Source organism: Archocentrus centrarchus, chromosome 6 (genome assembly GCF_007364275.1).
Source record: "Archocentrus centrarchus isolate MPI-CPG fArcCen1 chromosome 6, fArcCen1, whole genome shotgun sequence".
NCBI lineage: Eukaryota > Metazoa > Chordata > Actinopteri > Cichliformes > Cichlidae > Archocentrus > Archocentrus centrarchus.
In genome coordinates, this window is record NC_044351.1 from 3,833,273 (window position 1) to 3,977,451 (window position 144,179).

Below are 144,179 nucleotides of genomic sequence, written 5' to 3' on the forward strand. Positions count from 1 at the left end.
CACACACACACCACTATCCCACCCCCCTTCCCCTCTCAGCTACTCACCTGCCTAGCCCTTTCAGGTAACAGTAGAACAGTGGGAAGTTACAGAACATCTGCACAGAATGGCATCTATCTTTAGCCAACGTCACAATCACCCCCCTAGGTCGACAGTTGGACCCTGTACTGTATCCCTTTGCAGGCCCCCACCCAGTGGCAGTCCAACTTAGAGCAACCTTCCTCCATCAGCTGTATACCCACACACGGTCACCAGCCCTAAAGACTCTCCCTCTGTCCCTCATGTGGAACCAGCTCCCAGCTTGGATTCAGGAGACACACACCCTCTCTATTTTTAAGATTAGGCTTTCCTTTATGATAAAGCTTATAGTTAGTGCTGTATCAGGTGACCCTGAACCACCTCTTAGTTTTGCTGCTACAGCACTAGACTGCTGGGGGGTTCCCATGATGCACTGAGTGTTTCTTCTTCATTCACCTCTTTTCACTTTGCATTTAATCATTAGTTATTATTAATTTCTGTCTCTCTTCCACAGCATGGCTTTTGTCCTGTCTCTCTCCCCTCAGCCCCAACCAGTCACAGCAGATGCCCCCCCCTCCCTGAGCCTGGTTCTGCTGTAGGTTTCTTCCTGTTAAAAGGGAGTTTTTCCTTCCCACTTGTTGGGTTTTCTCTGTAATTATTGTAGGGTCTTTACCTTACAACATAAAGCGCCTTGAGGTGACTTGGTACTATATAAATAGAATTGCATAAAGAGTCCATAAAGATTCTTTTTTCCAGCAATTCAAAGTAAGTCACAAGTTCTGTGTTTATGTAAAACTTTATGTCATTATACTTTTAACTAGACTTGAAAAGCACTAAGTAAATGCTAGCATCACATTCCCACTTGCAGTTACTAGTTAGCTTAACTGTGTATAAGGTAAGTAAGACTGGCTCCGCCTCCACAGGCGTGCTCAGTAATAATGCAACAAACAGTATGAAACACTTACTGAGCCTATTTTCTGTTTCAGTTTTGATCATTTTATCTAATCTGATGCTTAGTAATATCTTTAATGTATATTAAATTAAATACAAGGATGACCCCACACAGTGGTGGGAGACTATACAAACTCAATAAAGAAAGGCTCGAGCCAGCCAGGCTAAAGTGCTCACCACTGCACCATCAATTTCTCTAATAGTGATAATTTAATTCAATAAAATTGAAACAAACCAAACAGAATTCATTTTTAGGTTTTAGCTTGTTAGCCTGTCTCTCTCTCTCTCCCACCCCCTTTTCCTTTACACTGACTTCTTTCTTGTGTCTGTTGTCTCCCCCGGGCTCCTTTGACCACCCAGGACACCCGGGACAGGGGACTTGGTGACAAAGACAGTGGGATGCTTCTGGACTGGCAGGGTGACACCATCCCCTGGTAGCTGTCAGGCTAATAGACGTATGATTTCTTAAGTTTAAAATTAGAATTAGAGAAAAACATGCATGAGCAGAAACATAACAAAACCGTTTTTTTGTTTACATGCACTGCTGTAGCTTTCTGAAAGAACGTAAACTGAACTGTAGGTCCAGCAGAGCGGAAATGAAACTGCTCTGAATAATCTGGAATCCAGAAATACGTCTGTGGAGACAATAATTTCCTACAGCAGAGACAGTGGGTTATTCTTTTCATCTGAAATTTCTGACTTTTATTTTGGTTCTTAGAGGCATCGTGACAAACACGACTTTAAATGCATTTTACTTCTGCCCGGTCTTCTGGAATGATTCTCTGACTGAAATCTGCAGTCTTCATACATGTTATATGTCGGCACCTGTAAATCATCATCAAAATATTCTTAGAAACAGGAATGATTTCTTTTAAATCTGGTAACTGGTTAACCTGTTGGTTGTTCCCAACCTGTCAGATCACATGACCACTGGTCTTTCTTGAATGCCATTGACAGCCAAATGACAGTTTTCCTTTAAACTTTGTGGGAATATTTCGTGCATTAAAACTATTTTTCGGACTCGCCTATTCTTAGTGCAGTGTTCACACTGACTGTGTAATTTCACAGGACTAATCTGTGGCATTAATTTGTTTTGGAACAAGCTCAATATTTCAGATTTTTTTGTGTGTGAAGAAACAGATCTGACCAATCAGACGCTTGGCAACAAGCGCGCGTAGCTCAAATCGCGCACCAGTAGTGAATAAACAGTGAAATACAAACAGTACTAGAAAGTTTGACCTCAGACACAGAGACGCTCCTCTGGATCAATCGCCTCTGTGATATGATTTCTCCGCCTCCTCAGATGTGGTCCCAGCTCAGCCAAAACAGCTCAGACTGCCCCGACATCCTGAAATATGTGTGAAAGTCCCACTCACGACACGCTCGGTGTGCAAAGGCCTTTCGAAAAATTTCCACTACAAGTTACCAAAGACGTGTCTGCAAAACTAAAAGTTAGTTCAGGTTGAAACCAAAATAATTGTGGGTTATGGTTTTGATCCGTCGTCTTCTCTCGCTGAAAAACTGATGCAGAGTTTAGTTTCTGTGTATACTGAGATAATCTTTGGTTATTATTTAGGAAATGATGGCAAAACAGATACCTGTCTAACTGCACTGAGTCAGACACCACATGCCATTTTCAACTATTTAATAAAAAATACACAATATCACCAGGCCAGAGAAAAAAGAAATACAGGCTTAATTGCATTTGCTGTCTTTAAACTCTTTCATTCCTTTTTACTTTTACATGCCTATTAAAAATACATACAGTTTTCAAAAATAAAATAAAATAAAAATAAACATCTCAGATGGCAGGGAAATCATCTTTAATTGCATCTGCAGCACTACAGCTGCACAGCTATGGAGGCTTGTTCTGGCAGCAGTGTTGCATGCTGGGGGGACTGAAATCAGCTAAGTGAACCACACACTCCTGTGCTCCTGTGTGGATTTCGGAAAGTGTGCCTTTATCAGGGATGGAAAAGAGTTCAGACATTCTACAACATAGAGCCATACATATCATCTGAAATTTACACATCCATAACAATAATTATATTAGGATCAAGAATCAGAGCCATATTACATATTAATTATACGGTATAGCAATATGACAATTACTGCTGTTATGTCTATAAACTACAGTTATGTTCCCGTCTTTTCTTGTGTGTACGTACTGCACGTTCTACAGTCTTCTTCTTTTTCTGATTTTCTGAATACATAGGTAACTTAAATATTTACACTGATTATTTTACAGCCTTTGGCCCAGCCCACTGAAGATAAAATGTTAATTTCAATTTGTTTAGAATAAAAAGTGCAGAGTGGGAGATGGGATAAAAGAGGAATGGTCCCAGTGAAAGGCAGCACAGGGAGGAAGCAAAGGATGGAAGTAAGATCGGTGTTCCCAGTCCGAGATAGGGTCCCAGACCCCGCGGACAGGATCACGCAGGATTTCCATGCATGTCAGGAGTGTAAGAGATAGAAAGCCTCATCCTGTAGAGGCACATGGGACTCCAACCTCCTGCAGCACTTGTGATCCAGCAAACTCCAGGTTCTCCTACCTAGTGCTGCATGGGGTATAGAAGGTGGTCCACCCAGTGTTACTGGGAAGACTTCCTGCTCCAAGGCTCTGGAACGTTCTGTTAGTGTCACTGTTTGGTTTGTTTTCCCCCTCTCCCTCAGCCCCCTACATCACTAACAGCTGTCCCAGAACCATCTTTAAATGCTGTGTACACCCTGCAAGCTCCCTCACCCTCTCAGTCATCTCTCTGGCTGCTCCGGGGGAAGGATACTGAAGCGCTGCTGTCTTCGTACTGATCACAATGTCTTTGAGTTTTTCACAGAGGGTGTTGCTGCTTTGGGCTACCCGTGCCCTCACTTCTGGAGATTTGGCCTGGCGTGACAGAGTGTCACCAATAAAAACCAGCTTGTGTGCGCTGAGAATGACAAATTTGCTGTGTGCCACGAAGATCTTTGGGGGCTGGTTGGAGTTGACAGCAGTAAAGAAGGCATCGATGGCATTGGTCACCGTGGTGACGTTCTGCTCACATTGCTCTTGATAGAAGAGGAGGAGCTGCCGGTCACCATGGCACAATTTGGAAGCGGGGGGGCCTCCAGAGCCGTTCTGGGCCAGGTAGTTGGCCAGAGGGTTTTGCGGAGATGGGACCCAGCCGGTCATGTCGTTGTTGATTGGCCGGCTGACTTCCTGCTCTAACCGCTCAAACTGTTTGATCTGGAAAATGATGAAGAGGAAGGACACAGTTAATAACCACACTGTGCAATGACAGCAATTTGGGATTTACTTTAAAAAAAATTTAAATTAGCCAATAAAATGTTCTTCACTTCCTGTTCTCAGTCACTCACAATATTAACCTAAAACCCTCGGTACTTTTTTGATAATTTGGCATGAGCAAATAATTAAAAAAACTCAAACAAGCACCAGTTTGTGATCATTAAACCAAAATTATTAATCGATACTGGACACAGCAGAATCTACGTGCGCTTGAGGTTTTATTAAAGTGGAGTTTCTCATGTCAGCTCTGAATGATAACGGGCCAAATAAATATGGAAGAGTGTAATTTCCACCAGTGATGGCAGCACCTGTTCCACTCATGGTTTCTGCCAATCTGATTTTATAGTTTTAGTTCATTTTAATGTAAAAATGTAAAATAAAAGTAGCCCTAGAACTCCCTCTTGGAACACTGGATTTATCATTTTACTGCCACTGAAAAACTCGTGTTGTTTTCTGTCAGAGAGTTAACGCTTCACCAAGCAAAGCTAAATCTGAAAAACCATAAATTAGCAACTAGTGTGTAGCCAGTTCAGTCACAGCTGGGGACTCTGGCCTCTTCCCACGAGTCAGGCATGCTAGGCTAACAGGTGATTCTAAATTGGCTGTAGGCATACATAAGATAACAGTGCACAGAGAAAAGTGCTGAATAAATATGTGTGAAAAAGATCAGTGTGGGTTATAGTTAAAAGAATTTTGCGTAGCTGGTAACGAAGTTTGCACTACAATCTGTGTTGTGTTGGGAGCCTAAACATTCCTATATGGTAAGTTTCTCTGATGATGGCCGTTTCCTGCCTTCCTGCACTGCATTGCCTTCTTTTACCCACATCTGCAGGTGTGCAGACAGGAAGGGAGGAAACAGCAGAAGTACTCACTGTCATTATGGGATTGTGAGCTTCTGATTTGATTGATGTTTGTTTGTAGAGATGCAATAGTACAAATCTGCTGTGGTGGGGGTGGGGGTAGCAGAGCCAGGGACATATAGACCAGAGGGGGGGGAAATCCTCTGCATCCCCCCAGCAAATCGCACCCTGCTAACCTGAACTGTACCTGTGGAACATGAATCCAAATGACTGTAAAAAGACGTTCACCCATAGTTATAATAGCTTTATTATAAACCTCCTTTCTCAGAGTGATGCTGAAAAGCTAATTCATGCATTTATTACTTCTAGGCTGGACTATTGTAATTCATTATTATCAGGCTGTCCTAAAAGCTCCCTGAAAAGCCTTCAGCTGATCCAAAATGCTGCAGCTAGAGTACTGACAGGGACTAGAAAGAGAGCAGATTTCTCCCATATTGGCTTCTCTTCATTGGCTCCCTGTTAAATCTAGAATAGAATTTAAAATCCTTCTCCTCACCTACAAGGTCTTGAATAATCAGGCACCATCTTATCTCAAAGACCTCATAGTACCATATCACCCCAACAGAGCACTTCTCTCTCAGACTGCTGGCTTACTTGTGGTTCCTCGGATACTTAAGAGTAGAATGGGAGGCAGAGCCTTCAGCTTTCAGGCCCCTCTTCTGTGGAACCAGCTTCCAGCTTGGATTCAGGAGACAGACACCCTCTCTATTTTTAAGATTAGGCTTAAAACTTTCCTTTTTGATCAAGCTTATAGTTAGGGCTGGATCAGGTGACCCTGAACCCTCCCTTAGTTATGCTGCTATAGGCCTAGTCTGCTGGGGGGTTCACATATTGCACTGTTTCTTTTCATTCACCTTATTCACTCTGTATTTAATCATTAGTTATTATTAATCTCTGGCTCTCTTCCACAGTGTGTCTTTTGTCCTGTTTCTCTCCCCCTCACAGCAGATGACCCCCCCCCCCCCCCCCCCCCCCCCCCGAGCCTGGTTCTGCTGGAGGTTTCTTCCTGTTAAAACTGAGTTTTTCCTTCCCACTGTCACCAAGTGCTGCTCATAGGGGGTCGTTTTGACTGTTGGGTTTTCTCTGTATTATTGTAGGGTCAAAGCACCTGGAGTCGACTGTTTGTTGTGATTTGGTGCTATACAAATAAAATTGAATTGAATTGAATTGAATTTTATAACCAGTGTACAGTTGTGTGTGTCAGCATGTTTTGCAGGTCATCTGTCAAACTATTTATTTGTTTACTGTCATCTACTTTGATTTTGAAATATAAGAACTAATAAAGGAAAGTGCTGGACAGGCTTAAAGGGTAGGAGGCAGCTCATCCACTTATTAGAAGGTCAGTGTTTTGCTCCTCGGCTCCTCCGGTGTCCACATGTTGAAGTGTCCTTGGGCAAGATAGCGAATCACAACTTGTCTTAAAGTCATGGATCAAAGTGTGATTGTGTGTAAATGGGTGAATGTGGCTCATAGCACAAACAGATCTGAGTTCTCAGAGTAGAAAAATGCTGTAACTGTTCATTTACCATTTGCTAAGGCAGAGGAGACAATAAAGCAAACAGACACACAAAGACACACACATGTACCTGTTGCTGCTCCAATTGTGTCTTGTTTCTGATGATGTTGCCTTTCTCCAGCAGCTGTCGCTGATTTTTCTCAAACTCTTCCTTTCCCTGACAGATCAGCACACACACACACACACACACACACACACACACACACACACACACACACACACACACACACACAGCAGCCAATTTAAAGGCATTTCTTGGTATATGTGTATGCCTTTGTAATGTCTCGCAGTAGTGATGACGACACTGCTGGAAGATTTTTTTGCTACAAAACACTGACTTGCTTGATTAATAACAGCGTAGTACAGTCTTACTACAGTTTTGTATTAGTTTAACTGTTTAATGACACAGTTTGCAAAAACAGTTCCAGATAATAATCTGATTTACCAAGGAAGTGGGGGGCAGTTTACTGGTGTTTACACCAACATTTAACACAGTAAAAGTGTTTCATGTACTTAACGTGGCTTTTTTATCTGGTCAGAATCGATGTGTAACTGCTGTGCAGGGGTGAGACAGTGCTCCCATTTACCATGGAGCATCACAGGAGCATCTGTACTATCAGCCTCCTTGAGCTAAAGTATCAGCAGATATTTTAGCACATTTCTCTGAATGAGTTCATGTTGAATATGATTCACTATGAGGTTATGACGTATCTCGGGCTCTGTGGAGGGTTGGGCTGGGAGCTCTGGTGTCTTAAACGTGCGATAATGTAAACATGCAGTCATGCTGCCGTGCTAAAATGTGATTCATGTCATAATAAACAGCTTAAAACTTTGCTACGTGTGTGTACCTGTAGATGTACGTAATCATAGTCCTCCATCCATCCTTCCTCTGTGGTCTCATATGGTCGCTCCACACCTTCCTCCTCTTCTGCAGCCGTAAACTTTGGTGGAGAAGGAAGGGGCCGTGACTGAATGTTCACTTTCTCCCCTCCCTGATAGCTTCCACTTCCAGATCCTGTCATGTGACCACTAAGCTCCCCTGGGATAGGAGGAAGGGGCATTTGCTGCTGGCGAGTGGTCTTTTTGAAGAGCAGTGAAGCGTTACCATGGAGAAAAGAAGCGAGCTGCTTGGCATCGTCAGGGATACCTCGGGCCGTCATGATTAGTCGATCTAAGTCATCCACCCCTGGTGTTGGCGTTGTGAGGGCTGTGGGTGACCAAGAAACAGCATCTAAGCTCTGACTATGTCGAATCAAATTCTGGAAGATCTCCTCCATCTTCCCAACCTGACGGCCCAGTTTGGTCTGCAGTGAGCGATCTGTGGCCTGAGCAGCATTTGCCACAGCGCCCCGGGCAAATTCTAGGAAATCTCGGACACTGGCACGCAACCGGTCGGCAGCCTGATGAATGGCTGCGAGGTTTCCCTCCAGATGAGCAGGGCTTCTCCAGTTGCCTGTGATGAATGACATCATAAAAGAAACACTGGACTCGACGGCTTGTTGGAGACGAGACAGACGTTCCATGGCCTGATCCATTTCCAAGAGGAGGGGTTTCCCTGGAACGGAGCCAGGGGTAGGAAGCGAGGTGGTGTCGCGGACAGGAACCATATCTAATGAAGAAGCTGAGTGATTGCTCCTTGTGCTTCCTGTGCTCGAGGCGGACAGCCGCTTGAAAGACACGGACAGCTCTTCACTGGCTGACTGGGCATCACGAACAACCTGCAAAACACATTAACACTGAAATAATGTGGAAACTATTTGGATAAAGACAGAATGCACATAAGCAAAATCAGCGGTCCCCTATTTCCTGACTTTGTGCTCAGCTGTGTTGTTTCATCAGTAACAGCATCGGTGATCTTATTTTCCCAAGGAAGCAAGACAGAACATAAATTAAAAAATACATTTTTTAAGTTATTACAGACAGAATAATAATAATAATAATAAACAGAAAAGGACTGAGGAGTAGAAAAATTTAATTCATCCAGGTCCAACTGACAATTATTAAATTGTGAATCAGTCAGACCTGCAAAGCAGTCAAAAAAAGAAAAAACCACAGTACTAGAAAACTCCTTTCTTCATCATCTTCTCTTCTGAGAAGCCACTTAATGCTTTAATATTTTCTGTAATTAGTATTTTGTTTGCGTATTTGATGTGATTTATATTTTATGTTGTATTTGTAGTATATCTGAGATGTTTTGAGTTTGTGGTACTGCTATCTCAGTAGGATTATTATTATTATTATTATTATTACTGGCTAAACCCAGACAATAAAGAAATCTAATTTGTTCTAATGTTAGCTGAACAATAATCATAAAGGCTTTGATTAAACATTATTGATTAATGACCACTGGATGTATTGCAGGGTGGACGTGTATCACTGCAGAATAATGGCTCCTACTCTGATGCTTTATTCTGAAAGCATCTTAAGTATAGGCTTCATGCATGAATTATGACTGCCCTACCTTAGTTATGCTGCAAAAGCAGCAGTGTTTCTTCTTTACTCACCTCTTTTCACTCTGTTTATACACTACTCTGCATTTAATCATTAGTTATTCATTTTTGGCTCTCTCCCACAGTGACCCCCCCTCCCTGAGCCTGGTTCTGCTGGAGGTTTCTTCCTGTTAAAAGGAAGTTTTTCCTTCCCACTGATGCCAAGTGCTGCTCATAGGGGGTCTTCTGATTGTTGGGGTTTTGTCTGTATTATTACTGGGTATTTACCTTACAATAAAAAGTACCTTGTGGCAACTGTTGCTGTGATTTGGTGCTATATAAATAAAACTGAATTGAACTAAAGTGAGATACTGTGGCTCTGTCTATCACTGTTGTGGGCCTGCCTGAACAAGGCTGTCAAGACCACTGACCGAAGAGTGACCTATGTCTGAATGACAGAATCACTTTAACAGCATTAGTCTCTATACTGAATGCATAGAGATGGATCTCGATTTCATGCATTTAAGCAAGTTGCCCCTTTAACCGTCATACCTGCGGTGGGACATCATAGACATATTGTTCAGCCCTCTCTCCGGTCTCCTCTCGTTCCCGGGGGAAGTCATAGACGTCCTGGCTGGGACGCAGTGTAGCCGGGATGTCATAGATCTGCTGAGGGGCCTGGCTAGCTCCACCCCTGTCCCCATGATAATGCTTATCAGTGAGGATTGGGGGCGGGACATCATATACATCCTCTGGAATTGGCGGCTCATCGTCATTGCTGTTGAGGTTGCTGTGCAAGTACTGGCCTGGAGAGACGGGGACTTGGGGCTTTAGTTTGGCAAAGTGTGGCGGCACATCATACGTCTCCTCTCTGATTGGCTGAGCATCAGTGACATCTTTACTCACTGATGGGGGGAAGTCATAGACCTGAAGAGGCAGAGAGAGAAATATCTTGTATTCACAGTGTTAAATTTATTATTTGCTTGTTTATAATGTGGGCAAAACTGCTTTCTAGCACTGCTAGTTACAAGTATCACTTCTCTTTGATCTTTTTATGTACCTGATTAATTTTAATCACACTATGAAACACATTTAATATGATAATTACACAGTCTCTACCACACAGTCTCTACAAGTGTAATGATATGTGGTGCATGATTTCATACGGTATCATTTGATCACAGCTTTTAACCAGGACTGAGTTCAGGTGTGAGCCTCCTCACTTACCTACAGAAGAAACGCAGGCTCCACTAAAAGCAACTGTTTGACTGCAATATTGAATATTCCAGTATATTAACGTTATTTTGTTATGTTGTAAATAAATGAATTCAGGACTGTGTGGTTCTCCCACTGAATGTACGGCATGTCTAACAAAGGTTGTAAAACTAACAAAACTATTTCCCTGTGGGTGCACCAGTAATCAGTTTGTCTTATATTATCAGTCACACACACACACACACACACATTAGCATCAAGCAATTCTAAGATTGTCATACTGCATAATAACTCCTAAATCTAAATCCATACCATCTGCTGTGAGTTCTTCTCACTGCTTGCAGGGGTGTCATATATATCTTGACCACTAGAGGGGCCCTTCATCACCATGGGAGGAGTGTCATACACCTAAACATTAATAAAAGGACAGAAATAACATCTATTTGAAATCCCATCGTTAAGACTTGTAGTTGCTGCAGATGTTGAGTTATGTTATTTAAAAGCAACAAAGACAATTGTCTGCAAGTTGAAGTTGTGATGTAGAGGAAGCCACTAAATATTGCAAAAGCAACCCAGGGGTTTGTCAAGGCAAAGAAACAGGATATTCTTTGATGGTTAAGTCAGTCACCTGATCAGTTACTAAAGACAAAAATGAAGAGAGACTCAGACACAAGCAGCATCTGAGGGAGGCTGCAGCAAAGGACTAGCAGAGCATCGCTTCAGCCCACGAGTTCTGGACTTCAGTCACTGACTGCAAAAAATGTTCATCCAAGTATTAGAAACAATACTCATATTTAAAATTAAGTTAGTCTGTTTAATTACTTTTGAGCCTCTGAAAATGGGAATCATGAATAAAAATAATTAATTCCTGAACCAAAACACCCCCAAAAGGTGTCACTTTATATTATTAAGGGGTAATAACGTTAAAGAAGTTAATTAGCAAAATAATATCAAGTAACATCCATGCAATTACAGCACGTAAGATGGTGCCGCCCTGTGTTTCATTACCTGATGAAGAGCAGGTGTGCTCCAAACATCATACACCAGTAGACACAATAAATAAGAAAACTGGAGTTTGATGTGTGAACCGTTAATCCTTTTTATTAAATTATTGTTTCTGTGTAATAACCAGAATCAGATCTACAACCTTTAAAACATGGATACAACATGGATTTTACCTGATATCAAATTTAAAGCACCTTGAGATGCCTGATGTAATTCAAATTGAATTACTTTGTAATTAAGTGGTAATAACTGGCTGTTTCAGTACTATTACCTTCTTGTGTCCACTTTAATACTCTACTATTATCACATTATCACTAAACAGAAAGTGCCGCTCCTCAAATCTGATCCACTGTCAGCTGGGACAGACCTGTTCTGCTTCATTCTTTTACAATATTACAGTTTTTATTTAATAGTAACTTCTGTTTCATGATTATGATAGTAAATCACATTTAAAAGAAAGTGAAAAAAAAAGATACATTTCTGAGGAAACTGTCAAAGTAAAACCAGGTATGACGTTTATTTGGTGATGACTGATTACTGAGTGATGATTCAAAGTGACTCATAGATTGAACATAACACAATGAGCAGGAAGAACAATACAAATACACACACAGAATGAGCAGTCTGACCTGTGTGCTGTATGGCTGCCGGGCGGGCGGCACGTCGTATATGTCTGGCTGAGTCGGAGGCTGAAGTCTGGGCGGGACGTCATATTCATCCTGGTCTGGTTTCACTGTGTCGTACACATACACCTGTCCAACACGGGTAGGAACTACCACCTGAATATAAAAGCACAGAGAGCACAGAGGTAGGAGGACAGATAGCACAACCAGAGATAATCGATATTCAATTCAGACAATGAAAATCTTTACAGAAATATTGCTGCACAAACAAAGCTCAAACTCCTCATCTTATTACATCTGCAGTGCCTTTCATCAGGCTAAAAAAGGCTTCTCTTCTTTGAATGAGAATTTGTTGCTTTTTACACTGAATGAATGGAGACTAAAGTTTGTTCAGTCTCATTAAAACATGCCGCCGACACACAGTTGCACATGGGACAGTAAAAACAGAGCAGCGGTTCTGACATAGTCGTCTTGGAAACCAGAGTGCCTCATTGTCTGCCTGTTTAAACTGTGTATTATGTGGTTTGACTACAGAGTCAACCAGCCAGCCTGGGAAACCACAACAGCTGTTCAATACTGCACAGTAAAAGTACCATTCTGCTGTCCTTCCATCCTCATTACACCGAAACAAACCGCATCCCACGTATTCCCCCTAAAAGGTGGCCCAATTAATTTAATAGCTGTTAAATTTAAAAAGTTGAATCTAAAAGTCATTTGCTCTATAAATAGTCAAGAGCAGCAGCAGCAGAAACAGGCTGGAGGACACTGACTGTAAACTACAGACACAACTACAAACCTAACTCCAAACACGTTTGGACGCTGTGTAAAATGCAATAAATTTTATTCACACTAAAGCATAGAAAACATTTCAAATGTTTAAACCGATATATATTTTATTATTTCATGAAAAATGAAACAGTGCAGTGGCGCGGTGGTTAGCACCACTGCACCCCCCCCCCTCTCTCTCTGTGTGGAGTTTGCATGCTCTCCCCGTGTCTGTGTGGGTTTCCTCCCACAGTCCAAAGACCTGCACTTACTGGGGTTAGGTTAATTGGCTACTCTAAATTGTGAAAGTGTGAAAGGTTGTCTGTCTCTCTCTCTGTGTTTGCCCTGTAACAGGCTGGCGACCTGTACAGGTGTAACCTGCCTCTCGCCCTATGTCAGCTGGGATAGGCTCCAGCCCCCCCCGTAACCCTGAATAGGATAAGAGGATGGATGGATGGATATTAGATTATTTTGAATTTGATGGCAGCATCACATCTAAAAAAAAAATTGGGAAAGGCTGGAAAAGTAAGCAGGGCTAAAAAGAAACAGCTGGAGGGACATTTTAGAACTAATCAGGTTAACTGACAGGTCAGTAACATGTCTGTATATATTAAGAGCATCTTAGGCCATGTTTACATGAGAACAAGCAGCTGGAAACTATATTGTTTTTCCATTTTCGTTTTTGAAATGTAACACATGTAAATGGTAAATGGACTGGTTCTTATGTAGACTTGGAGCACTCAAAGCACTTTATACAACACACCTCATTCATCCATAGTCACACAAGCACATTTTCCTCAGCTAAATACTTTCTAACCTTCCCATTCACACTCCGACAGTTGCATCTGAGAGCAACTTGGGGTTCAGCATCCTGACCACGGATACTTTGGCATGCAGACTGGAGCAGCCTGGGATTGACCCACCAACCTTCCAGTGACCTGCTACCTCCTGAGCTACAGCCAACACTGTAGACGGCAACATTATAAAAATTATCGCTGCACACGGAACCACAAGAGATGCTGATTAAAACGCTACAGTTTCCATTCCAGGCCACAAGTTGGCAGTGTGTGTTTTTAATGCAACAACATGCGCGTGCGTGCAGACGCTCCCACTTATAGACACGAATGAGAATAGTAGTCACGACCACAGCACACATGTGCCAATACTTCCTGTTTTCCCTGATTGGACGGAGACGGAGGCCGCAGCGTTTTGAAAATGTACCACTCTGGAACCCGTTTTCAAAATGTCTAAAGTTTAAATGAATGTCCGAAACGCATCAGACGATTACGGTTTTCACCTGAACATGTTCTCAGAAAGAGTGGCAGAGGCGCTCCAAACAAACTGCATCTACAAACTGTGCAACAATTTCAGAATAATATTCCTCAACATAAAATTGTAAAGACTTTGAATATCTTATGATCTACAGCCCATAATATAATCAAAAGATTCAGAGAATCTGGAGGAATCTCTGGAGAAAAGGGACAAAGCTGGAACTACTGGATGCCCGTGGTCTTTCCAGAAGTCACTGTCTGTGAACACCGCTCACAGATGCAGGTTAAAGCTCCATCATGCAAAGAAGAAACATGATCCAGAAACGCGGCTGTCTTCTCTGAGCCAAAGCTCACTGAAAATGGACTGAAGCAAACTGTTCTGAGGTCAGGTCAAAGTATGGAAGCCACCTCCTCCGGACCGAAGAGGAGAGGGACGTCTGACTTTTTCTCAGCGTTCAGCTCAAAGGCCTGCATCTCTGATGGTATGGGGGTGCATCAGTCCCTATGAATTGGCAGCTTGCCCATCAAGACACCATCAGTGCTGAATGTGCTGCCATGCAGATGACATCTTTTTTTTTTCATATTCCAGCAAGACAATTAATATCTGCATGCTGCAGTTTTTACAACAGAGTGGCTTCGCAGTAGAAGATTCTGGGAGCTGAAGCGGCCTGCCTGCGGTCCACAACGTTCACTAACTGAAAACATTTGGAGCATCATGAAATGGAAAATAGGACAAAGAAGACCCGGGACTGCTGAGCAGCTAGAATCCTATAAATGGGACAAAATTCCTCTCCCAAAAGTTCAGCAGCGGCTCTCACAGATGTTTATGGATTGTTGTTAAAAGAAGAGGCGATATTATATGATGGTAAACATGGTCCTATCCCAACTTTTTTTTTCTTGAAATATTTACAAATCATTACATTCAGTTTGCACAGCGTCCCAACTTTTTTGGAGTTGGGTTTGTATATTAAGCTACTACATTACAGGCAAGGACAGGAGTTTTTGTCATGGTCCGGTTGTGCCTCTGAATCTGAGTTTTCTATTCTTGGTTACGTTCAGATTCTTTTTGTTTGCATGTTTTTGCTTTCTTTCCATTCTGCATTGTGTTTTAAGGTGAATGTTTGCAGCAGGTTTATATGGAGTCACTGAGCTCTGTTTAAGAGTCTGAGGCGCTAACGAGAGAAGAAAAATGATTTCTGTTTGTCTTCTACGGGTTTGTGCTCTTTATCAAACGGTGCTTCACTCTTTGCATCGTCCACTAGGGGGACCCTCTGTTCATACAGTTTCATAATTTAACTTCCATTTTAAAATGAGTTCATTTATTAACATTATAGAACAAAAGCCCTTTTCTGTACAGTTCAAGCACTTGATTAGATATTTTTCTAACAGTATATCAATATACAATAATGAACTGTGACATAATGTTCAAGTTATTATATGAGCTTATCTGTAACACAGCCACACATTGCTGAGGGAGCCAGATGGTTTAAAACTATTTATATATCTTCTTGTTTTCTAGATGAGGCGAAAAAAAGGAAGAAAACACTCCAGTGAGCCTCTGCTGCATGTTTCTCACTCCGCAGCAGCTGTATCACCCTGTTTGCAGTTTTTATGCTAACATCTCATATTTCTTCCTTCTAATTTACCATACAGACATAAGCAGTAATGGGCCTTCTTCTCTAACACTGAAAGTAAATGAGTGTATTTGCCCAAAGTCAAAATATTTTTCTAATAACTATTTGAGATCATTTAAACTCAGTTTAACATGGTAGTTTAGTTTCACATTGCTATGAACATTATCTTCATCAGGGCATAACCATAAACATGCTACTGAATTAAGTTTTTGTTAGAGAGCATGTCCTGCTCCATGTTGGACATCTTTTAAAGAGTAACATCCTCACTGTGTTGTTCTAAGCATATATCGACGGTCTTGATCCTGATTCTTAGGCTCTGACGCACAGGCCTGCTCTCCCAGTGCACATCAGTTCCTGTGGTGCTTTGCTTCGTATGTCCTATAGCAGAACTCCGGGCCAGTGATGCTTACTCTCAGATGCACTGTCCTAAAGTCAACAAAGAAAACTAAATCAGAGTGCTCATAAAGGCAGAAGGTACTCTGACCTAGCAACAATAAAACGCTTTCACACAAATTCAGCTATGAGGATTCATTGAAGGGGAATTCCTCTGCATGCCTGAACGCACACAAACTCATAGGGGGCCATGCGTGACACAAGCTAGGCTTTGTGCCATGTAGATGATTCATCCCAGAAATCGTCATTCAACTGATGACCTTTGCTCCGAGCAACGTCCCTCCTCCGCACCCTTCACCCTCTCGCTTTCTTTCTTTCCTTCTTCTCTCTTTCCTGTTCTCTGCTTCATGCTGATGAGCAAAATAATGCATAATAAAGCCGGGTTTCACTAAAACGAAAAGCAGAATGAAATCGTGTCAATAGTATCTGCAGCAAAATTAAAAAAAAAAAAAAAAAAGAAGCAAATTTATACAAGCAGATATTGTGCAGAACACTTCATGAAGAGAAAATAAATCTACAACCCAAATGTAGTGGATAAAATAGAGCAAGGTCCAGATGGAGGGCTGTGTGAACACGTTCGACTGCTCCAGACTGTCATCTCTCCTGTGCTCACACTACTCTCCAGTTTGCTGCTGGATGTCTTAGAGGAGACATTCAGAATGCAGTCATCAGCGTCGAGAGATATTTTATATATGAAGCCAAAACACCTAATTTCAAAATAAACAACAACAGCAAAGATCTGTACTATACAGCTATAGTGCTTTGCATACAATAAATCTGATAATTGTATCAGATATTGGTCTTATACTGGTTCAAATTGTTGGGCCATGGATTTGTGACATAAGACCAATTTGTGGGTCCAATATTTTCAATTCCATATCATGCTACATTTAATGTGGCATATGTCAGCATATGCTATGGTACGCTAGCACTGCTGGGTACGCTAGCATACCATGGAGGGAGCAAAGAAGTCGAGTCCCTTTGGAGGTATTTAACAGGTAAGTCAGCTGGTGCAGGACTCTCTCCGCAGTCCTGTGAAAAACTAAGTACACCCTGTGATTCAGATGGTTGTAAAACCATATTTAGCTGCAATAACTTGAATTAATGTGATTTCCACTGGCAACCCTTCCAAACAAACCACACTTATTAGGTCTTTTTTTAAATGTGCTGTCAAAAAGTTTAATATTTAACATGCTAACTGTAGAGTCTGCAGTGTAGCTCTCTTTTTTGCAGTTTCTCTGAGCGCTGCAGGGCCTGACCTTGGGGTGAAATTGTGGGGACATGATGGTCACACTTGCTGGTGATCAGTTAGTCAAGTGCATTTGATTAGCAGTGCCCGACTGCTGCCTAATTTACATGCACACAGTGAAACAGATGATAGGAGAGGCACTAGTAAAGTGCAGTACAGTTTGAGGCGGTAAGAGTTGTATTAGGTGACAGGGTTTAATAAGATGACATGAAAGTTGAGATTACTGAATTAAAAAAATATACGTGCAGATGCTACAAATGTGCTATTTAATTTACCAACAGTCAAAAGAACTGAAAAGCACAGAACACTGGAAAGCCACTATTGTAGCCCATTAAGGAAGTATTTTTGGATAATATTATTATATCATTTGAGAAACACAAGCTTGTAAATAACAGTCCACAAACACGCACCTAGCTTTCCAGCATTTTACAAACACAACTTCATCTAGCACACTCCCCAATAAAAAGGCAATAAAATTCACTTTTATTTATTTCTATTTATTTACCTCAAAGCACCTACAAGGGAAACGCCCAACAACCACACCGTCTTAGGGGAGCATCTATAATGTAAAGAGAAATGGTCCTAGCACTGAACCCTGTGGAACTCCATAATTAACCTTATTATGTGAAGAAGACTGCCCGTTGACATCGAGTCTTTTAGATAGAAATGATTCAAACCTACACTGAGTACATAAAAACATTTCACTTGGCCTTTTCTTTCTCTCCTTTCAGAAATGTCCTTGTTTCTAAATCAACTCATAAAACATCATCTCATTGAATCTACATTTACTTGATGTATTTTATTGGACCTTTGGATGAACTTTTGTCCTTCTGACAAAGAGAAAATCAGAGTGAACTGAAGTGTGAACACTTTGCCGCAACCAAAATCCACTGTGCAATATTTCTCACACAACTAAAACCTAATGTGCAACATTTTATTTCTTGAAACAGCATTTATCAGTGCAATATCTGTTTGATCTACATGTGCAATATACACTTCATTATCTGTGCAATATCCACTGTGTGCAAGTGTGCAATAACTGCTGTTCACAATCTCTATTAACCTGGTACTCTGTAATATATATTTATTAGGAGCACCAGATAAGAAATCATCCTTTTCATACTTAAGTAACTTTAAAAAGAGCTCTGCACAAAAATTCCTGTGAACTCAAACCTACAAATGGCAAATAAAGTCTCTTGAATCTTGAATCTTGCCCTGCACAATATTCTAAATGTTTTGAATAGATTCACTGACACCAGATTTTTATATTTGAGGAAGGACATTTGGGAAACAGGTATGATTTCCAATAACTTCTGAACTGCCTCCTCTGTCAGGTGAAGATATTTTGTATATTACAATTTACAAATATGTAGCTCAATTTGAATAACAGACACAGCTCTGATAACAGCTAGATGCCTAGATTTTGTACACAAAAGCCATGCAGCCATGTTACCACCACTAGAGGCTGTTTCAGCAGCACATTACTGTCCATAGTTTTGGAATGACATATTTAACTAGCTGAAATTTTTAATATAATCCACACAATTGGTTATACAGTATAAACAAAATTGTAGCTAAAATAAACTGACTGTAAAGTCCAAAAAACATTAAAAAACTTTATAAAATGTCAATAGACGAAGACAAAAGTGTGTATAAAGACAGTGATCTCATCCTTTATACACACATTATAACTATGACTAATATGTGTGGAAGCAGGAAGTGGAAATCTAAGTGTATCCTGGATCAAGGCTATCAGTCTTTTCCTGTTCTCTCTGAATTCCTTTGTACAAACAGATCCAGGATATGGTTTGACAGTGTTAGTCCCTTCAGACACAATAGGCTGACGCTACGAGAGTCAGATCAATATTTTGCTGCTACAAACAAGGCCACAAGTCTTGTATTATTAGTAAGGTATTAGTACATAGATAATTCATAGTTTATTAAGCATTACTCCTGCATGTCCTTTATAAACATGAATGGTTTATTCTTGATTAATACACTCACACATAAATATAAAATTTATGTGTCCTCCAAGCTCGGGTCCTCTACCAGAGGCCCGGGAGCTTAAGGGTCCTGCGCAGTATCTTAGCTGCACTCTTCTGGACAGAGATCTTGGATGTCGCTCCAGGAATCTGCTGGAACCACTCTTCCAGTTTGAGGGTCACTGCTCCGAGTGTTCCGATTTCCACAGGGACCACTGTTACCTTCATCTTCCACATCCTCTCTAGCTCTTCTCTGAGCCCTTGGTATTTATTGAGATTCTCGTGTTCCTTCTTCTTGATCTTGCCATCACTCGGTATTGCTACGTCTATCACTACAGCCTTCTTACTCTGCTTGTTCACCACCACTACTCTGTCCAGTTGGTTAGCCATCACTAGTTTGTCTGTCTGCATCAGGAAGCTCGGTCATTCTCAACCACCCATGGAGGCATATCCTGCTTTGACTTTGGGACTTCCAGGTCATACTCGGCACAGATCTTCCTGTATACTATGCCGGCCACTTGGTTATGGCGGTCCATGCATGCCCCGCCTGCTAGCATCTTGCACCCTGCTGTTATATTCTGGATTGTCTCAGGGGCATCTCTGCACAGCCTGCAGCTGGGGTCATGCCACATTCACTGAGTGTGTCCAAACTTTTGACTGGTATTGTATTTTAAGCTTAGCCATGTTCTTATATTCCAGGTCAGCTACACTGGCATTCAATGTACCAGTTGTTCTTGGAGCTTGGTACCCAGTACCAGAGTGCAGAGATGATGATATCCCCCCAACCTGACGTCCTGGCTCCCCCTTGCCGTAGCATTTGTGTTGTACCTCATCAATCTCTAGTTGCGATAGCAGTTTCTTCTTGCAGATGTTGAAACACTGAGCTGCTGGTTGTTTCTATGTCAGTCTGGATGTTGGGTGTCGAGTAATATACAGGTCTCACATCCCCTTCATGTAATCCCATCTCTGGGGTTACTCTGGTAATAGTCTTCCAACATTTCCTGATTCTCATCTCGTGCTATATCTCTCTCACTCATATTCCACGATAGGCTTGGGTTGCATGAGCGGGTCATCTGGGGGCCCTTACAGCATGCAGAATTCGAACCCCCAACCTATTGTTCCAAAGACAGGAATATTGGTAATGATCCTACTTACATTTCAGCATTCTGTAAACCTGAAGTGGGGCATTTATCACATTCTTAAGGATTTTACAAAAGTGTGACTGAAATTAAAATGGTCAAGCATGGCAATGATTTACCAACGTGTAAGATGCTTTTCTTTCCCAGAGCATGGTCCCTACAGATGTTACTGCAGTACTATGTTATAGAATGGGACCCTTTCACCAATGTTTCCACTGGTGTCCATTCAAGAATTTAAAATAGAATGAATATGGACAAATTAATTTTGAGATAGAAACACTTTGCATTAAACAACTAGTACAGCGGTAAATGTGGTTCATTGTGTCGTAGATGCAAAATATACTTGTGAGACATTTATCGGTCTACCGGGAGAATAAATCATTACCTCCATTGTTCCTTCACTTATTAACTTCTGACCATTTTATTTGGACATGGTATGCATTAAGGCCTGCTTCTGCGATAAGAGTTTAAAACCTTTATGACCTTAATACTAACTGTGAGAGTTGAGGTCATATATATTTACTTCGGGTGGGTGGATCATGCCTTGTCTGACCTTGTTCCAAAAGATCATTTCAAGCTGTGGTGTCCCATGATGCTGTTTGTGAGGGCTTTCCATGAAGAAAAGTACTGAATCTAAGAACACAATACACCAACAGCACTGAAGTGCACAAAGCTTTTCCCTGATTCCTTGGTTAGTTTCTGCATATTCATTTATTATAGACGGAGGAACAGATTATATTGCACGGTGGATCAAAATATGACTATACTTTTCTGTGTTCATAACTCCATCAATTTTGACAAGATCTCCAACACCACTGGCTGAAATGCAGCCCCCAAACATGACAGAGAGCTTTACAGATGGCTGTAGACTCTCACTCTCCTCTCTATATATTGACTATGATTTAAAACATTCATTTCTAATTTGGATTCATCACTGCATTTGACCTGCTGGCACAGATTTTCAGTCCAGCAGAAGGATCAGCTGAAGGCTCTGACACAGACCTCTCAGGTACTATGTCAGGTCTTGGCTGGATTTATTTCCCTATTTCTTAAGGACATGACTTTCAGATACAGTTTATCTGCTGTAAATATTTTTTAGGCTTCTTTTGTCCTCCAGTTTTCCAGTTTCCTTAATAAATTTTAAGGATAAACTGCACACTGTGCAGAGATATGTCAGGTTTTCACCAAACAGCTCTCTGGGAATGACAGGGGTGACTGAAGACTTTTGCACAGCACTGTATACATTTCTCAGCTCAGTCACTACTGTGATAACACCTCCTCCTGTGCAGCAGGTACAAAATATTGCATGCACAAGCTTTCTTTCAGCAATGGTCCTATCATGACAGAATAAGGATCAAATAGGAACCTAGACTGCAATTTCACCATAGACCAGCCTTATTAACCAGATTTGGCTCTTTGCAACGTCCTTACCCTTAAATGAAGTTCAAGTTCAAGGGTTCCTGTTTTAACGAGAGATGCAGCATCTGCAGCTCTTTGAACAAACCTTAACTGAATGATAAAATGTCTGAACAACATGAACAGAAAACAAGAGACCTGCTGGCCTGTCAAATGTTTTCCTTGTACAGTATCTGATATATTGGCACAGAAACTAATTTGGCTGTAGGTCAACCATCGCCGAGCTGATACTATTTTACATTCTGTAGACCTTACTACATGCTACCTTTCAGGAGGCTGTGACAATAATAAGGAAGGAGTAGCTTTCAATGTGTAGCATTTTTCAAAAATGTTGAAAAGTCACTAAAAAAAGTCAAAAATAGAAAATCCATCTCCCTGTTTTGTAGAGCCTTATCCAAAGAGTAACAAAAGACGGGTAGCAAAAAGTTGATGGGCAACGAACAGACGCCGGGCGGCATCGGATCAGGTCGACTGACTGTTGTTGACAGCGAAGCTAAAAATACTTTACCAGTGAGACGTGTCACTGATGTCACATCTGTAGTTCTGGTGAGCATTTTAACCACCTTTGCACATCACAGGTGTAAAGCTTTCACATATCATTCAACTTAATAAACTGGTCTGATCAGCTTAAGGATATTAAATGACCTCCCTCCACTAAAGCCCAAAATAAAAAAGTCAATTTATGGTTCGAGGCAGTGACGGACCACACCTTCAGGAAAGCTCTGCAATGTCCAATATTTAACTGCTAACAAAGCTTATCACATCGCACAGAACAAGAACAATCACGGTTTTTTCCTGGTTTGGCACAAATGTAGGCACACCTGTACCAGCAAATGCAAATAGAGACAACAGCAGAATTGTTTGTGCTTCATATATAAAACATGCACAACTCAAGTCAGGAACACGGATACTAAATATCCTGTTCTTATCTACATGTCCCAAATGTCCTTATCTACATAATGAGCACCTTCCTTTCCTTTTACATTTTCTTCTTCGTCCTTGCTTACCTTGCCAAGCGGCTTGTTGCTGCCCTCCCAGTTCCTCCTATCCAGGGAGGGGGGAACCTGATATACATCCTGGCCAGCTACCGTCACCCCAGCCGGAACTGTTGCCTGACCTGGTCCTGGACCTACAGAGGGGGGCACCTGATAGATTTCTTGACCAGGCTGTCTCTGGCCTTGAATTGGGGCCTTGCTGGACGGTCCTGGCTGGGCTTGTGTAGGTGCTCCACTTGGACCGGAGGGAACCTGGTACAGACTTTGGGAGCTTGGTTTGGGACTGTGTGAGGGGGGCATCATGTAGACAGAGTCAGGGTTGGGCTGCGCAGGGCTAGCCGTGGAGTAGGCTGGGTGCATGGATGTGTACTGAGCAGAGGAGAGGGTCTTGTTGGCAAAGCCGGAGGAGGACATTGAGGCAACAGATGACAGGGCAGGTGTTGGTTTGGCAAACACACTCGGAGGGTGGAGGGGTCTCTGGGCAAGTGAGGTGGGACAGGAAACAGCTGGATCTGGCGTGGAAGGCATGGCTTGCTGTTGCAGCTTACTGTCGTACATCCCAACGAGGATCTTGAGACGGTTGCCAGGGACGATGCCTTGGCGGCCATGGAGTGAGCAGAGCCACCAGCCGTCCAATCCCTGGGTGTCACGCTCCAGCACTGTCATAATGTCACCCTTGCGGAACGAGAGCTCATCTGGAGACTCGGCCACATTGTCATACAACGCCTTGGCCAATATGTTCTGGAGAAAAAGGGACAGAGAGAATAAAGTGTTTATACTAAAAATCATTCATGTTGCATCTGCTTAAAACACGGCCATGGAAAAATCTATTCTCCTCGAGGCCAGACTGTAAGATATCTGCAACCCTGGAGTTGTTATTGTGTAGAAGAAGAAACCACAGATGTGTCCATTTCAGATTTGTATTATAGTTGCAAGTTATGTAAAAAAAAATTCTTATCATATAATTCAAAATCCATTTCGACTGAATCCTACAACACACCACCAATATGCACGCACGCACACGCACACACACACACGCACTCACACACACACACACACACACACACACACACACACACACACACACACACACACACACACACACATGAGTGAGAAAAGCCAGCATGCAAACAGCAACACCTCCCGCCTTTGAAACCAAATCAATATTTGTTGTTGGCTCTGACGTCGACCTGCTCTCCTCCCTCTGTCAGACTCCCACCCCATCATAGACTGATACAACCTGTGCAAACACACACACACACACACACACACACACACACACACACACACACACACACACACACACACACACACACACACACCACCCTGACCATACGGAACACTGTCTGTTTAAATGAGGCCATGTAGCTGGCAGCCAGATTTATGTTTGGACTTTACTTCTGCTGCACTGAATGTTCACTCAGTGCTCAGGCTATAAACAGGACATAGAAATCTTGACTTGACTAACAAAAGATCAGGGGAACGTTTCTCATCAGATTCCAATTAAATTTAATTTTATTCAACTTTATTTATACAGTGCCAAATCACAGCAACAGTCTTTATATTGTAAAGACCCTACAATAATACAGAGAAAACCCAACTACTGAATTCAGGGCTGTGAAGGGGCAGGAGCCTATCCCAGCTCTCATACAATAAGATGCAGGATACAACTGGACTGACACCAGCCTGCTGTAGCGCTAACTCTTGTGTGCAGTGTGAGTATTTGGGTCAACTCCCTTGTCTTGTTTATTATTTAATTATATCACATTGTGCTCTGGCTTATCATCAGCTTGTCATTGGTGAAGGACTTGGTGTCATTGGTGCACTAACTTACATGACTGGTGTATTACAAGTATAACCTGTTTGATCGACTGATTGATTGATTGATTAACACCCTCTGTCCCCCGCAGCATTGCTGCTTTCCTTCACATGGCTGTTCTGAGATTCACTGTGCAGAATGATGCACGTGCTCCCTTAAAACATGGATACCAGCTTGACTTTGTGGCATTGCCTAGTTTGGAGCGTGATGTGGAAACTTGAGAACTTCACATCACAAACACTGACAGTGAACTTCACAATGAAGATGGAAAACCGTGAAACACGACAGATGCACCTACTCAAGTCTGATATATGTCCACAAGACATTTTTTTTCCATCTTCCTGTTTACTTCAGTTTCTTCCCTTTGGAACACTAACATTACCTGTTTCAGAATACATGACATCACTAGATTCATCAGTCTGTTAAAATGACAATAATCTGTCACAGGCAGCTTTTACAGTAACGTTCTCACAACACTGACAGAAAAGGACTCGTGTTATTATGCAGCATTTGCCAGATCTGACAGCACATCGAGGCACCTTGGCGACTAAAGTTAATTTGATTAGAGAAGTCACGTCCTGTATGTACTCAGGCCTCCTTATCCTGGACTCATGGTGCCGTGTTTGTGGGATTGTGGGTATGTGTGAAGAATTAGGGGTGTATAACCTATGTGGACGTGCTTGCATGCAGTCATCCAAGCACCAACAGAGATGACACTGTGTATATGTTAAATTCTGAATGGTTGAAAAGTAGGCCTGAACAGGAACGAGAGTGATGGTGGAGATCACCGTGTAGCAGGAGAAGTGCAAATAAAACAGCAAAGAAAAAAAAAACGCACGAGGAGCACAGATGTTGGCTGCAGCAGACATTTTTCATTCACACAGTTTCACTTCAGCTCTTGTGTGTTCAGCTCTCCACAGTTAGCTGAAGGACCAGCACAGGCAAAGAGTAGCCCACAGACTGGTTGTTTGTGACACTGCCCCCTGGTGAGAGTAAACAGCTATAACATGTAGACGACAGTCTGCAGAGGCTCTGTGCTGGACTAACGCACAACTGTGTTTGAACCACGACACACTTTACAGGCACATTATCTACCACCAGTTTAGAATCCCCAATTAAACTAGCAAACTAGCATGCATGTGTTCGGACTGTAGGAGGAAGCCAGAGGACAAGGTGGAAACCAGTGCAGGGAGGGAGAGAACATGCAAGATCTAAGTGTTCCCATTAGTGAAGAACATTCACTCCTACACTTGTTCACATATACTGCATGTTCTTTAGAGCTTTCACTTCTGTGTGCTGCTTCATGGCACAGACCAAATAAGATCGTCTACTAAAATTCTGCCACTGATGCAGACGATGCACTGCCTTTAAAAACACTGCTGTGGTAAACAGCTGAATGAGAGCACAGACAGAAGCTAAGAGCACACTGACTCCATCAGAACCTCACTTTTTAAAGCCTTTCTTATTAAGAGAATAACACACTGATTATTTACATTTTTTGAAAAATGTATGAAATCTAAAATTTTGAGATAATGAGGCATAGTATCTAATTTTCAAAGAGCTCCCAAAGACGCAAATACAAAATCATACTAGAACTGCACGTAATTAAACACGGTCCACGCGATGAAGAGGAAGCTGAGCATGGAAGCAAAGCTGTCCATTTTCCATGCTTTTTAAAACAAGCAGCATTAAGTCCTATTTTGAAAAAGCCAAATTTGGACCCTACTGATCTAAGTAACTACAGGCCTATATCAAAATTGCCTTTTCTTGCAAAAGTTGTGGAGAAGGTAGTGGCTGGGCAGCTGACTGCTTTCTTGGAAAGCAATAATATCCTTGATACGTTTCAGTCTGGTTTTCTGAAGATGCACTCTACTGAGACTGCCTTATTAAAAGTCTCAAATGACATATTGATGGCTGCAGACTCTGGTCAGTGCACTGTATTGGTTCTATTAGATTTGTCATCTGCTTTTGACACAGTCAACCACAAATTCTGCTACACCGACTGCAGAATGAGATAGGAATTAGTGGACAATTAGAGAATGGATGGATGGATGGATGGATGGATGTGTCATTGTCCCAGTACTTACACTTAATACCTGACTGTATTCATTCACAGAGATGGGAAACTGTATATCTGCATATATAAATTTGTCCTCCTCTACACCTCAAAATGAAGCCATGATAGCACGTTTGTTTCCATTTTGCAGATTATGGGAAGTCAACAAACACAGAGGTTACAGTGACAAACTTGTACGCAGTGCTTCAAACACAATGTTGCAGCAACGATGCTATGAGTATTCTGGATGTTGCCTGGTTAGACTGATCAGGAAAGGGAAATGCAGCAGTGCCTGCCACAAAGAGAAAGAAGTGTGAAAAATGAACAAGTGAGAAGCATTCAAACGACGCCTGGACTGAGGGTCAAACTTAAAAGAAGTACCTGACAGCTGCACTTTATTTAAGTGCTTAATTAGATTTTTTAAGGCCTTAAACATTGATGTCTGCTAATAACTGTGAGGAAGCCATCACGCAGACACTTGTATATGCACAGGGGCAGTCTGTGAGTGTGGAGAAATGAGAACACAGTGGGAACTAATCACATTACCCAGACTACAGGGGATAAAGCCCAGCAGCAAAAGGTGCCAACAATGTCCAACTAACTAAGGAAAAACTCTCAAACTCTCAGGGTAGCTAAGACCGAGGAGGGTCATGTTATTAGTTTTCTTGCTTGCTTTTGTGAAACTTAAAATCCCAACACTAGCTCTCTATGTAAAAAACTATTAAAGGAGTTTCTGCATGTTAACGAATGTTCATTGAAGCTGAAGAAAAGAATCTGACAAACAGCAAAGCTGTGGGCAAAAAAACAGGACAGCGGTGAGTCTGTCGCTTCTGTAAAATCCCAAATTACATTCAGTGACACCTGAATGGTATTATTCTAATATGTTTCACACCTGACTGACTGAAAAGTGGAGAGCGATGTGCCAACACTGGTGATGATGTTTTAAGACGAGACTTAAGTTCACAAACGTGAAACACTGACGACTGCTCCAATGTTGCCTGCAATATCTCTGCAGCCAAACTGCTGTCAACGCTCCACACCAAATTCCACTCTGTTACATTAAAATACCTTCAAACATTCAGGGTAAGTACCCAGTGATGATCCCGGCATTTTCACACCTGTAGTTCAGTCCAAATGGGTTGATGAGTTTGTAAATTTGTAGCTCTGGTTTCAGGTGAACCAAAATGCATCACTACAAACTACATGAGGACATTCAGACCTCTTAATGGGTAGATTTGTGATCTGGACCAGTGGATAACACTGAGAATTTACCCTCAACATTTGTATTTATCTGGGTAATATTTCAGGCAAAACTGTATGTAGCAGGCCAGCTGCTTTGGTTTGTGTACTCTGCATGGCCTGGTAGCTGGGTCGGATCGAGGTCGGATCGCTCTCTCAACATAAAAGAAAAGCTCCTGAGTTTGTCTGGAGCCAAACTGAGACTAGACTGCTCACCACAACAAGGAGGGAAACCAACTGGACTTTGATTTAAACGCACTACAAAGTGCATCCTTACACCCTCACAGTGTTGCACTCAGTCCCCCGAGGTCATTACGTGGCTGCTCTGATTACAACCATCACAACCAAGTTAAAACGTGCTTCTTTTTCTGTGTTAAATAATGGAGCAAAGTGTCTGCTTCAAATCTTAGTAAACAGCATGTTTCATTTAAATATGCGTCTCTCCAAATTAAATGGCTACAAATACATATAGACCGAGGGCAGCCACAGAAGCAAGTGCCCCTTCCCTTCACTGCTAAATGTTCACGTGTCTCTTTAGACAGCAGCTCCTCTGACCTGAAGAACATGGAACAAAAAACTGCAATGTGAGCTGGTGCTGGAATACATGATCTCTCTGTCTTCTCTCTCACACACACCCTCACACCAAAAAACTGTGTTCAAGGACAACACAAAAAACACAAGACCCGACCTGTCTCCACACACACACACACACACAAACACAGAAGTCATTAGAAGAAGAACCCTGCAGAGAGGGCTGACAGCCGTGTTCTCCACTCACAAACTTTACACGGCGATTTGAGAGAGACTACAGTTTAGATTTGAGGTCAGAATTAGGATAAGGCTGAAGTAAGCTGTTCAGTTGTGATATTTAAGATTAAGGTATGAGGCTGGGACACTTGTGGGTCCCCACAAAGACAGAATTCTTGTGTGTGTGTGTGTGTGTGTGTGTGTGTGTGTGTGTGTGTGTGTGTGTGTTTGTGTGTGTGTGTGTGTGAAGATAATGATAAAACATTTGCAAGTTTGTCTCTGGACAAGACTCCACATGACCGAGGAGAATGTGAGCGGGGATGTACGTGGATTTTACTGTGATTTGGTTTCATTTCAAATTCTGCTGTTTTGGGTTTTCTGCAGCGATTTAAATGTGTGTGAACATGCATATACAGAGAACTTAGAGGAGACACAAATTTGGTATCTTTAGAACTTCAAGTTCTCCACAGAATACAGAATAACGTCCTGCGGCCGCCTCATGCTGCCCTGACCAAAAGACTAACACATCAGAAGTTTGTGGTATGGTGATGACAGTATGGTACAGTAATCCATAAAGGTCATGGAGAGCATGGAAATTGTTAATTAGGACTATACTAACGATGCCAACTGTTGATTTAATTTTGCTGAGTGGACATGAAACATGAAAGTATGAATAATCTGGTTACTGGAGTTTTGTGTATGATTGTATAGCCAAGGTGTGCATGTTTTTGTGTACGTATGTGCCTGTTATTGGTGAAGCAAGCCAGGACCTGCCCACCAACTATCCTTACCCATCCCCCATACACACACACACACACACACACACACACACACACACACACACACACACACACACACACACACACACACACACACACACTCCCACTTAAGACAGCATTCCACAGCCTCCACATACAAACACACAACTCCTCTGTTACCTCACATTCCAGCGGCACAGCAACCACACTGCATTTCATCCTAAACTTGACAAAGCAACAAAAAACAGCAGCGCACTCCTGTTTTCCTCTCTTTGATTGTTTCTTCCTTCTCTTCTTCCACTCGACCTTCTCTTGCTCGCTCTCTTACCAACATCTGCTTCTTTCCTTCCTTTCTTTCTCCTTCAGTCTGGCCTTCCCTCCCCCATTCCTTCTTTCCTGTCTTGGCATGTCAAACTATTATTGAGAAATAGTTGTGTGTACATGGCTGATTTGTACAGCAGAAAAATACCCCACCACCCAGCTGAGCATCTAGCTGAAGCTGGAAAGGGTGTGTTGCAGGACGCTGATGTTTACAACATGCGCACAGACCCAAAGTAATTTATCATAATAATGCTGATCACTGCACTTGCAGCAACATGTTAAACTGTGTATTTTGTTTTAGTGAAGAGCTCAATGACCCAAATACATATTTCAGAGTAAACACCGAGTTCAAGGAATCTCTTATATTTGACAGGGAATAAGTTTGATCAAATAGCTGTGCTCATCAACACTAAAGTTTATAGAATCCTAAGAGCAGGAAACTTAACAAAAGGATACTCCATGAAAAGGAGCTCTCTCTGATTTTACGCTTCAAGATCAATTTATTTATGCTTGTCCTGTGAAAACCGCAGCATGAGATCAGAGTCTCTGTTAACCCCGATGATGTCTTCAGGGTTAGTTCAGTGTAGCACTGGAAATGTGAAGTTCACAGACACACACACACACACACACACACACACACACACACACACACACACACACACACACACACACACACACACACACACACACACACACACACTTATAGATGGTCACTGGAAACTTACTAAATGCAAATTATGTTTTTTGAGAAGCCCTCAGGAAATCGTTCACTTTATGATGCGCCCTATCAATATGACACACTTCAGTGATACGTTCAGTCTGACTGAATACAACAAAAAGAGGATTTTCCAAACAACCTCAGCTGCTTTCTAGTTCAGGTTTCGGCTTTAGCGAGTGAGGAATGCTGCCTTCAGGCTATGACTAACAACAGAAACAACCGCAGTGATTTTTGTAGCCTGGAGAGCAGGACAGGCTCACACAGGTGTGGCCTGATATTGCTTAACCTGCTGACAGACGATCGCAGTAGGAACTTCTAAATAGTTGGCAGACTATTCATAACAGATAGCTGGCTGATTGAAAACAGCCACAGCTCAGCTGCAAGAATATGAAAGTCAGAAAGATGCTACTGAAAGGATACTGGTAACTTTCTTTATTTTAGGAATGTCCAAAATAACCTCTTCTGTTAAAAATGAGTTTAATTATTAATTCTGCCTATAAAAGAGTGCCACTTAGTCCATGATGTATCAAGCTTCACAATATATACATTTTAAATTCTGACTAGTAGTATTTTCTTCTCTTCTTCAGAAATGTCGTGCACTGACTGACAGAGCAGCCTCTGTGAGGATGAGTCTCACCTGCACTGCAAAGGTAGCAGAAGCCTGAGTTAAAGCTGCTCTGACCTCTGATCTGTGTGCACAGGATTTTACGACAGAACTAACTCTGAATTTCTCCAGTCAAGACACTCGACTACTGGAACACATTGGAATATCATATAAAGGTATTATCACATCCACATTTACTCTCCCCAGAAATGCCAGAAAAGTAGTTTTAAAATACTAATTTCACAACCACAGGCGATAACAGGAAATCTCTGCTAGCCTTTTCATTCACATGCACAGCAGCGTTTGCCTGAAATGATATCTCAGCTGTTACTTTCCCAGTGATGAAAATTTCACATAGTAAAGGAGAACACTGCAGAGGATCAAGCGTACCTCAAGTGCAAGTACAAATGGTTATATGGCACCGTGCTGATGTCACAGTCTGCTTAATCACTCACATATGCTGAGAAAGCTGCAGCTGAGACTCAGCAGCAGAGAAAAATTCATAGCTGGTTGTTTGTCCTCTACCTGCACTCCACTGTAAAGTGAAACCAAACGCAGGCATACAGGTATTCATTTACTCAACGCAATACATTTACTTCCACCTCCAGGGATGAAAAATAAAGTTAAAGAGTGCCAAAAGGTGTTCTCAAACAGCCAACTGAGGCACTCGATGTCCACTGATTCCCAGGTTTAAATACTTCAGAGACAAAGCTGACATATCTACGGCCGCTTCATGATAACTGAATGACTCACTCGTTACATTTTTTTATGGTTTAAAGTTATACAGTGTAAGGGGTGTGGCCAAGTGGCAGCTGATGCGACACAGGTGGTTGTAGCAGGTAGAAGTCTGTCAGGCTGCACCTGAGCTTCTGCAGTTACTTAACCAGAACTCTCAACCTTGCAAACCCCCAAAGAAGTCAGCGGGAGCGTTCATACAGTGCTTCCTAACAAAGCAGCATCATTACGTTAGATGATAGAAGAACATTAGTGAGAAATAGAATCACTGGTAGAATCACTTGGTAAACAGGAAGAATGCTGCAGCATCCTGTTGATATGCAAGTCCTTCTACAACAGGACAAAAATCCACAGCTCCAACCAACGCAGCAACTATTTAAAGGAGAGCCGCCAGACAGCATTCTAAACTGTAGTGGCCACAATGAGTGGATCTCAGCCCTATTCTTGGCACTGTGGCACTGTGGTTAGCACTGCTGCCTGTTAACACCATCCCCACCGATGGCAAAATATTCCAGTGTTTTCACGTCATCCGATAGAATTCACATTGTTCTGTTTTCAAAACTAAAATGTGCATCATGTGCACCTCAGTAATCTACAGAGGTCACACAGGATTAACCAAGCACGCTGAGAGGAATCAGAGCCTGCTCCCATTCTTCTGGCACACACACACACGGTCGGTGATATCAGTTCACCAGTTTCTAGACTTTGAAACCTGGACTTTGATCCGTTTCCAGTGAGATATGGAGAATAAGAAGTCACTGCTGCTGCTCTTGAGCTCAAAGATCACAGGAAACATGCAGACAGTCAACAAATGCTTATATTTGACTATGTTAAAATGATGTTTAGTTTCCTGTTATTATTTTTGTCTGCACCACTTCTTTTGATTACTTCTCTTGACTATGATGGAGTCGGGGTGAACATGAACAGAAAAAGTAAGACCTCAGACCTCATCACCACACAGTGCCAACCTGGAGGACTCGTCCTGTGTTTAGTTACTGTTGCCAGATTTATCCAGAGGAATAAATATGAAATATGTGTGTTACAACTGACTTACAAGGTGTGCAGAACACAAAACATTATTTATCACCCCGATCCTGATACTCAATTCAATTCAATTTTATTTATATAGCGCCAAATCACAACAAACAGTCGCCTCAAGGTGCTTTCTTACTCTGACTCTTACTGTGCCATGTGCATAAACGCGTCCATCGCTGTAATTTTTTCTGCATGCATTGCCTACAGGTAATTACTAAAGTCAACACTACATATTGTGAGATTAACGCCACACGTGTCAGGTCTGCTCCAGTTCATTTATAGCTGTGTTTTTAGAGGCATTTTACTAGGTTTGATGAGCAACAGATGATGTATCCTTATGCATCTGGCACTGGGATTCTCCCCATCCCTCTGATGCTCCACTTTAAGCTCAGCTCAGGTCAGTTGTGCTCTGAGAGTGCGATGGTGTGTCTGTGAGTGTGTGTCACGTGTCGTGTAGGAGACAGAGGGAAATTCTTGCTCTAAGTCAGGCCTGGATGACTCAATCAGTAAGGACAGAATACACTGACAAAGAAATATGTGCTGACACAGTGAGGATCCCTGGGAAATCTCAATATTAATCATGTTATCTTTATATCTATATTTCGGTCCATAACCTATATGCAAAAACTGCCCAAATATGAAACAACAAGGCAAAAAGACAAATCAAGTTTGTAATGGAGTTGGAAAGAATAACATATTGAAACGTGTTATTCTTTTGTGCGATACAGCACCATCCACGCATTACTGTCCCACAGTGTTGCACTGGGTGATGTGTTCCTTCATTACCACAAACACACAAAGATTTTAATGTAGTCTTGACTCAGTTACACATCTGGATGAGTACAGTGTCCAGCTTAAATTACTGAGCTGATTCTTTTTCTGAAATGCTGTTTCACTCATTGAACTGTCAAAAATATTAAGCCACAAATTCACACTTCCACACTTAGGGTTAATTTTGAATCACCAGTTAGCCAAACATGCATGTATTTGGACTGGGGGTGGAAGCCAGAGAACCTGAAGAGAACCCACAAAGACACAGGCGGAACATGCAAAATCCACAGAGAACCCCAACCGACCCAGAGGTTTGAATGCAGAACCTTCTTAATGATATAATAATGAATGTAGCATCTCTGCATCATCCTGCACTGCACTGCCATATTTATATTTGCTAATGGGGGTGAGGGGGGGACAGCAATCTCCATCAGTATAGCTGTGTCCACTCACCCACTTTACAGTGTGTTCTCACAGTCTGTGAAATGTGAGATTGCTGCGGATGTTGAGAAATTGCAGCTAATATTGTGGTGAAATCACCACCAGCGAATGGGTGAAACACGTGCTTCCTCCTGCCTGCTTTATACAGAAGGCTCTCTGGCATCAGCCACATGGAGTACTTCCAGCAATGCCAAAAGGAAAGTTTAGTTTAGCTTATTCAGATCCACTTCAGTCAGCAATGCACCAGCTATCCTTCCAGGGGTCCACAAAACAACCTCACACTGTGACAATCCACTATAGGATCTTAAAAATGACACACTCTATAACATTTTAATTTGAATGAAATATTGGCTAAAACACGTATACAGAAAAGACAAGATCTTCATAATAAAACAATCAAATTTCTTCTTTCAGCTGCTTCCTTTAGGGGTCACCACAGCAGATCATCTGCCTCCATCTCACCCTGTCGCAGAATCCTCCACTGCCACACCAACTACATCCTTCACTATATATATATATATATATATATATATATATATATATATATATATATATATATATATATATATATATATAACTTAGATCTTTTTGTGGTTGGAGTTGTTGGCATACTGACTGCCACATGGCTAATGCATCATGTTAGTGGTCCTTTGGTGGCATAAACAGAACAATGTAAAGTAGAAGGAATGATAAAATTTAATTTGCTGATTAAAAAGATATTTTATCCATCTATAAAACACAGAAAAGTAACTGGTCAGACTTGTGCAGACCTACATCTAAGTCCCACAACACTGGAATCTTATTTTATATTGATTACACACTAATTACTGTCAGGTAATTACTCGTTACAAACAGCAATCTGCTCTGCAGTATTTAACTGTGTGCTACATTCCTTACTGTGTAGTTACTTCAAACTCTCTCTCACACACACACACACACACACACACACACACACACACACACACACACACACACACACACACACACACACACACACACACACACACACACACACACACACACACACACACACACAGTAAGTGTTGAGCCAACATTCAGAAGCCCCTCAAACAATAGCAAGGAAGGACCAGCCAGTCTTTTTCTTTCTATCAGACATATTTTCTCCCCTCCTTACTAAACCATTATTCTGTTTCTCCAGTCATCAGGTCCCTGTTGTTTAAGCTAAATCTTTGTCATGTTTGGTATCAGCACGGCATCCTGTTCTGCCTCTGTTTCTGCTAATTTAACTCAACCAAGTGATCGCCTGCGTCTGTCAGTTGGCCATAAAACTTTAATTCCTCTCCACTTTCCTCTGAGTAAGCAGAACAACAGACCACATCTCTCTCGAACCCTTTTTACTTTTTCTTCTTTCTTTTCAGAGTCATAAACCCCCGATTCTCCTTCTAGGTCCACTGGCTCTTCTGTCTGAACATAAGCCTGTGCTTTCTGTATGAAGTGAAAAGGAAAGAAATGAACATGGAGTCCCTGTGTGCTCTGACTGTGCAGTAATGCATTCAAGGAAGAAAGCTTAAAAGAAACATAAGCTGTGTATCAAGTGACTTCTTCAGAAATACAACTTAAAGTTGTCACATTTTAAATACTTTGGATATTTTTTTCTTAAAGCACATAACTTACAAGTTTTTTATATTCAATGGCATGCCTGAAATGTTGCTGTTTACACACACACACACACACACACACACACACACACACACCCTGCTGAGAGCCAACAGTAAGGATCCACAGAGGAAATGTTAAACCCAGTCTGTCTCCCCCTTCAGTGCATTCACAGTTGGGTACAGCATGCGCTGCAAAAACACTCGAGATAAAGGAGTGAGACAGACACCAGAAACAATCCTTACTGTGAAGAGCCAGCATGCTGTCTGGGCTGTGATTTTACATCATACACACTCACCAGATAGTTCATTTTGTCCCGAGTGAGGCAGCTGTGCTAACTCCGAGGCAGGGCTTTAGCTCAGCCCTTGCGAGACTCTTTCCAACAAGATCCAAAAGATCTCCAAACTCCACAAAGTCCCCTCCTTCACCCTCCTTCCTTCCTATGTCCTTCTCCCCACCCTCCCTCTTTTTTCTTCTCCGTATCTTTCCTTTTGTCTCGCTCAGCCTTGTTTTCGACAGTCAGGCAGATCTCCACACATAATGCCACTCTGTGATCTCACACAGCAAGAATGAGACTGCCGCCTGTCTCATTTACTTGTACCCTCCTCGTCCCCTGTTTCTCCCTTGATCTCTCTGTCTTTGCTGTGGAAAAAGAGGGCGGAGAGTGTAACCTGACACGTCACTTCCTGTTGAATCACGATATTTCCTCTGTCCAGTCAGCCTATTGGCCTGAGCAGCTCTTATCATGCAAATAAGCCCCTTTCAGTGTCCCTACTTCCAGGCTGAGAAAGCCTGTCAGTGCTCTGGTATGCTCACGCTCAGGCAACATACTCAGAGCCCATAGCTCATTGTCCTTACTGTCACCAGGCCTTAAAGAGCTACTGACTGACTTGAATGCATTTCAGTGGAAGTGATGATCAGTTAGCCTGTGTTAGTCTTTATTAACTGCAGTAGTAAATTAGTTTATTGTGCAGAAATTTTAATTTGTCTACAGGAAATTCCCCACCTATATACAACGCATTTCCATTAATGAATAAATATGAAATTTGAATAAATGACACAGAGATAAACAATTTTCCACATGCTGGTTTCAATCCCGGGAGCGGCACTAGGAGAACACTGGCTTGTGGACAGAAATGAGTGCAACAGAGGGACAGCTCAGGTCGAGTGCTTTGGAGAGGCAAGGCTGAGATGGTTTGGCCATGTGCAGAGGAACACTGGAGCTGCCAGGCAGGAGGAAAAGAGGAAGACCACAGAGGAAGTTAAGTGCAGAGGGTTGGTGTGACAGGGATGCTGAGACAGGGTGAGATGGAGGCAGATGATCCACCGTGGTGGCCCCTAAAGAAACCAGCCGAAAGAAGATAAGAAGAAGACAAACAATTTTCTGAATCCAATAGCTGACCTAAAATAACCAATTCTGATTCAAATAAAGATTTTCAACATGTGTATGGGAAAGTTTTGGCATCCACTGCCTCAGATGGTTAATGACAGAATCACTGGCTTGTGGAAATAGAGCAGAAGAAAATCACGAGAACAGTGTTAGGTTCTTTCTCTTTCTACTTCTTTGTAGGTGTACAGGTACAGGACAGGCGGCAAATGGTGCACCTTGATGGAGGCTATTATGGGGCCACTCACATACACAACTTCCATTAACAATCTTCCTTCAGCGCTGAAAAAAGCTTGAATTTTATTGCACCAAAACTCAAAGCTAGATCAGGAGTTACACATGGCTGCAGATTTGATTTTGTTTCATTTCAGATATTATGGATGTCCAAGAGGTGTGGACAGGAAGTCAGTCTACCGTCCTTGAACAGCCTCTTGGCCACCCTTACTTCCGGTTACTTTGATTAGACTGAAAGTAATAAACTTGTAATAATAAAGTAATAAAGTGTGGTAAGGCACCTGGAAGAAGGTTAACCTTTGGAAGTTGCCATAGACAATAAGTCATCATGGGGCACACCCATACAGAAAGCTTTCTATGAAGGCACACGTTCTCTGTGAGCTTGTAGCTTAACACTTCCTAGCACACAGATTGCCTTTTGTAAAGCTGTCCCTCTTCATACATTGCACATCCATTGTACTACACAACTACTGCAATTAACAGTCTGTATCCTTAAGCAAATATGGGTTACACCTTAAAAACTGAAGGTCTACTGAGAGCAAAGAACAAAGTCAGCACAAGTACAGCTAGCTCTTTTATGACCCTTTCAGAGATTTTCAATCTATTGAAAGATTGTTTTAAGTTTCTTCAAAGGTACGAGTAACGGTCATGAGATCACAACAACTTTCTAACCAACGCCAAATTTCCTCATTGTGGGACAAATAAAGGGATTTGTATGTCAGTGGTGTGTGGTGACTTTCTTTCACTTTCTAGCCTTACTGATCATTCAAAGCTTATTGCACTATAAGCCACACATGTTCACAAAGAGATCATAACAAAAAACACAACCTAAATAGGAGTGTAATGACACAAAAGTCCACGGTTGGGTTCATATTGCAATAAAGAAACCATGCTTCTGAGAATTTACATATAAGAAATAGTTATTTCTGGATCAAATAATGATTTATGTGACTAAAACAAACAAATTACTTAGAACTTCTTTATTTCTCACAAGCAATAAAAAAAATAACTTTGATCATAAAAGCCACATTTGTCTAGAAAACAAATGAAAATTGAACTTAAAAAAAACTGATGATCAACTGTGAAGCACCTGTGCACACCTGTGCACTCATTTCAGCTCTCATTAGCATGACGTTCAGTGTAAATGCATTCGACCAAACAGATGGTCAGTTCTTTTTATCTGACCACAACCAGCATCAGCACCAGAAAGAAATCATTATTCAACCATTTTCTTTGCTGTGTATACAATTCAGGGCTGCCTATCCCAGCTGTCACAGGGCAGGAAGCTGGGTACAACATGTACAGATCACCAGACTATCACACAGATAACACAGAGAGGTGACAACCACTCATGCTCACATTTACACCTCTGTCCACTTTAGAATCACCAACATCAGAGCGTGCAAACTCCACACAGAGAGGCCCCAGCTGGCCAGCAGGTTTGAAACAGTAACCTTCATGCTGTGATGGTGCTACCTACTGCACCCATGCTGCAGATCACCCACACAAAATCTACAATCTACCCTGTGTCTGCCGGGCTTTTTTGTGGGTTATTTCCAGGGAGTGGGGTAATTTAAGTGGGACAGCCCAAATCCCAATTAAAAGTTTCCCAGCGTGCCTGCCATGCACATTGGCCCCCCCCAGTCCTTAGATTATATATGACCCAGCTGTACTACTGAAGACACACACACACACACACACACACACACACACACACACACACACACACACACACACAGCTTCGTTTTCATCAGTTCTGTCCATATCACAGGTGCCAGACTCATTTCAGAATCCTCAGTGGCTCCTTGGCCCTTCCACTTTGCCTGGTCCACACAATAAGTGTAATGTGATCAACATCAACACACTCACAGCAGAAGTTTAAGTGAAATTGTTAATAAAAAAAAAAAGAAAGGAAAAAAAAGCTCATTGTGCAAATGTTCTGTCTGTCATGCTGCTATCCTGGAGGTCAGCAGTCTTTTTTATCAACTGTAGTCTCTTTCAGTGTTGGACTGTATGGTGTGAATGCATTCTATTCACTGCACAGTTACAGCCATCTACAGCCATCTGGGCCATTATCATAAAACTGTGTCCTAAATGGCGCACTGTCTGTGCAACAGTAGGAGTACGAACAGAACAAAAAAAAATATCCAAAACTCTGGAAATCTACTGCAGAGAGCAGAGAGTAGTACCATAGTGAAGAGCAGCACACAATCTTTACATAATGTGTCAAGCAGTTACTGGTCACTACATATTTGTGATTCAGTCATGTAACCGGTCCTCCACATTTTTCGGTAGTGGTTACAGCTGAGTATCACACTTGGATACTGGCTATGCTGTGACTATAGTACAAGGAGAAGGAGCACCAAAAATCTTAACTGAAAATTTTACAAAAAGTTTCAGCAAAACTAGAGATATACCTACTAGTGATGCCACTGAATCGGTGTCTAAAACCTTAAAAAATATATATCTCAGATTCTATGAGACTGATAGGGGAGAACTTTTCCTGCCAGAGGCAACTCTTTGTTAAACTGTGTTTGACAATTAGTTCTTTGATAGTGAAGTACAATGGCAACCACTGTAAGGAGCGTTACACACAGCCTATAGGATGAGATGTAGATCGTGATACATCAGCCAGTACCGTTTGTATACTAAAATGTCATTAATGTTAATTAACTATATTTGCATCTTCACACACCACAGGCTGTGGGTGTGAATGGCTGCTTAACTCTATGTGTTAGCTCTGTGACAGTCTGGTGACCTCTCCAGGGTGTATCCCACTAGGGTTTAATCCCGGGATCTGGGATTCCCGGGAAATGCGATCAGAACCATTTCCCGTTTCCCGGGAAACGTTAGACGGGAAACCGGGAAAAAAGTCGTGCGCGTCGATTTGACTTTCAGAAAGAAAAGAAAGCTTCAGAAAGTTAAATTTAAGGAAATATTGAGAGAAGGGTTCGTTTAATGCGAAAAGCATTACTCTTCATTTCAGGCACGTTCAGCCTCCGTTTAAGGCTTCAGCCTTCATCTCAAGCGTTTTAATAGAGGTATTACACAGTTGTACTTTTTTCCTCTTTAATTTGTTGAAATCGTAGGCAATGTGTTTACCCTAAGGTATTTTGTATTATATAATTTCATATTATTATATATTGTTATATTGCATTATATAGCCTATAAAATATGCCTGCCCTGAACAATAAAGAAATATCTGTTTAACTTCGAGTGTTTCTTTTCCTCGTTTGCAGCCGCTTACTAACAATCATGAATTAGGATACGGGCCTAATGGGTGAAGAAATTATCATGAAATAGATTGCTTTAACATATTTCGCTTTTAAAATTGAGTTGAGTAAAATGTATATTTTATAGGCTATAAGGATTGGCCAGTTTTTCAAAAGACGATTCACAGCGAACCTACTTTAACCCTCAGACACGGTGTTATAAATTTGCTGTTGCCAGAATGGCAATGACCAAGTCGTAGTGCATTACTCAAGGCCCTGTGTTATGCCATATTATAGTGTAGTACGGTATTTAACTTTTCAATGACTATTACAGCGTTCCACTGGTGTAGATATATTGTAACAGATGTCGCCACGACAGCGTGGCTGAGCCTTTATCAATGCTGTGGAGATGAACCGTATTGTTTTGCACCAGCAATTGTAAAATATCTTGGTATAATTCCATGTACAATGGAGGAATATTCGAATTATATTTGTTAAGGGAGTGTTGAGGAACGATACAACACCGCATAGCTCGAGCACTCGAATGTCGAGATGTAGGTTTTATTGCATTAATCAAGCCGACGTTACCCCCTACTGGGCATAACAGGACATAGCTGGAAAGCTACCTCTACAATATCACAATAGGTTAAGGCCGACACAGGCTACAGAAGGCCTAATTAAAATAAAAAAATAAATAAACTTTTTCCCGGGATTCCCGGGAAATGGCTCGTCATTTCCCGGGATTTGATTCATGTCATTTTCGGGAAAAATATTAAACCCTATATCCCACCTCTTACCACATGGGATGGGTTCTAAACCTACCACGTTCCTGAACTGAACGACTGGAAGGAAATAGATGGACGGACCTTGCTGATCTTCCATTAAATGTCCTATTCATTGCCATCATTTTTTTTAAAAAAAGTACTGTTTGTTTTGGAAGATCCAGGTGTACCCAAACAGAGCTGATGATACCCTTTCAGTTCCAGTAAGAAAATTGCAATTAAATTTGTGATGGATATGTCTTCTCCAGAGTATCCAGCTGTGCTGACTGTGGTTTCCCTGACCTTACCTTCACTATACTAACGTCAAGTACAAAGTTTCCAAGATTACTGGAAATGCATGGGAATAAAAACTCTGAATAATTTGACAGTTCTGTGGCATATTCTATAGCTTCAGTCTCACTGCTGGGCACGCTCTAAAACAACAAAGATAACAAAGAAAGACTTTCATGTCCAGTGTTGTAAACCAAGTCATTATAATCACTGTTTGCAATGACAGCTGACAGGAGTGGGTGCTAGTGGGACTTACAGTCGTATATGAGTCACAGAGTGCATGTATCAGCTACCCTATTGTTACCGAGTAGCTACTGTCATTATCAGAGAGAAACACAGTGCCACATGCACATTGATTTTGAAGGTACCCTTAACAAATACTGAGTGAAAATTGAATATGTGCATGTCAGAAAACTGTTTTTGAAAACACTTCAAAGGACTGAATTTATTCCATGTTTTCAAATATCCAATTTAAGCCATTGGTGGTGAACAGATGTCTCAAAGTAGTATCTGACTCCCTAAACCACAATTTCTCAAATTACTCAGTCAGTGGGAGCCTTATTTCTTGCCCATACAATAAACTGAACTTGTTCAGAAGTTTTCCATGTCTAACCTGTTTCTGCTGACAAACAGAATGATGATTCATTCATTCACATTTTCATCAGGCAAGGCAGGAAAAGGCAGCCTCCGGCAAGTTCCACATACTAACCCTTTCATCTTTTCCTAAACTTTTTTCCTCTAGATAGATGTTCTCGAGGCCTCTTGAAGCCTCTTTTAGTCGTCGTGGCTCGAGCTGCACAAGTGAGTGCGTTTGACCTTTTAGGAAGAGGAAAAGGCTCATCTTGCAGGAAAGAAAAATGAGAACTTAATATTGAAAACGAATGCAAAAGAGTAATCGCTTTATCCCGACGACCTTGTTTTAATAATTGCTGGGAGACAGAAATTATTACTGAAATGATCACCCAGTCCTAATGTAGCACTGGAAGTATAACTAGTAAATAAACAGATCCGTCTACATGATTACATCACAGAGCAGAGGAAAAGAAAGATGACAGACAAGTCACACAAAGCTCTCCAGAGGCCGTGCTGTCTTTTTATAGGCCATCAGAAGTAGAGTAGGCTAATTAGCGTTCTGCCCCAATATACAGTAGCATAGTGCTTGGCCATTTTCTGCACTTTCTGCTGCATATTGCTGGAATGCCATAAATCTTTAAGACATCACAGAAGAACACACAACAGAAAAGAGCCTCTTACTTTACTCTGGGTGGCCTCTTAGATTTAGAGATGCTGCTAACATTTGACTGATGACTTTTAAAGTATCAAGCTGCAGCAGTGACCTTTTGCCCCCACAGGAGCCTGATTAACAGCATATCCTGGCTGCTCTTTATTTCATATAATCTATAAAATAAAAGAGTTACATGGATTACAGATGGATTTTTACCATCAGGGCCCCTACAGACCTTGCTGGATCGCTTGCTTGGCTCTATGACAGTGACACCGAATTGAATAGGTGGACCTTGCTGTGGATCTGACTAACATGACTGATGCCAAAAGTGCAACCCAGATTTATGCCTCAGCTGCTACTTCTGTCTGGGGGAACTCAGATGTGAGCAGTACAGTGGAAATAATAATAAAAACAATAATAATTGTTATGTCCATCAGATCTGTGGCTCCTTACCATAATAAAGAAATCATATTTATCCAGTGGGGCAGCCTAAGGGATATGGTACCCACATAGGGCGACTGCCCTGAGGCTGTGTAACCTGACTCATGCCCGTCACTCAACCTTTCATTCTCACTTTACTGGTATGAACCAATAGTCTGCAGCCCATTAATGTCTACAGTATTTGCTAATCACCAACAGTAACAGCAAACTAAGCAAGCCCATATAATCATGGAACAGTACACATATAGTCCTCACATAAAAGTTCAATTTACAACATGTTTAACATTTTTAGTAACACAAACTTTGAACACCTTTTTTTTTTTTTTTTTGACTGAGCAGGGCAGCAATCCACCTACACCCTGACTTGTTTCATGCTTATTAGCCCCAATGGCTAACCCAGTCACTAAACCGGTCTAGTGCCCTCTGCATTCACTGCGTGTGAAGCTTAGGGGCTCGACACACGGGGAGCGACGTCGCTCGCTCTCCATTCATTTCCTATGGAGCTTGTGCGATGAGGCGACAATCGCTTGCCCTCCTCCAGCTAAGCGACCGGCGACATTCGTGCATGTGAAATTTCGAGCTCGTACACATAGACGTGCACACGCGACCAGGTGACGCGACACAACAAAGTTGGAAAATGTTCTACTTTTGTCGCTGTCGCGTGGCACTAAACCAATCAGCAAGAGTTTCATTGACTGACCAATGAGCGGAGAGTATGCTACACGCCGCAGTCTGCAACCACTTTCAGCACGAAGGAAAGCATCGTTTTAGCTGTGTTTGACTTTCCTATATTATCTGACACTTCACGCAGTGATTATCGAGTTACACATAAAAGGCAGCCGTATGAGAACGTGTTGGTGCAAGACTAACGTTAAACAGACGGATAAAGAGGACTTTTGTGCTAATATAGGATGAACCCAAGGTTGTCTTTTTCTTTTGTAGAGGAGACTTAACAGCAAGATTTCTGTCAGTTCCAATAAAATCTTCAGACTCCCCATCTTTATTGCCGTGTCTGAAACGGACTGCTTTTAAAATGTCTAAAGCCCTCCAGTTTCATTACCAATCACATTTCTTGGAGACGAGTGACGTAAGAGCGCGATTCGCAAAGCTGCCGTCGCTGTCGCGTCCCGTGTGTTCGGTTTCACCCCAGTGGCGATGCGACCCATTCGTCGCTGTCGTTTGTCACTCCCCGTGTGTCGAGCCCATTAGAGGAGGGTGGCCTGGTCTCGCGGTTGTGCGCTGACCACCAGCCTCATTCACTTGAGGCTGAACAGGGCTGGCCGGATGCCTACTGCCATCTTGTAGGACAATCGGCTCCCAATGAGTGGGTCCCACAGGGCGAGGGGACCGAGGTCACTGTCAGGGTCATTCTCCTCAGGTGTTGAGGGAGGCACCTCAGCAGGTGTTGTCTGGAGTTCTGGAAGACCTAGCTGTTGTCCAGCAGAGTCCTGGAGTAATAATGTTTGAGCCTGTCATGATGGGTCACTTTAGCCTTTGTTCTTGGTGCCTTTTTAATGCAGTAGATCAGATCATCCAGCAGGCCTACTATGAAGAAAGGACCCTCGTAGGGAGGTAGGAACTTGCGGACTTTGTGTCTCACTCTTTTGGTCCCTTTTAATCAGATGCCACACTGCAGCACCAACTTGATGCTGCATTTGGCAGATGTTCTTGTTAAACTGTCTCTTAGCATGCTCGACAGATGTTCCAGCTGGTGGGAGAGCTCCAGCCTTTCCCTGAGCTGCATCACATACTGTTTCAGAGTATTGGTGTGGGTATCATCAGGTGACAGAAAACCAGTGACTAGGTTGATACGCTCGGTTATCTCTTGCCGTGTTAGGAGTCAGCCCTGTGGAGCTGTCTGGTTGTCTGATAAGCCAGGACAGCGTAGGGAATCATTAAGCGCCTTGACACGACTGTTTGTTGTGATTTGGCACTTTATAAATAAAATTGGATCGAACTGAATTATATCCCCATCCCAGTGGCAGTGCTCCACAGTAGTGGCTAATGTTTTCTGGAGGGTAGCATTCCACCTTGCCGTCAGACTGTAGGTGAAATGGGGTGGTGTATATTTTTTTCAATTCCCAACAGTTCACACATCCTCTGGAAAACAGCTGACTCAAAGCTGGTGTCCTGGTTGCTTTGCAGTGATTGAGGAGCCCCAAACCTACACACACACTCTAAGCCAATCTTTTTGCCGCTGTGGATGCTTGATTGTTGTGAACTGGATAGGCCTCCACCCATTTGCGAAAACAGACATGTACCACCAGTATGAAATGGTTTTGCACAACTGGTGCAAGTGCGGCACCATAGAGTCACATCATCTCTCATGTTATACCGGTAGTACCTGTTCTTCCGGTGTGCCAGTCTTTCTGCTCCAAAGTGGCCACCCACTGGGCCATCATGCATCTGCTGTATCACTGAGTGGTGGTATGTGTGGGGCACTAGGATCTGGGAATATAAAACTTTGCCTTCAGTACATTAAAGCTTTCTCACCAGTACTCGATCTTATAAATACAGTCTTTCCAGTGCACCCAGTAGGCTTTGGTGGTGGGGCTAAAAGCGCTCCACCCATCCCTACACTGGGGCTATGTCTGCATCAGCCTTTTGGGCAGGCAAAAGCTGTTTTGAGGTCCAGCCACTGAACAGATTGGTGTGGAGTGACTCATTCAGCAGGTGGATACTTGGGTGAGTCAAGCCATCGTTGCTACTGCCAACACAAGAGTCCACCATCCCCACTAGGAAACACTCTGGTTCTGACACTAGGCTACCCCCATGGGTACTGTTGGACCCCACTACCCTCACTAGAGGGTGCACTGGAGAGGTTATGATGGTAGTCTGGATCACTAGGTCGTGGTACGTTGCACACTCCAAAAAGGTTCTTGTTCCACTCGAACAATCCCTTCCAGGTACAAAATGCAGCTGCTTTGTGGGGTCCAGGAGTCATTTTCAGCTGCTGTTATCCTGATGTTAAGTCTAGTGTCCTGAGGTACTTGGCAGTGGACAGTGTGTCCAGGCTGTCTTTGATGCGTGGCAGGCGATAAGCATCTTTAATGGTGTACTCATTTAGGGGCCTATAAGCCATGACCAGTCGGGGGCTCTGGTCCTTCTTTTTCACCATCACAATTGGTGCAGCCCAGCTGCTGTCGCTAAGCTGAGCTAGCCCAGCCTCCGGACTCTGCATTACTTGCTGGTCAACTGCTGTCTGTTTGTCCCCTGCCATCCTGCGCAGTGGCTTGTACAGAAGCAGGGGCAAGGCTGGGATACCTGGCGGATGAAGAACCCCTGCCGCAGCGTTCTCTCTAATGGTTTATATTTTAGCTTATGAACATTCTCCCATACTGTAGCTGCCCAAATCACCTGTGTTGCTGAGCCTTGTGTGCCTGGTCGCATCAGCTGCATGACTGTCCTGGCGGCACTCCTGGTTGTCTCAAATCTGTGGGCAGTTTCATAGGCTTTCACCAGGGTGTGTGGCTGTTCCTCCAGTAATTTCTGGACCATTTCAGCATCTGCCAGAGCATTAATGAAAATCTCCACAACAATCTACCCCATCTCAGTATGGTCAGCATACACAATAGAAACCTTTTCATATATGCCATCTTTGAGAGTCTACAAAGCTTCACCAGGTTTCCGTATTCTGTCTCAATTTGATGCCAATGGCTGCCGCATGTTCCAAACACATCCCAAAGGCAACCTCCACCTCCTCCACAATCCTCTTGTAGCTCTACCGAGGGTGATTTGGGGGTTTTGTGGACTATGGCTCCAGCTTCGGCCCTCAAGCTTAATCTGAGTTGGACAGCCATGGTCTTCTCTGTCCAGTGGTTAGCCTTTGCAGTTTCAAACTCACAGAGAAAGTCTTTCCATGTCATGTGCTGCACTTGAAAGACAGCAATGTGATACCAGGCAGTTTCCTCTTCCTGCTCTTGTCGGAGACGGTCGCACTATCTCTCTCTCCCTGCCCTCCCCATCTCTCCTGCTTGCTGCTTGCTGTGAGAGCATCTCTTACACACTGTCCGAATAAGAATAAGATTGAGAGCAACATGGATCTGGCAAACTGGGCCTTCACCATCATTGATCGAATTTTTTCCACTATGAGATCGGGTAAAGGGAAGCCTGCGTGTCCGAGTGGAACAGACCCGGTTGGATACGTCATCGATTCTTGGAGCTCGTGGAGACCTGTGTGCTTCTCGGCCCTTGAGGTCGAAGACGTGGAAGACGCCTATATATTCGGCCTTTTGGTAGCGGTATCTTTTCTGTTTGGGCTCGGAGGATACCTGATTTACCGGGAAATCAAGAAAATCTGGGCGGCAGTTCGACATCTGCAGAGGCTGCCGACCCAGGTGGACGGCCTGTCCAGAGCCGTACAGACTCAGACTCAAAGCCTGGTGGACCTGAGCCGTAAATTTAACGTGCTTGCAGGCGAGAGGGGTTAGATCTGGAGATAAGGTTCGGTTCTGCACAGTGAGGACGGTAACTAATGAATTTGGAATATTGGATTACTGAATGGTTCCCAGTGAGACTGAAGGCTGTTGGAAAAAAACAAGCAGCCTGTTCCAAAACAAGATCTGCATTATCAAGATTCGGCTCCCCTGCCGGCCTTGGCTGGCAACCATTTCTCTCCAGGACTATGTGTGACGGTTGCTCTTCCCCCCCACTCCGCTTTGTGATTTGTGAAGCTGGATCTGGTGTACCACGGCCGCTGATGAAATTCCATCACTATCAGCGAACTGTTTTGGCTAGGAGCTGGCATCTGGCTCCACAATGCCCCCACCCTCTCGTCTCCGTCTGCATCCCCTCCTGACCTGACCTCACCTACCGCTGCTATTCTGGCTTTAAATGTGCAAATATGCTTTGCTAAGGTGGTTTTTTTGGACCCTGGTATGGTGCTCTTTTCGAGCACTGTACCAGATGACTTTTTTTTAACCTAACTACCCCATGATGTGTGTTGTTTTCTTTTTCGGGGAACTGTAAAGGTAGCGCTGCAAGTCGACTGCATAACCTCAGGACACCTGTCCCCCCGTGTTGTGTTTGTTGTATTCTTGGATGGGTGCTTTAATTGTAATTTCCAATGTGTGAACCCGTTCACCCACATGGCAATAAAACCTTCATTCATTCATTCATTCATTCTGATGGCATTTCTCTCACGTGCAGAGAGGAGAGGCGGTCCCTCTTAGCCACAACATTCAACCTGTGTCACAAAATCCATCACCCATCAGGCTGTCTTCTTACAGAAAAGGCTCTGCCTGTAACATAGTGTATAAAAATGGATGAATAACCTGTTTCTCATTTCTTTGAAACATAAGGTCTGTTAGGACATTAAGCCAACTTCAACTTGAATGGACAATACACACACACACACACACACACACACACACACACACACACACACACACACACACACACACACACACACACACACACACACACACACACACACACACACGCTCGGATTTTAATCAGTCCAGCTGCTATTCTATCAATTGTTGTGAACCACAAGCCAAGCAATTTACTCTTCACAAATGCCATTCCACATCACTGACCAGTGTGTGTGTTTGTGTTTCTATGTGTGTGTCTAAGGTAGAAGGGATGAATGGAATATAGGTGCTGTGGGAGAAGGATGGAGCAGCATAGTGTTGAAGTACTTAGCCCTGTGGCTTCACAGCAAGAAGCCTCTGGTTTTGAAGCCAGAGGCCAGCCTGGGCTTTCAGTGTGGGGTCCCTGTACCTGCGTGGGTTCTCTCTGAGCCCTCTGCTTTTCTCTCACAGTCCAAAGACACAGATTAACTGGTGATTCTAAATTGTCCATAGTTGTGAATGTGAGCGTAAACTGTTGCCTCTGTATGTGTTAGCTCTGTGATAGACTGGTGACCTGTCCAGGGTGTGCCCTGGCTCTCGCCCTGACAGATGGGATAGGCTTCAGCACACATTGTTAAATAAATAAGCTCTGTGACTGACCACTGTGGTGAAGAGATTGTGCATTTTAATCTAACTGGTTTTTAACTGGTAACTCTGAATTAGCTATGAATGTGGATGTGCATAGAGCTGCACAGAACCCAGTAATGACAGAAATACAGTTTGAAATTGCTCACAAGTATGCATCATTACATATTTATATAAATGTATTTATTTATATAAAAAGTGAATTAAACTGGTGGGGTCGGCATCCCCGTGGGATTTTATGGTTTTTAAGTGGGCCGCAGCACTCTTGACTTTGGGAACCACTGGCCTTGATAACTCCAAATCCTGCTTCACAGCGCAGGCCTCAGATTCATCTTTTATGATAAAACAATAAATATGCTTCTTGCTTTTAGGATTCATCTTAAAATGGATTATTAGCATTCATACAAGTGTAAAAGGTCAAAACAACTATAAGAAACCAGATTCAAACTGCTCCAGCCCTTTCTATTCTGTCCTTTAACACTTGTTTGTTGTCATACTGCATTCAGCACTCCTTAAAGCAGTCAGCTTGAGCAGGCACTTCTGGAGTGTGGATGATTTTTTTTTGGATGATAATGTACTGATACCTAGTGATAACACACACACACACACACACACACACACACACAATAAAACAGATACTAATACTAAATGGATAATAAAAGAGACAATAAAATGATAATACCAACAGGGATGAGTTGAACATTGCATTTGAAGAACATTATCATGTCACAATGAACCTGACCTAATCTAATAAGTTCTTCATTCACTCCAAGTCAATGTTTGAAGAATTAACTGAAAGCACTGAAGACATACTGGGTTTACCAGAACAGGACGGACCAGAACAGAGTAAATAAAACTTGCACATTTTCCCATTCTTGCTTTTCAAGACAACACACAGGTCACATTTATTTTTGAAGATCATTAAAAATGCCAAAGACTGATGGAACTCTAAATCAAGGTCTTATGGAAATGTCCTCCACACGGAACGCAGTGTGCTACAAATTATAAAGTAAAACTGCAGTACTTTCTGGCATGTAGGTACAGTAAAGCCCTGTTTTATCTATCACACATTTATGGTGGCTAATGTCAGCAAATTAGATACTAAATCAATATTTAATTTTTAAATAGGTGCAGTGGTTAGGGCCATCTCCTCACAGCAAGAAGGTCCTGGGTTCAAATCCAGCCGGAGGCCTTTCTGTGTAGGTTGTCTCCACGTGCTCCGGCTTCCTCCCACAGTCCAAAGACTTACATGGAGTTGGGCTAGTTGGTAACTTGACCATAGGTGAGAATGGTGGTGGTGCTCTGTCTCTATCTTTAAGCCCTCCATGCTGTCTATTTGAATTGGATGAGTGGAAGAAAATGGACGGATAGATAAAGAAATCTTTCCGGTTACTTTCTGGTTCTCATTTCTAATCAGTGAAAAGATCAGCTGATTACACTACAACTGTTCTGAATTGGGGCATACATCTTGGTCTTAAGTCCAAATATAATCCTAACATTTGGAGAATAGCAATGCAGAGTAACTGCCTGTGCAAATGCTCAACTGTAACCTTGCAGGAATTCAAGAATCCAGGGCATGCAATCGGGGTATAACCCATCAAGTTCCATTCTCACAGATACTTGTGTTGTGTACCTAAGAGGCCTGATCTGTGTGCCTGCTGAGTGCACTGCTGTTGTAGAAGGTGTAGAGCAAACTGAGGAGGTCTGCTACCTTCTGGAACATCACACATGACATCAGAAAAGACCAGTTAAATGTGGTGTATCACACAGTGTATATGATGATGTAGGTTCTGTCCCCATTCAGCGGCCTACTCACACCATTCTTGGCTCTGGTCATCACAGCAGCTCCATTTGTTCCAAAAATTTCCCAACCTGCTCTGCAACTTGTCACACCCTTGGTCTATAATCACACTGACTCACTGATTATGTGTGCCACTTTTGCCTTCTCCACTGACGACAAAATCGTACTCAATCTTTGTGCTTGTGACCGAATCTGACACAAACCATCTTCTCTTCTTTTAAAGACCGATCTGTGGAGTTACATTTGGAGGTTTTCACATTTTCTTCAGTTCTGCAGAAACTCTTTGGCCTGTTTTTCAATTCCATCAGGCCCACAGGAAGACCTTCATCCAAACAGAAAAATCAAATTATCTAATAATTTGTCCATGTAAAATCATTTTATCCAATATAGTTTAATATAGTTTTAACACCTGAAATAGAGAATGTTCTCAATAAAATAACTGTACAATGTGGACACTTCAAATGGATTTTTAATTTTAATTCTGAACCAAATTATGAGTGGAAAATTAGCCTTGTTGTGAACTGCATTTTCCACAATAGTGGAACATATGCTTAGCAATAGATTATAATATGATGACGGTACCATAAACCTAAGAAGTAAATTTTTCACATCCTCTCAAAGTCAGAAAGTGTGTTTGACTTCCACACATCATCTTCATGCTGGACTGCACATTGCTATATATTACTGTTACACTGGTTGTGAAAAGGAGAGCCTCAAGTTTAATGCAGGCCAAAGACACTTGCGGCATTCATGGTTTCAAATGTTCTGCATCTTCATCACTTTTCTTCAACGCTCTTTGGGGTCTTGGTCATAAGCAGGGTCTACAGTGATCTGGACACTGTACTGGTTCACTGCATTAAAGACTGAGCTGAGCGTGATGCTGTCGATTTACTGTCAATCTACATTTCCACCCGCACCTATAACCACGACGTGGGAGGTGACTGAAAGAACAGGATCGCAAATATAAGGAGCAGAAATACTAAGTCTCCTCCAAAGGGTGTCTGAGCTTACCCTTAGAGATAGGACGAGGACCTCGGTCATCTGGAACAGGTCTGCTCTTCTACATTAAAAGGAGCCCAGAGAGGTGATTTAGAAAATTTTCCAGGATGCTTTCTGGATGCCTCCCAGTTCAGGTGTTTTGGGAATGTTCAGACCCAGAACACACTGGATAGACTTTGTCTCTCAGCTGGCTTTGGAACGCCTCAATGCCCCCCTAAAAGAGCAGGAGGAGGTGGCATATAGAGACAGCATCTTTGCTCCTGGGAACTAGACCCAGATAAACAGAAGAAAATAGATGGATGAAGCGATGGACTTCATGTCAGTGGGTTTTCGTTGGGTTACTCCTTGTAAATATCATCACTTAGTTGTTTTTTTGTTTTTTTTTTTACATTAGACTAATAGTAGCTCACAGGAGACTAGTGAAAATGACTACATGCCATACTCTACCTCTGATTGGCTAGTGCTCGTGGTGGGTTAGAAGGTAAGGGTTAGACAAAGCATCAGGGTCATAGGCTGAGGAGTGGTGGGTATTCATAGGATACTGTTGGCAAAAAATTCTTTGCATGTCTTTGTCTGACACAACTAGAGGACAGAACAGAGTAATGGACTAAACATTTATTTCATTATATCCTTAATATTATAGTAACAACATTGACCCAAGAGGGTGACACGTAGCTTTGTGAGATTTACTCACCAACAGAAAATGTTTGTCTGTTTACTCTGAACCCTGACTTTGTTCTCTGGAACCAGAATCATGATCAAATAAATTGCTCTTGTTAATAAATGTGGGTTTAGGTTTTATCGAGCCAGCGAAGTGAAAGAAAGCCAGGCTATGTTGAATATGCTTACTAATATATCCCTCTGGTGACACACACACACACACACACACACACACACACACACACACACACACACACACACACACACACACACACACTGTCAGTATGAAGAGAGAGAATGTACACTATCACAGCAGGAACGCCTTGTTCACATACGATGAATGATTTAGTTTACTATAATTAATTAACACAAATGGATAGATAGCAGCTGAACTGTAGGCTATTAAATCATGACATTTATCTGGCTCATTACGTTTTAGGCCTCTAGTTCTAATAACTTGTTCAGTCAGTTTTATGTCGGTAGAATGGATCACCTGACTCTCCTCCGGTCTGCTTTTCTAGTCTTATTGACCACTGAAAGCACTAATTAGGCTTTTTTACATCTTTTTCATCAACAATATATCGAAATAGGTGCAACTAATTTGACAATTTATGATACTAATTGGCAGAACGCCTTGAATGTTTGTGTACTCACTCTTGTACACTGCTGGCTTTAGCTGTGAAAAGCTGTAATTTTACTGAGTCAAACTGAACATTTTCACGTCATTTCTTGTACTGACATGAAAAGCTCGGAAGGGTGCTATTAATGTGAAGAAGATATTTCAATCTGTTTAGACCAAGTGGCAACACTGGGGCTTCCTTCACATATGGGAGGATTGTTGTCTCTGTGCTAGCCTGTGTGTGTCTTTCTTGCCTTGTGGTAGCTGGAATAGGCTCCTGCCCCCCTGACCCATCCAGCTATCTCCAGGTAGGTGGAATAGGCTGACTGAATTTTTCCATTTTTCTCCCTCAAATTTTCTAGATATTGTGACATCACTATTGTGCTCCTGCCCCCAATTACAAATACAATTACATCATTGGCAGCCATTTCATATTTATTACACAGCATTTAAGACAAACTTGCTCTATGTTGCATAAATGTCACGGTTACTATCCACAAAAAGTGTTTGTGGACCTCGAAGTTGCACTTTTGCTGTTGAAATAAGGCGGTCATCGTCAACCTTCAAAGCCATTAAGAATGCCAGCCCAGGATGAGGTGTTTCAGCCATGCCCACCTAAAAGGAGACCCCAGTGCACGCCCAGGACGTGCTGGAGAGATGTCTCGTTGCTGGCTCATCAAGGCTTTAGTGCCTCCCCCCAGAAGAGCTGGAGGAGGCGGCTGGGGAGAGAGAGGTCTGGATATTTCTGCTCAGACTCCTGGCCCAGACACCAGGTCCAGGAGAAGCAGCAGAAAATGCATGGATGAATCACACAGTACTAAACATGTTCTGTTTTACAGCAGTAGTGTACAGTGATTAGGGGTGTGCGATATATATCGTCTACGATAATATCGTAATTGCCGTGTTATCGATGTGCAAGCTGACGTTATCGAGTATGCTAATCAGAATCAGAATCAGAATCAGAATCAGAAGGTTTTTATTGCCATATGGGTGAACAGGTTCACAGCATTAGGACAGATTAGGACACAGCATTAATGACTGGGAGAAAAAAAAACAATCCACGCGTTCACTACTTTATGCTTTAGTACAGGCTGCTGTGTGTGCGCATTGAGAGCGCCCGTACTGTGTGACAGCATAGCTGCCTGAACAACACACCTAAAGCTGGAAAACAGTGGACACACTGCACCAGGGGAAGAAATTCAGACATCGCCAGCCTCGCAGTCTACCGCCGTAGATTTATTTCCTAAGCGAGGAGGTGGTTTGGATTTGAAAAGACTGACATTGATCAAAAGTCGGCAGTTTGCAGACTTTGTAAGAAAGCGGATAGCTCGACAACTAACCTGTTCCATCATCATCGAGTATGAGGAATATGAAAAGTTTCAGGAACTCACTGTCCAAGACAAACCTACATCAGATAAGGTGTCTGGCAAAACACACACTCAGCAAACTTTAGCCCCCCGGGACCCCGACTAGCGGATAAAGAGGAAGATAATGGATGGATGGATAGATGGATGTTAATACCCTTCAAGTTAAAGCAGGTATGTTACAATCACTGCATCATAACCTAGCAATGTTCTCGGCGCTCACCTGTTTGGAGCCTCGGATAATACGCTGAAGGGGTCTACCAAAAGCAGCTTTCTGATCAGATGACGGTGTGCAGTTTCTGTGATTTTTTTGCTATAATGTAGGGGAATCCTCCTGGACAGCCTCTTTTTCTTTTTTGATTTATTTTTCATTCTGTCAAGTCTTCCGTATTGAGCGATTACTTTTGAAAAATTCGCCCAAGTTAACGCGTCAAAAACGCTGATTTAACTCTTATATTTTACTAGCTTGCACTTCTTTTATGAACACATTTTTAAATAATGCAAAATATCGTTTATTATCTTTACAAAATTACAGAAAATATGGAGATTTTATTTTTTGTATATATTGGACACTCCTAATAGTGATTATTCATAGTAACTACTGACACACGTTATACTTTTAAAATCAATCAATCAATTCCCACACTTAGCTAATCTCTGGCTAAAATGACCTGCTGAAGCATAGACAGGTACATCCAACACCTTCTCCTCTCTCTCTGCACAGAGACAGCAACCTGACCCCCAGAGTCAGGTCCTTCAGCTTCACCTGATTCTTATTTTTAATAAACCAAACATTAAGCTTTCCAGTGGTTTGGTCTGTTTTCTAAATAAATAAAATGTGGTGCTTGAATATAATTTATTTACATATTTGTTGTTGTGATCTACAGTCACAGTGAGTTTGTTCTTTCTAAATTCTAAACCCTTTTTCTCCTCTGTGTTAGTGCCATAACTGCACATGTAGACTCTAATCTGAGGGAGTGGAGCATCCCCAACAGCACAAAACAACAGCTGAGCCTATAAGGGATCCCAAGTTTATTAAAGATTTACATAATGAATTCATTGTGGTACCTAAATGCAAGGTAATAGAGAAAACATACAGAAAACAAATTTGTTTATACGTGAATAAAGTAAAACCACAGAAAAGTCTTAAAATAATAAGCCTGTTAAAAACATGCTTGATGAGACATGGTACACAATAATGTGTTTGAATACAACCTGCCCTGTGTAGTTGTGATGTGTTACTGTGTTCTAACTGAATAGCAGATTTCTCCACATGTATTTGTCACACAGAAGGTGGGCAACACAGCTGCTTCTTAAATGACTGAGCAAAGTATATAAATATATAAGCTCCATCTAAATCACAAATATAAAATAAAAAATGCATCGTAACCAGAAGCTCAGGTCTCAGGAGGTTAAAATATAACAAATATTAGGATGTGACTGCTGTTGATTAGCATGCAATATTAAAAACATAATAAATTAACAGCAGCAGCATGATATTTACTGTGGTAACACAAACTTAAAGCTTTTCAAGAAGGGAGGTCATCCCTTGTTTTACCTATAAACACATTTATCACGAACTGAAGCTTTACTGACCACAAATCCCCACCCCCCCATATTTACAAAGAGAGCTGTGGATTTGTTTAGTGTACATAAGCGTGTACTGAGGACTTGTGGGAACTGTCTGAAGTCTACGTGAATTCACATATTCTGAACCCACTTTTACTACTTAAAGGCTCTGATGCTGACTGAGTAATATGAGAAATTCTAGAAAGAAAGCATGAGGAACATAAAGCGCACACACACACACACACACACACTTGGAGTTTCAGTATAAGCAGTGGCTCAATAGAAAAAAGTAGCAAGTGTTGGAGTGCAGTGTGGAGTGGGCTGTGGCTCAGGAAGTTGGTTGTGTACTAATTGGAAGGTTGTTATTCCAAAGTGTCACTGGGAAAGATGCTAAATGGCCCCATTCTATGCTGTGGCTTGGAGTGTGAAGTGCTTTTAAAGAAATAAAGTTAAGAAAATGCCAAACACACACATCTGTTTGTGCATAAAGCACAAAGCACACGGCACTACATGAAAACCAGTGATAAAATTAGCAGGAATGAACCTACCTGATATTTAGAACAGACTTTGGGCCAACCCTGACTCAAAATGCTAGCAAAGAACAGGCTGAGCTGTTCTCTGTTAGTCTACTCCAGCAGCACAGAGAAAAGTCACAGCTCATGGCCGGGACAACAACTGCTTTCTTTGCATGTTTGCGAAAAGTTTTTGACCAACCAGAAAAGCTCTGATGATGCTCCCTGCCGGCTTCTCTCTGTCTCATTATGTTCACAACAACACTTGCTAGGAAGCTTCATTCCACTTTCAGCAATATAACGTGTTCCCAGCTCCATTAATATTATTTCACTTCACCTGCCTCTCCCCAGCTCCCCTGCAGGCACTGCGCATGTGCATGAGCTGCATCAGACAGAGAGGTGTCAGCAGTAATCACTCTCACTCAGCTGAAATTAGACCGGTAGAAAAAACTTGATGAATAAAGTGAATGCAGTTTAAATTTTTCACTGTATTTATCATTACTTTCATCAATTAATATTTTTCTAATACACACAAAAAAATTATATTTTTGAATATATTATTTGTTACATTGTATTTTATAAAGTCAAGCCTGATTCCAGACTCTGCTCAGACTGAGGGAATACTGCTTACTCATTTCACACCGGTATGGGATCCATACTTCAAGGTATTATTATGGTATTGTTATGATATGAAACTGGGAAAAGTTGGATTGCTGTATCTCTAACATCATCCCAAACTGGTTTCAAACTGGAGCCAAATCACTCGCACTGTAATTTAAAGCATTTTTAAACATTTAATCAAGCATAATTTCCTACACACGGACACACTTAGGTGTGTAGACACGCTGCAAACAAGCCAGCAAAATGTGACAGAGTAACACAAAAGTAGTGTAACGAGCATGTAAAGATTTACATTACACGTTATTAAAAAGCAATGAGAAATTCGTAACATTACGCACCAGTGTTAATAGTCTGCGCTGCTAACGCTGTAACACAATTAAAACAACAGTACGAGCTTTTGCGCTGTGGCTCAGCACGCAAACAGGCACAGCCTCAGGATCAGAAGCAGCTCCATCAAGGCCTTTCGCATCCGCCGCTAAACACTTTACACTGTGTGCAAAAGTAATACAAGAGATACTACACACACACGCACACACACACCAACAGCAGCTTCTTCTGCGCTCATAAACCGGGCCTGTCAAGCATTACTGGAGCGCCACGGAGCCGGTTTGGCCTCAGAGAGCAGCTCCCTACTCGCTACGCTACGCCGCGCAGACGCTGATGCTGCCCGCAGCATTTCGTTATTCGATTATTAGAAATTAGACATGCTTATTACAGATTTGCTAATGATAGTATGTAGCTGTTTCAATGGGTGCCAGGCTAAAAGCTGTTCTGAAAGTAGCGGAGCGCTGCTCCGGGATTAACTGGGTGTGTGCCGTGTGAGGACGGGCTCGGTCTCCGCTCCGCAGGATGAAGCAGGACGGAGGGCAGAGGGCGGACATACTCACAGGGACAGACATTTTGCTGGCGCCGTCGCTCTCCTCTGCTCTGCTTCAGACCGCTCGATGCTTTTTCGCCAGCTGTAGTTTATTTAACGCTACGAAATTTTCTTCACAGCTCTCCAAGTGTCAGTCCTCCTTTGTGCCTTCCATGGTTAACTCCACAGAAACGCAAACGGCTGCAGGCTGGAGCGTGTTTCAGGGCAGGATTTTGTGGCGGCAGCATGAAAGCCAGTGCGGCCGCCCCAGTATCCAGCAGATCCGGCTTCCGCCTTCACTCCCTGCGCCGCTCCCCTCGTCCGTCCCAGATTCCTTCAAGGATCGCTTTAGAAATGCTCCTGCAAACAGAGGAGGCACCGGCGACTTTTAATCTTCAGGTCCGTGCGGTCAGAAACGGGAGGAGGACTGTGCCTGTGTCCCTGTCCACCGTACTGCCGTCCTTCAGCACGGACCCAGTCCTGCCTTAAAGGGACCGTCCTGGCTTGCGATACATTACTGCTACCCTCTTGGGTATATTTTGGGAAATACATGAAAAGACTGTAGTGGTTTGATATCTTTACAATTTTAATGCCAATAATTGACATTAGCCTGTGCAGACAACTAAACTTAGTACAAAAAAGTCAGGAAATTTGTGTGTGGTCGATTTTTTCTATGTTGTAGCAATGCTTCCTGCCAATAAATCTTATACCTTTGGAAAGCCTGTTTATTTTCCTTAAATGGAGCCACATTTGTAAAAATGCATTTGTGGGTTGAGCAGCAGAGTTTGAGTATTTGAGTATGTGGTTTGAAAACTTGCCAAATCTTCTCTGCCAGTGCCAAACAGCTGATTCTGCTACTGACTCCACTGGATTGAAGTCTGAAGAAACGAGACAAATTGGCAACTTAACAGTTAATCCCTTTAAGAAACAGCCTCGGCAGCATGTGGAAGAACCACACACAGCCACAACAGCCTGGCACTTCCTCCTCATGCTGGTCACACACTATTGTGGGGCATCCTATTCTTCAGCCAGCACTTGTCAGCCAGTGTGATTGTGTTGGTCACAGAATAAGTTGGCACTTGCACAGAAGATGTGGTAAGTTTGTCATGGGAGCAACCCACAAATGCATTTCCTTACAAATGTGGCTCCATTTAAGGGAAATAACAGGCTTTCCAACGATATAAGATTTATTGCCAAGAATCATTGTTACAACAAAGAGATAATCAACTAAACACAAATCCCCGTACTGTTTTTTTAAACCAACCACACTGCTGTACTTTGGGAATATGAATGGCTGAATTCCATGCTCCAATACATGCACCACAGCACTGAGAACACTACATTGCTGGGTTGGAACAATGGACAACATGCAAGCAGTTGTAAACCATTTAAAAATAAGTGAAGAACACAAATGCTGATAAGAAGAAATGAGGTTAGAAAATGCATCCATTCTTTGGCAGCTATTCTCTGGGACTTTGTTGGGAACTCGACACAACTGTCCTTGCTAATTAAGCCAATCTCCCTTGTTTTCTCTCAAAGATTCTTGAAAGAGTAGTTGTAAAACAGCTAACTGATCATCTGCAGAGGAACGGTTTATTTGAAGAGTTTCAGTCAGGTTTCAGAATTCATCACAGTACAGAAACAGCATTAGTGAAGGTTACAAATGATCTTCTTACAGCCTCTGACAGTGGACTCATCTCTGTTCTTGTCCTGTTGGACCTCAGTGCAGCGTTCAATAATGCTGACCATGATATTTTATTACAGAGGTTAGAGCATGCCCCTATTAAATTTACTGTGCTGAAGTGGTTTGAATCATATCTATCTAATAGACTCCAAATCATGTAAATGGGGAGTCTTCTTCACACACTAAGGTTAATTATGGAGTTCCACAGGGTTCTGTGCTAGGACCAATTCTATATACATTATACATGCTTCCCTTAGGCAGTATTATTAGAAAGCATAGCATACATTTTCATTTCTATGTAGATGATACTCAGCTTTATCTATCAATGAAGCTAGATGACACACATCAATTAGTTAAACTGCAGGAATGTCTTAAAGACATTAAGGCCTGGATGACCTCTAATTTCCTGCTTCTAAATTCAGATCAAACTGAAGTTCTTGTACTCGGCCCCACAAATCTTAGAAACATGGTGTCTAACCAGATACTTACTCTGGATGGCATTACTTTGGCCTCCAGTAACACTGTGAGAAATCTTGGAATCACCAGGATTATGTCCTTCAATGCACATATTAAACAAATATGTAGGACTGCTTCATATTTATTACTTCTAGTCTGGTCTATTGTAATTCATTATCAGATTGTCCATTTACTATTTACATTTGCTCTCCCTGAAAAGCCTTCAGCTGAGCCAAAATGCTGCAGCTAGAGTACTGACAGGGACTAGAAAGAGAGAGCAGATTTCTCCCATTGTGGCTTCTTTTCATTGGCTCTCTGTTAAACCCGGAAATGAATTTAAACTCCTTCTTCTTGCACACAAAATTTTGAATAATCAGGCCCCATCTTACCTTAAAGACCTGTTATTACTCTAATAGAGCACCTCGCTCTCAGACTGCTGGCTTACTTGTGGTTCCTAGAGTATTTAAGAGTAAAATGGGAGGCGGAGCCTTCAGCTCCCGTTTGGATTTGGGAGACAGACACCCTCTCTATTTTAAGATAAGGCTTAAAATTTTCCTTTTTAATAAAGCTTATAGTTAGGGCTAAATCAGTTATGCGACAATAGACCTCCTAAGGGGTTCCCATGATACACCGTGTTTCTTTTTCACCCACCACTCTGCATTTGATCATTACTTATTATTAATCTGTGGCTCTTTCCCACAGCGTGTCTTTTCTACTGTCTCCCTCACCCTGAGCCATTTATGGCAGATGACTGCCCCTCCCTGAGCCTGGTTCTGCTGGAGGTTTCTTCCTGTTAAAAGGAAGTTTTTTCTCGCACTGTCACCAAGTGCTGCTCATAGGGGGTCATCTGATTGTTGGGTTTTCTCTGTATTATTATGTGATCTTTACCTTACAATATAAAGAACCTTGAGGTGACTGTTGTTGTGATTTGGTGCTATATAAATAGAGTTTAATTGAAACTGAAATTAATTTACATTACATTGAAGATACATGTATCAAAATACAAATGTACCTAGAACAGCATCTGCAGTGAATGTTTTGTTTTGATCATTTTAACACACTGACAAAATCAAAGTTCTCCTGCTGGATGAGCATTTTGTCGGGTTCAACAGACAAACTGCCTGCACAAACTAAACTAAATAAGTGGCCAGTTATCCCACTGGACAGGATTTTTTTCCCTTTATCTTCCCTTCTCACATATTGAGGCAAGGTCACACATTTACTCTCATAAGTCTGTGCATTTAAATCTCACATGAAACATGGGACTCAGAAAGAGATGTATGGATCTATGGATGAATCCCTACTGAATCCCAGAGCATTATATACAAAAGAGCAGCTACAGTAACAGAACAAGAGAATCAATTAGTGTCCAAAAACTGGCACAGGACAATAAACACACACTTTCCATTTTAGTTCATTATATTTACTTAGGAAGGAATCAAATGAAATACACTGTATTTGTCTTCACGTGATCAATCTCAGATTGCAGGAATTGAATAAATGTTTATGACACATGATGGCTTTTAGTGCCAATGCCAAAAGTAGTTAATTTATATTAATATTTTATGACTTCTAAAATGAATGATGGCTATAGAAGAACCTGATCTTATTCATCATCACTCCATTTTTTTTCCCTCAAATTTACCTTCAAGGTGAAATGGGTTTTAGCTTCTGGCTTCAGTGTGTCATGTGACCAGCTACAGCAGTGTTTTTTCCAGACCAGAAAAAAATTTTCAACTCCTCAAAAACCTGCATAGTTCCTTTTATAAGCACATAATTTATTTCCAAATGTAGCCACACACTCCTCTTCTTTCTTAATATACTGACATATAAATTTAGTTTGAGGTTTAAACATTTTAGTTGATAGGTTTGTTACCTTCCAGCTCTCAATCATGGATGGAGTGTGGACACATGCTCTGTGCTGTATGCTAATTTTCATAGCCTTGAGGGAAACCAACTATTGCCACAAAAGTGGCAATGCTGAGCACTCCTCTTAGCAATAGCACAATGGCCAAGTCACACAATGTGCCACTGTGGGTGAAAGAGACACAGAGTTCAATGTGTTTCACTCATCTGTTTGTTTGTCCTTACAGACTCTTCAATTCATTTCAACTGCTAATATCAGAACTTAATAAGTGTCCCTGTGGGTGGGCTGAAAAGTTCATAGACTGACCACGATTTAGTGGTCCAACTTGACCAAATGTGTTTTATTTTTTGACATAGTCTCATCTGCGGTCCACACACTTCTTCCATTGTTGCAGCGCTTGGATTCCCGTGATATAGAAGCACTGATCCTGACCCTCAAAAAAGTCAACAACAGAGATGACCTCAACATCTCTGCTTCTTCCCAGCCAAGTGTTTTTTTTTCATGTTGGGGAACAGAAAATAGTCAGATGGAGCCAAATCAGGAGAATATGGAGGGTGATCAACCAGTTCAAAGCCGCAGTCGAGCACAGTAACCATTGCAACCACGGACTTGTGTGCAGGAGCATCGTCCTGGTGAAGAAGGACTCCCTTCATCAGCTTTCCAGGCTGTTTGGACTTGATTGCCTTTCGCAGATGCTTCAGCAAGTTGGCATAGTATTCCTCTATTATGGTATGGCCTTTTTGGAGGCAGTCAATGAACACAATGCCCTTTGCATCCCAGAAGCCGGAGACCACCACCTTCCCTGCCGATGAGATCACCTTGACCTTTTTGGAGGGGGAGAAGACAGGTGTTTCCTCTGCATGGACTGCCATTTGGTCTCTGGCTCAGTGGTGAACCCAACATTCATCTTGCCTGAGGAAACGTTCAAGAAAACCGTCTGGATTTGCTTTAAAAAGTGCCAAGTTCACCTGCACCATGACCAGCCTGGTGCTCTTTATCAGGCATCAAAAGTCGTGGCACCCACCGAGTGGAAACCTTTGACATGCCAAGATCGTTATGCAGAATGTTCTCAACTCGTTCACGAGAGATGCCTACAGCATTAGCTATCTGATTAACAGTTAAATGTCTGTCATCCATCACCATGTGACAGTCAGTGTTTTTTTGGATGGTGGCTGTGGCAGGATGTCCAGACCTTGGGTCATCTTCAAGGCTCTCCCTACCCCTCTCAAATTCAGCTGCCCACTTCTGCACAGTTGATAAAGCTGGAGCATCATCCCCTAATGTAGCAACCATGTCAGCATGAATGTCCGTGGGGGTAAACCCTTTTTCTGTAGATATTTCATAACACCACAGTGCCAAATTTCATCCATTTTCACAAAATGTCTCCAGTACTACTTTTCCAAGTCCTCAATTCTGTATCCAGTGTGGGTGTATCTGGAAAAACACGCAGTTGGCATCAGCAAAGGTTGAATATAAGGCATGCCAAATTCAATAACTGTATGATAACTCCTTCTTAGTCAGCCTATGAACTTTTCAGCCCACTCTCGTACATGGACTTGAGTGATTCTGAAGCAGCATATTGTTTTTTTATATGGATTATGGGGTAATGATGCTGCCGCGGCCACACTCAGTTTCTTTAGGAACCGCACATCCTTGCTGTGCTGCTGGCATCAAAGTGAGTTAGCTTCAACTGCATCATCATTCCCCTTTCTCTACATCAGGGCTCTTCAACTCCAGGCCTCGAGGTCCGGTGTCCTGCAGGTTTTAGATGTGTCTCTGCTTCAACACACCTGAGTCAAATATAGAAGTCATTAGCAGGACTCTGGAGAACTTGAGTGCATACTGAGGAGGTAATTCAGCCATTTGATTCAGGTGTGTTGGATCAGGGATACATCTAAAACCTGCAGGACAGGGGCTCTTGAGGCCTGGAGTTGAAGAGCCCTGCTCTACATCTTGCCAGAAATCAAGATCCAAACAAACAGCTTGCTGCAAAGATGAACAGAACTACGTCATCAGAAGCTTCAGCAGAGCCACGAGGAGCAAGTTTTATTACGCAGCTGCCACAACCTCAAGTCCAGTTGGATATATTTAAATAGAAAACACTGTGTAGAAGATAAAGCTGTTTGACATACTGTTCCCAAACTGACACGGCACAAAAGGAACACATTACACACGACCACTGTCTTCAGGTTCTTTGTGTGCTTTAAAACAACCCCAACTGAGCAGAAAAGATCACACTGGAACTGAAGCTAATAAATGCTGAGCAACATTTACTTTACTGCAATGCATGCAAGAGAAAAGACTTTGAAACTGTCCATACACAGACTGGCAGAGCTGTGAAAATAAGAACTCAGGCGCTACACTAGCAGATACAATTACAGGTCAACAATTTGCATAAAATAATGTGTCACGATTCTGTCGATCTGAGTGTGTACACTGCATATTGCTTGTAGTGGGAGAACCACAGTAGTTGTGGTCTAAATGCAGTGAGGTGGTTACACTTTGGGAAAGCAAACCTGGCGCTGACCCGGATACATCCCAGACTGACTGGCTGTTCAGTCTCTCCTCAAAAGGTTCATTCTGCTCCAGGTGAATTACATCCACATATATGGAATCATTGTGTTATGTGTGAATTATTTTTTCTTAAAACATCTGATGTCACATAGCTGCAGTGCTAGCAGTAGGGACTTTTTTGACAGTACCTCTATAAACTGCCAACTACATACAGAGGTTTTTATCATCAGCTTCACTCTGCAGTATACAGATGTGTTTACATGACAATCTGGAGCATGTTTAAGACCAATCATAAAACTATCCTGATTCCATCAGTAAAACCAATAAGCCAGTGTTTTAACAGTTTTCTTTCATTGATAAAACACCAAAACTACAATTACAGACACGAGAACCAGTAAACACAGAGAAACAGCCGGCAAACATCCAACAGTCTCACTTTGTTGCCATGCAGCTATTTGTTGAACTTAATGAGTACATTTGCTTATCACAAATAAACAAATACTAATACTATAATTCTATAAATTATTTTAATCAGTACATTTAGATTTTTTGAATCAGCTAGCAGCTGTATTCAGAATATGCCAGAACAGTATATAAATCAGTACATACCAAACAGAGATACAGGACTTACTAAAGGATGAAGTTACATATTGTTTTAAACAGTAGCTATAACACACTATATTATGATTCAGCAATTTTGAAGTCATCATTGGGACGACTATTACCACTACTGCACGGCTCTGGTTTGATCTAAATGAAGACAAAGGTATTAATGATGCATTCTGGTGGACACCAATAAAGATATGTAATCTCAGCCTCTAACAAGACACACAGATCGTCTGGGTCCTTGTGCTTCTTGGTCTGTCGGGTTTCAAAGTACCGATGACAATGTTCCCATTTCCCAGGGGATACGACACTTCAATAAGATACAGAAATTATGCACAAAACTTAAAATGAGAAAAAATTACAGTAAACCAGGGTTTTTAAACCCATCCACGGTGTCCTAAATCAGCCCCTTGAGGAAACTGGAGAGATGTAGCATGAAGATCTGAGATTCATTACTGGTTTCACAAGGATGGAAGCACACTCAACAACCCTCCATTACACAAACTAAGAACTATTAATATACCCATCCTGAAATAGACTTGGCAAGAGCACTAGCTTGCACTCACTTTAAAGGGAGAACAGCACCTGTATCATTAAACAGAGAGAGAGCTGCAGGAAAAAAAAAGAAAAAAATCTGTTCTGTGTGTGTTGTCAGTCTGTGTCATCGCTTCATATTGCTCAGTCGCACTGCCTTTTCCAACTCAAACTGGCGGTGGTCAACGCGCTCCAAGAAATTCTTCCGCTCCACATACCTAAGCACACAAATACAGAAAAGAGCAGAAATATGAGAGCTACTTTTATCATTACAGGTCCAATCACAGCCAGGTTGTGCACTGCTGGTGTTTACTAAAGACGTGCAGTGTCAGTTTTGTGACTGGAAAGCATGGGCGCACATATTTTTGAGGGTGGCCTTATTGCATATATATGCATATATTGCATAGCTGCAACTAGGAGTGTTTATTGAGAACAAATTGAAATTACTGTCAAAAATGCAACAATTAAAGAGACCTGAACTATTCTGTCTTCTTGTACACCATATAGGTCTGCTGTTACACACAGATTTCAGGTTTATACATGGAAGAGTTTTGTAATAATGCAGCTGGAATCCTTCACTCCTGAGCGGTCATATTCATCCAGAGAACAGCTGTGTCACCTACAAGGTCTTATGGCCTCTGACAGTGGACTCATGTCTGTGCTTGTCCTCAGTGTAGCGTACAGTGCAGCGGTTTACACGTTGACCATAATATTTTATAAACAGAGATTAGAGCATGCCATAGGTATTAAAAGGTACTGCGCTGCAGCGGTGTGAATCATATCTCATAGACTCCAATTTGTTCATGTAAATGGGGGGCTTCTTCACACACTAAGGTTAATTATGGAGTTCCACAGGGTTCTGTGCGAGGACCAATTCTATTTACACGATACATGCTTCCCTTAGGCAGCATTATTAGAAGGCAGAGCATACATTTTTCATTGTTATGCAAATGATACCCAGCGTTATTGATCCATGAAGCCATGGGCCTGCAAATCTTAGAACTATGGTGTCTAAGCACATACTTACTGTGGATGGCGTAACTTGGCCTCTCAGAGTGATGCTGAAAAACTAGTTCATGCATTTATCTTTCAGCCTAATCTTAAAGTTACAGAGGGTGTCTGTCTCCTGGATTAACTGAAGCCTTTTTAGGGGACTATTAAAACATCCTGGTAATAATGAATTACAATAGTCCAGCCTAGAAGTAATAAATGCATGAACTACTTTCTCTGCATCACTCTGAGACAGGATGCTTCTAATTTTAGAGATCTTGCAGAGATGAAAGAAAACAGTCCTACATATTTGATTAATATGCATGTTGAAGGACACATTCTGGTCCAAAGTGATTCCCAGACTCCTCACAGCGTTACTGGAGGCCAAGGCAATGCCATCCAGAGTAAGCATCTCTTCAGACACCATGTCATAAAATTTATAGGGCCAAATTTAATAACCTTAGTTAAGGATAAGAACATTTCAGGACATTTATGTCTTTAAGACACGCTTTTAGTTTAACTAATTGATGTGTGTCAACTGGCTTCATGGATAAATAAAGCTGAGTTTCATCTGTGTGTGAAGAAGACGTCCCATTTACATGCACAAAATGGAATCTATCACACAGATATGATTTAAACCACCACAGCGAACGTCCTTTAACCAACAGTGTGCTCTAATCTCTGTAATAAAATGTTATGTTCAACAGTATCAAAGCTGCCCTGAGGTCCAACAGGACAAGTACAGAGATGAGTCCACTGTCAGAGGCTGTAAGAAGATCATTGGTAACCTTCACTAATGCTGTCTGTGTAGATTCTCAGTCATCCAGGTCATAGTAGTCTCTGGAGCTCGAAAAAAGGCGACTGGACTTCTTTTTGTTTCTTGAAGACGTTTCACCTCTCATCCGAAAGGCTTCTTCAGTTCTCAACCAAATGGTGGAGAGACCCAGGTATTTAAACCCCTGTGGGCGTAGTCCCCTGGAGGTGGTTCACGCACATGATCAATAGAGGGTTATAACCACCTCCAGGGGACTACGCCCACAGGGGTTTAAATACCTGGGTCTCTCCACCATTTGGTTGAGAACTGAAGAAGCCTTTCGGATGAGAGGTGAAACGTCTTCAAGAAACAAAAAGAAGTCCAGTCGCCTTTTTTCAAGCTCCAGAGACTTCACTAATGCCGTTTCTGTACTGTGATGAATTCTGAAACCTGACTGAAACTCTTCAAATAAACCGTTCCTCTGCAGATGATCAGTTAGCTGTTTTACAACTACTCTTTCAAGAATCTTTGAGAGAAAAGGAAGGTTGGAGATTGGCCTATAATTAGCTAAGACAGCTGGGTCACTGATGGCTTTTTAAAGGCTTTTAGTAGTGGTTTTATTCCAGCCACATCGAAAGCCTGTGGTAGCCAGTTATTAAACATAAATTGATGATATTTAAAATTATAGGATTAATAATGGTAAAACTTATTTGAGCAGTCTTGTAGGAACTGGGTCTAATAGACGATGATATAGATGAAGGAATTACTGAAGGCAGCTTCTAAAGACTTATAACAGAGAAAGTGTCTAAATAAATATGAGCAGTTATTAAAGTTGTATTTAATTACATGACTTATTACCTTTGTCCCTTTGGCAACAAGTGAAAAAGGGAGCAAGCCCCCCCCCCCCCTTTTTTTTTATTTTATTTTAAAAAAATGGGGAGGGGGGGGTGCAGTTAAAAAAACAAACTAATATTTAATAAGTATTATTTATCATACTCCAATTTATCAGTTTGAATATGATAAATAACTACTTAAAATATATATCTTATTAAAAACGTCCCATTTTGATGATCACTCCACTGAGCATTTCTTACCCTTCTCTGCCTCTGTTGTGGATGGCCAGCTCTTCAGTGATGCCCTCCTCGGATTTAAAAGCATCCCAGTCCATCTTTGACTTTTCCAATGTGCTCATTTTCTGTTTCTTTCCTCCAATACGATTTAGGACGCTCGACATGCCTGCTGGACGCTTAGCACTGCAAACACATGGACAGAGACCTTTAGGTGACCCACCAAAAACACACCCTTAAGATCTGAGATTCAAGGTCAGTTTAACCGTCATTAAACAACACAAGGTTGCACAATAAATTTGCAGATGCAGCTTTATGAAAAAAAAAAAAACACCAAATCAAGACTGAACTTGTACTTTATATAGTGCCTTTCTACTCAGTGATTTTTAGTAAAAGCCTCATTCACCCAATGACATACATATTCATAACTTTGACGTGCACATTCACACGCCAATGAATGCATCGGGGGAACTTGGGATTCAGTATCTTGCCCAAGGGTACTTAGACATGAGGACTGGAGGAGCCAGGGATGGACTACAGGAATGAAAAAGATATTGTTTGTCCTCACTCTGCCTGCAGGTGGTCTTTGCTTGTCCTTCCAGCTCAGGTCCGATTAAAGGCCTGGGAGCTTGAGATTCCTGAGCAGTATCTTAGCTGTTCCTAGGTCTGCGCTCTTCTTGACAGAGATCTCGGATGTTGCTCCTGGAATCTGCTGGAGTCACTCTCCCAGTTTGGGGGTCACTGCCCTGAATGTCCCGATTACCAAGGGGACCACTGATGCCTTCACCTTCTTTACACAAAACATGCATGTTTCAGTGAATTGGCTGCACCTATTTTAATCAGTCTGTGGTGGCAAGTGTGATGTTCTGTGCTGCAGTCTGCTGGGGGGGCAGCATCAGAAACAAGGATGCAAGGAGACTGGACAAACTGCCCACATATACAGCAGCGACCAATAGTATGCCACCTGCATCCTGCTACATCATCCTGGAACAGGTACGTCCAATGATGACAGCTCACTCATTTGTCAGGTACTGCGTACGAAGAGTCCTCACATGATTGAAAGGACAAACAAACAGCTCTGGCCCAGTGGTCCCTCAGGTTTCTCAGTATCTCTACTTCCTGTTTGCACACACACTCATCTACAGAGACAAGTACTCCAGAAACCCAGTGATCAGGTGGGGTTATGTGGTCTCAAAATAACTTGAGGTACTTGACTGTCTGTTGTTATTATTGTGGTTCTCGCCCTCATAGTTCACTAACAAGGCTTGTACTGTAAATATGCTCAACTAATAAAGCTGGGATATTTTTTGGTAATATGACTGAGCTCCAAGTGTTGAAATAGATTGGTGGCGTTACCTTTGGTGGCTGAAACAGTACTGCAAGCTTATATAACAGCACATACCAACACTATCATCGAAATCTACAAACAAACACTAACTACACAGCATCAACAAAGATTGATGATGGGGTGGTGCTAATGGCTCTTTCCTGTTGTGTGTTCCCTTTCCCACACACACACACACACACACACACACACACACACACACACACACACACACACACACACACACACACACACACACACACACACACACACACACACAGAGTGAGAGAGAGAACTGACATAAACAGGCAATGGGTCGCAAGACCCCATGCTTCCTGTACGCTGGAGGATGATTTCCTGTGTCCTGTCTGGAGTTTCTTCTCTGGGATGGAAGATGTGCACATCCTAAACTGATTTACTGCCATGGCAACAAAAAGTATTAATGGAAAAAAACAGAAATGCATTGCAGAGCACTCAGAGGGGCAGTCCATTACACCGTTATCTGAGTGGTGTGACGGTAGAGCACAGCTGCCACTAGTGCTACTTTAGATGTGTGTTTGTCGTGCAACAATATGGCCCACAGGAGCTTTCTGTGTCCTGGCTGCAAAAGGCCTGTGGAAGCTTCAGGGTTTGGAAGGTTGGGGCTACGTTTCTTCAGTGATTTTAAATGATCTTTGGATCGTATCTTTTATTTGCCAGATTTGTGAAGCAGAACATCTGCAAATATGTAACTATATGACCAGTGCAAGATGACTACATAAAAGCATGTTGGTGGGATGACAGAATGTAAAAGGCGTCCAGTCTGACTCAAAGGCTGCAGTCAGAGAAGAGTGTGAAGTAAAGGTTAAACAAGAGCACTGCCTAGCGGGGCAAAATACAGCCATTGCACAGTATTACACCTATTCATTGTTACATGAAAAACATAATTTATGGATATCTATGGTTTGATTTCATTGCATGTGTGGATTGGATGGGTTGCTAATGACATCTGGTGACAATTTCATGTCAATAGTACCTTTAGAAATATATTTAATAAAATATAATTTTAGAAAATTGGTGACGTGTTAAATACTTATTTTACCCGTTGTACAAGGTCTTGAATAATCAGTCCTAATCATAAAGACCTCACAGTACCATAATTATTCCAACAGAGCACTTCACTCTCAGACTGCTGGCTTACTTGTGGTTCCTCGGATACTTAAGAGTAGAATGGGAGGCAGAGCCTTCAGCTTTCAGGCCCCTCTTCTGTGGAACCAGCTCCCAGCTTGGATTCAGGAGACAGACACCCTCTCTCTAAGACTAGACTTAAAATCTTCCTTACAGTATATAAACTGTTGCTGTGAATTGACAATATAGAAATGAATGGAAATGAAAGAAAGACATTTAAACATGTCAATTATCTCTAAACATTAATAACAAGACACACCACTGATGGGGATATCCTCCCGCCATTAAAGAAAATATAAAAAAAATGTAAAAGTCTGGACAACATTACAGCCCCATTTTATAACAGAAACCCCTTCAGCAGACATCTTATTACCTTCTGTAAAACTCTTTTGCCAGACGGACGGACGGACATATGAATATCGTGTTGCACAACTTTGAAAAGTAAAGAACACATATACCAGATTTCCCGCTTCATATCGGGCGCGAGGATAAAAATGACCTCACTATGGTGAAACTAGATCATTTAAACAGATTATACTTGCTTTTTTCCCGGTTGTTCCTGAAATAGTTTTTACTGCACATATAGATTTAGCCATACACTCTTGCTGAAATCATGCTAGACTAATGCTGGACTGACAGAGAACTTATATTTGTGTACCTTGAACTAGGGAGTGGAGGACAACAGGGTGATAACATCTCGTCGTCGCTCTTCTCATCCGATTTGATGCTTTGGCTGTTGAGATAACTCTTAGCTTCTTTGGAGTCTGCTGAAACCTCTTTATTCACCCTGAAAAGAGACACATGTATACTCTATTAAACTATTTACATTTGAACAATATTTCTGAGCAGTAGGTATGACTTTAATATTGCTCAACGATGAGTCATAGTCTGTACTATTTATGGTCATGAGTCATCCCTGACCAACATCATGTTCAGCTAATCAGAGGTTGGCATCACAGGCTAATCAATAAGGCTGCAGCCTAGAACTGATGTTACTATAAATAAACAGGATCTTTACCTACAAATTTAGGATTTCCCAGTTTCTCACTAACTAATGCCAGCGGTTCATTAAAATGAACTCAATCTTGAACATCTGCAGCCGTAATACTGACCCACATACAAAGGATGTGGACTAAATACAAAATGCAGTTTTTAAGTTATGCTTTCATTTATTAAGGGAAAAAAAGTGATCCAAACCTGCTTGGACCCTGTGCAAAAAAAAAAAAAAGTAATAACTGATTGTTCCACCCTTGGCAGCACGAACTGCAATCAAATGTTTGTGATAACTGACAAAAAAAAAAACACTTTGGCCCTCTAGAAACTAAGTACTTCTTACTGGTTAATGTGAAAAGTAAAATCACATCTTCTGCTCTATTATTGTGTGTCACTGACACGAGTTAAACTGATGATGACTACAGACACAAATTATTCTCTTTTTTATTCTCAGTTACAGTACACATATACAGTGAAAACTGCACGTTTTAAAGGAATACACACGACCCTACAAACCCCCAAGTAGACAACACCACATACTTAATAATATTCTAATGAAACAGAAGCATACCTAACTTCCTCGCCTGCAAAGTCAAAAACTTTAGTGATGGTGACTTTAGCAGGACCTGACGGTTTTGTTTCAGTCTTCAAAGGAGCAGTCTTGAAACCTGTAGGCTCATCCTGAGAATACAAACAAAAGAAATATATTAGAGCGCGCATATATATATATAAATAAAAAAAAACAGAGACTCAGAACAATGTTGGTTTGAGAGAATGATACTCTGATAACCTGCAATCTTAATCAACATGATAATTTACAAGATGTTTTCCCAGTCAGGGACCAGATCCAAACAACAGCCTCACGTGGTGCTCGCACTATAGTCTCACAAAAGTCAAAGCCACTCCTTTATGGAAAAAAACACTAAGAAACCCTGAACCCTGACCCTGACCCATACGAGTTAAACAGACTTAGACATCAAGTGTTTTCAAACTGAAGGCCCGACATTGGCCAGCCTGTCACTGTGCTCACTGCTAACGAAAGCACTTTTGACCAAACATTAATAGCAGCATAAGTTAGTCTGTTAATTCCAGCTGTTTCTAGAAGTCTTTCATCTGACTTTATTACACACCTATCGCACTTTAAAACACCAGAATCCATCCTAGCCTATGCAAGGTCATTTTCATTGTTGATCAATCGTTTCTCTGTGTTATGTAATTCATTATAAGGAAACAGCTTTGGAAGCAGTCGCGCAGCAGGTATATAATAAACTTAAGGGAAAGGCTGAAGGACCCTAACAGCTGATCTGAGATCAGGGTGTCCATGGTTCAAACGTCCTCGTTGAGTGACGTCACCTCATTAATTACACATTTAATAAAACAAATAGAAACAGCTTGAAAAAACAAAAACAAAACAAGAATCAAGTTTAAAAATATGAATAGTAAATGAATGTAACTACTTAAGCCATTTGACATTTTCAGCTGACATAGGTCCACTTATGTCCATTAATTACAGCAGGTTGAATCCTGCATTACTACGTAATCCAGTGTTCATAGGCAGGTATGGTGTGTCTTTTCATGCAGTGGAAAGCTACCCCAGTGTTCAGCCTTTGTTGTCATTTCTTTGCTGACAATGTTCACTTTCCAGGTGCTTCAGCCACTGTTTCCCAATCAGCCAGAATACTGGTCTTTCCACAGCTGCCTCTCCATCTTCCTTCGCTGTTGGACTCAGGGCCAAACTGGTGCTAAATTGGCTTACAACACCATCCTGTGGTACAAATTGGTACTGCATGACAGTATAGTCCAGCCATGATTCAGCTACAATTTGAAAAAGCCAGTACATAGATTTTATTTTATTTTAACTATTTTCAGTCCCATGGGAACAGAGTTCTCATACAGACATGAAGCTGTCGTTAGGTTAATGAAGTGCATGTCTCAAAGGCGGTTTGGACTCAGTGGTTTACATAAATAAAAGCAGTAAGACAAACTTTGAATTAAAGCACATTTTTTAAAAAATGTGGCAAAATTGTTATTAAATCTTTAAGTGTGGAACATATTTACCTTCTGTGCGGTATCTGACTGTGGGGCAGACTCTTTGGGCCTGGATCCAACGTCAGATAAGAAACTGGCCCAGAGTTCATCTGATTTTTTCCTCTGTTTGGCTTCATCCTCCTTATTTACTTCCTTGCCGAGTTTCTCCACTTCTTCTTGTGGTTTCTCTGTAGCTCCACCAACATCCTCCTCTTTGCTGTCTACTTTCAGTACGCTCTTCTTCCTTTCTCTGGGCACATTTTTTTAAGGGATACCAGTGACTTAAAACTCGATAATGGTCAGATGATGCTTTCTCTCTTAATTGGACACTAAGGGCAGCATATTTAACGAAGCCATGCAAAATTTTACAGTGAAAATGTTCTAGTCACGAAGAGAATGAAATTTTGCACTTGGTCAATTGCGTTAGAAGTTTTTGTGTCTTGCAAAGCAAAGAAAACTAGACATTAGTTTCAGTCATCGAAGAACACAGCAAACACATATCTGAGTAATTTTCCTGTCCTCACTGAATGTCACCGTGCTGTCTACACCACTCACCTCACACTCATGTCCTTTTTCTTTCTTTTTTTCTTGCTGATGGCACCAACATGTGGCACACTGTCGTCCTCGTGAAGAGGTTCTTCTTTCTCACACTCATTAAGGTCATCCTCGCTGAGGTTATCATCTGGGGTGAAAACGTACAAGAAGCAGTGTGAACGATAACACATACAACACAGAAGTTACAGGTTAACACATATTTGTCGATCTCAAGAAAAATCAAATGTCAAATCAGCTCAGTAGTATTAAAGGGCATAATTTAATCATGTTCAACTAAAAAGTCCTGGTTTCCAGCGAATGCTTCTGTGAAACCTGTGATCTATAAAGCCCACAGCGACAGTTTGTGACACAAAATGTGATCCCACGATTACTGAGAGCTAACAGCATGTTGGTGTATCAGTGTAACAGGTCCCACCTGAGCTCTGCTGCTATTAAGTCCACTTCAAGAAGATGATTTTACTGTGAAGGTGAGTGTGGCTGTTTGGATTGTAAGAGTGTGCTAAAAACCAACCGAGTACCAAAGAGAGCCTAACAGGCTGCCAGAGGCTCATTCACATTCAAGCAAAAACCATCTCCAGATGTTTTAGTTACAGCCGCAGCTCTGGAAAAGTAAAGGCAAACCAAACGAAGCGTTTCCGCCTCGTTTATGACAGTTAATGTTCTTGTTCTTGTTCTCAACTCCTGCCAGGAGCCTCTGCAGCACAAAGTGTTTACAGTCCTCACCGGATGGGACGTAGTCCGCGTCTTCATTCGACGAATATCCATCAGAGTCGTAGTCAGAGTAGTTCATCGTGACCGTCACTCAGGTATCTCCCCGCTAACGCCGCAAATGTTACCTTAAAACTCCGTAACCGACACAAAGAAGCTAAACACCTGAAACATGTTAAACGCAAACACAAAACTACTTCCGTTTCTTCTTCTTCGGCCGTTTTTTTCTTCTTCTGCGTTTATTGGTGGTTGGCAAACTAGCCTAAAGGACATTTGCGCCATCTACTGGACTGGACTGTGGCTCAGAAGATTGACAGGGAAAAAGAAAACCACTAAACCTGTTTGCGTCACAAATATCATTTGTTCGCCAGAGATTTGCGGCAGTGTTTCTCAAATTAATCTTTAATTAATTCCAAGCTGAGCAGCTTTGTAACACATATGTCCTACTCAGTACATATGCTCCTTTCTTCACCCAAGTGTCCGAGACTTATGGCCTCTCACTTCTGTATCACATAAAATCTTAGATCATAGATTTTCATTAGAAAACTTCATCTTTGTCATGGCTGGGGCTAAAAAGACTCAAGCAGGCAGAAATTCCAGGTTAGAATTTGACAGTGTTTATTTACAAAGTGCAAATGATAGGGGGGAAATAATAGGTATGTTGTCCTCTCTTTTTCGGGGTCCCAATCCAATTCACTCTCACTCCACCCTGACCCTCTCCTGTGATGGTCCACGAGTCCAGAGCTCACATCCATTTTGTCTCCTCTGGAATGTCTCAACTTGTTTTGCTGGAAACCTAAGTACGAAAATCAGAGGGCAAAGATTAACAAGATATACCACGCAAACTTAAAGGGGAGCTGTCCACACTGACTATTAACGGCAACAATACAGTGAAGACTAACTGTCACCGGCCAGCTTAAATAGGAGACTAGATGAGCCTGAACAGGTGTGTCTGCTTACTCCCAGGTGAGGCAGATGACGAGGGTGACGAGAGAGAGAGAGAGAGAGAGAGAGAGAGAGAGAGAGAGAGAGACAGAGAGAGAGAGAGAGAAAGAGAGAGAGACACACAAACACACACACACACACACACCGGAGGGTGGAGGGACCATGACAATCTTTGCCTTCTGTTCATATTCATGGCCAGGAAATTGAGGTGGTGGAGAAATACAACTATCTGGGCACTATATTGGATAACAAACTGTCATTTGATGCAAATACAGATGCCATTTGTGCAAAGGCTCATCAGCGTATGCATTTGTATGGGAAACTTAGGGTTTGTAATGTGGATAATATTTTTATGAAAATGTTTTTCTCTTGTTTTATTGAGTCTGTTTGAACTTTTTCTTCCATCTGCTGGTATGGATCTCATAGCCTTAAGAACAAAAGGAGGTTGGAGAATATTTTGAAACTGTGTAGCAAAGTGGCAGGTATAACGCTTAATAATCCTGCCCTCCTGTGCGGAGTTAGGGCTACCCAAAAGGCAGAGAGGATTTGATAGCACTCACCCCCTGTCTTCAGAGCATCAGCTACTGCCTTCAGGAAAGAGGTATTCTCAGCCTCATTGCAGAAAAAGCTATTTAAATTCTCATCTGTTCCTTTATTCTATAAGGTGATTCTGTGTCTCTGTGGTTGTATGTGTTGTATGGGATTTTTTTTTTTGCCATTGGCTGCAAAGCAAATTGTCCCTCGGAGATAATAAAGTATTTTGAATATACGAAGCAGCTCCTGAGAGGTCATACAAGGGTTATTTCCTCAAGTAGACATTTCTCTGTTTATACAACAACTCATAAAGCAGTTCATAACAGCATGATTATTATCCTATCCTAGATTATACTAGCACAGCAAGTACTTTTCTGACAAGAAACAATGCTGCTGCTGTGCCTTAGGTATGTGCATGCATGATGTATGTCCTTAGGAATTTGAAGTTGCTGAACCTCTCCATGATGTCACCTCTGATGCACAGAGGACCCTGTTCCTCTTACTGAAATCATTTGTCAGTGCCAAGTTGTTATGAAAGCATGCAGTCGTTAGTTTTTAGACTTCATCTCTGTAGGAATACTTATTTTTGTTCTGTGTCATTCCCACCACAGCTATATCAATTTTACTGACTGTGTTCGTGTGCAGTCCTGGGTGTATAGAGTATAGAGCAGAACGGGTCCAGTGCTAACAGCCAGAACTGATGAGTAACGGGACCCCAGCCTGGCTAACTGTGGGCAATCTATTAAAAAATCCTTAATTTACATGCATATAAAATTTTCCTTCCTTCCTATTTTGGATCCATGTCAATACAAAACAGGTCAGCAGGAGACACCATCAGCACTGCTCTCCACAGAGTGCTGACTCACCCTGGCTCATATGAGAATGATCTTTGTGGATTTTAGTTCCACACTGAACACAATCATTCCCAGCAGAATGGTCTCCAAACTTCAAGGACTGGGAGTGAGTCAGAGGGTTCTAGCTAGTCGTTGATCACCCAGTGCTGTGCCACGCTGAGGTCGTCTTGCGCTCGACTGCACTATAGTATTATTTCATCACAATTTGCAATCTACAGCTGGACACGTCCAGTTTCGTTCACAATGTGCATGAGTCCTGTTCACACTTGATTTAGCTGCTGCGTTCTCGTGAGAGTTGGATGAACCCAGAAACTCCATTTCTTCCTTCTCTTGTTTAGAAAAAGGACCTCATCACATGATGTCACATGATGTTTTCATTTCACAATGTATTTTACGAAGATGAATTATTCGCAATAACAAGTTTGCATCTGAAAAACTTGGAATTTCATGTCTCTTTTTCACAATGTGTAAAGGCTTTAACACTTGTGGTTTATACGCAAAGATAATTATCGTTCTAACTGTTCATCACTGCAATTAGCAAGCGGGAATGGCATGTAGTGTTTAACATTAATAAGCTACAGTAATTACCATTAGCAAGCTAATTAGCTAATCCTGCCAGGCTGAATTTTTTTTCTGGCTAGAACCCTGAGTCAGACTTCTAATTTAAATGACAGTTATAGGGATATAATAAATACATTTTTAGACATGCTTAAATCTCATGTTCTAAAAACAATTTTGAACTTTTTTTTTCCATGCCAGAGATATTCAGCATACACTACTGTGCAAAAGTCTTAAGCCACCCCTCATATATTTTCCTTCCAAGTAGCCACTTTATTGTAATGATTTCTTGGACATTGGCTGCTTTCTCACTCATTTTCAGTCTAGTCCTTGTGCCTGCCCATTTACAGAGGAATAGATTTGTTTGTCAAGCCACTTACCACTGACCTATGAATCATTCAAGTATAAAAATAGCACCAAGCTCAAGAGATGCACCAGTGAAAAGAACCCATTTTGTTAATAGGAACCTGTCACAAAAAAGCACAATTTGTTACGATTTCTTTAGCTGACTCAACAAAAAAAAAAAATGGTGAACAGTGTGTCTTTAAAAATTTGATGAAACTGGACAAGTGCAGCACAAAAGAAGAAGTGGCAGGCTAACAGTATCTGAAAGTCATGTCCTTAAGAAACAGGGAAAAAATCCAGCAAAGACCTGACACAGGACCTAAGAGATACATCTGGACTGAAGCCTAATCGAAAACGTCTCAGTGGAAGGGCAGCTGTCAGGACGCCATTAATGAAAGGAAACAGGCAGAAAAGGCTTAGGTATGCCACATTATGCAACAGGTCTGATGGAGGGAATCCAATTGTAAAATGTTTTATTTAAATCATTGTCAGTAGGAGGAGGTCAGGAGAGAGGTGCAACACTGAGTGTCTGTGGCCGTTGGTAAAACGCAGTGGAGGTTCTGTCATGGTTTGGGGCTGCTTTGGAGATCTTACCTAAACTGATCTATGAATGCAGAAAAGTACCATCAGATTTTGATCCACCGTGCAGTAGCCTCCCAGCCGGACCTTAACATTACTGAAGCAGTGTGGGATCATCGTGGGATCACAGAGAATGGAACAGAGAAGAATTATGAAGGAAAAACATGTTTGAATCAGTTTGAAGGTTTTTAAAATTACACCTAATATGTTATTCAGACTGGGCAAACAAACATAGTTGGTAATGTCCTGTCCTGAAAAGAGAAATGCCACATATCAAAGAAACTACAGAAGAAACACATAACTTTTTCAACATTACACTTATCAATAGAGGAGCTCGGCTAGGAGAATACCAGTAAGAGAAAGAGAGTCAATTTAAAGGAGATTTTAGAAAGCTGAGGGTAATAAATGTATCAAAGCTATGAATAATGAAACTTTTGACAGTTAAAAAGTAGAAAGTTTTATTGTTCTTGAATCCAAGAAGTCACAATGAAGCTGTGTGGGTTTTTTTTTTGAAGATTAGAAGTCTGCAGAAGTGTCCTTGGTTGACACCTTCCCACAAATAACATGCCCTCTCTCTCACACTCACTCACTCACACACACACACACACACATGGTTGAGTTAGTTTAAACATCTGATGTTCCAGTTGTGTTTCATGTTTAGCTTATGGATGGATGACAGTTAAGTTTTTCTACATGTTCATAAATTTTTATTTAAATGCTCTGTTTGAGATCATAAATGCTGTTCATTGCTTTCATGCCGCAGCACAAACAGTGAGAGAGGATTTTTCCAAAGGTTTCAGTCAACAGCTCCGCGTGACCACGATGCTGTGGCCTAAATTGCTTACTGAAATTAACAAAAAAAAATTATATGTATGATCGTGGACTTGTTTTACCAGTCATCTCTAACATATTTCAAATATCCTGCCATTCGTGGACTTCTGACACAATTACCTTTGTAATTGTAATAATCCTATGTTGGGTGTGAAGCAAAAAAATAGTCGTGCAATTACGGGAATGCAAAGTGCGTTTGATCAGATGTTTCGGCAGAGATACGCTCGGTGTTAAAGGCTGTTAAAGGCAGGTAGCAGGTGTATCGTGGCAATGGCCCACTGTTAAAGAGTTAATTCAAGGTCATTTCAACAATTAAATAATTCAAAGTCTTGATGTAGTTTGTAGTGATGGTGGAACACGTGACAGTCTTGCAAGCTCATGTGGTACATCACTGTTTTGTTGTATATACAAACTGTGTTGTGCGATAAATAACTTATCTAGAGAGAAGAAAGACATTACTGTGTGAGAATATTTTGAATAATGATAATAATAAGAAACAAGAAAAAAAAAAGGATTTTGTGTGTTGGAGCACTGTCCTTCACATCTGTCAGTATCTGAGTGGTAAATGCTGCTCTGTATAAATGTGTATACATGATCAAACCAAGAATATACATTTACAATAGCTTGGACATTATTAACAAGGTTGGATTAAAAGAGTGACCCCTTAATCCTCAAATGCACTCCTCAGATCATTAGCAAACAAGGGCTTCTTCAAAGCTAACACAATCATATCCATCTGTAGTTGCAGTTGGCAATAGATCCTGCTACACTGACTCCATGTTATTTCTAGAACCATTTTTCTTTGGCGTTGTTCTAATGTTTCTGTCTAAAGGGAGCTGAATCAAAGCATCACATGACCACGCATACAGAACGTTCAGCTGATGTGACCAACGCTGAAAAAAGAAGTCCCACCGCCGCCGAAACAAATCGAGGCTCTAAACAGAAAAATTCGCACATAATAGAGAAGCCACACATGTGCGTGGTCACTGCAGTAATCGTGACGTGAAAAGTAGCTAAATCTGTGTCACTTTATGAGAAGTTATGGTTTCTGTGAGCAAGACCAGACAGTAACTTTAAATGTGAAATTGCACTAAGTGCACTGTATGATGTAATCATTTCATAAACACACAAAAACAAGTGAATCTAAATCACCAGGAACTCAAGGTACAAACAGGCTGCACATTTGAGGGTTAGATTATCTAGCTGGGTTGTATTTGCCACAATGAGGCCAATATATGCCAAACAGTATTTGGGGGGTTTAATGTGGTAGCTGGAACTGAGGTAGTCAATGGCTTAGGGGTTAAATGAAAAATAATTAAAATCAATCAATGAATAAATTAAGCAATCAGTCAATAAGAGATAGGCAGACCTCTCCGGGTAACTAGAAAACACTAATGCCAGCGAGAGGACTTCTGATTGTTTTACAGAACTATTAGGTTTGAATCGATCTGGGGGTAACTCTTCCACCACCACAGACAGGAGTGATCACAGCTTTGATTATGTAGTCTCTATTCCATACTGCAGTTCTGTCCAGTCTTGCTGGTTTTCCAAACCTCAGTTGGCTATATTTGTCATCAGTTTAAAAAAACGGGAGGAACGTCCGGTCCTCCACTAACGAGTGTGAGAGATTTCTCAGTTCCCTGGGATGGAAGATTGTCTTGTACCCAAGGAGCCCTAGAAGTGGCTGACAGACAGTTTGGGTGTAAGCCACCATATCGAAGGATAGCTTCACCCTCCAGTTCTCTGCATTCGCTGCAGAGTCCCGAACCGTGGTGAATTTCTGCCAGGATGACAGACCACTGCTGCCCCGAGTGTTGTTGATGATCCAATCTTCCACATTGTGGTCTAGAACCAAACCAAGGAAGCTGTAGAGCTCCTTGGTCTTTTGGAGAGGAAACCTGGCCAAGTCTTCATACCTGATAAAGGAAGAAAGCGCCATTCAGTAATTTCTGAATTAAAAAAAAAACACAAAAAAAAAACGAAAAAAAAAACAAAAGAAAATTCAGCAGCTACAGTAAACAACAACTGTAAGCATTATCATGAAATCAAGAAAATTTAACATTTTGGGTAAAAAGAAGGCAGTAACAAAAAGAAAGCAATCTGTAGGGCACAAACTCAGCATGAGTATTATGGGCTATATCATTTACAGGGACACTGTTACAAAAAGTGGCACACAGAGGATTCAGCAAGGAAGCCTCCACACTGTGTATGGATTGGGTTCTCTTTCTTTTCACATTTGGGCCAATGCAGACTTTTGTCTTGATGTGGGACCCAAACCACAGCCATGCAAGATATGGTGGCGGAGATCTTCTTCCTGCACAGCTGTAAGCTGTAAGTGCTCGATTAAGGTTCCTCCCTACAAAGTAAAATAAGGTGAGAGAAAGGGGAGCACTGGAGGTGCAGAGTCTTTACCCGGCCTGATGTATTTCTTAACAATGTGACAATTTCATCAAAGGTAGCAACTGAAGAGCTGAACTGGACGGTGCCAAAAAAAAAGCTAACTGCCTTTAAGTCTGAAGGAAGAAATCTACTGTTTTGACTTAGAAAGTAGCCAGTGGCTGGAAGTAGCCAGAAAAACATGATTTGTGCTCCCAGGAGCTAGACTGGATGTGTCTTTTCCCGATAATACAGGGCTTTCTAGGATCAAAAAGAAAAGCAAAGTGTGAAAAGAAATGCATAAAATAGTATATAGATTTTTTTTTTGCCTGTTAATATGAATAATGTCATTGTTGTCAGGCACAACAATCCAAATTGCACTTTCCATGAGTGCTGGATTGAAGATCTGTGATATACTAAAAAGCTTCTTCACCACAGAATGAAAGAATCCCTGTTGTGGTTTGTCAGTTTTTTTCCACCATGGATTGTGAAGTCAGGGTTGATGGGACTTCTCAGATTTTCTAAGTTGTTTAGCATGATGGTGTGGTGGTTAGCACTGTTACTACAATGCTAGAACAGGGGTCGGCAACCCACGGCTCCAGAGCCGCATGCGGCTCTTTCAGGCTTAAGCTGCGGCTCTGTGTGGCTTGCAGAAGTAAATTATAAGTATCCAATTGAAGTACATTTTATTTTTGTCAGTTCGGTTTTTGTTGTAGTTATAAATTGGAACATTGTGATCTTGAAATATTAAAATAAAATCATTTTATTTATTGATTAATTATTTTTGTTTCTCAATATATGCGTCACTCGCGGTAGCCGCTACCGGCTTCCGCGAGTATTTGCGGCTCTCACTGTTTTCTTTTCCGTGGAAACCGGGTTCAAATGGCTCTTTCTGTATTAAAGGTTGCCGACCTCTGTGCTAGAAGGTCTGGGTTTGAATCCACCCTGGCCCGGGCCTTTGTGTGGAGTTTGTATGTTCTCCCCATGTTTGCATGGGTTCTCTCTGATTACTCTGGTTTCCTCCCACAGACCAAAGAAATACTTTGGACTGTGGGAGGGGTTAACGTAACTGGGGTTAGGTTAATTGATGATTCTAAATTGCCCAAAGGTGTGAATAAGAGTGTGAATGGTTGTCTGCCTCTCTGTATTAGCCCTGCGACAGGCTGGCGACCTGTACAGGGTGCCCTGCCTCTTGCTCTATGACAACTGGGATAGGCTCCAGCCCCCCAGTGACCCTGAACAGGATAAGCGGTAGAGAATGGATGGATGGAAATCTAACTTGAGCAGGCATTTCAGTTCAAAATTCCAACTCTGGAGTCAGGATTTCTGACTTCCCATGTCAAATGGAACATAGCATAATTACCTACCTGTAGTACATAAAGACTCGCCCTTCACTTCTGCTGGATTGTTCTTCCTGTCATAGCAGTAGAACATTTCGGCTCCTCTCTGTTTGGGCTTGTCAATGCAGTATCCTTAAGTTTCTTTGTGCTCTAGATTTTCTCTTTGTTTGTCAGCCATTCAGACAATCTCACTGGCTCTTTGTCCATAGATTTGAGTCTCTAGCAACCACGTCGTGGTACAGTAATGGACTGCCTCTTCTATTCTGCGTCTGTAATCCTGTCTGCACAGTCTCGATGTTTTGGTTAAGGTTTATCATATTCTTGATGAACCTTCTGATCAGATCTGAGTGTTGCATTAGTGATTGTCAGTTCCTGACTCATCCTTAAAACCATATTTCACAGGTGGGACACTGTTCTTGAGCTGAAGTGAACATAAACAATTCTCATTTAAGTGAAGACAAACCAAAACATTTTTTTGAAAGGTAGCATTGGTGATGTTTATAGGTTATAGACTTCATGTTTCAGGTTTTGGGGTGGCTGTGGCTCAGTATGTAGACAAGGTCATTTTAAGAATCAGAAGGTTGGTGGTTAGATCTCTGGCTGCGCCAGTCTAACTGAACCCTGAGTTGCTCCTCATGCGTTCATCCAGATGAGAGTGTGACTGTGTGTGTGAATGTTAGCTAGAAAGCACTTAGATGTAGAAAGTGCTCGTGTGAACGGGTGAAGGAGTCATGCTGTACAAAGTACTTTGAGTGCTCGTGTAGAGTAGAAAAGTGTTATAAAAGAGCCAATCCATTTACCAGGTAGTCAGTGACTGCATGGTATTTTTATCCAAGTATTAAAAACAATCCTTAAATTTAAATATATGTTAGCTTGTCCATTTACTTTTGAGCATTTGAACATGGGGCAATCTGTATAAAAATGACATAGAAACAGCAATATTATACTTAAACCCTTTGAATTAAACCTGAAAGTATATACTCTAATCCCAGCTTGTGATGGCATACAGAGACAAAATTCAAATATATCCAAATACTTCTGGACATGACTGTATGTTGGCTGACTGGGAAGACAACAGTGGTATTGAATTTCCAGGATTTGTGCATTGACTGTGGATCAATGAAGTTCAAAATCTCAAGACATTACTTTTGTTAACAGCTGACTTCAATTTCACCTTCATATTTACTGCTAATCACAGAGGTTCACATTTATGTATTACACAGATACGTAATATTGGATTATTTTCCTCAATTCATAAAGGAGAAAATCATCATTTGTACCCACAGACATCAGGCTTTTCAACTCTCATACACATAGCAGATAAGCTATGTTAGACATACAAATTTCCCTCAGATCAATAAAGTTATTCTTATTCTTAAATATATATTTTTATTCATTTGTCTACTTTTACGGTGTGTTAATGTAATATGGAAAATTTCAGATTTTCTTTAGCCAGTCATTTCAAGAAACTCTCAAAGCACATCTTTTAAATCTGGCATTAAGTAGTATTTCTACTAAATAATCATACCACTATACAGCTGTACCTACTACTGAATTCAGCCACATTTAGTAATCTGGTAGATATCCATCCAGTGACTCAGTTATACTACTGGGGGGCTTCAATGCTTACATGAGCAATGACACTGAGACCTGGAGGGTCTGACTGGGAGGCATGGCCTGCCCGATCTGAACTTGAATGGTGTTCTCTTATTGGACTTCTGTGCAAACTGCAGTTTTTCCATAACAAACACCAGGTTTGAACATAACGATATCCATAAGTGCAGATGGCACTGGGACAACATAGGCAGCAGGTCGACGATTGACTTTGTGATATTATCAGATTTGTGGCCGTATGTTCTGGACACTTGGCCGAAGAGATATTGCTCAGTTCAGATAAAATATTATAGTGGGTGATTTTAACATCCATGTAGATGCTGAAAATGACAGCCTCAACACAATACTTTTTCATAGCACTGTGTTTGGGGGTGTATATGTATGGATGCATTTCTGATGGGCTGCTTGTTTGTTTAAAAGTCTATTTTAATATTAAAGTGACTTTTCTTTCTCCTCCTCCTATTTATGTTTTTATGCCTGTACAAGCCTCTGAACCTCTACATGTGACACTTGGTTACAGAAATAAAATTAAAATCGATTTGAGTGGAACCAAATAATTTAGCTACCATGCCTCCCAGTTCAGAACTCACAAAACAAAATATATAGTATATAGAATAAACTGCAGCATAGTACACCAGGAACTAACTAGTGGAATGCACTGGTGGAACTAGTGGAGTGCATTCTAACAACTGACACGTCAGCAATTCTGCTCCCAAGCATTCCACCTAGTGAGGGTAAATGGGTTGGAGTAGTTCATCACTACATCATGAAAACAGACTTTGGTCCAGCTCCCATCCTGTCCCTGCTCTGCCATGTCTACACACTCTTACGCTTACTCTATGATCCTCTATGTCACCACTGTTTTACACCCACTGGTTTTAAGTGGAAGTGGGTTATAAATCCCCTCAAGACAGAGTCTGAATTAAGTTTATTTTTGTTTAGTTACACTCTTTGTACAGCATCCTTGGGTTTCTTGGAAGGTGCTAAATAAATCTAAGACGTCATCATCATCAATGCAGGCTTACTAACTGCAAACTTGTCAGTGCAGCACTGGCAAAGGTATTCCAAAGCTTGCCACTGTATTTCTATGCTGCTTCTTAATTACATGCAGTTACAGTCATTAAGGAATATGAGGGTTTGGAATTGAACCATCATATAAGCAATTATCCCCTTCTCACCTGAGAAGCATGTACCTCCCTTTGAGCCAGGTGGGTCTTGCCAGGCCCATGGATACAGAGCGGAGGAAATCCTCACACACTGTGTTAATTTGTCCTAGGTCAAGGTTGTGGGGTCGACGTCCAGTCGCCCGCCACAGACGCCACAGTCGGTAAGTATCTCGAAAGGTCTCAATACGAGATGCCAGGATGCCACGTGGATCCCGAACAAGTTGGACCACCTAAGAAGGAGAAATACATTCAGCAGGAACAGGAACAGGTCTATATATTTAAATTCAGTTTGGGTATAGGAGGTTGAACTGATTTGACCATGCTCACAAAAGTCAGGCAGTCAGGAAACAGAAAAAAGATGCAATATTTCAAGTCAAATAAATGGGAAATGTTCAGGATCATCCAAACCAAGTTCCAAGTTTGGTGAAGTCTGAATGAAAGGCTGCATCAGTCAAATCTATATCAATTTTCAGATTTTTCCCAGATTCCCCTTATCTACCACAGAATGACTATAAACATCATGTTCAACAGGTTATGCTTAACCCACAGGCTATCAAGAGGGTGTCCAGTAAATGATCCGGGCTGCACAGATAATTTTTGGGAAAACTTGGTGTGATTAGGAAAGACAGCATCCATCCTACTTTGGATGGTGCCGCACATGTACCTAAAGAAACAGGTGTGAATTTATTCAACTTACTAAAATTTCATTGCTAGACCAATAAGCAGAGTTGCAGCAACAAAGGATAAAACAATTAAATGCAGATTATTAAACATTAGGTCTTTCTTTTCTGCATCTGTTAGTAAATGGTTTGAAAAATGTTCAACATTGATTTATTTTGTCTGAATACACCAAACAAGAGGAATTCATTGTTTTAAATGAATTACAGCTTCAGATAATATAATTCTTTAACATTTATGCAGAGGTTGAAAATGGCAGCCTCAGCATTGCATTTAATTGATTATTAGATTCCACTGGCTTCTCTCAGAGTGCTAATAAACTCTCTTTTAGTCACTTCTAAAAAGAGTTTACAGAAACAGGATTTCATATACTGGGTTAAGCTAGTCATAAGCAGGCATGATAAAAAGAAATTAGAGCCTCTTAATTGTAAGGTTTGATATGTAAGAAATAATTAAAAAGAAAAAGTCTTCACCAGGTTTGACAGTGATTTAAATACAACTTCAAACAAAACTTGAGCCAAAACGCTGAAATGGTGCCTTTAAAAACTAAGTACACCCATAGAATAAGAATTACGAGAGGAAGTGTGACCACTTTTGTAAAAGTAGATGTTTTGGCAGCTGCTCTGGAGTGAGGAGTGGTTGGACCTTTTTATATACAGTAGGAGAAACCAAACAACCACTCCACAAACACATGGCACAACACAGGAAAGCCAGCTCAGCAAGACAAGACTCAGCTGTACACCTGCCATGTTCACATTTAGTCCGAGTGAGGAGAAAAGTAGTCCGTCTATGTCCACTATGAATGAATAGTTGAACAGAGGTAGTGGTGTACAACAGCAGCTTATAACGCAGTCTTCAGTTCCTTTCTCAGCTGTTTCAACCCCCATTCTCACCTTGCCTCAGGTTAAGGGCCTCAATAGCTCACAGTGCCCTTTTTCACACCTTGGCTCGTGTGCGGACTGATTAAGGCCCCGTTTACACGACACCGTTTCAAAATGAAAACGCTGTCGTTTTGATGCGTTTCGCCCTTCCGTTTACACGACAACAGAGTGAAAACGATGTGTTTCGGAAACGGGGTCCAGAGTGGAGCGTTTCAGAAACGCACCGGCTTGCATTCTCGTGTAAACGCTTGAAACCGGGGTGATTTGAAAACGGGTGACTCGCACATGCGCACTATGGTTGCGACGGCCACAGTTTTCCGCGCATGCGCAAATTGATAAACAGTACTCGCGAATTCACGAGTGCTTCTTATGCTTTTCTTGTGTTTTTACCGTTTTGTAATTCAGCGTTGTGTGCACCAGCGATCCAACCTCATCGTCAGTCCACACAAAACCTCTCACATTGGCCGGTTTGTAAGTAAAGAACAATTTGCCGCGCTTCCTGCTGTGTCACTCCACGCATGCGCGGCTTGCGTAAACAAGCTTTACAAAGAGAAAACCACCGCCAACCTGTGGCCTGGCATGGGAACTACATCGTTTTCATCGTTTCACGTGTCATCGTGTAAACACAGATCGTTTCTGAAACACTATCGTGTAAACGGAAGGCTGAAACGCATCAAAATGACACTGTTTCCAGTGGAAACAGCATCGTGTAAACGGGGCCTCAGGAATGCCTCCAAGGGGACAACATTAGGGGTTAAATACTTGGGACTCTCCATCAGTTGTTTGTGAACTGAAGCCTCTTGGATGAGAGGTGAAATAAACTTCATGAACCTGAAGCAATCCTGTTGCCTTCTTTTCAAGTACTTAATCCTGCTTTAGTTTATGGGTCTATTTTCCTTTTATTCTTGATTTTACTCTACTTCATTATTCTGTATCTTGGTTTCATCTTCATCATTTGGTTTCATGTCAGCTTTTAAAATTTTATTTGTGGCCTTTTATAAGCTGCCACAGAATATATTCTCCCGGTCCCAATAATCATACAATGTACTGCACCAAGGACCACAAAGCTACTTCTCTGTCTTGCAACGTTCTCTCTTTGAAATTCCTTTTTTTGGACATTCTATCATAGTCTGCAGGATATGCACACTGAATGTTGAGTAGAGGACCCAAATGCAGATGCATAGAGGCAGACCAAGTGGTTGCGGCTGCATGTGAATATCACAAAAGCAAAAACATAAATCCAAAAAGGGGAACACTGAACTAAACTCTAAAGCTACCAGGGATAATGAACAGGGCTAAATATACTAAGGGAAACAAAATGCATGAAATAAGCACAAAGTAAACCAATGATCATGTAGGATATTTGAATACATAAAACCTGCAAGTCCAAAAAAGTCACTGGGTAAATTGTCCCAGGACCCTGACACTTTGTGTACATTTCTTTATTCTTTGTGTTTTTCTGTTCCTTTTCAGTTCAAACTTAAAAGACCAACTGAGATGCTAGCAAGATGCTAGCAAGATGTACCCCCCCCCCCCCCCCCCCCCCCCCCCCACACACACACACACACACACACAACCCCTCCCAGACCTCCAGTAGCACAAAGCAGCAATAATTAGGTATTGAAAGCATCCCCATAGTACTATTTGGTTTTGCTAGTTTGTCCTTTGTCTGGAAAAAGTCTCGTTCCAACTGTATTACTATCTGGGTAACAGCACCAAATTGTTTGTTCACAGTATTGCTCCAAAATCTTTGCTTTGTTTTGATTTTTTTTTTTTTATATTCTGGTTAACCCCGAGACTGAATGTGGGACTGAATATGGGAGGATAACTGAGAACCACAGGCAAGACATGGCATTTATACAAATGTACTATTGTCAGGTGTTTACGATGACTATGAATGCAGCTGACAGCTGATCAGCACAGTGCTTCAGGGCTGATGGAGAGACAAAAACATGCCCAGCGTCTTTGCCGGATCCATTTACATATCTGTCTGAGAAGGACAGAGCCTGCATATTGGCCAGTGTTCATAATTCAACAATAAGAAAGAGACATGGCATCCAAGGACAGTTCCAAGATGAAACCACTGCTGACCACAATAAGGGAACAAAGGGTCATCTCACATTTGCCAAAAGAACAGGTTGATGATACCAGAAAATCTGAAAGTGAATGTTTGGCATGATCTTTAACAGGTGAAAAACCCTCCAATGTGGATGAATTCAAACACTACTGCAATGAAGAATGGGTCAAAATTCTTCCACAGTGATGTGAAAGATTCATTTCCAACTATCGCAAATGCTTGATTGTATTTCTAGCTGCCAAAGTTGATGCAACCAGCTGATAAATTGAGGAGGCAATTACTTTTTTATACATAGAGTCAGGTACGTTTGGAAATCATCATTTAAAAAAACACATTTTGTATTTACTCAGTTTATATTTGTTTAATATTTAAATGTGTTTGATCTGAAACATGTAAGTAGGGCAAATATGAAAAAAAAATATTAAAAAAAGAAGAAATCTGGAAAAGGGGGGATACTTTTTCATAGCACTGTAAAGTCCAGTTCCTGGTGGGATGGAGCTGGTCTCTGGTATTACGGGGCCTGTCTTCAAAATGACATTAAAAGTAATTCAGGCTGTTGTCCAGGTGCAAATCATTATCTTTCAAGTTTCCATGAAGCTCTCTTCTCTATTTATCTCCTGTCTCTTTGTCAAGTTTGTAAGTCTTAGTCCCAGTCTCAGTGTTAGTTACTTCTTGCCTTATTGTGATATTCTCTCGTGTCTTGTATCTACTTCCCTGGTCTCGTTTTCTGTGATTAGTCCCCAGCTGTGCTCCCAGCTGTTTCCTCTTTCCTTTTTACCTCACATGCCTACATTGTCTGTGTTTTCCCTTGTCCTTTGTCATGTTCTCTCCTATACCTGTGTGATCTCAAGTTCAGTGTGATTTCTTGTTTGTACTTCTGGTTACTTTCCAGCTCTGTCCATATTTAGTTAAATTTGTATTATGCCAGAAGTAAAGCTGAGTACTTTTGAGTTCAGTCCTGTCTTCCGAGTCCTGCAATGGGGTCCTATTTCCTGCCTGCCACACAATGGTCAATGACAGATGTAGCTCTGACATCCATGATGTCCAAACTGTATTTGGACATAAAAAAAGACAAAACAAAGAGCACCAATACACTGAGCCTGCCATCCACAGTGCCAACTTGACTGAAGAGCATGTTTCAACTTCAGATAAATTAAGGGTCAAAGAAAGGCTACTAGCAAAATATTCCTACTGCCCCTGTTTGCTGTACTGGGTACATTAAGCCCATGTGTGTGTATACACGTGTTTAGGGTAATTCTGAGGGACTGTAGTTGTTGTCACCACATTTAATCAATTCCAATTTAGGACTGCATTGACCGGTCATCTAATCTTCCATCATTCAGTCTACCATGTACTCAGCTAGTGAAGAACTATTAAGTTTCATCTCATACCCTGTCAATGCAATAACCAATCAAAAATAATATTCAGCTGCTGACCACATTCACTATATTGCCAAAAGTATTCACTTGATCCATCCAAATCATTGACTTCCAGTCACTTCTGTGGCCACAGGTGTATAAACCAACTTTCTGCAGCGTCAACCACTACAGACCTCCAAACATCATGTGGCCTTCAATGCTTCAGCATACCAAGACATTATGGACAATATCATATTCCCAACTTTGTGGGAACAGTTTGGGGATGGCCCCTTCCTGTTCCAACATGACTGCACACCAGTGCACAAAGCAGTTCCACAAATACATGACCTCAACTCGACAGAACACCTTTGGGATGAATTAACGTGGAGACTGTGAGCTAGGCCTTTTTGTCCAACATCAGTGTCTGACCTCACAAATGCCCTTCTGGAAGAATGGTCAAAAATTCCCTTAAACACACTCCTGAAGCTTGTGGAACGCTTTCCCAGAAGAATTGAAGCTGTTATAGCTGCAAAGGGTGGGCCGACATCATATTATGGATTAAGAATGGGATGTGTGTGTGTGAAGGCAACTTTTGCCAATATAGTGTATGTCTTTATTGAATGTGTTTGGTTCTCCAACCACTAAATAGGTCTGTATTAACTGGTGAAAGTTAACTGTAGAGAATCACAGTGTTTTCCCTTTTAACACTACACAAACTCCATATTTGAACTTTTACTCCAGTATTAATTTTGTTTTGTTAACAAAAAATGCAAACCACCCCGCTCTCATTTCACTCACCAAAACTGGAGCGCAGATGTCTTGGACAGTCTGTTAGTACTGTAGAATTAACCACACAACAAGCCATATTATTGTCGTATATCTGCATAAAAAACACTGCAAAGAGAACCAACACCACAAACACCATTTATTACCTAAGGTGTTCTTGCCTCAATTAAGAACAGCTGAACAAGAATTTGCATGCTCCCTGACACTCCACATTAAGTTCTGGTCTTCTTCTTTCTCTTTCATCTGCTCCCTTTAGGGGGCGCCACAGTGGATCATCTGCCTCCATCTCACCCTATCCAAGGACGACTCCTCTATTATACCAACCGCTTCTGCATGTCCTTCTTCACTATATCCATACACATTCTCTGTAGTCTTCCTCTTTTCCTCTTGCCTAGAATTTCCACATAAATGAATGCTGTTAGCTGCAACTATCACAGCCAAAGCAGGTTCAAAATAAGGTACACTTTCTTCCAATATTAAATACAGTGCAGTTTGTGGTCAGTTGCAAACTGTAAATCACATTTGTATGACTCATATAAAAAAACTCTTCCCCAAATTTTATATAATACACTAAGGCCAGCCACAGAAATATTTGTGTCCATGCTGTCCGATTACAAACCTGTCACTGAGTTTCTTTGGTAAATCCAGACAGTTTTTTACATATTGTTTAATGCTTTAATGTTTGTTCAGTAGTGCAGACATTTAGTAAACCTGACTCCTAACAATTAAAGGCAGGAACTAGCATATAAAAAAAGAATTAGCGTGTCGTTTCTTAACTGCAGGCAGAAAAATATGCTGGATATGAAGATGTGTTTTAATTATTTATAATGGTTGAGTTTAAAAGGCAATACTAGGCACAGTATTGCTTTTTTCAACATAATTCATTTTAGGTCAATAAGTCAACACTCCTCCGTGTTCTGTCAGCATTTCTGAAATCACATTAAGTCTAAATTGACTATCTAGTCCTAATCATCTTTTAGTCTTATGTCTTTTAAGCCTCTGATCTTTCATTAATATCAGGCTGTCCTAAAAGCTCCAGTTGATCCAAAATGCTGCAGCTAGAGTACTGACAGGGACTAGAAAGACAGAGCAGATTTCTCCCATATTGGCTTCTCTTCATTGGCTCCCTGTTAAACCCAGAATTTAATTTAATATCCTTCTCCTCACCTACAAGGTCTTGAATAATCAGGCCCCATCTTATCTCAAAGACCTCATAGTCCCATATCACCCCAACAGAGCACTTCACTCTCAGACTGCTGGCTTACTTGTGGTTCCTCGGATACTTAAGAGTAGAATGGGAGGCAGAGCCTTCAGCTTTCAGGCCCCTCTTCTGTGGAACCAGCTCCCAGCTTGGATTCAGGAGACAGACACCCTCTCTATTTTTAAGATTAGGCTTAAAACTTCCCCTCACCCCAAAACGGTGGTTCAGATGACTGCCCCTCCCTGAGCCTGGTTCTGCTGGAGGTTTCTTCCTGGGAGTTTTTCTTTCCCACTGTTGCCAAGTGCTGCTTATAGGGGGTCATTTTGATTGTTGGGTTTTCTCTGTAATTATTGTAGGGTCTTTACGATATAAAGCGCCTTGATGCGACTGTTTTGTTGTGATTTGGCGCAATATAAATAAAACTGAATTGAATTGATCTGAAAGAATACAAACTGCAATACTAAAATTTATTCTTAATTAAATATAATGTCTTCACTAAAATTATTTCTTTACCTTCAGGTTGAGTCTCGGGTCCTCAATGAGTGCCCTGAGGTCACTGATTTGGGGAATCCGAACAGTTTTGATGGCTGCATGGCGCTTCGCTCTGCAGACTTCAGCAGCCACTGACACATTAAGCGGCCCACACTTTCTCACACATTCCCCTTCATCAGTTAGCACGAGGATCTGCTCCTTTGGGCCCAGTGGAGCCTCACATACAGGTGGGGAGCACAGAGAACGGCCTGAACAGCACACATGCAATATGAAAAACTGTTACAAACAGGCAGTGGACTGCAAAAACAGATGCAAGGTAAGTAGACAGTAGACACATGTCTCTTACTAGCTCCTCGTCTAAACAGCTTGTCAGTGGAGTGCTTAGCAGGACGGGGTTGTATGTAGCTTTCCAGGCTGTTAAGGTGACAGTGGTACAGAGACCTTAACAGGTCTCGAGCTGCTCCCAGCATGACCCTCCTCTCAGCCAGGTTTCGGCTCTGTGCCAGTCGAGGAAGTAATGCCAACTGGACATGGTACAGAGGCTCAAACAGGTAGAAGACCTGAGGTATGAGAAAATATTGCATAACATATGCCATTAAAAAACACTCCACACACACAAATCTGCACAGCTGAATTTTCTTGGGGAAAATGTGTTTTTTAAAAACAAAAAATAAAAACGTTTTTGTAACTGTTGGAAACATGAGTTCTATGATAGTATGATAACCATTTTGTAAATTGTATTTAATTTGATGCTGATTTGACTTTGCATTTATACATTTAAAATGCATTGTTTGGAAGGTTTGCTTAAACCTGATTTAAGGTGCTTTAGCAACGTTAACTAGAGCTTGGCTGCACAGTTTGGGACCTCTCATTTCACATCCTCTGGTGCAGAATGTAATGAACACAGTATGCAGCATGTAATGACATTGCTTCATTGCAATCAGTGTTAAATTTCATAGAATTCTCTTTTGAAAAGAGTTAAAAACTCCTTTAGGACTCATTCAAAACCTACCAAAAATTTGTATCTTTAGATTTTTGAGATAAGTTTATTTAATTTCATAATGCTATCTGAATTTATGGTAGATTTTTAATTAGATGCATAAAATGTGGCCAAAGAAAATAAAATTTCAAGAAATTTCTAGCCTTGTGTCAAATTAAAGGCTCTTAATGCATTTTGAAACCACTGACGTGAAAGCATGAGAAAAGGCATGGTCAATAACAGTCTTTTTTTTTCTATTACAGGACATTTTTCATTGTTCATGATAGTCTGACAGGTCACAGAAACCATATTATATATTCTAACCTCTGGATGCTGGTTAAACAGCTGACCCACAAATGAGGACCCGCTCCGTGTGGTGGCCAGAATGAGGATGTGGGTTCTCTTGGTGGCATTATAGGAAGGAACGGAGAAGGAAGGGGAGGAATTAGCATTGGCGAGACTTTTATCACAGCTACGATCCACGTCCCCAGCTGTCTCCTGGCCCACTTGCATCAGCTGTTTGGGGCTGCAGTTGAGAGTCAGGCCTGATGGTGCGAGGCCCACAGAGCACAGCAAGCTTAAAGGGCTGGTGGAGAAGGTGCGGATGGCTGTGTACTGGATGGCTATGGAGGCTAATGCTAGCAACACCATGGACTTCCAAGAACACTGCATGGTGGTTGGACTGATTTATCAGGATGCCACAGCACTGTCTGCCACACAAGGAAACAAAGACACAAAGAGGACAAGCGACAAAGAGAGCTTAAGATAACGGTTGCTAAAGGCTCACATTTGTTCAGATTTGACTGTCTAGAGCAGCTAATTGCTGCCACCTTTGAACTGAAGGAACATGTTTTTGAACTTCACAGAATGGACTCCAACAAAACAACTTCATACTGAGACTGTAAAAAATATATACATATATATTCAGGTTTGCTGTGAAAATACTGTGATTGCATCTGATATTTTTATATAGAATAAGATTTGTGTCAATACAGTAAAACAAACCTCGTAGATATCAAACATGAGGTGGGAATGATACAAAACTAATGCCTGCTTCGTTCTCACAGATCAGACTTTATCCCTTACTGTGGCAGCTTTGTAACTTTGTCCTTCTGACAGAAATTTCCAAGCAAACATGATTGAAATAACATCGTTTCCCCAGTCAAAAATGGTTGATTGTGTTATACATTTCAATAAGATAAAACTTTAATTGTCCCACGACGGGGAAATTTGCACATTACAGCAGTGCAAGTACAGAGAAGAAATAATAATTTCAGTAATATGAAAAATAATGTATGTGTCTTTTTAATTATGCAGTGGCATCTGATTGGAAACAAATTTGGTTACTAAATGTCTATGATCAGAGAGCCACACAAAATTTTGGCCTTCAGCTGAATGTCTTAGAGAATGAGATGGCACTTGCAGCTGGAGTCTGGAGACACTGTGGCAAATTTATGCTACCTGCAACATAATCCAGCATGACCGGATTGGCAGTGGATCTGAGGACCCACGTCCTTAGCTAATGCCAATTGAGAAGCACAGTGCTGGGCTCTGAGCACAGGCCCTGCTAAACGATGGTGGGACCTTATTGCACCCTCATGTAGTCGGTTTCTGACATTTTGATCAGCAACATGCACATAAGTAGCCTGTTGGAGGTAATTTTGTGGGGCTCTGGCAGTGCTCCCTGTTCCTCCTTGCACAAAGGAGCAGATACCGGTTCTGCTGATGAGTTGATGCCCTTCCATAGCTCTGTGCAGCTCTGCTCATGTAATGGCACATCTTCTCTTGAGACTGTGCTTTGAGACTTTTGCAAACTTTCTTGCGATGGATGTACCATCCTGGAGGAGCTGGACTACCTGTGCAACCTTTATGGGGTGCAGATGCCATCTCAGCACCAACGGTGACAAGACCACTATCAAAAGGCAAAACTAGGGAAAAGATGAGTAAGGAGGGATAAGGAGAGAGCAATGGTCTGTGGCCACCACCTGCAAAACTATTCCTTTTTGGGGGTTGTCTTGTTACCTCTGCAGTGTGGGTGAAATGGATTCACAAATGTTTATGTTTCCTAAAGGGACAAATTAATATCCCATGAATGACTTTGTTATACTCTTTCATTTTACTTCATATTTTTTTACTGTGGGGAGTACCTCCTGTGTATTCAAAGCCTTGTATGGTCCTTTTTGCATTTTTCACAAAATATCCTACATACTGGACACCTTCTTTTTCATGTGGGCATTTCTGAGGGCGTTAATAGCACTGGAGTACTGTTTGCTTTTGGAACATATTCATAGTTTATTTTGTAGGCCTAAGACATGCAGATGACATATCTTGCATATTGCACATTTAACATATACGTATAGCTTCATAAATATTCCAAGGCCCAATACTTAATTAGCCAGTCAATGATAGAGCTGCAAATCTTAAGCCAGAATAATCAGTGACATTATATATTTGCACATCATTGTATAAGGTAACCCAGTCTGTCATTATGGGATTCTTAATAAAGAGCTGGTTGTTGGCTAATGCTGTCTTTTTGATCCAGTGCAGCTGAATATTAACCCGGTATGCCGTCATACCCACCACATCCGCGGGCCCGCCTCATCCCTGAGTAGCGGAGACAGAGACGCTTCCCCGCGGCCTGACGCTGCGCTGAGCTGCCTCTGAGCTGCGGAGGGCGGACACGACGCTGCAGCTGTGGCGGCGCCGCCGGGGCAAAAAAAAAAAAAACACCCAACCTGCTTCTGTCGGTCATCCACAGCAGAAGGATCAAAAAACACGCATCTGCCAAGAGACGATGCACATTTTATTCTGATCGGAACCAGTGTTTGAAAGGAAGTCAAATCCACATGAGAAACGCTGCTGGTCCGGCAGCCTCCGTCACATACCGCTCCACCACGCTGCTCCCCCCTTCTCTCCTGCGCTGCCCAGCCTCCATCACTCCCTCCATCATTTTCAGCTCAGTTTTTACAATCCTTTGTGTACGTTGTAGAGAAGTTGCTGAAATTAACCCTGATCTTTCCAGTGACCACTGCGTTATCTATAGTGTGCAATATTTAATCTAATATTTGCAAGAGTGCAAACATAAAGGATGTAGCAGAAAGACGCCATAGAGAGAAAGGCGGGGTACACCGCGGACAGCTCAGCAGTCCTTCACACGGGACGGCAGACTATCAGCGACACCTATGGCTAAATTAGAGCCATCAGCTAACCTAAGTTCAGTGTTGCTGGACTGTGGGAGAACCCGGAGAGAACCCATACTGGCACCGAGCAGGAGACTTCCTCAGGTTCATGTTGGCTGCCTGTGTGTGTGTGTATATATATATATATATATATATATATATATATATATATATATATATATATATATATATATATATATATATATATATATATACACACGCGCACGCACACATATATCATCAACTAACACATTGATACTTGCTTTTTATATGTCCAATATGTATGTATGTGCACTGAACAAGAAGGACCTGAATGATCAAACAGTCTAACAGTTCTAAATAGTAGTTGATTAAATTATAAATTAATACTTGAATAAAATAATTTTTTTAATCAGTAGTCAAATTAAAATAATCAATAGTGATTAATTTAAAATAACTAAATAGTGGCTGAAGCAAATAATAGACAATTAAATAAATACATTAGACAGAGCGCAGACAGACGGGAGGCCAGTGGTTGCCAGACTAACTTCACGGCCTTTGGGAGATATGTTTATCTTATTTATGACCATGCCGGTCTCGGGGGAAGAATATGTTTATTTTATCCTTAAAGGTTTTACCAAAACATGTACGTCTGTGTCTGAGGAGGGAAGGGTGTGTGTAGGTCTCCGCTTCCTGTTGCTAAGTAGAATAAAACTGCCATGTCATGATTAGGAACGTGTGAGGGAGGAAGGCAGGTGTTTCTTTTACAGAGCTCTTATTGCTGATTGGAGAAGTTTGTGCATGATGCCGGAAACAACCACTGGACGAACCAATCTGAGAAGGCCAAGTTTAAACCACGGCTCTTTCCATCTGTTTTTTTTTTTGATAGTGCTTGTAGTATAAAAATGTTTTCTTTAGCTTAGAGTCTTTGCTCTGTGGGGACGGGAGCACAGCCAGACTGCTGGGATGGCTCGTGTCTGCCTGAACCAAATGGCCCATGCATATGTGTTATCCTCTGATTCTTTAATATATTAAATGTTTTATTTTTAAACTAAAGCATTTTAGGTGTCTTCTTTCACAAATAAAAAAACACACCGTGACAATTGGTTACCCAACGTGATTTATGGAAGGAAGATGAATGGCACGAGAGGACGAAGGGGAATATTTTCTCCATGACTCACCTCGGAGGGGTGTGCCGAGTAAGCCTGAGCAAGTGGACGTCGAGATTACCAGCGTGAGATAAAACGTAAAACTGCACCTCATCATTTAGGCTGTCTGGAAATGTATTCATTAAACCCATGGAGTGTGTGAGACTGGCTGACTGAAAATTTCATGTAGAAATAGCTTTTAAAAGCTGCTACAAATTAGAGTGGTTATTGGTTCTATATGAGAGGAAAGGTCACGAATGTGGTACTGATGCAAAAGCCTTAGAGGCTGTCCTGGGTGGGACGGATGTAAAACAATAAAGTGTTTTTGCATTTTGTCGTAGAGACGTCCAAACTAGAGTTTTTATACTCTAAACCAGTTAAGTACGGTGCTCAGTGAGATCTCTCATGGCTGTGTAGCTTAAGCTTAACCTGGGTCTCAGACAACAGTGGTGCTGTGAGAGGTTATTGGATGTCCTGTTTTCACAGTGATGGTGTGAAAACCAGCTGAAAGACATCAATAGGTTGATAATTCCACTAATAGGAGGAGCTGAGTTTGATCCAAGAAAAGTTATGTGCTCTGTCCAGGTGACGTAATGCTGCATTAACTTGAAAATTGGGGAATCGAATTGAATAAGTACTAGGCAGTTCTTTGGTGCACGTTGGGAGAGAAAATTTACTATCAAAGTGTTTTTATGAAATTGGCATGAAATTCTTAGAAAAACTGCTTTAGTAAAAGCTGCAACAAAGAGTGTGAATGATTGAGGCCTTTGAATGGTTTAAGTTGAATGGTGGATTAAGTGGTGTCCTTGAGTGATAAGCTGTACAGACTGCTGGCACCTCTAATTCATGTGTGTGAACAAATGGGCTGATACTGCAGTACATCAAAGAGGATGGAACCCTCAAAGTAACCGTGAAAATTAATGATGTATAAAAACCACAGGACAAATATTTAGGTTATAGAAAATAAAAACAAATGGGAGATGTCCCTGGTTCAGTAATGAGGTAAAGTTGAAGGTTAGATAAATCCTTTGTTTGATTTTTACATCTGAGAACAGAAGGTCAGAAATCTGTGGAAAATTCCAAAACCGGATCACATAGGAAAGGAAAAAGAAACAAGTGTCTGAACTGTGTGTTACTGTGTGTGTGTGTGTGTGTGTGTGTGTGTGTGTGTGTGTGTGTGTGTGTGTGTGTGTGTGTGTCTGAGGGAGAGAGAAAATGAGGAATGCAATGACAGAAGAAGCCTGTGGACTCTGTCATATCAGCTGTTTTTGTAGTAATCTATCAGGTGAGTATTGGTGTGTGTGTTGGGTGAGTCTCTGGGCATTGGTATGTGTGTGTTTGTGTGTGTGTTTGTGTGTGGAAGGAAGTTTCACTTATTAAGCATTTAAGTTTGAAAATAATAATAATGCATAAAGGTACGAGGCACAGATGTTAAATTTTATAATGCAGTTGTGTGCCAGATTAATGGAATGACCTGTACAGCTAAGAGGGGCTTATTAATTATGTTTGAACAATAATTTTTAGATAGTGGGAATAATTTATTAAGCTGACGAGAAAATACACAAAATGCATGTAATATGAATGATGACTGATCTGAATATTTTACGATTTATTTTGACAAGCAAATGATTATTTTCTGGCTCTTTGTTTAAAGCAGTGAGGGATGTTTATGGTTCCTGGTGAGCTGTGCCTTTGTGGATTGTGCCCTGAAAATGTGGAGGCATGAAATGCATTGATTACAAATCAGTTCCAAGTCCTGTAAGTTATTGTTGCTTTTTCTTTTGGACAAACATTTTATAGACAATTTTTGAGGAGAAAACAGCTTGAAAAATGTTGAAATCCATATCAAAACCACTGAAAACTGATATATTATTGGAATAGCATTGTAATATGTTAAATATACTTAAAAAAATAAATAAAAATAATTTTTTAGGTTTTTAACATGAACAGAACTAAAAAGTTTAAACCCAACGAAAGGACAAAAGTAGTTGCATCAAAGGTGCTTTAAATTTTGTATGCTGTGGTTTCAGGATCCTGTTTGTTTCAAGCCTGATAAGCCTTTCTAATTGATTTTCCTAAAATAAAGCTAGTATAACAGACTAATGCCTTAATCATCTCAAATTGAGGTATTCTATGCAAATGATGATTCATATATTTATTAGAGGCCATTGTTTCACTGATGATTATTGTCAAAATTCAAGAAAAAGCTTATATGAGAAGTTGTGCTGTGACCTAAACAAAAGAAGAAAAGTTAGAATAAGTAAAGCAGTGCTTTAATTAAAAAGTAAGACATTTAACATATTAAAGAATCAGAAATGATCACACATGCATGTGTGGTCTCAGGGAAAGAGACAGGGCTGTGTACACCGTCTCTCTGCCTCCCCTCTGAGCCCGTGTTCCTCTCTAACCATAACATCTTTATGCCACTATCTACACATCAACAGATTCTGGGTGCTGTGAGTTGGCCTTCGTCATTCAGTCTTGATCAAGCTGGTTTTTCATGACCCAGATTTCGCTCATCAGCGATAAAATCATAAAGCACATCTTCTTCCCGATGTTTTAATTTGTCCTACAGGGCAATCTTGTCCAGATTAATAACAGAACATGGTGACATTGGTGATGTTTTAATTGTACGTACTGTGGCCCAACCTTCCAGATAAGACACACTGAGAAGTTAGTCAGACACTTTCTAATGTTTAATGTATCTATTTATTTATTAAATCGTCTGTTGTTTGCTTCAGCTACTGTTTATTAATTAATTTCCTGGAGTTTACTTTTAAACATCTGTCATTTTATTCTTTGGGTAAAAATTATAACCCCAACAACTCCCTCCTTTGACAGCTTTACCAAATTGTCAAGATATATTACCATGTTATTAACCTATTGATCAAAACTCTTCTGAAGGGCAATGGCATGGTTATAATATATTTTAAAGCACAATAAGTCGTTACAAATCAGACTTGCTCTCAAATGCTTTTTCTGTGAGCCCCTGTGTTCTTGTTATCTGTGTTTATACTAAACAAGGTCTCACTCACACACACACACACACGCACGCACGCACGCACGCACGCACGCACGCACGCACGCACGCACACACACACACACACACACACACACACACACACATTATTTCAGGCAGACAGACAGCAGCTCTCTTTTTTCCTAGTAAAGAATGTAAAAGCATATGAAAAGCATTTTAAATCATAATTATTATAAGCACTCTCATTTTGCTGAATAATTCATCCTGTCATTACAGGCTCATCTAGTTAAGAGGAAAAGTTAGAATTTGTCCATCTGATTTCCCAAAACATTTTCCCATTTTTAAAGATACAGGACTTATTTCTGAGTTCTATGCTAATTTTTACAATGCTCTGGAAAACTGAACTGCTATGGTTAAATATTATTTAGACTGAGTCAACGGCACAAGTCACATCAACGTCATTTCATTCTGCTGTTAATGATGTTTTGTCCTTTCACTAACTAAGTTTTGCAAATAGTATCTGTAAAGTTAATCAACATTCCTGATTTGATATTATAATTAAGCCAATCTAAATTATGTTTAATGTTGGCCTGAAAGGCATAATGTGACACAACTCTGCTGCTGTACCTTAAATTTGTTAACAACCCCACCAACAACTCTTAAGGCATAAAAGGACCCTTCTGGGCTGATTGTTTTATTGACATTACAACCTGGACCAACTCAGGCACCATCCCATTCTCCTGGAAAACTGGGGACACAGTCTGTGTCTCCCAAACATCAGGCCTTCCAGCCTCCTGTTTTCTTAAACCAGGTTCTGTTATGTCCGGCCTGTCAGACTGGCGTATTCCTACACCAATAGGACAGACCTTCAGACATGTTCTTCCTGGTGTTAGATCCCACAGGTTATATCTGTGACAGCTTCTCCGTTTCAATAGGGTCCTGACCACACACGTCAGCGGAGTTATTACCCCAGCTGATACTCTGTGACACTACTTAAAGCTGTAGCGGGGGTGACTCGCCTGGCTTCTTGCCACTGATAATCCTAACGTCTGCCCCGCTTCCTCTGTACTCCGATGCCGCCAGTCAGGGCGGCCCATGCAGCTGACCCCGAAGTACAGTTCCGTTAGTTGTAGTAGCTAACCCCTTTCGATCCTTGCGCTTGTTACTGGCCAAGTTTTATTTAAAGGCTAGGCAGAAAGCCCTAGGGACATAAGTAAATTTTAAGTGGATTCAAGACTAGTGTGACCAAAACAGAACTAGATGTTAGAGCTTAACTTGCCCAGAGTTTTACTATGGCATGAGACTAAGTGTACCGTGAACGGGGAAATAATTCTCAATGGAACTATACTGACCTTTTAGTCAATTTTATTTTGCAGGTTTCAGCTCAAGCAGTTGCAATTAGCTCAAAATACAATTCTCAATCAATTCTTAAAATTCAGTAATCAACTCAAAATTCAGAACTCAGAATCAATGTAAATCAATCATAGAGCCTAATTTTCCAAATCACTTGACCTTAATCAAAATGAATACTTATGAGCTGGGTTGATGAAGAAGGGGTTTGAACATGTCCAATCGTTTAGAATCCTTTCTGGGAAGAAAGGACCTCGGATTAGTCGCCTGGCCAAAAGCGACCACACCCAAAGCCAATCCAGTTCAAACTGCCTCCGTGAAGTGGGGAAAAAAGGGAAGTCCAAAAGAAAGATGTTTTCTGTCCTTCTATCCCTTCTTGCAATCCTCGCTTTTTAATCCAGAAATCTTCTCTGACTTAGTCAAAAGTCCAAAAGATAGAAATCCTAAAGCAGAGTAACATCCAACTTCAGTTGGCAGGGAGAATCCAGCAGAACTGTTCAAGGTCGAATTAATCCGCAGAGGGTTTGGTCCGGTCCTCTCAGCAGAGCAGTTCTTGTCTGGGGAAGAAGCTCCCGAAATTCTTGTCCGATGCTCCTGTGCATCACCTTTTATAATTTAATTCTAAGACACATCCTAGTTTTAAAACATCATCATGACAAATTATCACCCCACTGTCCAACTTCCAATTATGGTATTTGGCTTAAACATTACTTCATTTCTCATTAATACATGGGCCTGTTAGGTACTTTCCACTTAAGACTATTTTCAGCGTGTTTGTTTTTTTCCCCCTTTGCTCCTACTTGTCTCTAGGCAACGGTTTCTGTTCCTCTTTTTACCCTTTGCTCAGTGATTTCACAACTTTTCTTAAAACATACATGCAGATCATTTCTGCGTTACACACACACTTATCATTTGTCTGAAAATCATATAGATCATTCATTAATCAATCTTATACATTTAAATTATGATTATTCACATAGTGCCAGGCTTAGGCCCTTCCGGTAATCGAGATCTCAACTTCACTTGACACTGGTAAAAAACACATTCTCCTTATGACAGCACACAAGGGAGCGATTACTGGTATCCATGAAGAACTAGTCCAGTTGTATTGTACTGATTTTTCCTACTGTCTTATAGTTTAAACAGTTGAGTCTTGAACTGCAGGCCTTTGGGGTCAATATTTAAATTTGAATAGAACCTGTGGTCTGATCAGGTCTAACTATTCAACATAATTTTATTTATTAATTTTATCCACTAAATATAAAAGACTAGCTACTTAAAATCTACACACTACAGTTTCCCAAGACACATATTTAACAGCAGAAGTGTATGTTTGAAAGATCTATTATTCAGTGTCTTCATATTGCAGATCTCTTGATTAGTTTAACCCAGTCTAAATTTTCTACTCTAGAACTGATTCAATCTATTCAGATAAAAATGAAAATGAATTAATGCTCTAAAATCAACATTTGACACAGATTTAGGTCAAGAACCCTGGAAAATAAAAATATATGCTAAAGCTCACACAAGTCTATGATTAGTCATCCTGGAATCCTACAGTTTAATTTTGCACAAAAAATTTTAGAGTAGCTCCCTCCTTTTGGTTTCCAGAAACACCCAGTGAGCCAGGTTTAAGACTTTACTGGCCAGGTCTGGCCCCCAAACCTTATATTTGTCCTTTCTGAATTTAGCCATTTATTTTCTCTCTTTTATTTAAAATTGATTAAAAAATAAAATACAAAAATAAAAAACAATAGGCATTGCAAATGATATCTGTTTATATTATTTAGTTATCTTTCAATGACAGCATTAGTGTTTGAGTTCTCATTAAGTATGTTATTGAATGTTATTGTAATGAAAAATTTGCCAAAATTAGAGATATTATTGTTGTCCTAATTGTTAAAAAGAAAAGGAAATCTAATTGGAGTAAATTCTGTCTTACATCACATACAAACAGTCTGCTTTCTGTTTAAGACTGACACAGTTTTAGTGTTAGTGAGAGAAACCTTGATGGTTTTACTTTCATTACTTCATTTATTTATTTTGTATTTTGTGTATCTTTATTGGTCTTGTTCTGAATATAACACCACATAGTGCAGACATTTAAATTCAAAGTCAGGTGAGTCTGAAATGTGGTGGTAATTCTCAGGTCAGAGGTCATACTCACATTTCCCTCCTTTGTCGTCCTTTTACACAGAGCTCACAGCAAAACTGTTTTCTGTGATGATCTAACTGAAATCGGGACATGTCCCTCCTTTGACCTCATGTCAAGAAAAAACAATAATTAGTGTTACAAGAAACAAAAGCAGATTATATTCCTGTGGCCTTCCAATGATAAATTATCAAAACAAATTATGAGTCAGACTACTGAGAATGTTCAGACTGGAAATGAAACATTGCAATCAATTATTTGTCCTGCAGTTCTTTGACCTTTGACCACTAATGTGTTTTAGTTTCTCACTGAGACCTGTGACTGAGCGTGCTTAAAGGTCCACTATCCCACATAGAACATAACAGCAGGAATGCTGTACATCAAATAACAGCAGATAGCTTTCGGTGAAGCATCTGGCCGAAAAGATTTGACACATTCACGGGGCCTCGTCGAAGTTCAACCTGCCTCCTGAGGCAGGTTGAACTTCCTGAGCTGGTGCAGGAAGTACATCCTCTTCTGGGTATTTTTGATGATTGTGTCAATACTGGATAACCACGTCAGATCCTGGAAGATTGTGGAACCCAGAAGGTTTCCACAGCAGACACAGTGCTGTGAGGTGAGGAAGGACAACAGAGAGGGGCTCCTCTTGAAGTGCACTGTCATCTCCACAGTTTTGAGCATGTGCAGCTCTAGGCTGTTCTGACTGCACCACAGGACGAGCTGTTCAACTCCATGTCTGTATGCAGACTCATCACTGTCCTTAATGAGCCTGATGACCATCATGTCATCTGCAAACTTTATAATTTTAACAGATGGGTCTTTTGAGGTGCACTCATTTGTGTAGGAGATGAGCAGAAGAGAGAGAGGACACATCCCTGAAGGGGATGATTTTCCATGTTGGATGTGATAGTCCTCTCACGTGCTGCTAATCCACTGACAGATGGAGACTGGAACAGTGAGCTGGGTGAGTTTGGAGTGGAGGACTTCAGAGATGATGGTGTTGAATGCCAAACTGAAGTCCACAAACAGGACCCTAGCATATGCCCCAGGGTATTCGAGGTGTTGCAGAATGTAGCAGTAGTAGTTTTATGTTGACAGCATTGTCTGTTGACCTGTTTGACTGGTAAGCAGACCGCAGGGGGTCTAGCAGGGGGCTTGCAATGTCCTGCAGCTTGGTCAACACCAATCTCTCAAAGGATTTCATGACTACAGATGTCGGGGCAACAGGTCTGCAGTCATGTAACCCAGTGATATCCCAGTGGGTTTCTTGGGAGCTGGGATGATGGTGGACTGCTTGAAACAGGAGGGGATTTCACACAGCTCCAGGGATCTATTTAAGATCAGTGTGAAGATGGGGCCCAGCTGATCAGTGCAGACTTTAAGGTAGGAGGGTGACACACTGTTAGCCCTTTTCCACCGACACAGTGTTCGAACCGTTCGGCGCTTTTTCCTCCGCGAACTCAGTCGGTGCTCAGCCAAAAAAATCGGTTCTGTTCCAGCACCATTAAATAGCTGGTCTGGAACCAAGGAACATGTGACGTGGCTCTAAAGTTTTCCATCACCATGGTGTGTATTACATGAGTAAAGCGATGTGCTTTTCACGGCCGTGAATTTGTCCCTAAGGCTGAACTTGCTGCTTAGTATCAGTTCATAACAGATAAAAGGAAGCAAAGTGCGTACACATCATCTTGCTCATAATCGCTGTCTGTGACTATCCCTCTGTGCCACACACTGTTGAAGTCATTTTATTTGGATGGGAAAATGTGTTCTCATCACAAGAAATAAAGTTTGCAAAAGGGGAGCGTGTTCTTCCACACATCGTAAGACGTGGGCAAAGCACCAAACAAATGGGGTGTCTTTTATCAAGGATAATGACCATGTCATTCCAGAGCTCTACGCTTACCTTATCAGGTGGCTGCACTGCTACTAACAAGCAAAATAATTTAGTAGCGCACACAAGTGCAAAGTTTGATATGTTTTATTGGTCAAAAACATTTAATACTGGTCAAAAATGCATTTATGTAGGTTGACTGGCAACAGAACTGGTTCTTTAATTAAACAACGTTCTGACATGAAAGAACCCTCACAGATAATGTAATGAACAAATTATTCACGTTGTAATATCAACCTTAAGTTAAAAACAGCTGTTAAAATATGCCTAATCAGTTTGAAACTCAGTTTGTTTGGCCACCAAAACCAAAATCTAATAAATAAATATCAACAAAAATAATAATAACCAACAGAAATAAATAAGTGATACCTCTCACATTTAATAGACAAACTGTGTGCCTCACTTATGGAACAGTGTGCTGTTGCACTTTACAGCCCTGCAGAGCACACAAAGGGTTAAAAAACATTGGCCTAGGCTGCCTAGGTCTTGAATATGGCTTGTTTTTTTGACTTATTTGGAACAACAGTTTATATGTCTTGTTTATAACGTTATAAACAAATGGCAACATTCCCAACAGACCGTTTTACCTCATTCGAGTTTCGGACTCCTCCTCCTAAAAATACCATTCAGAGGGGGCGGGGGGAGCGCAGTGATATGAGGTAGTGGTGGGCGGATCAATCCAAATATCGATAATATTGATACCAATGTTGGTATTGATATTGATCAATACCAGTGTAATGAGATCGATACTTTAGCTTCAGTTTCTCTGCTGTATGCAGTGCCGTGGTTTCATTAAAGTTGTGAGCCGACTGTTCAAGTGCTGCTCCTGCCACAGCATAGAGCAGGCACACTTTGCTCCTCCCCTCCCCGCAGTGTTTTGACGTTATACCATCACGTGACACGTAACCTATTTTACTTGGGGAAAAAAAGGAATTTGTCAGCGGCCCCGACCCCTACTTACGGCCTGCGATTTGATGAAAAAAATATAAGACAATTTGGCCCTTTAAGTTACTTTTTAAACATTTCACTTTCCCCTCCAATTAAGAAGAGTTAGCGAAATGTCAAAAAAAGTAACTTAAAGGGCCAAATTGTCTTATATTTTTGACATCAAATTGCGGGCCGGAAGCGTAAATGTTTTTATAAAGTTGTGGAGTGATAATTTTGTGAATGGATATTTTTTATTACATTTTGTATTATACTTTCCTGAACACTCTACCTGAAAAAAGTTTTAATTTGTTCTTGAGTGATCCTTTTGTACAGTTTATTTAAGAAAAAAATCCAGACATCACAATGTATGGGGAAAATTGTTTTCTTAGTGTTCTGTTTCAGAACAAAGCTTTTATTTTGATAAAGTATTTTCAATTTCCCTTTAAACTTTGCCCAATTCTATCCTGGCTTTTAACTAATTAATGATCCAATGGAAAAAAAAAAAATTCACAAAATTCTTTGTAATTATTAAAAAGTATCGGTATAAGTGTCGGCAATACTGCCCTGTATTTACTTGGTATCGGATCGATACCAAATCTTGCAGTATCGCACACCACTAATATGAGGCTATGTTGTGCCTTCAAAATAAAAGCAAGTGAGTTACAGATTTCAAAATCAAGTATTTTTGTCCTCCGTGGTGTAATTTTTGGGTGGGAAAAATGCGCCCCTCTCCAATATTGTGGGGGGCAGGTTTTACTTTAGTGGGCAGGAAAAAGGGTGCCAGAGATCTATTAAACTTTAAAGGTTAGAGTAACTTGTAAGGAAAGATATAATACTTTCCCATAAGATTTCCTTTATGGTTTCACAAAGAGGCAAAAAGGGAATGTCCACAATTTAAACTTTTAGACGCAGGGCATTTTATTTAAGCAATTTAGCAGGGGCAAAGCAGGAGCTCAATCAAACAATAACAATCACATATCACCTTTAACCTAATTAATCTACTTTATGGTAATGCTGACTTCCAACACTAATCTTGAGATGAACTGAGAGATGAGAGTACATGGTGACCAGCTGATGTAATCCAAATAGGGAAGTGATAAACCAGCACAAAATTCTCAATTCTCCCTTTTACACTCATTAGGTCATAAGCATCACCCGACCTTCTGTTCATACCATCATATACTCATCTCATTCAGAATCATTACTCTCCCTTATTTTTGCTCCATTTCAAGTAAAATTACGATTAGCTCAACCACATATGAAGACCTGTGTGGAGAACATATAGAAGATTGTGTACCGTGGAATCTCCCTCCTCTTTGACAAGCCTTTAACTCATTTCAGCCTCATCTTCACTCAAATACTCACATCATCTTTAAGATCCATTTCTCCATCAGTGTGACCATTCCAACACAACAAATGACTGATCATTCATCAGTGTGCTGTGTGATCATTTATATTTCAGCAGGGACTGTTACAGTAAAAATTGTCAGCTGCCAGCACTCCGCCTCCGGGCGGCAGACTTTAGACGGCACGAATGCCGTGGAGGTACAAGTTCTCAAACAGATAATTTCAGGCCTCAGTAGATCTTAATGCGGTGCATTTCTTATATAAACCTTTTTAGGTAGGAGATGAAAACGAATATTTTGGGGGATACAGTACATAACTATAGAAAGTGAGCGGTGACCGAAGGGGTTAACAAGCAGTTAAAATGCTGTACCTAGAAAGTCGCCAGTGTATATTCTATTTATGCTATTCAGAACAGGACATCAGGAACCTTTGAAACAAAAGACAAAGTAGCTCACCTGGTCCAGGATCCACCACAATGAGGAGCAGAAAATGTGACCTTTACCCCGAGCATGATTTGGACCAATTAGATGATCGTATGTGTGAGGAATGATTCTTATCAACTGTGTACAGCCTGACAGCTCGCCATGGCAGAAGCTCATCAGCCCATTGGCTGGACAAGCTAAAAAAAAAAACCCAGTTTTACACTTTCTTTTTTTTTTTATAAAATTCTCTACATTTTTATTAAGATTTGATTTCATTTAAAAGCAAAAATGAAAATATTTTCTTTTTAACAGGCAGAACATTTCAGTTTGGTTATCAGTTGCAGCACTGGACACTTAACAGTCAGACAAAAACAATCTTCCAGGGTTGAAAAAAATAAAATGATAATTAGAAAAGAAAGTGATTGGTAATGAGCTGAGACTAACCCATTACTGATATGTTACCCCGGCTCACCTGCCATCTGTGCCACTAACGTTAGACCTTCTGTGATGCATTTTCATATGTAAAACCAAGTACGCTTTCTTTTGGAATCTTTTACCACAAACTGAACAAATGAAGGTTTCATCTTTGCTGTTCTGCGCCTTCAGAGATGCACCGTCTTTACATTTTTTAGACACAGAGCTGCTTAAAAGTCTCTCTGCAGAACTGGTTGTCACGTGTCCTTTGTCTGAGTTTGTTTTGTGAATGAAATGTTGTGAACCATGGACAGCCATCTGTGCTGTTTGTGACTTTGTGTGTTTTTTCAGGTGCTGCCTCGAGTGAGGCCTTGCAGGAACCTCTTTGAGTTTCATACTATTTAAACCTGACTGTGATTCTTTGCTCTCCCCGAGATCAACATCACTGTCCTCCGTCTCAGTATCAGATGAATCGGAGGTCTTGTCTTCATTAACTGGAGCTGGATCCACCTTCTGGACGGGTTTTGATTTATGCTCTTTTTTATCCATCACTACTTTAAAATGTGACTTCTTCTTTGTAGTTGTTCTTTTCCAGTCATCATCGCTGTCTTCAGTTTCACTGCCTGAAGAGTTTGAAGTCTTCTCATTAGCTAAGCTGGTCAGAGGTTCTGCTCCTCCACAGTCCTCACCATCACTCTTTGTTTCCATATGTTGAGTGGAACTGCTGTCTGAAGGCTCTACCTTTATGTTGTTTTCAGTTTGCATCTTGTGAAGCTGAGCCGATCCAGGTTCCTCTTCATCAACCTCACGCTTCACAGGAACAGGAGCAAATGAGAAGTCTGTGATCGAATTCTCTTCCAGTTCCATAAGTTTCTCTCCTTTCTGACTTATGATTTTCTCCTGTTCCACGCCACTGGAGTGTTCTGGGTCCTCCCGTTTCAGAGCAGGTGTCCACCCATGCTCCTCAGAGGGAACCTCTTGATTACACCCCTGCATCTGCTGAAAGTCTCCATGTAGCACTGGAAAACAAGTGTCAAGATTTAGCTTAGTCAATAATACAATACCAATAATAATACTAATACCACCTCATATTAAATGTAAATACATGGATCCTTTTTTCACTCAGCTTTGGCTCTGGTGCCATTAAGGGATGGGTATTGAAGACTGGCATTAAATTGGTACTGTACCAGACTCATTAGTACACAAGTACTCACAAGCGCCTGGAGAAATGATGCTCTTACTGGTATTTATGCAGCACTAATTCATTCTAATACAGTTGTTAGTAAGGCTGTGCCTTATCACATCGTCCACAACAATCCCAGCATAAACATTTGCGTGATATAGTGACAATATGCGTTCACATTGCCTAGTCGACACAACAATGAGAAAAACGTGTCTGATAGCAAGAGCCACGTATCAGCCTCCAACAAAGCACAATGCTTCGCAAAATACGCAAGAAAACTGTTCCTGCTGAAGGCGGAAACAACAAACCTGCTTCATCGCTTGAGGCAAAAGCACCGTGAATACAACCAGACTACGAAGACACAAGGAGTCACGTACCCAAAACATAACTCATCCGAGGAGCTCTGGAGCTCCTGCTAGTTACACTCTGTATGACAGGAAGAGCAAACGCTGCATGGAAAGTGATGTGCTGATGTAGTTACACAGAGCTCAACCCAACATCCCAGGCAAACAGTCTTTTTGATTTTCAAATGTATTATGTCACAAAACTGTGCAGGCTCCTGAAGAGTAATAAATGCTTATTGCTTGAGTTGTAATTGTTAAACAAAAGTGATAAGCAGTTATGTTATACTTGACATTTCCAGAGAAAAAGTACCTAGGCTACATTTGTGCTTACATTTGACTTATGCTGTGTCACCCCTACGGCACTCTAAATGCTGCTGCTCCTGTTTGTTTCAGCAGACTCACAGCTGCAGTTAAGTATGTCATTCAGCAATGACAGCAGCTCATTGGGGGAAAAAAAAATGCCCTTCATATATATTTTTTTTCACAAATGAATGCTGCCGCCTGTGAGCTGCACTCACCAATAAAATGTTTAGCTTTTTTCCCTGTAGGCTGTACCGGCTTTTAGAGCCATCCTCTAGTAATAATTACACTGTTGGTATCAAGCAATCACAACTGACTGTGCTGTGCGTTTACATGCTGTGACAGGGCAGAATATTCAAAAGCATTGCCTAACTTTACTACAACTAATAAAATCAGCATCACACTGAAAAGGAAGTTTCATGGAACGGTAAACTGACCAGTTCTTATATAGCACTTTTCTACTCATAAGGACTCACAGCGCTTTATACAATGTTCACAACCATTTATACAAGCACTTCCTTCTACTGCTAAGCACATACTAGCTAACATTCACACTCCGACAGTTGCATCGGAGAGCAACTTGGGGTTCAATATCTTGCCCAAGAATACTTTTGCATGCAGACTGGAGCAGCCAGGAATCAAACCACCAACCTTCCGATCAGTAGATGACCTGCTCTATCTCCTGGGCTGCAGCCACCCTGTAAGCAGCGTAAAACCATCAGATAGGGCGTTCTCTGCAGCAGTACCTGGGAATAGTCTGTGAGTGGCCATTTGACAGGCTGAGTCTTTCAAGACATACCTTAAAACTCAAGTTAATTATTTTATGTGTTTAGCTTTATTTAATTATTGTTTTCTTTTTTACCTTGTTTCTATATTGAGGCTCTATAGTCTAGCGCAGTGATCCTCACTATTTTTTTCGAAAGAGCCATATTGACCGATCAAAGTCAAGGGAGCCACAATATCACCTCAAGTCACTCAAATAAACTTTCTCTGCTCATCTTGTGAGCACCATACCTTTCATCTTTTTACTCGAAACACCCATCACTGATGTGCTTGTCCCCTCTCCAACATCGTCATGTGGATTTTTGTGTTCTTCTTCAAATTCCTGATCTTCACTATTTCTCATGTCTGTTTTTTGTCAGTGCTTGATTATAAATTGCTCCATTTTGCGCAGTGACTATATTGCGTTAGCTAGCTTGTAGAATCACTGCTGCCGTGTAGCGCTCTGCTGTCTCGGTGTGGCTGCGGCAGCGTGCTGTTGGAAACAGTGTCTATGTTGCCAGATTCCACAGTATCCCCCATTTGGAACCAACTTTAATTGAGGCCAAATGAGAAATAGAACGCAAGTGCTTGGAATGTAGAGTGCATTACATCTTTCTGTAGCGTGCTTTAAAAATGTATTGGTTCTGCAGTATTGCTGTAAACGGTCACGAGAGCCACCAATAAAGATTGGCGAGCCGCATGTGGCTCGGGAGCAATGAGTATCCCTGGTCTAGCGGCTTACACATTCACCTAACAAGCAAAAGATCCCGAGAGGAGAAACAAACCCCTTTGGGGCTGCGTCAGGAAGGGCGTCCTGCATAAAAATCTGCCAAATCAAATATGTGGAGCAACTCACTGTGAAAACCCTTTCTGAATAATGGAGCAACTGAAAGTAGCTTTAGCTTGTTTCTATATTAACCTCGTCTTATTTCCATAACACTGTTCAATTTTATTTATATAGCATCAACTTAAGGTACTTTATAATGTACGTTAAACATCCTACAATAATAAAGAGAAACCCCAACAATCAGACAACCCCCTGTGAGCAGCACTTGGTGACAGTGGGAAGGAAAAAACTCCCTTTTAACAGGAAGAAACCTCCATCAGAACCAGGCTCAGGGAGGGGCACCTATAACCCAATCCATCCCTTAGTTATGCTGCTATATATAGTAGCATAACTAATGGAGGGTTCAGGGTCACCTGATCCAGCTCTAACTATAAGCTTGGTCAAAAAGGAAAGTTTTAAACCTAATCTTAAAAATAGAGAGGGTGTCTGTCTCCTGAATCCAAGCTGGGAGCTGGTTCCACAGAAGAGGGGCCTGAAAGCTGAAGGCTCTGCCTCCCATTCTACTCTGAAGTATCCTAGGAACCACAAGTAAGCCAGCAGTCTGAGAGCAAAGTTCTCTACTGGGACAATACGGTACATCATGAAGATATGATGGGGGATTGATTATTCAGGACGTGATTATGTTTTTATGCTGCATGTCTTTTGAACAGGGTTCGTACACCTTTTCCAGGATCAAATTCAAGCACCTTTTAAGCACTTCCAAGGTCAATTTTCATGATTTTCCAGCACATTAAGGGGTCATTCACAATTATCAACATTTTCCAAAGTTTACTCTTTTTCAGACCCCCTCCCCAAAAGTGTACAAAGAAAATCTTGATATTTTTTCATGACATTTAATTTCTCCTGGTTTGGTGGTATTTTAATGTAATAGGAAGTATTAAAAACACATCCCGGTGTTGAAAAATTCTGGATATCTTGGTAGTAAATATACTCTTGCCTATCCATTAAAACATTGTATTGCACTGCATGTACGCAAAATGTACATGGTTTAGGGGAAGGATCCAAAAAGCTCTCTCAGAGATTTCAGCTGTCAGTTTCCACTGTGAGGAACATAGTGAGGAAATGGAAGACCACAGGCACAGTTCTAGTTAAGGCCTGAAGTGGCAGGCCAAGAAAAACCTCAGATAGGCAGAGGAGAAGGATGGTGAGAACAGTCATAGTCAAGCCACAGAGCAGCTCCAAAGACCTACAACATCATGTTGCTGCAGATGGTGTCACTGTGCATCATTCAACTATTGAGCGCACTTTGCACAAGGAGAGGCTGTATGGGAGAGTAATGCAGAAGAAGCCTTTTCTGCACACACGCCACAAACAGAGTCGCTAAAGCATATTTGGACAAGCCAGCTTCATTTTGGAATAAGGTGCTGTGGACTCATGAAACTAAACTACGTTATTTGGACATAACAAGGGGCGGTATGAATGGTGGGAAAAGAACACAGCACTCCAAGACAAACACTTGGTGCCCACAGTAACATTTGGTGGTGGTTCCATCATGCTGTGGGGCTGTGGGGCCAGTGCAGGTACTGGGAATCTTGTTAAAGTTGAGGGTCACATGGATCCCAGTCAATATCAGCAGATTCTTGAGAACAATGTTCAAGAATCAGTGACAAAGTTGAAGTTGTGCCGGGGCTGGATACTTCAACAAGACAACGACCCTAAACACTGCTCAGAATCTACTGAGGCGTTTATGCAGAGGAACAAGTACAACATTCAGGAACGGCCATCTCAGTCCCCAGACCTGAATATTATTGAAAATCTGTGGTGGGATTTAAAGCGGGCTGTCCGTGCTCAGAAACCATCAAACCTGACTGAACTGGAGATGTTTTGTAAAGAAGAACGGTCCAAAATACCTTCAACCAGAATCCAGACTCTCAGTGGAAGCTATAGGAAGAGTTTAGAGGCTGTTATTTCTGCAAAAGGAGGATCTACTAAATATTGATGAAATTTTCTGTTGGGGTGCCCAAAATTATGCACCTGCCTAATTTTGTTTAAATAATTATTGAAGACTTTCTGTAAATCCTGTAAACTTTATTTCACTTCTCAAATATCCCTGTGTTCATCTGCTTTATGATATATTTAACTGAAACTGCTGATCTGAACAACCAATGATTTATAAAGGAAAATCATGACAATTATCAGGGGTGGCCAAACATTTGCATACCACTGTATCATCTGAATAGCGGGTCTTGTGCCAAAAAATGATTTCCAGTATTTTCCAAAAAAATGATTGCTGGTATTTGTATAGTTGTAAATTACTTGCTGACGTATGGTCTGTCAAGCATATCTCGAATATTATCTCTCATGAATGATGTCAACTCATTTTGAGTCATAAATAACACTCCTGTCACATGGTAGAAGCTGCAATTTTTGGCAACACCGGCAGATAGTGTTGCCAACTTAGTGACTTTGTCACTTGGACTTTTCAGACCCCCCAGTGACTTTTTTTTTTTGTCCAAAAAGTGACCAGCATCAAATTTAGTGACTTTTCCCGGTGTCATTGGGGACTTTTGAAGAGTTTTAGAGATATGCCGTGTTGTTCCAAAAAAATGATTTCCAGTATTTCCCCCCAAAAAATTATTGGTTGTATTTAAATGGCTGTAGATTAATTTTTGGCCTAACATCTGTGAAACATCTGTGTCAAACACATCTCTCGTGAATGATATTATGTCATTCTGAGCGAGAAACAACACTCCTGTCACAGGTAGAAGCTGCAATCACTTCTTGGCAAAGTGCCTTTCACTTATTCTTTATTAATGAAGGTAAAAATTATCATTGACATTAAAAATGTCTTTTTTCCTGAGAGATCTGCCAAGAGGGCTGCAGAAATTGCAACAAATGTAACATTATAGTTCTATAAAGGGTAGCCAAAAACGACTGGACTGATTATAATGCTGATACAGTAATGCAGTCATAAATATATTTGCAAAACAAGTCATTTCTTCATTTTATATATAAGCCCTTCATAAATCCTGTGCGCCACAGTCTATTTACCGATATAAGAAAGATAATACAGTAAAAAAATAAAAAATAAAATCGGAAATCACTTTTTGGCACAACACCGGAAACATGAAAATTCCATTGTCGCCGTGTTTTGTGTACATACAGCAATACTGCGGCCCTTCCTACGCTGTGGCATCGCCCGGACCTCTCTTCGGCACCGAGGGGGACACCTAACCCCACCCCCGGTCCTCGATTCGTCCTTTGGCGAGTTTTAAGACAGCCAACAGCGAGTTTTCTTACACAAAACTTGGCAGCAGTGCCAGCCGCCAATCACCAGATTGCGTACAAATATAAGCATAGATGACAACACGCCAGGAACATATAGAATTAATGTACATACCTTCTGAATAAAATCCATCATGGTTTTCTGCGGTTTACTGCGTACGGCTTACATTTTTGATTCAGCTTTTTGGAACAATACTTCCACTTCCTTGTTGAATTTATCTTCGGCGGTTTTGGCTGCTTTCCACACCTGCTGCGCCGCACTCACAGCTTATTCCTGTCTAATATCGTTATTGAGTCTTTCTGTGAATCGATGATGGCCTATTTTAGAAAATTCAATGAAGCCTTTGAATTGATCCGCCAGATCGGAGGCCATATCGCTGCAGACCACAGAACGGCGCAGTGGTGTACAAGTGAACGAGAGCGCCTCCGTGGATGCGCTGAGTTCTACGCTGTTGAATTTACTCGCGAGGAATGACATTATTTGCGGGGATTATGTTTGTAACTTTTGACTTAAAAGTATTCCATATTCGTCTGATCCATAATTGGAGTTTGCAGTTTTCCAGTGAACACTCATTAAAACGGCCACTCTCTGTCTTCGGGGGAGGGGCGTGGTCACAAACAGACTGACAGATCACATGCAGACGGGCAGGCCAGACCCATGCGGAGAAATTTTCATTTTAGACTTTATGACTCATTTTATTTCTCCGTTTCATAAGCGAACTGTTCAACCAGATAGTTATATTTTTATTTACAAAAAAAAGCGGTTACAATTTCAAGCACTTTCAAGCACTATATCCAAAAGTCAAGCACTTTTCAAACCTTGAAAGGACAATATTAAAATTCAAGCATTTTCAAGGATTTCCAGCACCCGTACGAACCCTGTTTGAAGCACTTGGGTTCAAAGCCTCTTTACTTTTTAAAGCATCATTTTAACAAATTAAAGTTAACCTTACCTTTTAAAATGTATGGAACGTTCTCCTGTCCCTCTTGGCTCTCAGTCTTCGAAGGGACACAGCTAAAAGTGGATTTCTCCACTCCTTGAAGTTGCTCTCCCTCCTGGCAACACCACATTTCTTCCTGCTCTTCTTTAATGTGGTGGGTACCCAAGTATGCGCCGTTCAAAGGAAGCCCCGAGTTTTGTTCTTTAGGTGGTACATCGTTTATTATCAACACCTGCTGGAATTCTGTAAGAAATAAAAAAAAATGATGATGATGCCTCACTTTCAGCATGACACAAATCTGAATGCACAACTCTTGAAAGGGGGTTTCAGCTGAATCTTGAAGTGCTCGTGTCAGTAAAGCCATCATTATTTTGGCCAGTGTGTAAACAATGACACATTTAACAAGAGATATAAAACAAGCCAAAGTCTGAACACACTTTCAATCCCAACAACAGTCTATAAACTGTGAACCCCAGGAAAGCTGTGGGGCCCGATGGTGTCTCTGGACGGATACTGAAGGTCTGTGCGGCTCAGCTGGCTGGTATTTTTACCAGCATTTTTAACCAGTCCCTGAGCCAGGCTGCTGTCCCTTCCTGCCTGAAGTCCTCCATTATCGTCCCCATCCCCAAGAAGAACACTATCAGAGGTTTGAATGACTACAGGCCAGTTGCACTCACACCAATTGTTATGAAGTGCTTTGAAAAGCTTGTCCGGGCTCACGTCATCTCCAGTCTCTCTCCCAGACTAGACCCCCACCAGTTTGCCTACAGAGCCAACCGGTCCACAGAGGACGCCATTGCCACGGCCCTCCACTCTGCCTTCTCTCACCTGGAGCAGGGGGGGCACTACGCTCGGCTGCTCTTTGTGGACTTCAGCTCGGCGTTTAACACCATCCTTCCTGGCAGACTGGTGACTAAACTGTCAGATCTGGGGATACCACGCTCCACCTGTCTTTGGATCAAGGACTTCCTGACAGACCGTTCCCAGAGGGTAAGAGTAGGTCCCCACCTCTCTTCAGCCATCAGCCTCAGCACCGGCTCTCCACAGGGCTGTGTGCTGAGTCCCCTACTCTTCACCCTCTACACACATGACTGCACCTCCATACATGCCAGTAACTGCATCATTAAGTTTGCGGATGACACCACTGTGGTGGGGCTCATATCAGGCGGGGATGAGTCAGCATACCGGGACGAGGTGCAGCGGCTGTCAAGGTGGTGCAGTGAGAATAACTTGATCCTGAACACCACTAAGACAAAGGAGATGGTAGTAGACTTTAGGAGGACAACACATGTCATTCAACCTCTGTTCATCGAGGGGGATGAAGTGGAGCTGGTTTCAGATTTTAGGTTCCTGGGAGTACATCTGCAGGATGATTTGACCTGGAGTATCAATACGACCAGCATTGTCAGGAAGGCCCAACAGAGACTGCATTTCCTGAGGGTTCTTAGGAGCAACTATCTGACCCAGAATCTGCTGGTGTCCTTCTACCGTTGCTGTGTAGAGAGCATCCTGACCTACTGTCTGTGCATGTGGTTCAACAGCTGCACAGCAGCAGACAGGAAAACACTCCAGCGAATCATCAACACGGCTCAAAAGATCATAGGCTGTCCCCTGCCCTCCCTCCAGGAACTGTTCAATGCCCGCTGCCAGAGGAGGGCACAGAACATCCTCCAGGACCCCTCACACCCTGGACACTCCTTGTTTCAGCTACTGCCATCAGGCAGACGTTTCAGGACAATGAAGGCCAGAACAAACAGACTGAGGAACAGCTTTTATGCCAGGGCTATCATTGAACTGAACTCTGTGTGGTTTGGACAGTGATGTGGGGTGGTAGTGCTGACTGTGTGCGTGCGTTGGTGTGTGTATTGGGGCTAGATTCATCTTAATTTACTATTGTGCACTGTATTTTAGTAATCATTTTTATCACTCATATTTTTATTATTTTATTATTTATTGTCTGAGGCACCTAGAAAGGAATGCATTTTAAATTTCGTTGTGCAACTTCTGTGTACAATGACAATAAAGATTCTGATTCTGATTCTGATAAACACAAATTAGAACACACAAGACCCAGTTTGTATGCGTTCAGTTGCTGTACAATTTTAAATCTATTACAGATGGAAGCATCTCTAAAACCCTGTTTTTACTGTGATGGTTCTACCAAGAACATTTCACAGGCTGGTGGTATCTGACGGAGATGTGTGACTATCTTGACCCCCCCACCCCCCACCCCCCTTCTTAATTTCTTTGTATTTTGCTTCCAAAGAGCCGACTTTCTTGTAACGTTTTTAACAGCAGTCTTGAGCGATAGTTCTTCAGACTGAGTTTTTCTGTGGACATCGGCTGCTCATTTTCAGTCCAGTCCTTGTACCTGACCATTTTCGGAGGATTTTCTTTTTTATTAAGCCACTTAACACTGACCTATGAATCATTTAGGCAAACAAAAGGTGCCTACTACTGTTGTGACTACACATAACAGAAAACTTAGCAAAGAGCCAATTCAATCATATATTATCAGCAGGCTATTGAAAAACACATATTTGTTCCCATTTTTTTTTAGCTGGATCTATCTGTGATGAATCTGCCCATCTACTGTTCACTGAAGCCTCATCAGAAATGGTCTCAGTGGGAGGACAGCCCAGATCTCGACATGGGGGATCATCCTGAGAGAGAACAGACCACAAGGCAGAAACATCAAAAGAAGAGCTCTGAATGTCCTTAAAGAAGTCTGGTGAGCTGTTGCTGAAGGGTCTGTTCCACAAAGTTGGTATCAAAAACAAGCTGATGCTCCCCTTTGCCCCTAACCCACATCGAAGTATCTACAGTGATAATGACTGTGCAATGTCTAATTAATGGACAGCATCTTCTCTGTACATGTAGTCTTGCATCGTTTTAAATTCTTTCTTGTATTCCTACAGACCGCCGGTGTGTAACTAAGCTCAGTTACGAGGAAAATGCAGATTACCGTCGAGTGAGGAACCACCGGATCACCGTTTAATGTCGTCCGTGCCTTTCATCTGAAACAACGTGCACAATCTTTGTCTCAGTGTGACACCCGGTTGTCTTTCACTCGCTAAGACTAAACTATATCACTAAAATAACCAACCAGCAGTGGGTGGGAGCGAGAACCAGCATCAGAGGACTAGGGGGAACCGACCTGCCTGATGTGAAGGTCCTCCCGCGGTACACGCGGTACCGAGCAGTCGGCGCTGGCGCTCCGTTTCCTCCGATAACCGAGCCAGGCTGTCTTGGTACTCTGCCATCGTTTTTTCAAACAATTCAACGATCTCTTCCGCCACTGCATTCAGGCGTTGACTCACCAGCACCCTTATTATTTCCACTTTGGACATTTTTGTGCTACAGGCGGCAGTCTCGTTTGGGAAAAAAGTTAAAATACAGTAGCAGCTCACAGCTTTTCTTCTGGGAATTCCGGGAACTTCGACTGCGGCTAACGCACTGGTAAAGACCTACTGACGATGACTTTACGATGTCTGTTAACTTAACTTTCTAAAAACAAGAGCGGGAAAGCAACATACAACAGAAGCCCTACGCCATATTGCTTCTTCAGCTTTTTCTTCTTCTGTGGGATTTCTGGCAGACTGCACGCATCAAATGCTAATAGCTGCCCCCATCAGGTCATTCGTAGAATTGCTACGAGAACCAACTCCATAAAGCCCGGTACTGTGCAGAAACCTAAACATATGGTTCCCCGATCATTCAGGTTGAATTTTGACCTCAAAGAGTAGTCTGTAATGCATATCCCTGAAAAAAGCCCCAGCATTAGTCTGCTCAATTACACCCTGCACTTTTTTACACAGAACTGTATCTTAATAGTCTTTTCAAGTTTCAAATGCACACAGTCATGCGCACAGTAGAGGAACATGTTTCCCTGTACACTGAAATGCTGTCTTTGCTGTTCACAACACATGTAAAAAAGATAAATGATAATTTAGTAAAACATATGCAAAACAGAAATAGTAACATTTATTTGTTTAAAAAAGCATATAAAAATACAGTAGTAACATAATAAATATATATATGTATATATAATTACACAAATAAAGACTTTGAGGTATAATAGGCTATGTGCACATTTGTGCAATCTGGTATGCTTCATCAGTTTTATGTGCAGTTAACAGCAGTGTGTGTAGTTGTACATGAGGTAGATCAAGGTTGTAAACTCCTGTCAGATCTTTATGAGGCTAATGGCAGTGGGGAAGAAAGAGGTCTTCAGTCTACACATCCTGGATTTACCACTTTTGTACCTCCGGCCTGAGCGTAGGAGTGTGAATAGTCCATATTGAGGGTGGGTGGGGGATCCATGATGATGAAGGCAGCTGTGCTGTAGACTCTGCGATAGTAGATGCTCTGCAGAGAGGGCAGTGGAGTCCTAATGATCTTTTTAGCAGTCTTCACCACTCTTTCCAGGCGTTTGTGTTCTGTAGCATTTGCACTGCAGAACCACACGGTGATCCAGCTGGTCAAAATGCTCTCAACCTTGCAGTTGTAGAAGCTGCTGAGGCTCTTGGTTGACATACCAAACTTCCTCAGCATCCTCAGCAAGTACAGCTGTAGCTGAGCCCTCTTAACCAGCTGTGTGGTGTTAAATGTCCAAGTGAGGTCCTCACTGATGTACATACACACCCAGGTATTTAAAGCAGCTCACCCCTTAATAAAGGTGGGACTGGAGTTGTATGGAGGGCTCCAAAGCATATTCTCAGGGCTTTAGCCTTAATTAAATCCAGCCTTTTAAATTAGATTAGGCTGCTGTTATAAAACATAAACAGCCATAATTCAGTCTTTATCCAATCTCTAATTGCTGCCGGGACACTCCTGAAGACCTTCTATGACTCTGTGGTGGCATCAGCCATCTTCTATGCAGCAGTATGTTGGAGCAGCAGCTTGTCTACAGCTGAGAGGAAGAGGATAGACAAGCTCATCAGGAAAGCCAGCTCTGTCCTAGGATGTCCTCTCAACTCAGTGCAGGTGGTGGGAGACAGAAGGACTCTGACCAAAATAACATCACTGATGGACAAGGTCTCCCATCCCATGCATGAAACTGTTGCTGAGCTGGAGAGCTCCTTCAGTGACAGACTGCTGCATCCTAAATGCACAAAGGAGCGTTATCGTAGATCCTTCCTCCCAGCAGCTGTAAGACTTTATAACCATCACTGCTCCCAACAAAAACCACAATAGCCTACACAATGTAGGATAATATATAATATACTGTAAATAGTCCGGCCTGTTAAGGTTCAACACACAGGCACATCATGTACATTATATATAGTGTTATTATTAGTAGTATTAAGGTTAATCTTGTTTGTTGATTTTATATATATTTATATTCTTTTCTTAATAGTGTGAATTATTATATTTTTATTTATATTTATAATAACTGCGGCTGCTGTTACACCCAAATTTCCCCTCTGTGGGACAATAAAGGCTGTTTCTTCTTCTTCTTCTTCTTCTGCCATTTACTTTTTCTAAGTTAATCTTTCATCAGAATACTCACTCCCAAATTAAAATTTCTTCATCCTCTCAATTTCTTGTCCATGAATATGTAAAGCATGACATTCACCTTTCCGTCTTTCATATATTTAGTTTTATCCACTGAAATACTAAATCTGCACTTTTCACCCCATTCAAATATTTTGCTTAAGGCTTCCTGTATTTGTTCTTTTGCTTGATCAACATTTCTGCCTTGTTTCCAGAGTGTGCCATCATCTGCTGACAGCGATAACCCCAAACCAGCTCCAAGATCTTGGATTATTCATAATATTCATAAATTTGAGCCCTGGCTGAATGACTCTACTCGTGCTGTCAGACGTGAATGCCAAAAGGCTGAGCAAAAGTGGAAAAAGGACAAGCTACAGGTGTCTTTTGAAATATTAAAGGACTGTTGGCATCGCTATCAGGCAACCGTGAAAGAGGCCAAACGAGAGCACCTGTCAAATATTATTGGGGCAAATAGTCACAAGCCTGTACTGTTTGATACTATAAATATTGTTTTGAATGCCCCTCAATCTACTGGCATCGAGCCTTCAACTGAGGCTTGTGAGAAACTTCGTGATTTCTTTGTGGCAAAAGTAGAAAATGTTATGGCTCTCATATCACCTCCTGTTTGTGACCCCTCATTCTCTGCTGCTGCTCTGCACCAGTTTGCGCCGATCACTCTTTCTTCTTTATCCGAGATTGTCGGTTTCTTGAAGCCCTCAGGCTCCCCGATTGATGTCTTTCCACCCCGATTTTTTAAAGAGGTTTTTCCAGTATTAGGCCCTGCTGTTCTTGCTCTTATTAACAGCAGCCTGTCCTCTGGGGTGGTTCCTGAATTGTTTAAGCATACGACAGTGTTGCCATTGATTTAAAAAACCCGGATTAGTTTCCACTGTATTGTCAAATTTTAGGCCAATTTCTAGGCTCTCTTTTCTTTCAAAAATTCTGGGAAAAGTCATTTATATTCAACTGAAAGCTCTTTTAGATGAAAATGATATCTTTGAAATTTTGGTTTCTGGTTTTAAGCCTCTCCATAGCACTGAGTCTGCTTTTTTAAGGGTGTTTAATGACATTTTCCTAACTACAGATGCAGGAGACTATGTGATTTTACTTCTTTTATATCTAACGGCAGCTTTTGACACAGTGGACCATAACATTTTAATTTCTCTTCTAGAATGTTGGGTGGGTATTCAGGGCACAGCTCTGGAGTGGTTCAGGTCATATTTGACCCAGAGAACGTTTTCTAAACGATTTTAGGTCATCCTGTGCGCCTCTGTCGTGTGGAGTGGCCCAGGGTTCAATACTTGGACCACTGCTGTTCTCTCTGTATTTGCTCCCTCTTGGTTCCATCCTTAGAAAGCATAAAATTGCTTTCCACTGCTATGCAAATGACACCCAGATTTACATGCCCCTAAAACAAAGTGATGCAAACTCCATCCAGACTCGAACGAAGTGTCTCGATGACATCAAAGTTGATGAGAAGAAGAAGAAACAGCCTTTATTGTCCCACAGAGGGGAAATTTGGGTGTAACAGCAGCCGCAGTTATTATAAATATAAGTAAAAATATAATAATTCACACTATTAAGAAAAGAATATAAATATATATAAAATCAACAAACAAGATTACCCTTAATACTACTAATAATAACACTATATACAATGTACATGATGTGCCTGTGTGTTGAACCTTAACAGGCCGGACTATTTACAGTATATTATATGGCTTCACATTTTCTGAATTTTAATGATAAAAGACGGAGGCCATCATTTCTGGGCCGGGCATCATGGAGAGGCTGACTCCTGTGGATCTGGGTTCTTTATCACAGTATGCTAAGCCCACGGTTACAAATTTGGGTGTTAAAATGGATGAAAAGCTTAAGTTGGAGGGTCAGATTAATGCTGTGGTAGAATCTAGTTTCTTTCACCTCAGCCAGCTCGCCAAGATAAAAAATATCCTGTCGAAAGATCACTTTAATACAGTGATCCACGCCCTTGTTACAACCAGGCTGTATTACTGTAATTCTTTGTATTTTGGCGTTAACCAGTCCTCACGGTCTCGTCTTTAGCTGGTACAAAATGCTGCTGCACGGCTATTGAGTGGAACACGTAAGAAGGAACACATCACTCCGGTTTCATCTTCTCTGCACTGGCTTCCTGTTTATTTTAGAGTTCATTTCAAAATTATTTTATTTGTTTTTAAGTCATTAAATGGCCTTGCACCACCCTTTCTCATGGAGTTGCTGCACCGACACTCCCCTTCCTGCTCGCTCAGATCTGCTGACCAACTGCTTTTGGTCGCACCGAGAACTTTCAGGTTGTTTCTGAGTGTTTCTTTTAGTTGAGATCCTCAGTTTGTTATGGTTAGGTGTTATTTAGTTATTTGTATGCTTTTCTAGTTTCCCTTGGTTCTGGTCTTGTGTTCCCGATGTTTGTGTCAGGTCTGCGTCTCTGTTTCCTTGAATCACTTCCTGTTTTATTTTTGACAGTCTCGTGTTCCCTGTGTTTTGTGTTGAGTTTTACTTCCTGTGTCATTAGTTCATTCATTTCACCTGTTGTGCCCTGATGTTTCCACTCACCCCTCGTTCCTTCTGTGTATTTAAAGTTTCAGTGTTGTTTAGTTCTTTGTTCGGGTCCTCGTCAGTTTTTACGTCTATGTTGGCGGCTGCTGTGTGTTTTGTTTTCGAGTGTTCTAGTTTTGAGTTCTGTGTGTAAAAGTGATAACATTAAAATCTGCGCATTAAATTCTGCTCTCGTCGTGTCCTGCACTGAGGTCCTCCCTGCTTTGCCTGCACCAGCTGTGACAGGAACTCCTGCCTATGCACATTAAACAGGCCTCTTCATTAGCTGTATTTAAATCTTCTCTCAAGATCCACCTTTTCGCCTGGTGTCCGACTAAACTTGAGATGTCTTTTATTTTTATATTTTATTGACACTCTTATTTTTTGGGGTGTTGACTTTTACCATTGTGTATTGTTGTTTTATTTTTCCATGTTCAGCACTTTGGTCAGTGCTTGCTGTTTTAAAGCGCTTTATAAATAAATTAGCTTGGCTTGGCATATTAACACTGGATTGATTACACTGCCCTGGGGAGTTCTGTTTTCAGTACCATTAGAATAAGAATTAGAAACTTCAATGATTCAGTTCTCCAAGAAATTCTAAATCCAGTTAAGCACCCGTGTATCAAATAACTTCTTTTTTTTTATCGCTTTGATGCCTTTCTCTCATCAGATGCATAATTTGCCTTACTGTTACAGATTTTTTGATTGCTTAAGCACAATTGTGTGAGTCATTGTTGTGGATGAATTTATTGTTTGTGACGCCAATTGTCATCTCTTTTCCCCCCTTTGTCTCTCCCAGAAGAGAGACATTTGCTAACTTTTATAACACAGAGCTCTACCCCAACATCTGTTTACATTACCCCATGCTCCATGGATAGAACCAGTTTCAGCCAGTTTTCAGCAACTCAGGGAGCCTTGGAATGCATACCTTTCCTTATTTGGCTGTAGAGTGAAGAGGACTTCAAGGTAAAGGGTCTCAGCTAAGAAGGCCTTAGCTATAGTGCATCTCTCTTAAAATGATAGATAAAATCCATATATGAAGTTTAAAACACACAGCACATCAGATACCACACTATCTATGTTCTCACAACATGCTGCTAGTAACAAAGTGCCTAAAGATACACTTTAAAATGGGTTCTTTGACATGTTGTTATGGGTAGACACAACACGGGTTCATAGGTGATTCATAGGTCAGTGCTAAATGGTTTAATATACACCTATTGCTCAAGACCGCTTTAAAAGTTACATGAAAGTCTGCCATCTTGGAAACAAAACGTAAAGGTAGCAGGAAGCAGAGGTAGTTGGTGAAGGAATTTAAATAACAAGAGTGTGTGCTGCTTAATCCTTTAGGTTTCTGCGTGTTCATTTATCGAACAGGAATGACACAAAACAACGGAATAAGGAGTCCAGTTATTAAATTTAATAAAGCCATTTCAAACAGTTTACAGATATCTGGATCAGACTGCATGCCATGCCCGTGTGAGATGGCGTGAAGTACTGGCACATTCTAATTCAGCTTACAGTTTCATATAGTCACAGCTTATCTTGGTTACATCATTATACAAAACAAAATGTGGAAAACTGAGAATTTCAACAACAGGGTATTCAGATGACCTTGAAGTCTCCATTTCTATCATTGTGTAGTCTCCATCAGTGTGGTTCATTGTACAGTCAGAACACAAAGTTCATGATGACACGGAACATTATAAGCTTCTGTATTTTTAATCAGTTATGTTTATCTTCCAATCAAAAACAAATTTCTCAGGCAAGTAAATATACGTAAGATATACATGTGGCATATACCATGAATATCCCAACAATGGGCACTCTTGCTCAGAAGGTAGAGTGGGTCATTTACTAATCAGAACATCAGTGGCTCAGTCCTGGTTCATCCGGTCTGCATGTTAAAGTATCCTTATCCAAAATGCTTTGGCATATTTATTTGGCATTTATTCTCCTTTTTATTAAGACATCATCAGTAACCCATCTATATGCCTATACACGGCTGTGCCAACTTTGGCAGCAAGAACTGCAATCTAGCCTTTGCAATAACTGGCAATGAGTCTTTCACGTAACTGTGGGGGAACTTTGGCCCAGTCTTCTTTACAGAATTGCTTTAATTCAACCACACAGGAGGGTTGTCCAACATGTTTACGATTACTGTATTTTTCGGACTATAAGTCACTCCGGAGTATAAGTCGCACCAGCCAAAAAATGCATAATAAAGAAGAAAAAAATATATCTAAGTCGCACTGGACTATAAGAACAGGCCAAATAGGGTTACGCCTACGGTATGCTAACATAACATATTCAGCTACATGACGCATGGACAACGAACTAGTTTCTGGTATGTTAACGTAACATTAACAGTTATTCAGATAACATAGCATAAAGAACATGCTAACAAGTTTACCAAACCATCAATCCATTGAATTCTTCATCCTCAGTGTCACTTCTAAACAACTCCGCACACTCCGTAGGTAGATGAAGCGCCGCTTCCTCTTCTTTGTCGCTTTCGTCAGACTCATCGTCAGTTGCAGTTCCAATTATTCTGGCCTTTCTGAATCGCGACAGGATGGTTTCGGTTGTCACTGAAGCTCATGCTTTGTTGATCCATCCAATGACTTCCAGGAAAGTTGGGTGGTTCATTCTCCCAGTTGCCGTAAAGATGTGCACTCCATCCATCGTTAATGTGTCAATAATTTCACATATAAGTTGCTCCGGAGTATAAGTCGCACCCCCGGCCAAACTATGAAAAAAAGTGTGACTTATAGTCCGGAAAATACGGTATGCCATTACTTTTTCACATATTGTAGGTTCAGATAGGCTGTGCGGAACAGCTCACAGAGGTCTTTACTAAAATATTCAACCTGTCCTTAGCACAGGTCACTGTCCCGTCCTGCCTGAAATCTTCAACCATCATCCCTGTCCCAAAAAAGACCACCATCAGGCCCTCACTCCAGTCGTTATAAAGTATTTTGAGAAACTGGTCAGAAGTAGCATACAGGGATAACAGATCAACAGAGGATGCCATAGCCGCAATACCCAACGCAACCTTCACCCATTTGGAACATAAGGATGGTTATACCATTCTTGTTTTCACTGACTTCAGCTCAGCATTTAACACAATCATCCCTAAGAGACTGGAAACAAATTTAATCAGTCTTAGCCTCCCACAGTCCATCTGCCTCTGGTTTATGGATTTCTTCAGAGGCCGCCCACAGAGAGTCAAACTACGATCCCACCTCTCAGCCTCAACATTGGTTCCCCACAGTGATGTGTTAAGTTCTGTACACTCTCCACTATCCACACACTACACCCCCACCCACCCAAGCAATTCCATGATGAAGTTTGCAGATGATACAACAGTGGTTGACGTCATCACAGGGGGTGATGAGTCTGAATATAGAGAAAAGGTGAAAAAACTGGCATCATGGTGCAGGAATAACAACCTGGTCCTCAACACCACAAAAACTAATAATAGTGGACTTCGGGAGACGCTGAAGCAAATCTGACCCTCAGCCCATATACATCAACATAGACTGTGGTTCCAGCTGCTACACTTAGGAAGGCAGTACAGGACAATAAACGCTAAAACAAGGAACCTACACACTGTACGAAAAGAGGCATATCCGTCCCCGTATACTGACGCGGGCGCACCTAGTTATCGTCAGCTTTCGTCAGCATACGGGCAGCGCATATTCGTTCGCCTGAGACGGATATGGTCGTTTACGTACCACCAGAAGCAGCGGGGGGTAAAGGTACGGGGGGAGCCGGCAGGCGCGAGGTGTTAACGAATCCACTTTACATATGAATAGCAGCGCCTCAAGCCAAAGCAGCGGCAACAGACCCACGTGGCTTCTCAGTCATTGGATGATAAAAATGACATCACAATTCAGTATTCACATGTGATTGGTTGGTAGATCTGTCCCCCCATTGGCCTTTATAAAGACAGGCCTGGGTAAGCCCCTCCCTCCCTAATAAATAATAACCCAGTAATAAAAATTATTTTTAATTATTATTTCTGTGATATACCTTGTATGTTATGTTGTATTAATGCCATGCTAATAACCTCAACTAAAAGGAATTCAATTAAGAGAAACAAATTGTGAGGCACAAGTTTGAATATTTTTTTTTGTTTTATTTATAAAGCAATATGCACATACACACACACACACACATCATATAATCTATATATATAAAGAAAACAAAAACATTATGACATATAATGCTTTGCTACTTCTGGGCCATGTGGTGATGGCTTTCTCTCAGAGCATGGTCCAGCATACAAACACTTACGGTGCACAGTGTTGTATTTAGGGTGAGCTTCTAGTCTGTCTTGCAGTTTGGCTCAGAGGTCACTGAGCTCCTGGCTGGGGAAGCTTGAGGGTCTTAATCCAGCCCGATACGCCCTCTGAGCCGCCATCCTCCTCATCCAACATGAGGTCAGTGGTGACACCGTCCCAGAAGGCAACCTCCTTCACTGCCAGGTCACTCGTCCTCGCCTCCAGCAGCTGTTGACACAGAGCACACTGTAGTTCACGATGCCAAAATTGTAGTTTCATGATGTGGTTGAAGAAATCCTTCGCCGACAGTCTTAATGTCTAACATAGAGTTTATTTACAAAAAAGACAATGTCAAAACAGGCGCTTTCCTTTGCGACCTGGGAGAGGGTATGTCTCTAATCGCCCTAGCTCCCAGAACATAAGAAGAGACAAAGGTTATATAGTGTAGTGTTGGCAACCCCCACATCCTGCCTTCCATACATGGTTAAGAAAACAGCTCCAGCCTCCTAACCTATAGCTAAACATCTGGACAATCCCTTATATGGCAAGCCAGAGATCCTACAAGGACATTCTATACATTCCTTCTGTGGGGGAAGTTTAAATCACATCTCCTTTGCCTGAGCCCTTAAGGAAAGAGACAATACATACATTCCAGTAAAGACTGTAGCCCCTTAACTGGCAAGGGCCCGGTGACGGGCCGTTTGTAGTCCCTTTTATATGGCAGGCTAGACCCTCCCATTTTTATTGACACGTCATTCGGCCAATCATGTAACTGGCTGCACCAAATCACCTGACAAAGCTACGTGACGCCCTCTGAGTATTATTGGCTCTGGGAAACCCATTTCTTAACATTATTGGCCGAATGAGGTGTCAGTCAAAATGGGCGGGTCTAGCCTGCCATATAAATGCACTTCATTCGGCCCGCGGACCAGACGCAGCTGATTAATAGGCTATGAAATGGGTTTTTCAGAGCCAATAATAACCAGAAGGCGTTATGTAGTTTTTGTCAGGTGATTTTTTTGCTGCCAGTTAAGGGGTTAAGAAAGAGAACACATATGCATACATAGAATTTTAGCATAGCAGTACAAACACCATATATAGTATTTTCTGAAAAACCTGATATATCTTGTTTCCTGCATGCATGTGAGGTCATTCTCTTTTTTGGAGAGAGCAACAAAAGGTTACACTCTCATACCATTCACTGATCAAAGCAGCCCTGAACTCAAGGCCTTAATCCTAAAGGAGAAAACCTAAACATAAATGCAGTTTAACACACAATTTAACACACAGATCGATCAGACACCACAACACATTAAGCAGAGGTGGGAAGTAACGAAGTACAAATACTTCGTTACTGTACTTAAGTAGATTTTTCAGGTATCTGTACTTTACTTAAGTATTTATTTTTCTGACTACTTTTTACTTTTACTCCCTACATTTTTACGCAAGTATCTGTACTTTCTACTTCTTACATTTTCAAACAGACTCGTTACTTTTTAACGTCAGAGAGAAGTTTGCATTTCCGGTCAGTGCGCCTTCAAACATAAAACGATCTGAGCCTAAATGGAGGAAAAATAACATATAAGAGACAATCGTACTGCGTATCCTCCATCACCGGGGCTTATCTCGTACAAAGGGATTAAATACGCAAACCCATATAATTAATGTATCATTTATAGCGCTATAATCGGGCCGGACCGAGTCTGTAAGTTGCGCTGCGGCACATAAACAGCTTAGCTAGCGCTACTGAAGAGGAGCGAGCATGAAGGGAGTAACGTGTGGCAGGTAAATGCAACGTTTCTAAATGCTCAACAAATATCAGCAAACACACAAAGTGTGTGCAGTTTGTCACACAGTGTGTCTGCTAGCTAAAAGAAGAGCTGCTGCATTTCAGGGAGAGCAAAGAGAGAGAAGTTCACTCAGAGATGGAGAAAGAGGACAGGAGAGGAAGAAGAGAGGTTAGAATTAAAGGTAAGGACTGGAAAATAAACAGAAGTATGCTGACTTTGTGTAATTCAAAGATTCTATGAAAATACTGCAGTTTAGTGTGTAATAAACAGGTTATCTTGTACTGTATTTACAGTAAAGCTCTGTGTTGGTGCACAGAGGCTGTGTTCATGGTCAGAGTTACAGGTTACATCAGTGCAGCAGAGATGAGTTTGAATCAAAGCTGCTGATGCTGAGATTCATTCACTGAATCCAACATTTCTACAGCCTGTATGCTGTCAGTGTAGGGGATGGAGATCAGCTCAGAGAGCTGTGAAATACTGGGTTACATCTTTGTGAGTTCAGTTCATCCACACAGAGCAGTAAACCTCAGAGCAGCAGCAGCAGCAAGTCAGCTGATCACAGCCTGCACACCAACATCATTTACTGCAGCTACAATAGAAAGCTGTGATTCTTCTCCCCATGCAGAGCCACTACAGCTGATCTTAGGGTTCCTCCACCTTCTGAATCCCACTGTAACCCCTGAGTATTCTCATGTTGGTGTTTAGGTGGAGGCACAGTCACCCTCTACTATGGAGGACACAGAGAACAGAGCTGTGTTTAAATTCCCTTTCACAGTTTGTGTCCTACATAACAGATTCAAGCCGAGTGCATTCATTAGGATTAAAATTTAGATTGGAATAACGTTTGTATTCTCATGTACTATTTTATATTATTACAATAATATATAATGAGGTTCGGTTTGTTTTACACAAAAATAGCAGGTAGAAACATCCTCCAAAAAACTACTTTTACTTTCTTACTTTGAGTACATTTCAGAGCCTGTACTTTTTTACTTTTACTTAAGTAGAGAAGTTGAACCAGTACTTCGACTTTTACTAAAGTATTTTTTAACATAAGTACTTGTACTTCTACTTAAGTACAGAATGTCAGTACTTTTGCCACCTCTGACATTAAGTCATTATGAAACTATATGAAATACTGTGAAAAATCAGGAAACTACACTGAATTTGGTCATTAACCCTTGAGGCACCTTTAAACTGATTATACACTTTTTATCTTTTAGGTCCCAAAATGTTACAGCTGCTGAAACTATAAACATTCAATGTTAATTATTTTCACCTGCACTGCATCACCTTTTTATTAAAAAGGTGATGCAGTGCAGTGGTGGGCCGTCAGGGCCTGCAAGGCCTTCTGTGCTGGCCTAAAAAATATCTGAATCACAGACTGATGTTAATTATATCCTGTCCATCAATACTTGTTAAATTATTCCAAATGGTTTGTACGGTTCCTTTCACAGCTTTTCCTGTGGTCGCGCTGTTTCCAGATGTGTATTTTCATATTAAAGCATTTATCCAATCACATTTCAGCCATCATTTGTTCCCAGGGTCTAAGAAATCTGCCTGGAGGCCTTCATAATCAGTTCTGCAGGCCCCGTAGCACAAAAATAAGTGTCGATCAAACAGTTTGATCAACCAATCAGATTATGAGTTGGCAACACCGAGGCCCTCTAGCAGGCGTACGGTAATGTCAGCATATTCATACACTTTGATTGGATAGTCAGTGTACTAGCCAGAGCTAGCAAACTGCATCTGTAGCCAGCTGCACAAGCAAAAATATGGTTGTGTTGATTTTATAGCTGTTTTGTCAACCCACAATGGCTGAAGGAGGAGAAGAAATGGATTTGGTTGCAGATTTATTGTCAAAGCCAAGACGGACTTTTCAAGAAAAGCTGGACATCATTAAGAAAAGTCGGGCAACTCCGAAGCTAGCAAGCCTGTCACAACCGGGAAAAGGATGTGTCCACCACTTTCAGTCCACTAATTACGCGCGGTACCACTGGCTCACAGGCCCCGAGGAACACTGCAGATTGTATTGCTGGGAGTGCTTGTTGTTTGCCACTGATCGACATGGTGTTTGGAGCCACACTGGGTTTGTAAATTTGACTTGCCTAACCGAGGCAGCAACGAGACACCAAAGCACTGCCGGACACTTACAAGCAAAACATTCGGGGACACCAGAGCGGATCAGCTGAGCGAGCAAGTGCGCAGGGAAGCGGAGCTCCACGACGTAAAGGTGAAGAATAATAGGGAAATCTTAAAGAGACTGTTAGATTGGCTTTTTTTGGGGGGGGCAAGCAGGAACTTTCATTTCGGGGTCACGATGACTAAAATGTTTCTCTCTTAATAATAATTTTAGGAGGTTGTTATCAATGCATTTTTATATGTGTCGCAGCTGTAGCGGCAGTAAAAGGAGACTTGTGCACCTTGGGTTTGTTTCTTGGGTAAATGCTTTTATTCTGGCTACATGAGCTCTCAATCTGCGATGCAACAGCTCTTTCTACTGCATTTCACATAAAAAGATGTTTTTATTGCCATAAAATAGTTATTGAGGGTGGAGTGATTCAGGCGGATCACTACTGAAGGCCTAGGTGTGAAATGCACGGCCGCCACTGCTTTTTATAGACATTTTGGGTTGTTCAGAAGAAGCCAGATTTTATATAAAGTTAAAAAAACAATAAGTAATATTTTCCAAAAATAAAACTGCATTTCCAAGCTAACTACACAAATACAGCAGACCAACAAAACAATCCAATACGTCTTACTGGCTTCCTTCTTGCACGACACCGGGCAGAGTTTTTAATGGCTGCCGCCTTTTCCGGACCGTGAGGCTGACTGTAGCGGAAGCTGCGGCGAACTGTCTGTAGGTTTTTCAAGAAGCTGAAAAACATTTTTGTACATTGTAAATAAACACAGTGTAAACACAGTGCATACATAAACAATATTCAGGCAAAAAAACTCACACACAAACATACAACACCAATAGATACTTACACACAATTATATCACTGTCCACGCATTAGAAACCCACTCGCGTTGTGAGGCGAACAGTCTGTGGAAAAAAACGTGAAAATAAATAAGAGTAAAAACATTTGAAGTTCTTCTCTCCTCCACACATTGAATACTGCTGCTTTGTTTCTGATTCTTACCTCTGCAGAGGATCATACCGGCTTTTATTGGATTCAGAGTTGTGCAGGCCGCGAACTGCTTCCTGTAAGATGAAACCAAATAAAAATAAGAAACCAAATAACAATACGTCTGTCAGCTTACTGTGACCATTCCTCCACTCTTAGTATTTTTGTTTTAGAAACGACCAAGTCTTACCGCAGTTTTTGGATCGTGCTGCCGTCTTTTCCTCGAGTCCTTCTGTAGGTGAGGCTTTGTTAGAGTCCAAAGCATCGAGTCTCTAAACAATAGACGCCATGTTGTCTTTCAGTCGCACTCGTACAAACTTGAGTAACTGAGGAGATAACCCACTCACTGCAGCCAGCAGCGTCTTCTCGTCTGCAGCGGGGCTGGTTGAGGCTGGCCGGTAGAGAGGCCCGCTTTCACCGGGAGCTTCTGGGGTGTTGAAATATAGACGATGTCCTCCATTGTCGTACCGGGAAAGCAGCGTAGACAAAAACCGCCATTCAGTTTGAACGGAAGAGAAGGAAGGCACTGATTGGTCCTACAGACCTTCAGCGTGATCCCGCACGTGATCTGTATTGTCCAATCACAGGCGAGGAAGCTGCCACACGGAAATTAAATTCATTTCATTTCAAGTGAATTCAATTTTATTTATATAGCAGCAAATCACAACAAACAGTCGCCTCAAGGCGCTTTGTATTGTGGATAAAGATCCTACAATAATACAGAGAAAACCCAACAGTCAAAATGACCCCCTATGAGCTGGAAGATGTGTTGTTCACACATCCACTGTCTGTTTAAGCAGGACAACTGAGAAGGTGACTGTTGCATTAAAATTTTCCTTATTTTTTTTTTTATTTACCTTTTTACATTTACATTTTTCTCATGAAGGTTTTGCTGATATCTCTTATGTACATCCATGTATAGCAAAATAAAAGTTTATACATTTTTGTATTCCATCTGCCTTGGTAGTCTTTAATGTCATTAATGCATGTGAACATTCACTGAACGTTTATAGCAGCGTTCATGTTACAGTGAATTAGACTGAAAACTGAGTTTGCTTTTCAATGAAAATAATGCTTGTGGTGTCACCAAAATCAAGATATAGCCTTTGTTTATCTCCCTCAGTCCACTAAAGTTCAGGGTTCACAAAAAACTCCATGACAAAGGCTCACAGACAGAAGCTCACAGACAGAAGCTCACAGCCTTATTGGAAAAAGGGACAAAAGCTGAAAACTTCCAAAAATATATTTCCAACTAGATAATTCAAATTTATAAATTAGAATGATTTCTTGTGAGATTAGTCTTGTTTGAATGTTTCGCTATAGAAATAAAAATATGTTGGTTACAACTTGGGAGGGGTAGACAGACCACTTGTGAGTACTGGTGACCACTCGTGAGTAGTTGATTTGCATTTGTATGACTCACAGAAACCTCCTTTACATATGAAAGTCTGCCCTAGACCTGAGGAGAGGGGGGAGCTGAGGGAGCACTGACACAGAGAGTTCACGGCAGTTTCCCTACAGTTTACTGTTCTGACCAAAGCCTCCTGCTGAGAGCCCTAAAACTCAAGGCGCGCGTCAATATTACATACAAGAAACTGTCGAAAACCCCACTTTTCATGCAGTGACAGAGTCACACATATCCCAGGGCTGTTGCAATAATTAATCAGGAGATAGAAGCCACTGATGTCAAGACAAGAAAGCTCCTTACCATGCATGGAGGGTTTCACCCCAAATCCAGCACCCTGAGAATGTATACTAAGCGGAAGCAATGAGGCAAAGGACTAATGAGTATCAGAACCACTATCCAGGAAACAACAAAGATCCCCGAGTGCATCGGAACGATGGCCACAACTGATCATGTGCTTAGTGAATACCTCAGGCAGCAGAAACCTGGGAAAGAATAGGAGCAGTGACGTGCAGTCAGGGGAGGCAGGTGAGGCACGGCCTCACCTGTCATCGTGGAAATATAAAATTAAAAAATAAATTAAATGGTTATATTCATTCAGTGATTTGTATTTTAAAGTTCTTTTCCATTTAACTACACCATTTTTAGATTAGTTTTTTCAAAATCGCTGAATTTTCGCATTTGCCGGTCAAATACTAAGAGACGAACGGTGAGGCACCAGCCCGGCGAGCCGCACCACGGATTGCGCAATCCGTGGTGCGGCTCAGTATAGTCATTGCCAATGACTACTAACTGTGCTGGCATGCTATGCCGTGAGACCGGATTACTTTCCGGTCTCACTGCACTTTTACTATATGAACTAAATTTCCATATTTTAGCTGGTGTATATAATGCACAGTTTATTTTTTGTTTTTTTCATTAACAACTGTATGTGTGTGTAATGCATTCTTGTGTTGAGCGATCATGAAACTGCTGCGAAGAGACACTAGGTGAGGCACGCAGTTCTCGTGCCTCATGGTAGGGGGCGCGGGTGATCCCAGGGACTCTACGACTCCTCGGCGGCAAGCTACCATAAACAGTTAGCAAGGCCAGTTAGTTTTTCCTGTTGCTTGGCCTTATGTTCAACATGGAAGATTACATAACTCAACTGAAAGAATTTTCTAAACTGGACTTTCAATCGAAGCAGAAGATAATAATTAAAGGAAGACCAACACCGGAGCTAAAAGGTTTGCTTCAGACTATGTTAATGTTAAACAAAACAACTGTTGCCAATCAAATGGTGAATAAGCTATATGTTTGTAAATCTGATGTGATGACGTCAGTGCCTCACCAGTCACGACCCTCACCGCACGTCACTGAATAGGAGCAAGAACAGGAACTATCATAGATGGATAACATCTGTGCCAAGTATGGCCTGAAAGTTCCAAGGTCAAAATGGGATGTGCTCCCAAGGACTGGTTGAGAGTGACTGAGCTAGATGGACAAACTTGTGATAGCTAACCAACCGTAGTAGTAGTGGACAAGCAGAGGATGAAGGCTGTAGTGATGGATGTAGCAATGCCAAAGGATAGGAAGGAAGACCCACAAGGAGCTTGAGAAATACCAAGAGCTTAAGGAAGAGCTAGACAGGATGTGGAAGGTGAAGGCAACAGTGGTACTTGTGGAAATTGGAACACTTGGGGCAGCAATTCCGGATTCCAAGATCAACAGCCAAGATCTCTGTCCAGAAGCGTTAAGTTACAGCTCAGGACCCTCAAGTTCCCAGGCCTCTGGTAGAGGATCCAAGCTTGAAGTACATCCATCCATCTTTTTTCGCTTATCCAGGGCTGGTTGCAGGGACAGCAGACTAAGCAGAGAAACCCAGACCTCCCTCTGCCCAGCCACCTCCTCCAACTTATCCAGGTGAATACAGAGTCATGCCTAAGCCAGCCAAGAGATGTAATCTTTCTAGCATGTCCTGGGTCTACCTTGGGGCCTCCTTGCGGTAGGACATGCCTTGAACACCTCATCCAGAAGGTGCAGAAGGCATCCTCGCTGGATGCCTGAATCACCTCAGCTGGCTCCTTTTCGATGTGGAGGAATAGCAGCTTTACTCTGAGCCCCTCTTGAATGATTGCACTCCTCACCTATCTCTAAGGGAGAAAGCTCATTTATGGTAAATGTTAAATAGACTGGTTCTTATATAGTGCTTTTCTACTCTATCTGAGCACTCAAAGCGCTTATACAACACGTTTACATTCACCCATTTATACAGGCACTTCCATATGTAACTAAGCTAAGTGTTTTTATTGTCTAACATTCACACACATTCATACTCCAACGCTTGCGTCAGAGAGCAACTTGGGGTTCAGTATCTTGCCCAAGGATACTTTGGCATGCAGCCTGGAGCAGCCAGGAATCAAACCGCCAACCTTCTGATCAGTAGGTGACCTGCTCTATCTCCTGAGCTACTTGTTTTCACAATCTCATTCTTTTTGAGCAGTGAATTGACAGCTTTCCTTTTTATGCTCCACTCTCTCTTTAACATGATGGATCGGTACAGCTGTGGCCGCAATCCATCTGACAATCTCCCACTCACTCTTCCATCACTCATGAACAAGACCCTGAGATACTTAAACTCCTCTACTTGGGACAGCAACTTGCAACCCAGCTGATGACCATGACCTCAGACTTGTAGGTGCTAATTCTCATTCCCACTGCTTCACACTCAGCTGCGAAGTGCTCCAGTGCAAGCTGGAGGCCACCACCAGATGAAGCCAAGAGGACCACATCATCCCCAAAGAGCAAAGATGAGATTTTGAGGCCACCAAGGTGGAAGCCTTCCACCCCTAGGCTACACCTAGAAATTCCATAAAAATATGAACAGAATCGGCCACTGCAAATGAGTCCAACTTATTACTGGCAATAATGGTCAAACTCTCCTTTCCAGCACCATGACATAGACCTTCCCAGGGAGGCTGAGGAGGGTGATCGTCTAGTTGGAGCACACACTCCAGTCGACCTTCTTAAAGATGGGAACCACCACCCCAGATTTCATACAGTGTTCCAGAGACATGTCAACCAAGACAGCCCTACAGCAGCCAAAAAAGAAAAGTTTTAAGTCAAATCTTTAAATTTAATAATAATAATAATAATAAATATAGTATTTATCCCATATTTGGAATTTTTGTTGTTGTTGTAGCAGTTCAACTACTACTACTACTACTACTAATAATAATAATAATATTGCAAGTAACATAAAACAGTTTTTAAATTAGTTAGAAAAACAGGACGATCAATGTCAATAAAATGTTAAAACTAAAGAGCAGATGACTCGACTAGACAGTTGTTGTGTCTGTGTCCTTGTGGCATTGGAGCTAAACTGGCTTCCCATTAGACTTGGATCACAAGGTGGCAGCATTGCATAACATTATTACACTCAGCCAGATGCATTTGGCTCTTTGTTCCTGCTTTCTTGAAGACAGCTGGAGTTCTCACTATGAAGCAGAATTTGAGGCTTTGCAGTGTAACTTTAAATTTAACCCTGGATTTTCAAAGTTAAATTATGCTGCAATTTGAGGAACTTGAGACTTGCTCACTAAGACTTGATGTAGGCAGGCAATAAATACAAGATTTATAAGCAATGAATCTAATGCTGATGGTGTCACATTTCTGTGGCTATTACTAATACAGCAAGACTTCAAAACATTTCCTTTAAGGGAATTGGGATGTGCCAGTAACGGAGTGTCGAGTAGTCAGCCCTTCCTTACTGTTTAATATTGTCACCCTCTTAAAATAATGACCTTTTTTCCAGGTTTTTCAGAAAAGACAAAAACATGAACGAAACATGATGATTTAGGCAAAAATAAAACTTTCATTAAAAATGACTTTTATTTATTTTAAGAGGTCGATGACATAATCCACATATCAAGGAAATGTATTTTCTCTCACATGCTCACAGGTAAACTGTTTTTATAAACCATTTAAATTTACAAATGTATTCAGATGCTCTTATTACATCTGTATTATTTTAAGACACCCCAAAGGGAATGGTGGCATTGGTAGAAAATTCTAGTTATCTTAAACTGGAGTGTTTGTTTGTCCATCCATCCATCCATTTTCTTCCGCTTATATAATTCAGGCTTGCAGGGGGCTGGAGCCTATACCAACTGCCATATGGAAAAATTAAAAAAAGAATAAAAATTAAATATCAGTTAAACATAAGAGTTTTAATTTGTATAAAATTTTCCCCCTACATCTGGCATTTATGTGCAATTTATTGCTCAGAACAGCACTACACTTGTCTGATTGTACACATCATATTTATCAGGAAAAAAATCACAGTGATGAAACTGAAAAGATTCAATTCAATTCAATTCAATTCAGTTCAGTTCAGTTCAGTTCAATTCAATTCAAATTTATTTATATGGTGCCAAATCACAGCAACAGTGGCCTCAAGATGCTTGATGATTCTACAACTTTGAATTTGTATTTATAATAGATAAATGTATCATTTTGAATTCTCAGTGTGAACAATAAACTCCCACACCTTCACACTGTTGTCAGACTAACCCCTCACAGGCAAAGCGAGGCACTGCATCAGTGTTGTTCTTACAAGCCGTACAGTGAAATTTTATAATAGTGTGATATCTGATTGTTTTGTCACATGTTTCATGACACCTTTGTTCACTCTATGAACAGCCATCTCTTTGTTGTGCACTGAACCTCCATGTTCCTGACCTTCTAGGTGGATTTCTGGATTTTCAGCCAGAAATCCACCTCCATCAGCCCAGCTGATTTATGTCCTCTGCTCATCATTTGACCACTTCTAATAATCCTCTTTTGGCTTGCAAGTGCAACCTCTTATATTTTTTGTGTGAAGAGCCTTTGGCATGTGAATGATGTCATTCATAGCGTGGCAGACAAAATTATCTGCTGTAACAGTTTTGGTTCATGGTTTTGTGTTGGAAATGTAGCCTTTGCTACCATGCTACCACCTAAAGGCTACCATGTAGGATTCAAGACCCCTGGTGTAGATGCTCTGTGCTGTTTTTAAAGGAAAATGAGTGAAGATCATTTGAAAGAATTTACTGAAACTCTGACTTTGAGTAATACACTCTTTGGTGATTAGGTTTCAATGAAGCTACACAGCAGAGTCCAATAATGGTAGGAAGTAAAACAGCACTCCCTAGAGTCTGGACACTATTGGTGGAGCAGATGAAGACTGAGATGGGAATCTCTGAGTGACCAGGATCAGGTAGAGATGGTAAGGAGGTGGGTATCATGAATGAGAGACTGAAGGGCTAAATGACAGTGCAGAGATTTAAAGCACAGGAAACAGAGACTAACTGATTTGCAGAACGTGGGCAAGAAAATGACTGTATCAGAGTGATTATGAAAATATTTATTTCACAAGGAGAAGTGACCTACAAAACAGATTAGCAGCCAAAACACCCAGAAACACAGGTAGATGAATGAATTTCTTTTATTCAGTTCCAATGCAAGCAATGTGTGACCACTAGTGTCAATTTCTGGATATTTATTTTGGCTACCAGGGCTCTGTCTATGATGCCAGAGTTCTTAAAATATAGCCTTTAATATGTTCATGGACTGACTCGCCTGAAAGCTGTACACATTCATGCAACTTTGTTCTTTAACCCCTTAACTGGCAGCAAAAAAATCACCTGACAAAAACTACATAACGCCTTCTGGTTATTATTGGCTCTGAAAAACCCATTTCATAGCCTATTAATCAGCTGCGTCTGGTCCGCGGGCCGAATGAAGTGCATTTATATGGCAGGCTAGACCCGCCCATTTTGACTGACACCTCATTCGGCCAATAATGTTAAGAAATGGGTTTCCCAGAGCCAATAATACTCAGAGGGCGTCACGTAGCTTTGTCAGGTGATTTGGTGCAGCCAGTTACATGATTGGCCGAATGACGTGTCAATAAAAATGGGAGGGTCTAGCCTGCCATATAAAAGGGACTACAAACGGCCCGTCACCGGGCCCTTGCCAGTTAAGGGGCTACACACTTTTAGCTTTGATGCACGCAGAGGAAACCTGGGTTTCCTTCTTGCCTGGGATGCTTCCATGCATAGACTGAAGGAGTCAGAACAATTCACCTTCTAATCAGCAACAACTTCCCCCCACTATATAATATTATTTTAAAGTATTACCCATTAACAATGTAGACTTGAACTGTAGATTCTCCATAACATCTCAAAGTCATAGAAGGTTAAAATTTGCTTAGTTAATATTAGTTTTTATCAGCAAATTTTGAAAAAAACTGTTTTATTAATGAACATAATTTGCTTTTTCCTTTTCTTTATAAAAACGTTTCCTCACCTCATCTCTTCTGGCCCTCTTTCTACTGTCTCCACTCCTCTTTCCAGTATTTCTTTGGCTCCTCTGATCCTCAAACACTTCCTAGTTCTTGAGTCTCTACTTAGCAGGATGAGGGATTGCTGAACATAAACTGTGCTCTATTCTGAATAGATGGTCTGTCATCTATTGCCTCACCTGTGAGGCAGAACGCCTTTTATGTTCGAGCAGTGGGCTCGTCTAAATTCAGTGTTACTCTCCTTGTTGGTGATTAAAAAATTGTATCACTAGTCAGTAACTATGTCATCCAGGACGGAGTAGTCTCTGGAACTTGAAAAAAGGGCGACTGGACTTATTTTTGTTTCATGAAGACGTTTTACATCTCATCCAAAAGGCTTCTTCAGTTCTCAAACCAAAAGTTGGAGAGACTCAGGTATTTAACCCCCAGTGGGTGTAGTCCCCTGGGGGTGGTTGTGACCCACTATTGTTCATGTGCATAATCACATGCGCCAAGGTGTGAAACGAGGTGTGGGTCATTACAATCAGTGGTTTCGAGTGAAACCAATTTGCGACTTTGCCCGATTCTATCAAGTGACCTATTGAAGTCATCTGAAGATGGGTGTGAATGGGGGCTGAGGCGCCTGGGGAGGGAGCTCAGGACAGCACTGTAAGCGGGGGAAAGTTGATAAGCAACATTGTGTATGCTGTCCAGTGCAGTGAAGAGTGCTCAGACCTTTACACTGGAGAAACCAAACAGCCTCTTCACAAATGAATGGCAAAACACCGAAGAGCCACCTCGACACATCTAAAGAAGAAAGGCCACTCTTTTGCAGATGCCAGCGTTAACATTTTGGATGGCAGAAGACAGTCTTGAGTAACCACGCCCT

General features: G+C 41.4%; 4 protein-coding genes across 6 annotated transcripts; all 4 read right to left on the reverse strand.

The window, feature by feature from the left end:
- Positions 1-2,627: 2,627 nt before the first annotated feature.
- Positions 2,628-58,544, reverse strand: bcar1 (BCAR1 scaffold protein, Cas family member). Of its 3 annotated transcripts, none has more exons than XM_030731865.1 (8): positions 58,125-58,544; positions 22,757-23,485; positions 11,907-12,056; positions 10,585-10,680; positions 9,610-9,984; positions 7,477-8,346; positions 6,693-6,785; positions 2,628-4,192 (listed from the first exon to the last, which is right to left on the reverse strand). In XM_030731865.1, exons 1-8 carry the CDS (start codon positions 58,134-58,136, stop codon positions 3,647-3,649), a joined length of 2,871 nt encoding a protein of 956 aa, XP_030587725.1. In that variant the 5' UTR covers positions 58,137-58,544; the 3' UTR covers positions 2,628-3,646. The 3 variants fall into 3 exon arrangements, with proteins under 3 accessions (XP_030587725.1, XP_030587724.1, XP_030587726.1); XM_030731864.1 differs by lacking the exon at positions 58,125-58,544 and adding an exon at positions 35,904-36,249; XM_030731866.1 differs by lacking the exon at positions 58,125-58,544 and adding an exon at positions 35,904-36,249 and having other exon boundaries at positions 2,629-4,192; positions 6,699-6,785.
- Positions 58,545-64,180: 5,636 nt separating this feature from the next.
- On the reverse strand, positions 64,181-75,561 carry cfdp1 (craniofacial development protein 1). Its single transcript, XM_030732350.1, has 7 exons — positions 75,356-75,561; positions 74,633-74,759; positions 74,108-74,327; positions 72,621-72,730; positions 71,715-71,843; positions 68,593-68,751; positions 64,181-65,972 (listed from the first exon to the last, which is right to left on the reverse strand). The coding sequence occupies exons 1-7, from the start codon at positions 75,420-75,422 to the stop codon at positions 65,882-65,884; spliced, it is 903 nt and encodes a 300-aa protein (XP_030588210.1). The 5' UTR covers positions 75,423-75,561; the 3' UTR covers positions 64,181-65,881.
- A 4,096-nt stretch (positions 75,562-79,657) lies between these two features.
- Positions 79,658-97,612, reverse strand: LOC115781801 (carbohydrate sulfotransferase 1-like). Its single transcript, XM_030731661.1, has 6 exons — positions 97,515-97,612; positions 95,259-95,644; positions 94,302-94,515; positions 93,977-94,203; positions 86,495-86,712; positions 79,658-81,902 (listed from the first exon to the last, which is right to left on the reverse strand). Exons 2-6 carry the CDS (start codon positions 95,604-95,606, stop codon positions 81,566-81,568), a joined length of 1,344 nt encoding a protein of 447 aa, XP_030587521.1. The 5' UTR covers positions 95,607-95,644; positions 97,515-97,612; the 3' UTR covers positions 79,658-81,565.
- An 11,841-nt stretch (positions 97,613-109,453) lies between these two features.
- LOC115781138 (uncharacterized) lies at positions 109,454-121,892 on the reverse strand. The gene is made up of 3 exons (XM_030730577.1): positions 121,483-121,892; positions 118,338-118,568; positions 109,454-111,742 (listed from the first exon to the last, which is right to left on the reverse strand). Exons 1-3 carry the CDS (start codon positions 121,673-121,675, stop codon positions 110,778-110,780), a joined length of 1,389 nt encoding a protein of 462 aa, XP_030586437.1. The 5' UTR covers positions 121,676-121,892; the 3' UTR covers positions 109,454-110,777.
- Positions 121,893-144,179: the final 22,287 nt, after the last annotated feature.

What these genes read in the sequence shown, in the direction of transcription:
- LOC115781138 (XM_030730577.1), bottom strand. Translation starts at nt 121,675, where the DNA reads ATGTCCAAAGTGGAAATAATAAGGGTGCTGGTGAGTCAACGCCTGAAT. An exon ending in AGGACCTTCACATCAGGCAG is followed by an intron (nt 118,569 to 121,482) that starts GTCGGTTCCCCC and finishes TATTTCTTACAG; the next exon opens with AATTCCAGCAGGTGTTGATA. An exon ending in CGTTCCATACATTTTAAAAG is followed by an intron (nt 111,743 to 118,337) that starts GTAAGGTTAACT and finishes CTTGTTTTCCAG; the next exon opens with TGCTACATGGAGACTTTCAG.
- cfdp1 (XM_030732350.1), bottom strand. Translation starts at nt 75,422, where the DNA reads ATGAACTACTCTGACTACGACTCTGATGGATATTCGTCGAATGAAGAC. An exon ending in CCTCCACTCCCTAGTTCAAG is followed by an intron (nt 68,752 to 71,714) that starts GTACACAAATAT and finishes ATGTGTTTGCAG; the next exon opens with TGCTAAGCGTCCAGCAGGCA. An exon ending in CACAACAGAGGCAGAGAAGG is followed by an intron (nt 65,973 to 68,592) that starts GTAAGAAATGCT and finishes TTGTGTGCTTAG; the next exon opens with GTATGTGGAGCGGAAGAATT.
- LOC115781801 (XM_030731661.1), bottom strand. Translation starts at nt 95,606, where the DNA reads ATGCAGTGTTCTTGGAAGTCCATGGTGTTGCTAGCATTAGCCTCCATA. An exon ending in GCTGTTTAGACGAGGAGCTA is followed by an intron (nt 94,204 to 94,301) that starts GTAAGAGACATG and finishes TGTGCTGTTCAG; the next exon opens with GCCGTTCTCTGTGCTCCCCA. An exon ending in GGGAGGTACATGCTTCTCAG is followed by an intron (nt 81,903 to 86,494) that starts GTGAGAAGGGGA and finishes TTCCTTTATCAG; the next exon opens with GTATGAAGACTTGGCCAGGT.
- bcar1 (XM_030731865.1), bottom strand. An exon ending in GCAACAAGCCGCTTGGCAAG is followed by an intron (nt 12,057 to 22,756) that starts GTAAGCAAGGAC and finishes TTTTATATTCAG; the next exon opens with GTGGTAGTTCCTACCCGTGT. An exon ending in GGCAGCCATACAGCACACAG is followed by an intron (nt 10,681 to 11,906) that starts GTCAGACTGCTC and finishes ATTAATGTTTAG; the next exon opens with GTGTATGACACTCCTCCCAT.